General features: G+C 43.7%; 1 protein-coding gene and 1 long non-coding RNA gene across 2 annotated transcripts; both read left to right on the top strand.

The window, feature by feature from the left end:
- The first annotated feature begins 19,979 nt into the window (after positions 1-19,979).
- On the top strand, positions 19,980-36,855 carry LOC146042256 (uncharacterized). Its single transcript, XR_014463813.1, has 3 exons — positions 19,980-20,056; positions 22,367-22,468; positions 36,768-36,855. It is a non-coding gene; the product is annotated as an uncharacterized LOC146042256 (long non-coding RNA).
- A 7,987-nt stretch (positions 36,856-44,842) lies between these two features.
- Positions 44,843-119,499, top strand: LOC146041723 (sialoadhesin-like). Its single transcript, XM_083161638.1, has 9 exons — positions 44,843-44,932; positions 45,313-45,672; positions 63,271-63,561; positions 94,568-94,822; positions 97,245-97,475; positions 103,576-103,687; positions 106,345-106,378; positions 111,490-111,564; positions 118,812-119,499. The coding sequence occupies exons 1-9, from the start codon at positions 44,893-44,895 to the stop codon at positions 118,908-118,910; spliced, it is 1,497 nt and encodes a 498-aa protein (XP_083017764.1). The 5' UTR covers positions 44,843-44,892; the 3' UTR covers positions 118,911-119,499.
- The last annotated feature ends 11,759 nt before the right edge of the window (positions 119,500-131,258 follow it).

Genomic DNA, 131,258 nt, shown 5'->3' on the forward strand with positions numbered 1-131,258 from the left:
GGGTGTGTAATTACAGGCGCTGAGTGCGTGGAGACCGGGGTGGGCATTACTTACCGTGCCATAATTAATTAAAAATTCACCGCTCCCTGCCAGTGCCGCTCCCCTCACCGATCCTGCCTGCAACAGTCTCTGAGGTCTGGAGATCTGTAAAGCACATGCACCGGGCATATCTACCAAACAGTGGGGCAGCCACTGAGTGTGGGAGCAGGTCCGCGGGCCTGGCCACATGACATCATGACACGATGCACGCTAACCGCACCACTGCAATGCAGCACTGGGAACGGGTGCAATGGGCCAATTTCTTCACTACACCCACCGGGCCAATACACCGATCCAGCCATCGCAATCATAAATGGGTGCATCGATAAGGTTTGGAGTGTAATAAGTTGAAGAATAAGACTGAGATAAAGATTTGCCATGTTAAAGTGTACAATTTACTCGATAAATTGTGAAAAAATATATACGTGTACATAGAAGTACAATTAAAAAATGACAGTAGGATTATAAAATAAGTTCTGATTCAAACTGATAATTGTTTGGATGGGGGTGGGTTTCGAAACAAATCTATAGGTGGGGGGGTATGGATATTGTGGGCATAATTGGTGTTTGGTACACCTACAGGGGGTCCTCAATTGATGGGATTTTCAGTACAGTGTCACGGTCACAGTGTCACCATAGCGAGAATCCCAATTGGGGTCCAGGTGGTCTTTTAAGGACCCTTTACAATCCCGTATGTCTCTCCTCCTTGAGCCTACGGTCTCCCTTAATGATAGTCAATCACTGAGGGAGACCGTATGCTCCAGGAGAAGATACCAACGGGATTGTAAAAGGACCCCTAAAAGACCACCTGAACCCCAATTGGGAATACCCCTATGGTGACACTGAAGTGAAAATTTCACATCAACTGGGGACCCCCTGTGGGTGTATAAAACACTAATTATGCCCACAATATCCATACCCCCTCCACCTATAGATTTGTTTCGCAACCCACCCCATCCAAACAATTATCAGTTTGAATCAGAATTTACTTTTTAATTCTACTTTCATTTCTTGATTGTACTTCTATGTACACATATTTATTTCACGATTTATTGAGTAAATTGTACACTATAACGTGACAAATCTTCATCTCAGTCTTATTCTTCAACTTCTTACACTCATAACTTCAAACAAATACATGCAGTGCTCATGCCCATCGACCAAACATTATCTATGAACCAAAAGAGTCTGGGAAACCCTTAAGGCAGAGCAGTGCCTAACATCCAACTGACTAACAGGGTGAGTGCAGTGTACCCACTTTGTATTGATCAACGGGTGCATTGGCCAGGACAAAGATTTCTCAGTGCAACTGGCCAGGGTGCGCAGAGATGGATATGGGGAAAAAAGATAAGCTGGTACATTAGGTACAGTTTTTATTAGCCGGTACAGACTGTAAAATAAATGGCAAATAATTTTTTTAATGTGTTTGTGTGTGTTACTGTTTTTGTGTGTGTGTTGTAGTGTATTTGGTTGTGTGTGTTGTGTTGTATGTATCTGTCCAATGTGTGAGGTGTGCTATGTATATACAGTATGTGTATGTGTGTTGTCAATTTGTGTATCTGTGCAGTGTTTAAGTATGTGTTTTGTGTGTTGTACTGTTTTTTGGGTGTGTGTGTGTGGTGAATGTGGGTGTGTGTTGTGCTGTTAGAGGTATGTTATGTGTATGTTGTGTGTATATGACCAAGGTGTAAGTGTGTTACGTATAAATGTGTGTGTGTGTAGTGTGCTGTGTGTATCTGTGCAATGTTTGTGTGTGTTCTTTGTATTGTACTGTTTTTGGGTGCGTGTTGTAGTGAATGTGGGTGTGTGTTGTACCATGAGTGGTGTGTTATGTGTGTGTGTGTGTTGTGTTATGTGTATCTGCTGAATGTGAGGTGCACTACATATATATGTGCGTGTAGTGTGCTGTGCGTATCCTGACAATACTTAAGTGTGTGTGTTCTGTGTGTTTCTGTATCTGCACAATGTTTAAGTGTGTGTGTTCTGTGTGCTTGTTGTACTGTTTTTGGGTGTGTGTTGTAGTGTATATGGGTTTGTGGTGTGTTATGTGTGTGTTTTGTTGTGTGTATCTGTCCAATGTGTAAGTGTGTGAGGTGCGCTACCTATATATATGTGTGTTGTGTGCATATGTGGTGTACTGTGTGTGTGTGTGTACAATATGTACGTGTGTGTGTGATGTGTGGTCTATGTATATCCTCAGTTATTCCTAATAATTGTTTAAAGCCTTCACCATAATGTTAGAATGTGTCATTCATACTCAATGACAGCAATGATATCAGGTGTGGAGTTGTTCCTTCGATTACGGTTTCCCCAATCGTCAATCTTTTTCCCCAGATCATCAATGAAGGCAAATTTAAACTTGGTGTTTTTTAAATTTCTAAGTGAAATTTCCCCAAAACGGCTTCGAGGTGCACACCACCAGGTCCAGAGGTACCTTGTTGCCAAATTTGGCAGCGCTGAGTGCCACGGTGTACCCGCAATGCAACGGACACGCACACACACACACACACACACACACACACACACACACACACGCACACAGACTCTTCAACTTATTATATAGATTAACAGTTTCTTATATAGCGCACACATATTCCGCAGAGCTTTACATAGAATATTGGAATATTCACATCAGTCCCTGCTCCAGTGGAGCTTACAATCTATATTCCCTACCACATGTACATGCACTCACATTCATTCTAGGGTTAATTTTGTTGAGAAACAATTAAACTACCAGTCTATTTTGTGGGAGGAAACTGGAGTACCCGGAGGAAACCCACTCAAGCAAGCGGAGAATATACAAACTCTGCACAGTTAGAGCCACGATGGAAAGCTGCAACAATATTAACCCTTTGAGTGCCAACATCTCTGTAAGAGATGTTCATAATATCTGCTAAAAATGCCCCAGCGTCGCTCATATTTGTTATAAAAATTCAAATAAAAATGTTGTGTAAAAAATATATATTTCCTATATAAGGTAAACATTGCAGGTCATTGTTATGAATAAAAACGTTGCTTGACATTTTTCACACCTATTTTGACACATTCCCTTGGAACTCAAAGGGATAAATGTTAAAAAGGAGTATTTAACTTTCAATATTATTTCCCTTTTACATTCAGTAGCCAAAAATTCAGAAAATTTACTGCTTAGTAATTAGACTCCAATGCATGGATAGGAATATGTTCTAAAGACATAATGATCATTCAAATATTGCCTCAAAGGTTTGTCATGTAATCTCTTTATTTTTTTTTCTATAGTATTTTTAATTATTGATCACCGCTATCATGAATTAAATCTTTGTGCCCTTTTCTCCACTTTACCTTTCCCATTTTTGAATGTTGATTGATCAATGGTCTCATTCTGAACATGTACTAACTGCTGATTTTCAACCTTTTTGCAAATAAATCGAAAGCACAAAAAAACAACAAAAAAGGGAAATGTGTTTGTCCCAACTCTCTATTCTATGAAGCAATTATTTTATTTCCATTTTCTCAAATCGTAAAATCAAAAAATATTGTATGAATTTAAAAATCCCTGCAGTGCTTTCTATATCATATGATAACCCCTATTAAATTTAAATTTAATTTGAATTTCCAGCATTTTTGTTACAGTGCATATTAAAAACACATCTAAATAAATGGTAGGAGATACATTTATAGGAATTTATTTACCAAGCATTAGCTTTTAAAATCAAAAAATACTTTCTAGTAAACCACTGCCCTTTTATATTTTGGGCATAAACAGTGGAACACCAGCTTTTAATATAAATCCCATATGGATAACAAATTAGAATTCAAGCAGACTAGTTTTGGAATATTGTGACCTTTGATCTTACTGTTGTAACTGTCTGGTGTATTTTAACAGGGCAGCCGAGAGGGGGGGGGGAGTGGGTTCTAATTACCCGTGCCCAAGCTTGCTGGAGGGGCCCCGCTGGGGCCCTGGTCCGACCCCTCCATTTCCCCTCCGTCCCTCTCAGGTAGCAACAGCAGCACACAATTCTACAGAATGTGCTGTGCTGACAGCAGGCTCAGCATGAGTGTCTCACTGACAGCGTGAGAGGTCAGGCTCAGCCTGCTGTCAACACAGCACATGCTGCAGGTGTGTTGCTGCTGCTGAGATTACAGTTTTTAGAGTTTTCTTTCACCCTCCTCTAAACATTTTGGGGGCATGGCCTAAGTGAGGGAAGTGCCCACACCTCCCACACTTAGGCCACACACCCCCCTTCAAAATTTTTTTACCGGGGAGCGGCATTCCTCTCGGCTGCCCTGTATTTTAAATAAAAATTAATTTTTATTTATTTTCAAGTTTTCTACATTAATATACTTATAGGAGATTTCAGCATTGGGTAACAGTGATAACAAATCAGTTCCATAGTTCAGTTTCTCTAATTATTTGGAATCATTTTTAACACCTCTAGACAGCTACGGTACAGGAACATGGAGCCACAAAAATATGTAGGATTATATGATGTACTGTATACCTGACATCTCCAGCCATGAATCCATAACTAATCCATAACTAAGCATTTGGGAAAAAACAGGAATACTCCATAAAAGCTGTCATATTAATTTCAGCGTGCCATTGGAAACCCCATTGAAATGAATGTCCCTATTTATTTTCATATATACACATACAAAAAAAGTTATTTTTTATGGCTTATACATCTCACTCACCTATATCTTATTTCAAAAATCTGAAATCTGAAATTAGTGAAAGCATTTTTGGTGATTTTTCTGGTTAAATTTAACATTGCATATTATCTCTGACATATTTCAGTTTAGCAGTGGTTCTCCCTGCTCTGTTAATTTCTTTATATGATTTTTTTTTTAAGGTTTGGGCAATTTTTAATTAGAAAACAGACCTGTAGCACATAAAAACAGCAATATTTATTATTATTATTATTATTATTATTATTATTATTATTATTATTTTGATTTTACATTGAGTCAATTTCTTCCTATGTTAATAAATACATACATACATACATATATACAAGTACATTGTAATAAATTAAAACATGGTATTGATTTTTAATTTTAGAAGCAATACATAAGCTTTAAAAACAAAATCTGAATGATGGAAGAAGAGGCAACTTTTCAGCATACAATTCCCCAGCCCTAGACCTGTGCTTCTCTGGGTTTTTCACACATGTCCACTATGTCTTGGCCACCAGTATGTGAAACTATTCTCCTGGTGTTAGTTGATAGAAAAAATTGGTACTTGTTTCCTAACACGGCGCCCATCTCGTTGATTGTATGCCTTAAGTTTAAGGCACTTAAGGCATACAATCAACGCGATGGACCCACAATGCGACCAACGCGATCAACCCGATTTTTCCATAGGGAACAATGTTAATTTTTTTAAAAGTGAAAATCGGGTTGATCGCGACGATCGCGGCCCATTATAATACGATCAACCCGATTTTACATAGGTGACAATGTGAAATGGGCCAATATGGCCCATTTCACATTGAATATGGTTAAAAACGAGCCCGAAGCGTGGCGAGCGTAGCGAGCCCCCTGAGGGGACGCATATACCTGTGAAGCCCGCGAGGGGACGCGGGCACGCCATGCTTCGGGCTCGGTGGCTCGCTGCGCTCGCCACACTATGTAATATCAACTCCACACCGACGTGGATAGTAGGGGTATGAAAAGGTCGGAGGACGCGTACCGCTGCGCTGCGCTCGCCACGCTTCGGGTTGGCATCAATAGTGACGCTGACCATGTCATGCGCGATGTGAGAGCGCTCGCCTGTTTTTTTTTTTTTTTCTTTTGGAGGAGCTTGTGCTGGGCCGGCCCGCAACTACAACACATATAACACAGTCATCCTCCACCGTCACCTGCCTCTTTATTTCCTGGGAACTGGTGTCCGAGCTGTGGGAAGGGAACAAATGGTGAGCGCTGTGGGGTCCTATTATTATTATTATTATTATTATTATTATTATAATACAGGGGAGCATCCTTATTATTATACAGGGGGAGCAGCCTGTGGTGTCCTTTTATTATACAGGGGGAGCAGCCTGTGGGGTCATGCTGTGATTATACAGGGGGAGCAGCCTGTGGGGTCCTGTTATTATTATTAACGAGCAAGGTCAGTCTTCCTTTTTGCCACGCAAAGGGGGGGGGGGGTTAGCGCGCAAAACATGCCCTTGCTCCGGGCTCCGTGGAACCAATCTACACCACTGACTAAATGCTTGGCTCTTGATTGCTCCCAAACTGTATGTTTGAGTGAGGAAATAGTCAAAAATAGATTACAGAACCTAACTAGTAGGTGGCCTAATGTCCCAGATAAAAAACACCGTAGGATACTAAAAGAATGGAGATCTGTCATAGTACTACCATTATATTTGATATTCGAGGAATCAACTTGGGGATGGTACTGTACCAAGGACCTGGTGCATAGCTAACGTACATTAGTACCAATATGGAATAAAGGTAGCAAGAACCACCTAGTACAGAGTTTCTCAAACTCTGCCAATATAGTCCAGGTTTTAAGGATATCATAGTTTGAGTTCAGATGATTAAATCAAATTGCCTGAGGTAATACATAAGTCACTTGTGCTAAAACATGGATATCCTTAAAAACCTTGACAGTAATGGTAAAGTTTTGAAACTCGAATCTAGTGTTACTGGGATACATACAGAAGACTGGTGGTCAAAATATCAACGCCAGCATCCTGGACAGGTAACTACAGTATACATAAACCTACCCTGTCCCCCTCTCTGCAGTATCATTCTAACCCTCCCTGCTAGTGTCTAACCCTAAAGAATTGAGGGCCTTATTTTGGTTCATTCTTTCTGACAAAATCTTTCTTAGATGGGCAAAACCATGTGCACTGCAGGTGGGGCAGGTGTTACTTGTGCAGAGAGAATTAGATTTGGGTGGGGTTTTACTTCAAAGGGAGATCTATATTGCAGTGTAAAAATAAAGCAGTCAGTATTTTCCCTGCACAGAAACAAAATTACTCACCCAAATCTAATTCTCTCTGCACATGTTACATCTGCCCCCCCCCCTGCAGTGCACATGGTTTTGTCCATCTAAGAAGGATTTTGTCAGAAAGAATGAACCAAAATAAGGCCCTGAGTTCTGTCATAGCACTACCATTATATCTGATGTTCGAGGAATCAATAAATTCGGGGACGGTACCAAGGGACTGGTGCATAGCTAATGTAGTACCAATATGGAAGAAAGGTAGCGAAACTAACCCTGAAAATTATAGACCGGTCAGCCTTATATTCAATATTGGAAAATATTAGAAGGAATAATAAGAGATAGTATCCAATATTTCTTAGAACAGGAGAAAGTGATAAGTAAGGCTCAGCATGGGTTAGTCAAAAATAGATCATGTCAGACTAATTTAATTAGCTTCTAGGAGGAAGTCAATAGGGGGCTGGACTTAGGGAAATCTGTTTAATACTGCTTGATTTCGTTAAACCTTTTGACACGGTGCCTCATAAAAGGTTATTAATGAGACTAGGTAATTTAGGGTTAGGAGATAAAATTTGTACTTGGATTAAAAGCTGGTTGCACAATTGGGGACAGAGAGTGGTGGTAAATGGCATACATTCCAGCTGGGGTAAGGTCCAATATGGAGTTCCACAAGGTTCAATATTGGGACCCACTTTGTTTAATATATTTATTAACCCCTTGAGTGGTGGGTTTTGCTGGAGCAGGACAAACCTACAAGGGCTGGTTTGTCCTGCCCCAGCAAAACCCACCACAGATATTTGGAAGCCGCCACCCCCCTCCCCTACCGCTGCTGCCCAAGCCTCCTGTCAGTGAACACACAGGCGGCAGGCTCTGGGATGTTTTGCGGCGGCTCAGGAGGACTCGGGTGCCTGAACTCTCCCGAGTCCCCCTCAAGCCGCCTCGAACATCCCCTAGAACTAATGGCGGCGGAGGCAGGGGAGCACCGGCATACAATAGCCGGAGGTGAGGGGTATTGAGGGGAGGGGACAGCAGAGCGGCCTCTGGGGGGGGGGTGGTGCCCGGACAAGTGATGTGCCAGTGGTGCACACCTGGACACCACTGGTATATGGTTTTAGTGGTATACCTGGAAATTTTCCGGGACAGCCTGCTGCGGCAGCACAGCTGAGCCCGGAAAATTTCTGGGCATACCACTCAAGTGGTTAATGAAATTAAAAGTGACATAGTGAGTAAAATTGCAATATTTTGGGATGACACAAAATTGAGCATGGAAATTAACTCAGTAGATGATGTGGAAACACTACAAAGTGACTTAAATAAACTGGAAAGGTGGGCGGAACAGTGAAAAATGCAATTTAACTTTAAAAATGAAAAATAATTCATCATGGGAACAAAAATGAACAAGCTACAGTACTTATACAATAGGCTAAATGGAGTTATTATAGGGAATTCTGTTGTAGAGAAGGACTTAGGGGTCATCATAGATGAAAAAATGGGTATTGATCATGATCATGTGCAGCAGCAGAACTCAATTATTTTACTATCTTAGGGTATATTTTGTCCAGACACTGGCATGCATTAAAAGGGGAATGGATTGAAGGGATGCCAATGTGATAGTGCCTCTTTACAAGGCATTGGTGAGACCACACTTGGGATATTTTGTTCAGTTCTGGGCTCTGCACCTTAAAAAGGACATAACTGAATTGGAACAGGTACAGAGAAGGGCGACTAAGCTAGTAAAAGGTCTTGAATCATTAGTATACAAAGACATGTTAACCAGGCTGAATATGTTCTCACTGGAGAAACGGAGGTTGAGAGGTGATATGATTAGTATGTTCACATACAGTATTGGGAATCATATGGAACTGGGAGATGATTGGTCACTGACAGGCCTATACTTAGGATATACAGGCATGTAATGAGGCTCGAGGATTCTTCACCATTACAGCAGTAAAATTCTGGAACCCATTGCCGGTGGGGGTGGTTACAGCGACTACTGTTAATGAATTTACATCAAAACTGTATGCATTTTTGGCCACTAAGGGAATCCTATAGATACAGTATGACTTACTCAAGTCAGTAGTTACAAGTTAGATAGGTTGAACTCGATGGACTAACGTCTTTTTTTCAGCCTTAATTACTATGTTGCCATGTTACTATGTTACATAGTAAGCATGTCTGTTATGCTCCATGTACCTTGCTATGGCCAACTCTTTTCTTCTGATCTGTAGATGCTCCTATCACAGTTCACATTCTTCAATCAGAACCCAAAGATGGATTCACTGAGCTGAGGTGTGAGTTCCTGAGGAGCAGACCGGACGTGACTCACTACAGCTGGATGAAGAATAAATCTTTGCTACCAAATGAAACAAGACAGACCCTGCTGGTAAACAGCACTGAGAAGAATAATGGAATCTACTCTTGTATCGCACATAACACAGTTGGGAGTTCCCCCTCTGAAGAGGTCTACATTGGGGGTCAGTATGCCAGGAGCATAAGTGATCCAAACTGCAGTTCACTATAATTTTTTTTAACCTCAAAATTGCAATCACCACAGTGTAATTAACTGGGGGCAATCGTTGAGAGGGAAGCGGGAGGCCAGTGTTCTTCATTTGTAAAAATGGAGGGTGTCATCTCCATTTCCATGGGGTGGTGAGGTCAAGGAATCTGTTGCAAATGCAGTTTCCTTGGCCTCTGAATAACTCCAGCACTGCAAGCCTGGGTAAGGTCAGATTACTCTGGTTGCAGTCGCAGATGAATATTGCGACCGATGGTCATGATCTTCTAGAGCTGTGATTGCCAATGTACAGTGTACAAAAAGAACATGGCAGATTTTCTGTAAAGTAGGTCCTGTTCATTGCGGGCTGCTGCTTGTGGTGGTGACTTGTGCCTCATGACATTCAATACTGCTTTTGTTTGGCCATACAATGTTTTAGTCACAGATGTTCTATGGTTCAGTGGTTGTGGAGTACACTCAATGAGATGTGTAGGAGAAAGGGTTTGTTCTGGTGTTTTTATTCCTGCTCAGGTCATAGAAAATAAATGTGACAATATAGTGTTTGTTAAACTACAGCCAGGAGTAACAGCTATACACAAATGCTGCCTAGTATTGCGAAGGTTGCCTTTGGCTTTGGGGCCTCAAGAAGATTATTCATGTGTTCTGCTGTATTAACTGGGGGCAATCGTTTGGAGGGAAGCGGGAGGCCAGTGTTCTTCGTTTGCAAAAATGGGGTGTGTCATCTCCATTTCCATGGGGTGGTGAGATCAAGGAATCTGTTGCAAATGCAGTTTGCTTGGCCTCTTAATCACCTGCAGCCTAAAATCACCTGCAGCTGCACATACCCTTTTTTGTAAATATAGTTTTAACCACCCCCCCCCCCCCAAACATACAGTATGACTAACAAATGCATACCTCTCAGCATTGGTTTTCAGTAAAGCAAGACATTGAAAACACTGAAGGTGCATTCTTGACTGCAATGGGGAGGAGCTTAAGGAAACCTTTTGTGGTGCCTTTGAGGGGGCAGGCCCAGCATTCTCTGAGATGCTGGGCTGCTCTCGAGTGTCCCCTAAAGGGCCCCCTACTATGCAGTGCAGTGCTGTGTGCTGCCCCCAACTGCCCCCTCCCTCCACCTCAAGAAACTGCAGCAAAAAGGCAGGACAGTCCTAGGAAAATGGGTATTTCCAGCTGAATAAAAGGAATAGTTGGGAGGTATTACAAGTGCCTGGATAGAAGGTTCAAATCACTGGAATAGCTAAGCTTTTAAAATGCACACTTAGTACAGAGTGTCCAAAACTCTGCCAATATAGTCTAGGTTTTAAGTATATCCTAGTTTGAGTTCAGATAGTTAAATAAAATTGCCTGAGGTAATAATAAGTCACTTGACTTGTGCTAAAGCATGGATATCCTTAAAACCTTGACAGTAATGGTGAAGTTTTGGAACTCTAATCTAGTGCAACTGGGATACATACCGATGACTGGTGGTAAAAATATCAACACCAGCATCCTGAAGGAGGGAATACCGACAGGGGTCAGTTAAGTACAGTATACAAAAACCTACTTTGTCCCCCCTTTGCAGCATGATTCTAACCCACCCTGCTAGTGCCTAACCTTAAACCCTGTAACCCATCGTCTAAACCTAACTCCTCCTCCTGAGTACCTAACCCTTGCTATCTGCATCTGAACCCGATCTGCCCCTCTGGCCTTACTCCCAACCTACTACTTAAACCTAACCCCTTCCCTATACTGTTGCTACCAACTCCTGGTTACTCACTATTCCCAGCAGTCAGGATTCCTTTGCCGGTCTCCTGACTGTAGTAAGTGAGGTGCAAAGATAGCTTTAAAAAAATTACCCAGGGCGCAAGAAACAGGAACCTATATGAATGGGAGAAATGCATATGCATTGATTGATTTAGAGAGATCACATATATATGCAGAGGGTTCATCAGGAGTGATGAAGTATTTGTATTCCTTCCCATATAGGTGTGTAGCCTTGAAGGGTAATGTAGCCCAAATTTATGTCCTTCTGAAATGAGGTGAGAAGAAATGGGAGAGGGCCTATCTAAAGAGATAGAGCCTGTTGTTTTCCCATGTAATCACTTACTGAGACTGACCAGAAAGTGACCTTTGAAAATAATTTAGGTGTCTAAAAGAAAATGACTCATGGACATGGTTTAGACTTAGTGGGGGTCGGTCCCACTCTGTGAACTCTCTCGATAACCAAGTCACTGCACCCTGTCTCAATGCCAAATAATGAAGGTGGTGTATTGTAAACATAATTATTCAGGGCTGGCCCTTTAAAATCTTCCGGCTGCCCTACCAGTCTGTTATTATTTCAGAGAGACCTTTTCTCTAGGTCATCTACCTTGTTCCACAATTGGTGATTGTTTTTCTGTAATACATTCATGGTGAGCTTTAAATCAGCTACTTTATGGAAAGCTGCACCCAGCTGCTGTTCTGTGTCCGTCACCCTCAATGTGAGTTTATAGAACTGACTGGGGATGTCAGCCACAGATGGCTTACATACTGCCCAATTCAGATCTACTAGCTGGGCTGCAAGTGTTCGGAGCCCAGTGAGCAGGTAAATGCCAACACGGCAGCTCCCACGTCCTGCCCCTGTGCATGACTGTGAATGCGTTTTCAGTCGTGTTTGCAGGGGGGAAATCACTCACCATTGATGATGTCAGTGGCAATCCCTCTCAACAACCAGGGAATGCCTGCATTTTCTGGGGCATTCCCAGAAAACACTGTGTTACCGCCCCCAAGTGCCTGCAGGGTATCAATCACCCTACAAGCAGCCCTTCACTGGCTGCCCGTGGATGGACAGCTTGCTGGGGTGGCAGTGATGGAGTGTGGAAACGGAGTTGTCACACTCCATCAAACCATTTGTTATCTGGTCCAGCATCTTCCACAGTAAGCAGTAAATAGTAAGGCAGAAGGACATTCAGCGTGGGAAGGCAGAAGGGGTGGTCAGCACCAGAATTTTGGACATGAATATCTTAACATCTATATTGAAAAATAATATATAGAATAATAGTGACTTTCTGCCTCCTATTACTATCACATTGCAATTCATACACAACATTTAATCTCTGCTTATACGGTATCTCCTACAGATATTAGTCAAGAACAAATGTCAACAAATCTTACTCTGTATCTTGCTGTATCCGGAATAGTCGGTCTTCTTCTGTCTATACTTATCGTCTGCTATTGTTGGAGGTAAAGAATTTTAATATATTTTTTAATTATTTTTTACTATAATGTGAAATTACAACTCAACTTATGTGTAAGAGATTCAATGATTTTTTTGCACAGCATTAAGTTGTGGATTCACTGCTGGAACATTCATGAAAGAATTAAAACATATTCTTTCAGTACAGAGACCGATCTAGAAAAAACTGACAGGAGGGAAATGATAACAGACTGGACTATAGAGGACGGGTAGCAGGCTAGCTTCCACCTTCCTCGCCCTTCTGCAGGTTCCCACCTAACATCACTTCTCTGTTCTTCCTCTCCCCAGCCCACAGCTGAATTCTTCTAAGTGTCCGGGCCATCTCCCCCCCCCCCCCCCCCACACACACAGCAGCACCGATTCTCAATGCCGGGGCCTCACCTTCTACTTGGCATCATCATTATTTGCAGGTGGGCCCGACCAAGGCATCAGCACCCTGGCAGTGATGTCGTATGGCCTCGGAGGAAGTCGCGGCAGCAAATTGACCCTCTGTAGCAGATGCAGTATTTCACCCTCTGGCATGCTGGGCACTGAACTAGATGTCATGTGTGTGCAGGGAGCCAATCATGCGGGAGGTTGAGTTTCTGGCAGGTCTGAAAGCATCTGACTGACTAGTAGCCGCTGTGTTGCCCCCTCCTTTATCCGCCACTGTGCCAGATTAAATGAAGTCATACTTTTACCCTGCATGACCACAAACTTCTCCACAGTACCATAAGACAAACATGATGGGCCTTAGTGATCTTGCCGTGCATGTCTCTGTGTAGGCACATAGGAAAATTAAATCTTATTGTTTATGTGAGGTGTTTGTCATACTGTAGGTGGTTCTTGATTGATTTTTATGCAATTTATTTAAGTGTATTCCTTGCTTGTACATAGTGGAGGCAGATATTATTTGTACCTAACCAATGTTCATGAGAAGTTTATACCTCTGGCAGTGACATCCCTTTGGCTGGTAACCCCCGTTGTGGCTACATATGATCGGTGACAAGGGAGCAATGCCTTGTAGAGGCTGGCATAGGGGAGTAAGGGAGATACTGCCCTTAGAGACCAGTCAGCTAGCAGGCTAGTTATTTAGGCCCTAGAGTCTAAGCTATGTCATTAGTTCCTACTGCAAACCTTGGTCATGTTTCCCTGAATACCCCACACACTGTCTATGCTGTAAATACCTCAACCATCCTGCTATTAATGGCATGGAAACCCTGTTACTGGAAACTGTCCCACTGTTTTACAATTTGTCTTGATTTCAAGGCATATTGGTCTTTGTCTAGTACCTGGAGGCAACCAAATGCAAAACAAATGTCTTTTTTTTTCCTAAAGAAAGACTAGCAGGGACATTTTTGCCCCCCTATCATCTTCCCCTCCGGGTTTAAAAAGTTGTACTCCCTACCCTGATGTTGGGAAGTATGACCGTGTTTTGGTGATGGGTAACCATTCATGTTAATTCTGTCTTACATAGCTTTCATTTAATATTTCACTCACTGTTGATGAAATACTGCTAGTCATGTCTGCTTCCCCTTCTAACTATATTGTAAGGTACTAATGTATTGTCATTCTCTACAGAAAGAAGATATGTCACAACACGTCTAGCACTGAGGTAAGTATTATTATTATTTAAAACATGTTTTTATTGAAGCAATGAGTCTTCCAGTACTGTACATGACAAGATATAATAACAAGAACAGTAATCTTGTAGGTATAGTTTACATAAGAAGAAGATAGCTGATCTTCCGAATAGTTCGCCCTACTTCCCCCAATACAAACCAGAGATCAACAAGGGATCATTGTCTACTATATGGGTGACATACTATGTTGTATTAGAGAGAGTTATGGATTTTGGATTTGATGGCAGACAATAATGTTGCAACAGGTATATACTGTAGCTTTTAAAAAAAAGTATTACAGCATTGTTCCCATCTACTCTATTCTGAAAAATATAAGATACAGTAATTTGGCTTTAAAATGGAATTCCAAAAAGTTCCCATTACAGCATTAAATGAATATAACTGATGGTGCTCTACAGAGTATTATGTATTTGTACCCAGAAATTACAAATCAGGGGGGCATAACCAATGACCACACTTAAAGCGTGATTAGGAAGTGGAAAACCATTTGTGCGGTGAAAGATTTATTTTCAGATAATCAGGCATCATCACAAAAGAAGATCAGGGTGCCAAGCAACTACAGTATGTTATACAGTAGGTGGTCATATGACTCCTTCCAATAGAACCCCCAAAGATATCCCCTCTCCAAAGTCTGCAATGGGCTCCATACATTAGTGTGATGTGGACTGATTTCACCCAATTCCAATGGATGGGGCCGAGAAATTGGGTGAAATCAGGCCAAATCGCATGTGTTTTACATCCACTCCAACCAAAGGCGCAGTCCCATATACTGTACATCAGGACGGAGATCGGATGAGCTTCTCACACAAGATAAATTGTGTAGCCATCAGTGGCAAATCGTTGGTGCTTTTTTGCACCGTGATATATGACTTCCCTGGAACTCCTCCAGTACTTATCTTAAGGAGTCCTTTTTACATGCGATAAATCTCATGTGATTGATCACATATAAAAAATGGTAAATTATGTGCCAAGTCGGATATTAGCCCTCCAGCGGAGTTGCCGAAGGAGCTCAAGGGAAATCAGGTCCTCTTTAAGTGCTAGCTCTGTGGGAAACCCTGTCATTTTTCAGGAGAGAAGGACAATAATTACTGTAGCAACTTGTGTAGGACAAAATATACTAGGTAAATCATAGCGGCCAGATGGGTGTCACACCTGTGCCTCTCCCTTATTATGCATCCTTCAGCATAAATGATCCTGACAGCAAAGTACAGCTCATTTACACTGCTGTAGGGATCATCAGTGTTAGCAGGCCCTTCTTGTCTAAATTCCCTGTAACCCACCCCCACCCCCTCAGATGGCAGTGAAGCGGAAGATTCCAAACCAGTATAAGACTCCTTCTATGAATGTTTTGTGTTATACAGTATTATACATTATATGGAGGTAAATGTGATCTTTAGGGAGTCTTTCTATTGGGACCATAAAATTCCTCCTACGACGTACTAGACCACTGGTTCTCGACTTCAGTCCTTAAGTACCCTCAACAGTACACGTTTTCCAGGTCACCCTGCAGGTGAAAAGGTGCACTCATTACTCACTGACACATTTTAAAAGATCCACAGGTGGAGCTAATTATTTCACTAGTGATTCTGTGTGGAGACCTGGAAAATGGGCACTGTTGGGTGGACTTGAGGACTGAGGTTGAGAAACACTGTACTAAACAATAAAACAAAAGAAACATAGGTCATAATCTACTTGCATTTTTTTGTCTCAATATTATGTATTTTATTAATCTGAGATTTATTTTGTGACTTGGGAGCTGGAACCAATTTCTGGAATGGGAGTGGAGCCAGCAGAAGTGGGCTTGAATTTTTAGGGGGCATATGATCGCAGTGTGAGACTAAAATTAAAGGTATAAAATTCAGCCTACTGGAGGGGGCTGGCATGCATATTCTCTGACCCCAGTGTAAGTGTTAATTTTATAATGATGATGATAAAAATAATAATAATAATAATGATGATTGGCCAAAAGCACTGAAAACACCTTTTTGTGCAAAATCCTGATGCACTTCACTATACCTATTTATCATTTATACTCAGTTTCAGATGGCTGAGCCTTAGTTACATCATGTTGCTCTTTTAGAATATATATATATATATATATATATATATATATATATACAGTATATACAAAGCTTCAAACGGGCACTGAAAACTCACCTATTCATCAAAGCGTACCCTTCCACTGCATAAACTATTCCTGAGGCTGGTTCTCCGACCCCTTGCCTGTTTACATCCTGCTATCTAGCCACCACCCACTTGCTTGCACCTCTTGTAATCTGTCTGTCTCCCCTTCCTACTAGATTGTAAGCTCCTCCGAGCAGGACCCTCTTCTCTCCTGTTGTCAAAGCCCTCTTCTCTTCACATTTCACTCACAGCTCTCCTATACTCAAACACTCAGTAACCATCTTCGTCTGCATACTCCTCTCCATCATTGGCCTCAAGCCTCTAGTTGTATGTTGATTGAGTCCTCACTAGTTATATTTAAGCTGTAATGTGTATTGTACTGTGGCGCTCTTTATTTGTACTCTATGGTTGTTATTTATTCAATGTTATGCCAAGTTTTGTTTCTCTGTATTTTTCCTTTGTACGGCACTGCGAAACACTTGTGGCGCCTTATAAATAAAATAATAATAATTCCATAGAAAGACAACACTCAAATATTGATTGAAGGTAGGTGCAGATATCAATAAAGATATACAAGAAGTCCCAAATATAATCCAGAATATCCGAGCAACAATTAATAGTAGATCATTTTTTATTTGCTTAATCCATCAGCATTGGCTCCAATACAAACATTGGCATATTTTACAGTGGCATGATATATTCACCAAGCCATTTAAGGAGCTAACATTCATCCATCTGCAGCCATGTGTCAATACCTCACCCCCAGTCCAAATCATAAATAAATAATCTATATACCGCAAATAAATTTAAATAAATTTAGTATATATTTAATGAGACATAATAAACTTAGACTCATAATCAAACCTAAACAAATTTGCATAAGATGTGGCCATGTTTGACCCCATTGCTGTTCCACGTAAATAAAAACCATTATTGAACAGAAAATACATTTTATGCAAAATTATATCCATAAGTAACAACAAAAATTCAATAGGTGGACCAGAATAATAAGCACTGGAGGTGAGAGTTCTTTTAATTTTTTCCATCCCTTCTTTGTTGTCAATATTAGTACACAAACTTCTTGTATCCATGTTACCAACAAGTAATCGGGCAGTGGCTGACCAAATTTGTCTAGTTTATTTAAAAAATCTGTATCATCCCTTACAATGTACAGTATGGTGTTTTCTGTACCACTGGTTGCAGAAAATAATCTACATATTGTGATATTGGTTGGTTTACCGAACCTATAGATGAAATGATTGGTCTCCTTGGTGGAGAAACCAATGACGTACAGATGGGGCCGGGCTCATCTTTGCAGGGGATGGCGATGGCGACGCCATTCGCCATTCCCTGCTCCCGCGCCATCTGTGTGTCGGAAGGGGACGCGCGCGCACGAGGTGCGCGCGCGTCCTTTTCCGACGGTGCTGCCGTCCCCTTCCGACGGTCGCCCGGTGCCCACACCGGGCGCCCGCACCCCCCCACAGCCTCCTCGGGTCCCCCCAGCCCCCCTCGAGCGGGAGGCGGACAGTATTGCGTCCGCCTCGCCCGCCGGCCGCCCGGATACTGAGACGCACGTGCGTGGGGGACGCACGCGCGTCTCAGTCAGATGGCGCGCCGTGTTGCTGGCGGATCGCCAGCAGCATGCTGCTGGCGATTCGCCAGCAAGCATAAGGCCTGCCCTATCTGTATGAATTTTTGGTAATATGTTTTTGTACGGGTATCCTGGGATATTCTTGTATAAGTAACAGGCTAGTGTACTCCTCAACCCAATTATTCATCTTTCCCATATCGATGATTGCATCAAATTATTTTTTGTCATTTTCCAGTGGGATCGAATTTCAATATATTATAACATTCCTCATCCCTTAGTTGGCACATTACTTCTGCTGTATAGTTATCTCTATCCAGGACCACTGTACCCCCCCTCCCCCGCCCTTATCAGCGAAGCGAACAACGATCCCAGGGTTTCTCCCTTTCTCAAATTAGAAAATATCTTTTTCTTTTTTAGACCTTACAGATATTTCCTGTTTAACAGGTCTAAAAAAGTCTCAATTGAAGCATTTATACAGTAGTTGGAGGGTCAAAGCTGCTCCTATTTTTAAAGGGCATATCAACAGATGCAGGAAACTCATGTTTCTTAAAAAAGTAGAGGAGATTGAGCTGTCTCTGAAACTGATATAATTCTATCTCCATTTCAAATGGTTTCTGTTTATAAATCCTCTTGACAGTACAGACATCTCTGCATCCGTTGGTTGATATTTGGAAAGAGTATATACCTGTACCACTGTTTCCGAGGACCCATTTGTAATCCTCTGCCATTCTTTCTTGTGTCTCTGTCCACTTCTAAGACAGGGTTTGTGAACAGATATAGATGATGTATTTATGATTTGGACTGGGATGAGGTTCTTGACACATGGCTGCAGATAGATGCATGTTAGCTCCTGAAAAGGATTGGTGAATATATAATGCCACTGTAAAATATGCCATTGTTTTTACTGGAGCCAATTACTGATGTATGATAAAATAATTATCTACTATTAATTGGTGTTAATCTGGATTATATCTGGGACTTCTTGTGTGTGTGTGTATATATAGAGAGAGATAAGATATGGGCCCTTATTCTGATTCGCGCGGTACGGCCCGCGTGCGGCCGTACCGCCGATGTTTTCCGTCTGCACATGCGCAGAGGTCAATCTGCGCATGTGCAGGCGAAATCGCCGCACATAACGTTACTACGCCGCAAAGGGGGCGTATAGGGGAGTGAGGGGCTTCATGCCCTCATTTCCCTATGTATACGCCCCGCGTTTCATGGGCGTTCCCATGCAAACGCGGGGCGTACGCATGCTAATGAGGGCATGACGCAACTCATGGGGGCGGAAAGCTGACGTCGCCGGATGTCAGCTTTCAGCCCCCATACAAGCTACCACATGGACGATTGTCCGTGTGGTCTCAGCTTGCGGGAGCTGCCGCGGCGTGCGGACCTGCCTTCGATGGTCGACGACCATCGAATGCAGGGGGCAGCTCCCACCATGGTGGAGGCGTAGCCTCCACCATTTTTATGCGGATCGCCAGCCGTCCGTGTACGGACGGCCGTGGCGATCCGTAGGGTGGGCGGGGATTCGTCTGGTGCGGTCGGAGCCGCATATGCGGCTCGACCGCACCAACCAGAATAAGGGCCATAGTGTGCGCTTCCTATCGTTCACTACCTTATTATACAATTTGAGGGTAGACAAAAACAATTAAAATCATATAAAATGTATTAGTCAATCAGACAGGGATTCCATAATCCAATTATTCCAAGATACAATGATAATCGACGCGTTTCGTCATAAATGACATCATCAGGGGTTATGTTATCTAAATAATGGAAAATATGGACATATCACCATAACATATAGAATAAGAAGTATATAAGTATATTTGTGCCGTAAAAAATATATATAAATATGGAGGCGTGTGTATATGTGTGTGTGTACTTTCCCCCCTTATTTTTGGTCACAATATTCAAATTGTTTTCTTCTTCTTGAAATTGTTTTTAGACCATAGAGCTCCATGAAGCCACATACGCTGATCTTGTGATGAACGATGTTTCCGAACCTTATGCTACTTTAAAGGTAATCATTGGATTTAATAAGATAATACAGGAAATGTGTAATACCCATCTACAGTATGTTCATTCTGCTGGATGATTGTTACGTTTTATCAATAATATGAGTTGATTTATTTACTATAGAAATTCATGGCCCTAGACATTTGCCTTTTTAGATCTGCCCCTGATATATGGACATTTTTCAAAAGGCTAAACTGGATTGGTTTTGACTTTAAAAATAAATGAAGGCTTTACATCACAAAGACCTATCAATAAAATATCTGCAATGCCCCAAATAAAATTTGTAGCAGAATATTTTCCTTTGCGATAGTTATTGTAACTACATGTATGCAATAAAGATGTTTAATCCATAAGTGAATATTGTGTAGAGAAATTTTAAGAACAAATAGTTCCACATTGTTATCATAAATGAAGTGTCAAATATCCCAATGATGCCCTCATATAGCAAACAGTCCTTGTCTAAACTCAAACTCTAGTCATCTGAGCTCTAAACTGTTTGACTGAACATTAATGTACAGTATAAGAAAAGACCTATATGTCAAAGCAATATTCTCTAAACAACAACCCAGAAATATTATTTTATAGATAACCTGCAATGGTCTCTAGGTAACATCTCAAAACTTTTTTCCATTAATTAATTAGATAATGCTTTATTGGGAATACAAGTCCAACAAGCTTCCTTGTTTTATTTATGTTACCTCCTCAAAGAAATGGTGGTACTGTATCTGTTCCATAGGCATGAACCTAAATATATGTATAGGAACAATATATTCTTCTTAGGAAACAATCTATAAAGCACAATCTTTTTACCATTAATTGTAAACAAATCTTTCTTCATGGAACTATTATATTAATCTCCACCTCCACCTCCTTAAATTATGTCCTGTTGTTAATGGGAGTCATTCTACACTAAATATATTTTTTATTAGAAATATTTTTTATTGAAAACTTCAAAATACATCTACTGTTTAAAATAAATTTTTCCTTTGTTTTATGTGAGATACATTGATGATATATTTACTGTATACCGTGGACTGGTGGTGGCCAGCTTTTTGTGGTATCTGTTGATCATTTGAGCGCCCTTGGGAAAATTGCATTTATTATTTGTTATCATTATTAATTACTAAATTATTTGCTGTCACTAATATTCTTAGAAGTATTGGTTTGGTATTTATTTCCTAGCACGGCGCCCATCGCATAAGATTGTATGCCTTAATTAAGTCATACAATCTATATAATTGAAAAGATTTTCAATTGTATGTACAATATCGCATCTTATGGATCTCATGGATCTTATGCATCCATAAGATCCATGAGATCCATAAGACAAAAGATCCATCAACACCAACCCGAAGGGTGGCGAGCGCAGCAAGCCCGCGAGGGGCGGCGGCACGCGTCCTCTGACATTTTCATACCCCCACTATCCACGTCGGCGCGGAGTTTATTTTATATAGTGTGGCGAACCACCAAGCCCGAAGCGTGGCGAGCGCAGCGAGCCCCGCAAGGGGACGAGTAATACCTGTGAAGTAATGCGCGTCCCCTCGAGGGGCTCACTGCGCTCGCCACGCTTCAGGCTCGGTGGCTCGCTGCGCTCGCCACACTATATAAAATCAACTCCACGCCGACGTGGATAGTGGGGGTATGAAAAGGTCGAAGGACGCGTACCGCCGCCCCTCGCGGGCTCGCTGCGCTCGCCACGCATAAGATGCATGCAATGCTTGCGATATCGTCTCGACACATACAATCTAGATCGTGGGCGCCGTGCTAGGAAATAAGTACCATTGGTTTTTCTACCTCTGTCTTAAAATAGTGATAATAATTATAATAATAATAATAATAATAATAATAATAATAATAATAATAACAATAATAAAAATGTCAGAAATTTTCAATTATGCACTTTTGATAAAGGGTTTAAAATTTCCACAAATATAAAGATAACATCTGATGTTCGTAAACTTTCTCAGGCCCCCAAAGTGATTCTGATGATGATGATGATGATGATGATGATGATGATGATGATGATGATAATGAGGCGTTAATTTACTTGTATTACTTTTTTTTTGGTTCTCAAGACCAATCTTATTATGAGATTTAGTGAATTGATACTGTCTGTGACTAGGGTGCTAGAACAACAACTGCAATGGGTGTGGAGTCATCACAAGTGGGCTTGCAACTTTAAGGTTCATGTGATCGTAGTGTGTAAAATTAGAGGATTAGCATGCCGGCTACTGGAGGGGCTAACATGCAAGATGATAATAATGATAATGATGATTGACCTATAATTTTTTTCTAATCTTGAAATTACTCTTAGACTTCAGAACTCCATCCAGATACAAACGCTGGTCTAGTGATGAGTGATACATACGCTGGTCTAGTGATGAGTGATGTTTCTGAACCTTACAATACTTTACAGGTAACCAGAGGATTAAATGGGACAATACAGGACATGTGTAATACCCATCAATGTTTGTTTTGCTGGTTTAATGATAAACTATATTAAAAATATAACCAGATTTCTTTAAAAATTATAGTAGTACATGGACATCGATAGGTAATGTATTCCCTTTTAGATCTCCCTTTTATGTATGGTAATTTTTCTAAAGGCTAAACTGGATTCGTTTTGCATTTAAAAATAAATAAATGCTTTAAATCTCAAACTCTCATCAATAAAAGGTTGCCGTTACCCTCAACACACAGTCCTGTGGCGTAACTCTACATGGTTTAGGGAGTGTGCTTGCTATGGGGCCTTGTCAATTTGGGGGCCCATAGGGACAGAAAGCAATGCTACTGCACACTGTTTTTCCCACAGCCATGGGCTCCAAAGGAGAAAAGTGTAGAATCAAGAGATACAGTAGCAGCTGTAACACTGAGATGGATAGTGGTACCATGTAGCTGGCAGTAGCTACGACAGGCAGTGGCCTTTGCCAGAAGAAGCTAGCTGGCATCCTCAGTGGTGCAAGTAGGAAAAATGTCTCAGTGGTACTGTGCCGCAGCGAAAATGGGCGTGGTCAGGGGGTGTGACCAGGGGTGTGGTCATATGACACTAGGGGGAGTGGCTGGAATATTGCACGCCGAATACACACGGCCAAAGTTTACACAGTAATGCCTGTTACGCGTCACACACCCAATACATATGACCCATGCCATAATGCCCACACGCACCCACCTCCCACCGACAACATCTCCGCCACCACCCATAGCACCCCACGCAATACATCCTTTCACCGGTAAAAGGGGCGCAGCCCCTTACAACCTAGTATAGAACATTATTAACCCCTTCCCGACATTGCCTTTTAAGGTAATTTTTTTTTTTTTTTCCTCCTTGTGTTCAAATAAGCGTAACTTTTTTAATTTTCCGGCTATATAGACACATGAGGGCTTTTTTTTTGCGGGACAAGTTGTACTTTCTAATGGTACCATTTACTATACCGTATAATATTCTGGGGAATCAGGAAATAATTCAATGTGGGGTAAAAAAAAAAAAAAACGCAATTCCACAATTTTGCGCTGGTTACGGTTTTTTTGGAGTTCATAGTTCGTTTAAAATGATGGGTTATCTTTATTCTATGGGTCGTTACGATTCCGGTAATACCAAACTTATATAGTTTTCGTTACATTTTACCACTAAAAAAAAAATAGAAAATGTTACGGTTTTTCGAATTTGCGTCGCGTCGCCATGTTCTGCGGCTTATAACTTTTTTATTTTTCCACCTACGGACCTGGGTGAGGGCTCATTTTTTGCGGGCTGAAGTGTACTTTTTAATTAATACCATTATGGGATATGGGCGACTTTCTGATCTCTTTTAGTTATTTTTTTTTGGGTACGCGATGCGACCAAAAAGCGTAGTTTTGGCGTTGGGGATTATTTTCCGTTTACGCCTTTAACCGTGCGGGATAACTAATGTTATATTTTAATAGATCGGACTTTTAGGAACGCGGCGATACCAAATATGTTTATTTTTTTTATTATTTATTTATTTTTATTTGGGAAATGGGGAAAGGGGGGTGATTTGAACTTTTAATATTTTATTATTTTTTTTTTATTTTTAAACTTTATTTTTTTTTTTTTTTTACTTTTACTACAAGGCCCCCTAGTGTACTTGACCACTAGGGGGCGCGATCGCCTGTACTAGGTTCAGCCATAGAGCTCTATGGCTGAACGTAGTGATTTTTTGCACTTCCTATTACATCCTGCCTGAGGCAGGATGTAATAGGTATGAATACACGGACAGCACAGGGGTCTACATTAGACCCCTGGCTACCATGGCAACCGATCGGCACCCTCCGATCGCGCTGCGGGGGGCCCCGATCGGCGCCGGAGGGGGGCGCCCCCCCCTCCGATCAGCTATTTAAGCACTGCGGGCGCTTTGCCCGCGGTGCTTAAAGGGTTAAACGGCCGCGATCGGCGAACTCGCCGCTCGTGGCCGTGAGAGCAGGGACATGGCTGTAATATACAGCCATTACCTGCTCTCTATCAAGCCAGCTCACTCCGTGAGCTGGCTTGATTCACCCCCAACCGACATATGGCGTAAATGTACGTCATATGTCGGGAAGGGGTTAATGAATATCAGAAGGGGTGGATCCAGCTGTTGATCCATTCAGGTCCACATACACATATATACACAAAATAAACATACTGTAAACAAAAAGACTGAGGGCTGTTTCACACAGTACGGTTCCTGCCGCACGGTGAAATCCCGTACGGCCAGGGAGCCGTGCCGCACTCAGCAGTTGTGAATGGACACTATTGTGTCCATTCACACGGGACGGCCACGGCCCGGCCGCACGGCTGCAGCCGGATCCCCCCACTGGAAGGGACGGCTGCCGGGCTGTGGCCATCCCTGCCATTATAAAATTCTGAGTGCGGCGCGGCTCCCTGACCGTACGGGATTTCACCGTGCGGCAGGAACCGTACTGTGTGAAACAGCCCAAAGGCAAGGGAGACACAGGAGAGAGAGATAAGTGGAGAGACATAGAGAGAGAGAGAGCGCGAGAGATAAGTGGAGAGAGAGAGAGAGATAAGTGGAGAGAGAGAGATAAGTGGAGAGAGAGAGAGAGATAAGTGGAGAGAGAGAGAGAGGTGGAGAGAGAGATAAGTGGAGAGAGAGATAAGGAGAGAGAGAGAGATAAGGAGAGAGAGAGAGATAAGGAGAGAGAGAGATAAGGAGAGAGAGAGAGATAAGGAGAGAGAGAGAGATAAGGAGAGAGAGAGATAAGGAGAGAGAGAGAGAAGGAGAGAGAGAGAGGAGAGAGAGAGATAAGGAGAGAGAGAGAGAGAGAGAGAGAGAGATACCTCATCAGCAGCAGCAGCAGAGGTGCCCGGGAGCTTGGACAGGTCTGGTGTTATCTCTCCAGGTAGCAAGGAACACTGGGGGCGGCGGCGGAGTCCTGGGGACGGCTGTCATGGTATCCCCTACATCCGACAAGACTGCTGGGGCCGTGGAAGATTATGACAGGCTCCCCCCCCCCCCCCCCCCCATATATATATATATATATATATATATATATATATATATATATATATATATATATATATATATATATGTGTGTGTGTGTGTGTGTGTGTGTGTGTGTGTGTGTGGCCAGGATGCACGTTCTCTCTAAGAAAGTGGAGAGAGAGAGAGGACAGCAGAGAGCAGAGAATGAGAGAGAGAAGGACAGCGGCAGGAGAGAGATAAAGACAGCAGAGGGAGAGAGATAAAGACAGCAGAGGGAGAGAGATAAAGACAGCAGAGGGAGAGAGATAAAGACAGCAGAGGGAGAGAGATAAAGACAGCAGAGAGAGGATAAAGACAGCAGAGGGAGATAAAGACAGCAGAGGGAGATAAAGACAGCAGAGAGAGAGAGAGATAAAGACAGCAGAGAGAGAGATAAAAACAGCAGAGAGAGAGAGATAAAAACAGCAGAGAGAGATAAAGACAGCAGAGAGAGATAAGGACAGCAGAGAGAGATAAAGACAGCAGAGAGAGATAAGGACAGGAGAGAGAGATAAAGACAACAGAGAAAGATAAAGACAGCAGAGAGAGATTATGACAGCAGAGAGAGATTATGACAGCAGATATAGAGATAAAGACAGCAGAGAGAGAGATAAAGACAGCAGAGAGAGAGAGATAAAGACAGCAGAGAGAGAGAGATAAGGACAGCAGAGAGAGATAAAGACAGCAGAGAGAGAGAGGGATAAAGACAGCAGAGAGAGAGTAACAAATAACTTTCATTATTCAAGGCAAGCAGTGTACCGTGGAGACAGTGTCGGGTTCAATGGAGGCAGCAGTGCATCACATTAGGGAGTGCAGGGCAGCAGGCGACGTTGGAGGCATCAGCGGTGGGTTTCGTGGAGGCTGCGGCGGCGGGTCTCGAGAAGGCTACAGCTGCAGTCAGAGCCCGTGGCAGAAGCGCCGTGCAGTAGCGCATCATAACCCTGCGGCCTGTTTCATTTATCGCACCGGGGCAGTCACTAGAGCGTGACAACAGGCCCCGGCAGCGGCATTAAAGAGTGGAGGGGGAGGGTCCTGTAGTACAGCCACCGGGCGGACGGGTAATTGCTGGGGCAAGGGATGTTGGTAGGCGGCGCATTTGTGAACCGGGGATGCGAGGTGACGCCACTGGACAGCAGGCTTTTTGGCCGCGCCCGCGCCACGGCTGACTCCGCTGCTCAGCCTGCGGGGCGGGCAGCGGCAGGCATGTAAGTGCTGGCCGCCGGCGCCCACACAGACAGCGCTGCCACTCGCACCGGCACCCCCAAGCGGTGGCTGCCTTAGTGTATTTACGCCACTGGAGAAGCGCAATGCGCTCCCCTCCGCTCCGAAAGCAATTAGCTGTGGCGGGGCGGCGAAAACCACGCCCCCCGCCACTAACATATGCGCGCATGCGCATTAAACACTTTGGGGCAGATTTGTTATGGCGCTACGGGGTACCGGCAGTATTTCTTTTAACGGTACGCTGTACCACCCCGTACCGCCATACTTGCAGCTCTGGGCATCCTTGCCTCACCCAGCGCCCATGGCCTCCAAAGCCAGCACTGAGCGTGCACTCTTGAAGCTTCATCAACTGGCAGAGGACACTCTTCCTCTGGCCCTGTAAAGCCTGGAGTGGAGGGTGCTGTCTTTCCCTTTTTCTGCCTCTACCTTCCACTGACTTTCCCTCTCTCTTTATATCTCTTTCCCTGACACTCTCCCTGACAGTCTCACTCTCTCCATCTCCCTACCCCCAATACAGCCCCATTGCATTGACATGTATTTTTGCAACAATTTGAAAATAGAAACATCAGCAGTGATTGGATGTTCTTGTTAGGACTCTGGGAGGCACCATCAAACCTGACCCCTGACTCTGTTGCCTCTCCTCGCGGTTGACGGACACGTGCGGTGCTAGTCTTCACCTATAACAACCGCGTTCGAAGGAGTTGGTTATGCCCGCTCTAACCCAGATTTTGCCAGGCCTTACATGTGACAATGTATCCACCAAGGCAATGATAGGGCAAGAGGAAAGCTGACTAAAGAGACACACAGGATAGGGTACCCCCAGACTCTACACAAATGCGGGTGCAACAATGCACTAAGGTGGTAAATAACAAAACACGCCCAGACTACTGCCCAAGTAAGGAGTGACCCCCAGAGGACAAACCAGACCCCCAGTGTGAGCTGTTGCAACAATGCAGAGATGGAACCATTGAATATAATAATAACAGAAGCAGCTGCAGGGAGAGCCCCTGACTTATCTGGAATGGTACAGAACTCAGAACTCAGGACGCTGCAGTGCAGGCAGGCAGGAATGCTGACCACACGGACACCGTAGCACAAGCCAGACTTGGGGTTCAGGACACTCGACAGAAGTAATTGCTGGGGTACACAGGGCAGTATCTGGGCTCTGACAGAACTGGACAAGGCTCAGGACAAAGCTAGGAAGAACTCCACTGGAACTCTCTGCAGTCTGACAAACAGCTAGGCTAGAGCTCTGACTAGACTGAAACAGAATTATAACTGGCAGAGTAGTGCTAGCCAGAATGCCTTATAAAGGGCTCAGGTAATCAGACACCTGAGCACGATCAGCCCAACTCCCAGCAGGGATAACGAGGTCATACCTCTCAGGTTTGTGAATAATTAAGTTCACAGACGATTAGCTGCAATGGCACAGACCCACCACCAGAGAGTAAAATACCAAACATTGACTGAAAATAAGACAGAACAGACAAGACAGAAATGAGCCATTAATAATGGCTCCTAAAAGTTCTTTACTGTAAGATTTATTTTCTTATAACTGAGATACATTAAAGATTTACTTTTACTGTGGACTGGATGTGGGCAGGTTCTTGCGGCATTCAATGATCATATAACAGTCCCTCAGACCATTAAATATATAATTTGTTATACAGTAGCTTTTACCTACTACCTTATTTGATGTCACTATTACTCTTAAGGTGCCCATACACGGTGCATTTGCTGCGCGCTCCCATCACACATCTCATTGCACAGCACAAAAAGTATGTGCTGCACATACTTTTTATAATAGATCTCATCTCATTGCATCTCATTGCATTGCAAAACCAATGCAATGCGATGCAATCTAGTCCAAATTGTATACAATAATTCTAACGTGTAAGGGCACGTTTTTTCTTACATTTTTAAATAAAAATAATATTACTACAATAAACAAACTTTATTTTAAATCGGGTTTAGTGTTTCCAAAAATAGTAAGAGTTAAAAAGATTACGGTACTCTTTACCTAGAACGGCGCCCGTCGCGGGCATCGCGGGTACATTTATGTGTGGCCGCGACGCGACCGACGCGATGCCCGCGATTTCCCATTGAAACCCATGTTAACCCCTTCATGACAGAGCCAGTTTGTGCCTTCATGACAGAGCCCTTTTTTTCAAATCTGACATGTCTCACTTAAGTGGGGATAACTTTTTTTTGCTTTTACTTATCCCAGTGATTTTGAGATTGTTTTCTCGTGACACATTGTACTTCAAGTTAGTGGTAAATTTTGGTCGATACAGTCTGTGTTTTTTTGTGAAAAATACCAAAATATCGTGAAAAAATGGAAAATTTAGCAATATGCAAAATGTCACATTTTCTGCTTGTGAGACAAATAATCATACCACTCAAAATAGTTAATAACTAACAAAGACCATATGTCTACTTTATGTTGCAATCATTATTTCAACTTCCTTTTAATTTTTTTGGACACTAGGAGGCTTCAGATATGACTAGCAAATTCTCAAATTTTCAAGAAAATTTCAAACACTGATTTTTTTAGGGACCAGTTCAGTTCTGATGTGACTTTGAGGGACTTGTATGTGAGACACCCCCATAAATGATGCCATTTCAAAAACTGCACCCCTCACAGTATTCAAAACAGCATTTTGGAAGTTTGTTAACCCTTTAGGTGTTTCACAGGAATTAAAACAAAGTGTAGGTGAAATTTCAAAATTTCTTTTTTTTTGCAGAGTTTCAATTTTAATACATTTTTCTAACGAATACAGTAGATTTTACTAGAGAAATGTGACTAAAAATTGATTCCCCCAATTCTTTTGTTTTCAAAAATATCCTATATGTGGCCCTAGTGTGCACGTTGACCAAACCACAGGCTTCATAATAGAAGGAGCACCTACTTGATTTTGGAGCCTCCTTTTTATTAGATTTTTTTTTAGGCACCATGTAGGTTTCTAGGCACCATAAGTGCTAAAAGTTAGGAACCTCCCCCACAAGTCACCCCATTTTGCAATCTACACCCCTCAGGGAATTCATCTAGGGGTATAGTGTACATTTCAAACCCCCAGGGGTTTCACCAATTTTGGTACAACTGGGATGTGAAAATGGAAAATTACATTTTTTTACACAAACATGCAGTTCTGGCTCAAAATTTTTCATTTTCACAAGGAATGAAGGAGACAAAGCACCACAAAATCTGTGCCCCAATTTCTCCCGAGTACGGCAATGCCTCACATGTGACCAAAAAATACCAGTTGGGCGCATGGCAGGACTCAGAAGGGAAGGAGTGATTTTTGGATTTTGCAGCACAGATTTTGGTGGAATAAATGGTGGGTGCTATGTTGCACCAATACAGTGGAACCCCCCCACAAGTCACCCCATTTTGCAAAGTACACCCCTCAGGGAATTCATCTAGGGGTATAGTGTACATTTCAAACCCCCAGGGGTTTCACCAATTTTGGTACAACTGGGCAGTGAAAATGAAAAATTACATTTTTTTACACAAAAATGCAGTTCTGGCTCAAAATTTTTCATTTTCACAAGGAATGAAGGAGACAAAGCACCCCAAAATCTGTGCCCCAATTTCTCCCGAGTACGGCAATGCCTCACATGTGACCAAAAAATACCAGTTGGGCGCATGGCAGGACTCAGAAGGGAAGGAGTGATTTTTGGATTTGGCAGCACAGATTTTGGTGGAATGAATGGTGGGTGCCATGTTGCATTAGCAAGACTCCCAAAGCACCAATACAGTGGAACCCCCCCCACAAGTCACCCCATTTTGCAAAGTACACCCCTCAGGGAATTCATCTAGGGGTATAGTGTACATTTCAAACCCCCAGGGGTTTCACCAATTTTGATACAACTGGGCAGTGAAAATGAAAAATTACATTTTTTTACACAAAAATGCAGTTCTGGCTCAAAATTTTTCATTTTCACAAGGAATGAAGGAGACAAAGCACCCCAAAATCTGTGCCCCAATTTCTCCCGAGTACGGCAATGCCTCACATGTGACCAAAAAATACCAGTTGGGCGCATGGCAGGACTCAGAAGGGAAGGAGTGATTTTTGGATTTGGCAGCACAGATTTTGGTGGAATGAATGGTGGATGCCATGTTGCATTAGCAAGACTCCCAAAGCACCAATACAGTGGAACCCCCCCACAAGTCACCCCATTTTGCAAAGTACACCCCTCAGGGAATTCATCTAGGGGTATAGTGTACATTTCAAACCCCCAGGGGTTTCACCAATTTTGATACAACTGGGCAGTGAAAATGAAAAATTACATTTTTTTACACAAAAATGCAGTTCTGGCTCAAAATTTTTCATTTTCACAAGGAATGAAGGAGACAAAGCACCCCAAAATCTGTGCCCCAATTTCTCCCGAGTACGGCAATGCCTCACATGTGACCAAAAAATACCAGTTGGGCGCATGGCAGGACTCAGAAGGGAAGGAGTGATTTTTGGATTTGGCAGCACAGATTTTGGTGGAATGAATGGTGGGTGCCATGTTGCATTAGCAAGACTCCCAAAGCATCAATACAGTGGAACCCCCCCACAAGTCACCCCATTTTGCAAAGTACACCCCTCAGGGAATTCATCTAGGGGTATAGTGTACATTTCAAACCCCCAGGGGTTTCACCAATTTTGGTACAACTGGGCTGTGAAAATGAAAAAATAAATTTTTTTACACAAAAATGTACTTCTGGCTCAAAATTTTTCATTTTCACAAGGAATGAAGGAGACAAAGCACCCCAAAATCTGTGCCCCCATTTCTCCAGAGTACGGCAATGCCTCACATGCGACCAAAAAATACCAGTTGGGTGCATGGCAGGACTCAGAAGGGAAGGAGTGATTTTTGGATTTTGCAGCTCAGATTCTGGTGGAATGAATGGTGGGTGCTATGTGGCATTAGCAAGACCCCCGAAGCACGGTGAAATGATGAACCTAATAATCCATAGATGTGTGGTATATTTTGAAACACTCCTTTATACATAGGCCGGGTTTGTCGGGGCAAGTTTCACAGTGGAAAATAGTTTCCTTTCTTATTCCCTTTTTATAGCAAACTTTGCACCTTTTTTGTGTCCTGCCCTTTCTTGCAGTGGAGGGGATTTCGTTGGGAAAATGCTGCCCTGGTACAATACGGGGGCCAGTACTAGAAGTACTGGGGCCCTCTGCCTGCTGGTTCCCAAATATTAGGCCCTTTATGACTTCCTCTTGAAAGTGCATAAATGTCCCCCTCTGGCCGGTAGAACGGAATAGCACGTAAGCGTTATACAGTGCCATCTGGATGATATACACGGCCAGCTTCTTGTACCAGATATTTGTTTTCCGCAGGGCACTGTACGGCTTCAGTACCTGATCTGAAAGATCCACTCCGCCCATGTACTTATTGTAATCTAGGATACAATTTGGTTTTGAGGTGTGGGTACTGGTACCTCGTACAGGGATGGAGGTGCTACTGTCTCCATGAATTGTTGTCAGTATAAGGACATCCCTCTTGTCCTTATATTTGACCAACAACATATTTTCGGTGCATATTCCCCTGCTTTCACCCCTTCTCATTACTTGGGCAATGTGCGTTTTTGGGAGGCCTCTTTGGTTCTTACGCACAGTACCGCAAGCTGCTGTACCTCTTGAACCAAGGGCCTTAAACAGGGGGATGCTGGTGTAAAAGTTATCCACATAGAGGTGATAACCCTTATCCAGGAAGGGGTGCATTAAATCCCAGACAATTTTTCCACTAACACCTACGAGGGAGGGGGGGCATTCTGGCGGTTCAATTCTTGAATCCTTCCCTTCATATACCCTAAACTTGTGGGTGTACCCTGTGGTGCTTTCACACAGCTTATACATTTTTATGCCATACCTTGCCCTCTTACTGGGAAGGTACTGGCGGAATTTAACCCTTCCTTTAAAATGTATAAGGGACTCGTCGATGCTAATACATTTATCAGGGATGTATAGCTCTGCAAATTTGGCACTGAAATGATCAATGACCGGCCTGACTTTGAATAGCCTGTCAAAGGTGGGATCATCTCTGGGTGGGCACTGTGCATTATCGGTGTAATGTATAAATTTATGGATTGCCTCAAAACGAGTCCGAGTCATGGCCATACGGTGAAATGGGGTGCTGTACAGAACATCTGTACTCCAATATTGCCTAATTTGTGGCTTTTTTACTATGCCCATATGAAACACCAGACCCCAAAACGTCATCATCTCTACTGCATCTACAGGGGTCCACCTAGCAAATGATGACGTGGGGTTTTGAGCAATAAACTGCTGGGCATATAAATTAGTTTGGTCCACCATTAAATTTATAAAATCATCAGAGAAAAATAATTTGAAAAAGTCAATTTCTCTGAGACCTGTGGAATCAAATTGGATTCCTGGCATGGCCAAAAACTCAGGAACCTGGGGCTCAAAATTGTCTGGTGGTGGGGTCCATACGAGATCAATTATTGGGGGGGGGGTCTCAGCTGCTCTACGGGGGCGTCTTTGAGGAGGAAGAGGAGCTTAAGACGAATCCTTCAAATTCCCCGCTTGCCTCACTGGCTGTGTCAGAATCAGAAGCAAGCATGGCATATGCCTCCTCCACTGAATACATTATTCTGGATGACTGGGATGACATTTGGGATGACATTTGGGATGACATTTTTATTTTTGTGTTACTGGTAGTGAAATGTTTCAACACGTGTATAGTGTAGGGGGGGGGGTACAAACTTTATTTCAACCCGGGGGGTATGTAGTGTGTTGTGTGTATGTAGTGCAGAACAAAAAAAATACTTTATACAAAAAAAAAAAATTGAAGGGGTTAAAAAAAAAAAAAATTGAAGGGGTTAAAAAAAAAAAAATTGAAGGGGTTAAAAAAACAACAAAAAAAGGTCCTGCGCCAAAAATTGAGCACAGATGTTGGTCAGTAACGTCTGTCACTGAACAGCGCTCAAAGGCAACAGGAATTTGATCAAAAAAAAAAAAAAAATAGATCAACCCTGTGCCGAAAAAGCTGATCAGTGATGTACGTCACTGATCAGCGCACAGTGGCCACAGGACACCCACAAAATCACAGTGTGTGTAAAAAAAAAATTAAAAAAAGACCACACAGCACCCACAAAAAAAAAAAAGGTGATCAGTGATGCGACACTGATTACCAGTGAGGGGCAGCAGGTGCACAACCTTTGGTGCAACTGGCAGCAACTGACAGGTATATATAAAAAAAAAAAACCTCTGCGCCCCCAAAAAGTTGCTGATCACCTCAGATATAGTGATCAGCACAAAAGGCGGGGGTAGCAGACACAAAATATACACTCTCTATCACTCTCTGTCACTATCTCTCTCTATCTCTCACTATCTATCACTATCTATCACTATCTATCACTATCTATCACACTGCAGCAGCAGCACTGACAGTTATATGTATAAAAAAAAACCTGCACCCCCAAAAAGGGGGGGTAGCAGACACAAAATATACACTCTCTATCACTCTCTGTCACTATCTCTCTCTATCTCTCTATCTCTCACTATCTATCACTATCTATCACTATGACACTGCAGCAGCAGCACTGACAGTTATATATATAAAAAAAAAACCTGCACCCCCAAAAAGGGGGGGTAGCAGACACAAATCTCTCTATCTCTCACTATCTATCACTATCTATCACTATCTCTCACTATCTATCACTATCTATCACTATGACACTGCAGCAGCAGCGACAGTTATTGATATACAAAAAACCCCTGCACCCCCAAAAAGGGGGGGTAGCAGACACAAAATATAGCTCTCTCTGTCACTATCTCTCTATCTCTCTCTATCTCTCTCTCTCTATCTCTCTATCTCTCTATCACACTGCAGCAGCAGCAGGAAGTCTCAGGAAGTCAGATCCAGGAAGCGTCCAGCACGCTACAAGCAGTGATCAAGTGATCAGGTAAGGTATTTGCAAGGATCAGGTAAGTATTAGCAAGGATCAGGTCAGTATCACGGCAGATAGGCACGGTGACCGCTCTGCACGCTACTCCAGACCGGAATGGCGTCTGCAGCGCAGTCACCGTTAGTTTAAATGTCGCGCCTTGGCTGTGATTGGTCCGTGGGTCCCACGGACCAATCACAGCCTTGGGGGCAGGTGGGGTGAGGGTGGGGTGAGGTGTCATCGTCACCGATGACCCCCTCATGCCCCCTGACGCCCGGCGGTGATTGACACCTGTGTTACCAAGCGTCTGATTCGCTGGTAACACAGGAAAACGCTGTGAATGGCTGTTCATACTGAACAGCCAATCACAGCGATCGCCGACGGGGGGGCGACATCGCAGCCCCCCCTGGGCATGCAGGGACATGTCTGCTGTCAGGGACAGCAGACATCGTCCCTCTGTCACTGCGTCTCGAGATGCAGTGACAGTTTAAAGTCATGACGTATATATACGTCATGTGTCGGGAAGTACTTCCCGGCCATGACGTATATATACGTCAAATGTCGTGAAGGGGTTAAACATGGAAATCGTGTCGGTCGCATCGCGGCCGGCCATAAATGTACCCTCGATGCCCGCGACGCGATGCTCCCGATTTCCCATAGGAATCAATGTTAAAAGGCGCGATGGACCCGATTTTACTGTTAAATGGCTCAATCCACCCGATTTGGCCATAGGAATCAATGTTAAATGGGCCACAGAGCCCATTAACCCTAAAATGCCCCCCCAAATTTTTAACGCCACCCCACGATCCACGCCAACCCGAAGCGTGGCGAGCGCAGCGAGCCCGCGAGGGGCGGCGGTACGCGTCCTCCGACCTTTTCATGCCCTACTATCCACTAGGGCGTGGTGTGAGAATATAATAGTGTGGCGAGCGCAGCGAGCCACCGAGCCCGAAGCGTGGCGAGCGCAGCGAGCCCCGCGAGGGGACGCGGATACCTTCACAGTTATGCGCGTCCCCTCGCGGCCTTCACAGGTGTCCGTGGCGACGCGGACACCTGTGAAGCCCGCGAGGGGACGCGTCTACCTGTGAAGGTATCCGCGTCCCCTCGCGGGGCTCGCTGCGCTCGCCACGCTTCGGGCTCGGTGGCTCGCTGCGCTCGCCACACTATTATATTCTCACACCACGCCCTAGTGGATAGTAGGGCATGAAAAGGTCGGAGGACGCGTACCGCCGCCCCTCGCGGGCTCGCTGCGCTCGCCACGCTTCGGGTTGGCGTGGATCGTGGGGTGGCGTTAAAAATTTGGGGGGGCATTTAAGGGTTAATTTGCCCTATTTGGCCCCAAATCGGGTCCATTGAGGCATTTAATAGTAAAATCGCGGTCAATCTGCCGTTTTAACATTGTTCCCTATGGGAAAATCGCGGTGATCGTGGTCATCGCGGGCATCGCGGCCATCCCGATTTACCGCGATTTTTACCCCCGACGCCCGCGATTTCAATCGCGGGCGCCGTTCTAGGTAAAGAGTACCAAGATTACTTCTAATGTTGTTAAACTTCCTCAGATCCCCTATGTGATGAGGATGATAATGATGATATCGATGATGAGGAAGTTGATTTAATTAAGACAAATTTTTCTTGAACATTGTTTTAATTTTCTGAGAATCTACAAGTTACAATGTACTGTTCTGTATGTGAGACATGAATGGTTATCACCACCGCAGATTATTAATGATAAAGATCAAGTTGTTGGCTTATTGCTTATTGCTGTTGCTTCCAGTAAGTAGGGCACGCATTTATTTAGACTTGGCAAATGATGAAACCTATATTGGTCTATGATTTCAAAAAGCCAGCTTGTCCCTATCATAAATGCAGGGATAATTTCAAGGATTTAAAATTAGCAATGATATATGTAATTTCAAACCAGGGCCTACCAGAAATCATGAGACACAGAGTCCTAGCAAATGTGTCCAGAATCTGACAACCAGTTATAATTTCTCCCATCGTATCAGCTTGTTATAGTGGTTTGTTTCATTATTTTAAACTCTGCCAGTATCACATAATAGAATATTATATGGCTGACTGTTTCTGATTTTATTTTACAGCCTGTAATTCCTGCAGAACCCGCAGCCACATCGAGGAACGGAACTGTATACGAAAACATTACTGGATACGAAAACATTTGTACTGTAAAACAAATAAAACATTTGTAAAACTTTTTTTACACACTGAAACGTGTTGCAATTGCACAATTGTGTTCCTATTATTGTTTATGTATTAATATTTTTCTTTTCTTTTTTTTTTTTTTTTTTGGGGGGGGGGGGGGGGTGCTGGGGTGTAAATGCTGGTATATTCCTTCCTGTTGTTAAATCCCTCTTCTCTTCTCATTTCACTCACAGCTCTCCCATACTCAAACACTCAGTGACCATCTTTGTCCACATACTCATCTCCATTTTTGGCCACCAGTAGTATGTTGATCAAGTCCTCACTACTTACATTTAAGCTGTAATGTGTATTGTACTGCAACACTCTTTTTACCTATACCTTGTTATTTATTTATTTACTGTGATACTTACTGCAGTAGTCTCCTAACTGGTCTTCTCAAGAACAGACTCTCGCCACTACAATCCATTTTAAATGCTGCTGTTAGGCTGATCTTCCTAGCAAGACGCTCATCATCTGCTGATCCGCTCTGCCAGTCCCTCCATTGGTTGCCTGTATCTTACCGTAGTCCATATAAAACACTTCTACTCATAGACTGTATAAAGCTATTAACCATTCTGCACCAGATTATATCTCTTTACTTATCACAAAATATCTCCCATATCGACCACTCCGCTCTGCACAAGATCTGTGTCTCTCTTCTGCACGGATCACCAGCTCCCATTCACTATTACAGGACTTTCATCGGGCTGCTCCCATCCTATGGAATGCCCTTCCACACAGATAATAAGACTCTCCACTAGCCTCCAAACTTTCAAGCGTTCCCTGAAGACTCACCTCTTCAGGCAAGCCTATCATATTAAAGTTCTACACGCATAACCCTCTGAGGCACTCATGTATTATATAGCTTCCCTTCTGGACTTGTAACTTGTGGGATTGCTATGCTATTACTGGTGCCTGTCCTTGTGTTTCCTTCCTATGTCCCTATAGATTGTAAGCTTGCAGCAGGGCCCTCCTACCTCCAATGTCTGTTATTTACCCAGTTTGTTTTATCTCTGTTTACAATTGTAAAGTGCAACGGAATCTGCTGCGCTATATAAGACGCTGTAACGGAATCTGCTGCGCTATATAAGACGCTGTAACGGAATCTGCTGCGCTATATAAGACACTGTAACGGAATCTACTGCACTATATAAGACACTGTAAATAAATAAATAATAATAATACATTTTTTCTCCCTGTACTGCTCCTTTGTACGACACTGTGAAACACTTGTGGCGCCTTATAAATAAAACTATAATAATAATAATTATTATTATTATAATTGTATGTAGTTTAGGTCTGTAATTTCTTCTGTGAAATTTGCCATTGCTGCTGGCAATAAATTTCTATTTGTATTTGTAAAGTGCTTTGTACTGTACTTGTATACAACTTAAATTAATTTGATATTTATTTAATTAAAATTTGTAGTGAAACAAAACGACAGTATAGAAACTGATCAAAGCAAAAACACGAGATGTAAAGGAATTAGAGATGTACAGGTCCGGATTTACCCATACCTAAAAACGGGATCTTATTGGCAATTGGCTGTCACATGTTTTGGCTCCAGATCTCTAAAAGGAATGTATCAATAGTTTGTTAAAGATAGACTCATGTAGGAAATTATGGTGCTGTTGCTGCTTCACATAAGACTGTTATTACTAATCAATGGCGCTTTGGAGTTTTTTAAAGGAGATTACAGCAGGATAGTCCGCACAGAGCTTGGCGCTCAATCAAAGGGGCGTGTCACACTCTGTCTAAAGGGCGTGTCTAGCTCCACCTATGGCTTTGTCTACACTTGTTTGTTGTTGCAAAATTATTCTATGTAACATTAGTAACAATATATGTTTGGAGGTATTGATATTAACCAATCTGACTGCAATATAGGGATTCTTGTTTGCAACTATATATTCGCTGTGATATTTATTGTCCCTTCATTCAGCACAGTATACTTGATTAGTGTGACAACTATGCAATAAATTCTAAATGCAATTTGACCTTGTGTGAGTTCATCCGTAAGCATATACATATGTTTTGGTGTAGTAAATGTTATTTTATTGCGAACACTGTCTGCATCTTGTATTCACTACCCTACAAATATTTATTGGATGTGCTGTTTTCCATACCATTATAGCATTAGCTAAATCAGTATGGACACCAGATATCTTAATTAAGCAACAGAAGCAACAGCATGCTATGGATGAGTGCACACTTTCCTTGCAGAGAAACTCCTTATTGGCTCCCCTGACAGAATATAAAGAATCCAGGAGATTAGGAGTGCAATGCAGGACAGCAGGAGGTTTATGACAAAAAAAAGGGAACCTCCTGCAGGATGTGGGAGGTTAAGGCAACTATGATTTAGTATCATTATCATTATCTCTAATTTATCTAATCACATTTTGCAAAAGAGGGTGTTGCATATTTCAGGAAGGAACAAGCGCAATTCACTTCCCTAAAATATACAGGACAGTTCACTTGCATTTTCATTCAGAGACCTAATATTCTGGAGAGGGGACAGAAGACAGATAAGTAATGCTACAAGGCATTTTTATATTACAAAATTGATATGGAACCGTCTCATTAGCAATACTGAAGACAGATGTTATTATACTGTAATATCTAATAATGTAATGTCTAATTCTCTAGTTTCTAAGCCTTCTTGTGAAAATTGTTCCCAAGTGTATAATTATCTATTGCATACCTTCTAACATGACCCAACACCCAGGGCCGGTGCAAGCCCAGTCAGCGCCCCAGACAAATCCCCCCCCGGGAAACGGGTCTGATGTCTATAAATAAATAAACCTTGTTTTCTGCACTTTAAAACACTAGTTTTTAAACAAAAAGGTTACTATCAGCTATAGTTTTGTCTCCTATTCCTGATGTTAACTATGTATGTTGAAAATGCTCACGAGATTAGCTCACAACAATTAACATGCAACAGGTGGTAATTATTATCTCTAATGGAGAGGGTATAAAAACATCACCCCATGATACCAGAAGCTTCACCTTGATAAAGCTTACACAGCGAAACGCGTCGGTAAAAGAGACCTAGGACACCCACAGCCAACCCGCAGATACAATCTGAACCCTGTGACCGGACCAGCCTCGGGAATTCACCCCACCAGCTTACAATTTGGGACATCACCATCCATTACCAGGTAGAGCACCAACCAAACATCTGGCGCTCCCTGGTCCCTTACAACACAACCCCAGGTAGAGCACCTATCAACAACAAGGAGCTCCCTGGATTGGAGATCACCTCTCTCCTAACAAAGTGTATTGGGACATTACGACAGAGGCATTCTAGGAACAGACTCAGGACTGTGCAACCTATTTTGGGTGACTATATTATCTCATATATTACGCATTGTGGTATCCATGTTTTTATGGGATATGTAATCCCTTCAATTTATATTTTATTTCATAACATTAAACACTCGTACATATTTTTACTAACACCTGTTGCATGTTTTAGTTAAGGGCGGTTTCACCCTTTCTTTTTTTGCTACACGTTGTTTGGCACTGACATCCCAATTCCGAAACCGCTGCTTTAGCTTAACAACCCCTTCCTGGCGCACTCTAAGGCCACACCAGTGACCGAACCCTCTTCCACAAATCCCCCCCCCCGCCTGCTCCCCTCTGGGGGGGGGGGATTTCAGTGCAGCACTATCCGCGGATTACAGTGATCCAGGGGGAGGGGGGTCGGGGGTTGCCGCACGGGTATTGCCAGGGGGTGCCGCACAGGGATTGCCGGGGGTGCCGCATGGGGATTGTCAATCACTAGCTGGGGGGAGAGGGCGGCAGCCACCCGCCAATAATAATTCACGGGCACTAGACTGCCGCTGATGATCACCGGAGGGGGGGAGGGTGTCGGGGGTTTCTGCACGGGGATTGCCGGGGGGGTGCCGCACGGGGATTGCCGTGGGTGTCGCACGGAAATTGTCGATCACTAGCTGGGGGAGCGGGTGGCTGCCCCCTGCCGATAGTAATCCACGGGCACTAGATTGCCACTGATGATCACCGGGGGGGGGATTGGTGGGGGGTCGTATCATCACTCACTCACCTGCTCCCTGACCCTGCACCCTGCTCTCCTTGGTGGCTCAGTACCGCCCTCCAGTGGCACCCTAGGTAAATGCCTAAAGCTGCCTAGTGGTGGCGCTGGCCCTGCCAACACCCCTTCTCTTTGCTGCATCCTTTGTATGTATCTTTATAGCTTCCTGGCCCCTTCTCTTTGCAGCCTCTTGCCTGACCCCTATTTTTATAGCCTTCTACCCCCCATTTGCTACCTTTTGTCTTGCTCCGCATTTTCCAGCCTCCTGAAACCCCACATCTTTGCTTCCTCCTGTCCCCTTCCCCATCTATCCAGCCTCCTGCCCTCCCCTGAGTTATCAGCTCCCACATCCCCATGTCTTACCCCCATAACAGTGTCATAGCCAAATGGGCCCTTTCCATAGGTTTTTTCCATAGCAGTGTCCTTAGCCCCACTCCTCCCATAGAATTGTCATGTGCCCCCTTCCCCCATCCCCAAAGGTCCCCCTCTACCCTGATAGCAGGTTAATTAGCCCCCATCCATATCTTACCTTTGTCAGGGCTGGCTCTACTATTAGGCAGCTTTAGGCAGCTGCCTAGGGCACTGGAATCTGGGGGGGCGCAACCAAGTCTGCCTATTAAAAAAATCTAGGATATCTATGAGGATCCTTGTTGTATGTAATTCAGGTGGCAGCTAAACAGCCTCATAGCCAGCCCGTGTCTAGCCTATTATATGTTGTATGTTGTATGTCCTGTATGTCATATTTGAGTGTATATTTTATATGTGAAATGCGCATTTTCTATTTTATCATGTATACCATGGTTTATTAAATAATTATAAGTACAAAATACTTCTCTAAAGTTCCTTATTGAAAAATCCTGTTGAGTGTGGCAGCGCCATCTAGTGGGAATATAGCATTTCCACAAACCTTTTTCTTGTCTGCTCTACAGAGAAACACATACTCTCTGATAAGGTGGCAGCAGCCATACTCAAACGATTAAATTATAAATATGGAAGAATTGAATGTGGTAATTGATCCCCCGGTGAAAATTAGCCAGCGCTACTGAGTGATTGTTCACTCTTCCCCTTTCCCTCAGCCCCATCAGGCTGAAAGTGAAAATAAACTCACTTACCACTTCCTGCCTGTTTAGGCTGAACACCGGCTGTGTGCAATGGCAGCTGCCTCCTGAGGTATGTGGGGAGCAGAAGGGGCCATGTACTCAGCGTGTATTGAAGTAAGAAGCTGCCTTTCCCTGGAGCATGTGGTGTGCGGTCTGTTATCTGACCGCTCACCACTCATTCTCTACATCAGTGCCTCTCTATGGGGACCTTTAAAGGGACCACCAAGGGGGAGAAGGGACCTGATTACAACTAATGTACAGCGGTGCCTCTGTCATATTTGGGGTGAGCTGCCCCCTTGCCACTCCAATTCCAGCATCTCTGATGGGGATGAAAAAAACAATCAGAATTAATGGTGTTTATTAATTAATTTATATGCTGGGCTGTGTGTCAAGTGCATTGAGTGACACTAGGAAGAGGCGGTGGGTGATGGTGGGGAGAGGCAGTTGACTCTGTGATGTCCTTCCATAGATAGAGATATTATCTATATAATTCCATTGCCAGTAGAACCTTTTACATACTACAAATATGTGTTGATGTTTCCAAGTGTATCTATTTATCATGTGTTACTGTATCCAAGTGCATCTGTATCCAAGTGCATCTATTTATCATAGGTTACTGTATACAAGTGCATCTATTTATCATATGTTACTGTATCCAAGAGCATCTGTATCCAAGTGCATCTATTTAGCATGTGTTACTGTATCCAAGAGCATCTGTATCCAAGTGCATCTATTTATCATATGTTACTGTATACAAGTGCATCTATTTATCATATGTTACTGTATCAAAGTGCATCTATTTATCATATGTTACTGTATCCAAGTGCATCTATTTATCATATGACACTGTATCCAAGTGCATCTATTTATCATATGACACTGTATCCAAGTGCATCTATTTATCATATGGCACTGTAGCCAAGTGCATCTATTTATCATATGATACTGTATCCAAGTGCATCTTTTTATTATATGTCAATGATACTGTATCCAAGTGCATCTTTTTATCATATGTCACTGTATCCAAGTGCATCTATTTATCATATGTTACTGTATACAAGTGCATCTATTTATCATATGTTACTGTATCCAAGTGCATCTATTTATCATATGTTACTGTATCCAAGTGCATCTGTTTATTATGTGTGACTGTATCCAAGTGCATCTATTTATCATATGTCACTGTATCCAAGTGCATCAATTTATCATATGTTGCTGTATCCAAGTGCATCTGTTTATTATGTGTGACTGTATCCAAGTGCATCTATTTATCATATGTTACTGTATCCAAGTGCTTCTATTTATCATATGTTACTTCATCCAAATGCATCTATTTATCATATGTTACTTCATCCAAATGCATCTATTTATCATATGTTACTTCATCCAAGTGCATCTATTTATAATGTGTTACTGTACCCAAGTGCATCTATTTATCATATGTTACTTCATCCAAGTGCATCTATTTATAATGTGTTACTTTATCCAATTGCATCTATTTATCATATGTTACTGTATCCAAGTGCATCTATTTATTAGGTGTTACTGTATCCATTTGCATTTATTTATCATGTTACTGTATCCAAGTGCATCTCTTTATAATGTGTGGCAATTCCAAAATATTTTTTCACAATTTATGCAATTTTACGATTTTAGAACAATGCAAACTAGGCCACTACTATGTAAAATAACCATTAATAAAATATATTAATATATAATATTATTTTTGCTTTCCTTCCATCTGTGTAGGAATTACAAATAAGAAAAAACAAAGAAAGATTAATTACAATAATTAACCAATAATCAATAAATCAAGCAGCACAAACATGACCCTACTGTTTGCTTGTGAACATACACTTCATATACTGGCTCTTGGCCTGTATATAACAAACTGACACAGAATTTATAGTTTTGTTTTATTGAGTGATCTTTTAATAATAGTGCAAAACTCTCCAAATTCTGTGTCATTTTAACAAATAAAATATATATATTTTTTTATAATCTGCATGTTAATAGCTAATAATAGTCTGATTTTTATGGTGTAATGGTTAGCACTGAGGACTGTATATGCATGCAATGCACAGAGGAAATAGATCTAGGAGTCACTATTTCAAGTGACTTAAAGGCAGGGAAGCAATGTAACAAAGCAATGAGGAAGGCAAGTCAGATGCTTGGTTGCATAGGGAGAGGAATCAGTAGCAGAAAAAAAGACGTAATAATGCCACTTTATAGGTCATTGGTACGACCTCATCTGGAATACTGTGTCCAGTTCTGGAGACCATATCTTCAGAAGGATATAAATACATTGGAGAGTGTACAAAGAAGGGCAACTAAAATGGTTCATGGCCTACATCACAAAACTTACCAGGAAAGACTAAAAGATCTTAACATGTATAGTTTGGAGCAGAGAAGGGAAAGGGGGGACATGATAGAAATCTTCAAATATATCAAGGGTTTTAACATTGTACAGGTGGGAAATTTTCTTCAAAGGAAAACAAGTAATAAAACACGAGGACATGCACTGAAACTGGAGGGAGGTAGGTTCAGGGGAAATGTTAGAAAGAATTACTTCACAGAAAGGGTAGTGGATAAGTGGAATAGCCTCCCATCAGAGGTGGTAGAGGCTAAGACAGTAGAACAATTTAAATATGCTTGGGATAGGCATATTGATATCCTTACAAAGAAATAAGGATTAAAAAGGGTTGAGTTTACCTGAAGGGTAAAAAAAGGGGAAGTCTAGATGGGCCAAAGGGTTCTTATCTGCCGTCAAATTCTATGTTTCTATGTTTCTATCATTGTGCAAATTATATATTATTTTTTTTTTACAGAAAATATATCTATGCCCAGGGTCACAGCTTTAGCAATTAAAAGAAAGAGATGAGGGTCCCAAAGACATTTTTTCTCATCCTTTTCCAAGGTAAAATCATTTCTCAGACTACTTATGTTAATATAATGGGATAAACCAATGGTTCTCAAACTGTGGGTCCTAACCGTCTTTGCATGAGGTCGTGACTCCTCATTGTTGACCTTCAGGCTGATGACTTCTCTAATCACTCATCCAAGTAGTTTGAAAAATCAGTTGAATTGTCTGTTACTTCAGACTCCTCCCATCATTAGGTGCCTCCACCATACTGTCATGTATGTGCTATCTGCTGACCACACATGTGTGTAACCATTCTGTGGTAACTTGCTGGGGTCCCGTAAACATTTTTATTGTCCTGACGGGGTCCCAGAGCAAAATAGTTTGAGGACCGCTGGGATAAACTAATTATACAATATGTAATCTGTATCTTCCAGGCTTCTACTCGGGTTCCTTGTGTCAGAGATGGGACTTCCCTACTAATCTGGCCGCTCTGATTGGTTCCTGTGTGGAGATCCCCTGCACTTATACACCTGACCGGGAATCTGAGAGATCCAGAATTGTGTGGTATTTATATGATAGTCAGTATTATATAGAAATTTATAACAGCAGAACAAATACATCAGTAAGAAATGACTACACAGGCCGGACCTCATTGGTCCCTGGAGGAAGCTGCTCTCTAAGGATAGACCCTGTGAGAAGAGCAGATGAAGGTCACTATTACCCAGGAGTAGCAGGAAGTAAAAGGAAGAACGCAGACACCATGTATGATAGAATAATTCAGCTTGTTGTCACAGGTAAACATTTATTTTCATAATCTACGTGTACTGTATGTATGAATACTGGTGATGGAAATAACTGTCACACTGGGTCGTTAGTTAAGAGGTTTGTACCAAAAGCTGTTATCAGTTTTCCTTATGCCGTAGGCAATGTAGATAGCACTACAGAGGACGCACAAATAGAATAGGACCAAAGCAGTGGTTAGCAGCAAGGTCAGTACATGATGATCAAAGTAGATATATCCAGGCAGAAGTACAGGTAGGGGATGATGAGGTAAAGTGGTCAGTAGACCTTGCTGGTACACAGTGGTCAAATAAAATAAGGTGAGGTACAGGCAAGAGTTGACTCAATGGAGAATCAAAAGAACAAAGAACACAGGAACTTTTGGATACGAATGCCGGGTAGACCGCCAGTAATCACCGCCGGTACTTGTGTAGTTTCACGGCGGCAGGATGGCTGCGCGGCTACTTCCAGGATCGGCGCTCGCAAAACTTTCTAAAATAAACGAAATAAACTCCATGCCAATGTGGATAGTTCATACCCCCACTATCCATGTTGGCATTGAGTTGAGTTTAGATAGTGTGGCGAGGCGAGCCACCGAGCACGTAGCGTGGGACTCAGATGCACGGCCATGCTGGCGCCGTGAAACTACACAAGTACCTTATTAAAAGTAGAAGCACAATTTACAGTAGTGCTGGTCCTAACTGACCCTACCTTGAGTTATTTTGATCCTGTGCAGGGTAAATACTGACTGCTTTATTTTGACACTGCAATATAGATCTCACTTTGAAGTAAAATTCCACCTAGATCTAATTCTCTCTGCACAAGTAACATCTGCACCCCCCCCCTGCAATTCACATGGTCCATTTGATAAGGAATTTGCCTTTGAGAGTGAATCAGAATGAGGGCCTATCTATCTCCACCCCTCCTATTCGGTTTTATATTGTGTATGCCAACAAATTTTTACCCTTTAGGGTCTCTACTGTGATGTTCAAAGTATGACTGCTTAACCCTTTGTGAGATGTTCAAAATATCTGCTATAAATGCCAGCGTCGCTCACATTTGTTATATAAATTCAAATAAAAAAAATTGATTGTTAAGAAAGATTATATTTTCATTATAAGGTAAATACCACAGGTCATTATGATGGATAAAAAGGTTTTCTTGGCAACTTTCACACCTATATTGACAAATTCACTTGGCACTCAAAGGGTTAAAACTATTTTGTGTGAAATTCTAACACTGTGGGACTGATTCAGACCTGTTCACAAGGCTGCGTATACCCGCAGCCTAGCGGACAGGTAAGTGACTCCTGCCTTCTTGCCGAAGCCCCCCGGCAGCCTGAATCCCTTCACTAGCATGCGAGGTGATGTGTTCCCTAACACATCCCCTTGCATTCAGACACCTGGATGAAAAAAATCATTCGATTGGTGTTGACTATCAAATGTTGTTTTTTTCTCCTATCCTGGATAAAAGTAAGTATATACTTACTTTTGTCCTGAACAGAGATGGGCAAAAAGGGGTTGGGCGGTGACGTCATGTGATGTCAGCCGCCCGCCCCACACAGACATTGATCCGCCTGTGTGTCCACGGGACTGATTATGCTTAGGAAGGGGGTGTCCCCACGCATTTTGTCTTTTTGAAACTCTGTAATTAACTTTTACACAAAGAAACCCTACACCTATCTGTTCTCCAAACATGCTGCTGCCCTAGCGGAGATCTATTAGAGAAGTTAATTTTGACATGTTTTAGGGTTGTGTTTGCAGAAACGAATCCTAGTTAATTTCCGTGTTTGGCCAATGGTCTATTTCAGCGTTTTTCAGCCACTGTCGCGTGGTACAGCTCAAGTGTGTCGCCAGATCTAGAGATGTCCACACCGGTTTACAGCCACAACCGCCAGACCAACTGTTATTCAGTGTCTCTTCCTGCTCCAGTCCTGTCTCTGTATCCTGGGCATATAAGACCACCAATGTATGACATTAGTGGGTCCAGATCTAGCTGCTGTCCGCTCCTCTTGCCATTTGCTAATTGCCATTGGTTGGTGGCAACTGTTGTTGTCCCCTATCTCACAGTGTCAGTCCCGGTTCAAGGGCTCGCTGCTTAAGATGCTGCCCAGAGACTGCAAAGGGCAGTGGTTCCCAAACTGTGTGCCGTGGCACCCTGGGGTGCCTTGGGATAGTTCCAGGAGTGCTTCAGGCTGGTGGTCCAGGACCAATGTATATTATTTATGGTTATTGTGTTAGGCAAAACCAGTGTTACTAGCTGCCAATCATAAGCTATGTGGACAAACCAAAGTGAGTCATGTCTCTCATCCCATAACATACTGTATAAACACAATTTATTATCGCCATAAGAAAAGTTGGGACCACTGGCATAGGACATAAATTGGATATAGAGAAGACAAGTTACAGAGAGCTAGGTGTCCTGCTGATATACTGTCCCCAGGGGAACATCATGGCAGCTGGGCAGTTACTCGCATGATGTTTACATTTCTAACAATGCCTCCTGTGGCACTACACACTAAAAACAATTGGCATTGACTTAAGGTCTCTCCTGTATTCTGCAAGCAGATGAGCCTGGAAAAGACTATACTGTGTTCATCATGGAGTCAGAGGCAAGTATTCAATGCCGGTGCGAGCGGCCGGCGAGGGGGTTAAACTGCGAGGATCACAGAAAACCAGTGATCCTCGCAGTTTAACCCCCGCGCCGGCCGCTCGCACTATGCAACGTTCCGGGGGAATCCTCACAGTCACAGAACGGCGAGGATTCCCCTAAACTGCGAGAGCCGCGGCTAGTGCAGCAAACTCGCTGTAATAAGCCTCGATTCTCGCAGTTTTTGGAGGCATATTCGCAAATTCCCCCTCGCTCAAAAAACGGAGCGAGGGGGAATTTGCGAATGAAGGGGGTCAGTTGAATACTGACAGGGTGAGCGGTGACTGCGAGCAAAAAGTCCTGCTTGCAGTCACCGCTCGCCCACGGCATTGAATATATGCCAATATGTTTTATTTTTGTGTTCTATAGGGAGCAATGCGATTGTGTTTTTTTATGTGGGGACCAAAGTATTTCATTTTTGTTACCAGTAGCACAAGTGTGGTTGTTTCTTTTTATATGGGGTCCAATGGGTTTGTTTGTTGTGTTTCTTTTGTGTGGGCCAATGTGTTTTTCCCTGTGGGGGTCTGATGGTGTACCTCGGGGCCGGATTAAGCCTTCGGGGGGCCCAGGGTCACTTTAGACAGGGGGGCCCCCTCCCACTTGTCATTACTGGCCACGAATTGCACAGGGAAATATTACAAAGAGTAAAGGCAGTATCAACTTTGTCAATGGGTAACTGCAGGGGGAGATTAATATCACGGTCCAGTGAATAAAGAAATGTTTGTCTTTTGAAATCAGTCTGTTGAAGTGCAGCCTACTACTTATTTGTTATATATATAATTTTTTTTTTCTTCGTATAGCTGGCACTCTCATATCATTGTAGTCAAAATAGCTGGGGTGCCATTCCATAGAGGGCCAAATGGTAGGTCCAATAATAATATGCAAATTGTGTTGGAGACACTCACCAGTCTTATAGCAGAGTCACATAAGATTTAATCAGGCAGCATGGCAATCACAGAGGGTCGACTTTTCGGTCCACCTCTAGGATCTTTGTCAAGAGCTCTCAATAAAGGTCCTAAAGGTGGAAAGAAACATCGACTCTCTGTGATTGCCATGCTGCCTGATTAAATCTTATGTGACTCTGCTATAAGACTGGTGAGTGTCTCCAACAAAATTTGCATATATATATATATATATATATATATAAAGTGCAATTATGTGCGGCACTCTCAGGATTTTTAGTGAAGAAATGACACTGCGTATAAGTGCTGAATTTCTACGTTTCGGTTTTATTCACAAAAACGTCATCAGGAATAGGTATTCACTAAAAATCCCGAGAGTGCCGCACATAATTGCACTTTATCTACACCCTCAGGTGAGGGCACCGGGTGAAGTTTATAAAGTCTCAACGGGTGAGTGCCAGATACCAAATCGAATATATATATATATATATATATATATATATATATATATATATATATATATATATATATATGTAGATGGTGCGGTACTCCGGCGACTTAAGACAATGTAATGAATACACAGCAAACAAGGCTGTGTAGACAACGTTTCAGTTCTTTATTTTCAACTGTTTTCATGTCATATACTAGGTAATGACTTGAAAACAGTTGAAAATAAAGAACTGAAATGTTGTCTACACAGCCTTGTTTGCTGTCTATTCATTACATTGTCTTAAGTCGCCGGAGTGCCGCACCATCTACCTCTATCTACACTACTTCATGAAGGCACCCGCCGCAGATACAGCCTCATTGGGAGTACCGGACCCCCTGCTTGTGTATATATATATATATATATATATATATATATATATATATATATATATATACCATATATACTCGAGTATAAGCCTATTTTTTCAGAACATTTTTTTATGCTGAAAAAGCCCCCCTCGGCTTATACTCGAGTGAGGGTCCCACTTGAGTCAATAAGTTTTCCCAGTTTTTTTGTTGTAAAATTAGGTGCCTCGGCTTATATTCGGGTCGACTTATACTTGAGTATATTCGGTATATATATATATATATATATATATATATATATATATATATATATATATATATATATATTGCCCCTCTGTCCTTACTCTGTAGGAGCCCTGACAGGCTCAGCGCTGTCTCTAATTAAAAACCCACCCATGATGAGGCCGCTACTGCTGCTGTCCTCCATGAGCCTGAGAAGCATATGAGCACCAATCAGAGCTCAGCACAAACCTCTCAGCCTCTGACCTCTTGTGCAAATTTTCATGGGACATCTCCTAGTAATGCACTGCACACTTGTGCAGACATTGCGTCTCAGCTCCTGATGATCAGCATCATTAATCATTGTCACATTGGCAGATAGGTGAAGCTGCAGCACTACCCCACTCCCATACACAAAACTTTTAGCTAAAAAAAGCTTAATCGGGCCCTGGTGTACTGTATCTATTTAAAAATCTTTTTTTTTTTGTGTTGCGAGCTAGAAAAGGTTGGAAATTACTGGTCTATTTGTTTATATTTGCCTGTTCTACCATGATCTTCATGCCGATTTGAGCTAACTCTGCCGTGTTTTGTGTTTAGTAAATTCCTGAGATTAAATTTACAGTACTATATGTCCGAGAATGCAAATTCTAATGACTTCAAATGATTGTAAATGTACATGTAAGTATCAATCAGTCTCTCTGATTGCTGTCAGCACTGTGATTGTATGTTTCTACCTTCTATGGCGGTGGAGGTGGATTTATAAAGTCTCTTAAAAAGCTACATTGCTCCCTACTAAATGCCTTCAGGTAGTTTTCTTGTATATAAAGCAAATATTATGGCTTGATTATAACTGTCCTATTATCATTGTTAAAATATTTTTACAATAACGTTAATTTAAACTGAAGGAAAAGGGAGTAGGACTGCAGTGAAAAATAAAGCAGCCAGTATTTATCCTGCACAAAAAACAAAATAAATCCACAAAATCTAACTCTCTCTGCACATGTTACATCTGCCCCACCTGCAGTGCAGCATAGTTTTGTCAATTTGAGAAAGATTTTGCATTTGCGATAAACTCTGAATCTGGACCAATATGCAGATCACATTGTAGTGTTGAACACCATTGCGGGAGATGGAAGAGGTAGCAATTGCACTTTCCGAACTCCCTGTCCTGTGTAAGTGGAAATTCCCTGTGTAGCTGCTGCTGCTACTTGGATGCTCTTATGTAATGTGTTCCCGCATCTCTCCACTTCTCAACTTCCTGATCTCCTCCATTTTAATAAATTCACGGGTTTATTCTAACCAATGGCGATACTCCTGACGCGTTTCACTCCTTGCAGGGAGCTTTCTCAACCAATAATATCCAAATAAGGTTAATGCAGTGGAAAGGCATAAAACTGCTTCTTTTTTGTGTGCACTTGTAGTGATTTAAAAAATAAGTTGCAAGAGTTTTTAACATTTAAAAACTCACATTCTATATTTGTGGAATACATATGGATGGTCAGGTTGCCGGCAGTCAGAATACCAACCCCGGCATCCCGACGGAGGGAATACTGGCAGGGGTCAGGTTAGTCTACTTAACCTTCACTTGCCCCTACTAACCCTACCTTCCAGCAACCTAACTGTAACCCCCATATCCGGCCACCTAAACCTAAGCCCCACCCCACAGCCTAACCCTAACCACCGCTTCTAAATGCCAAACAGAGCCACTCCTCTACGCAGCCTATCCCCAACCTTCCCCGGCGCACAGCATAACATTATATCCCACCACTAGTGCCTAAACCTTACCGTAACCTACTCCGCATACTCACCAATCTGCTTTCATGTTGGGCCTCACCACAAGCAGGAAAGATTTGGCTTCCACACCACTGTTGGACCTTTCCACCTAAGAAGAAATCTTACACAGAGGGGAAGATGTATTAGCTATCTGATATCTGCAAGTTCCCAGGAAGATCCTGGACCATGGTTTAACCCCTTCACGACATTTGACGTATATATACGTCATGGTCGGGAAGTACTTCCCGACACATGACGTATATATACGTCATGACTTCTAACTGTCACTGCGTCTAGAGACGCAGTGACAGTTAGGTGATGTCTGCTGTCCCTGACAGCAGACATCCCCCCTCGCCGCCCAGGGGGGGCAGGGGTGCCCCCCCCGGTCGGCGATCGCTGTGATTGGCTGTTCAAATCTGAACAGCCATTCACAGCGTTTCCTGTGTTACCGGCGGCTAAGCCGCTCGGTAACACAGGGATTCACTGGTGATCGGTGCTGTCAAGTACAGCACCTTTCACCACCGATGTGCAGCCCCCCCTCGAACCCGCCGGGCACTCACCCGGCAGCAGCAGCAGCGGCTCCCCCGGAGCGTCTGGAGCGCACGCAGCGCTGCCCTCCTCCCCCCTCCCCCCCGCAGCAGCAGCAGCAGCAGCATCAAGCTGCAGAAAAAGTAAAAAAATAAACATATGCACTGAAAAATATATTTTTATATATATATATATATATATATATATATATATATATATATACACACACATATATATATATATATATATATATATATATATATATATATGTGTGTGTATATATATATATATGTATATATATAAATATATATATATATATATATATATACACACATATATATATATATATATATATATATATGTGTGTGTGTGTGTGTGTGTATATACCGCACCGATTACCACCGATCGCCAGCCCCCCCCCCCCTCCCACCCGGCAGCCCCCCTCCCTCCCACCCACCCGGCTGCCGCAGCGCCAGCACCCCTCCCACCCCCCCGCCAGCCGCAGCGCCAGCCCCCCTCCCAAAGCTGGTGACTAAAATGGGGTCACTTGTGGGGGGGTTCCACTGTATTGGTGCTTCGGGGGTCTTGCTAATGCGACATAGCACCCACCATTCATTCCACCACCAAAAATCACTCCTTCCCTTCTGAGTCCTGCCATGCACCCAACTGGTATTTTTTGGTCACACGTGAGGCATTGCCGTACTCGGGAGAAATTGGGGCACAGATTTTGGGGTGCTTTGTCTCCTTCATTCCTTGTGAAAATAAAAAATTTTGAGCCAGAACTGCATTTTTCTGTAAAAAATTACATTTTTTTACACAAAAATGCAGATCTGGCTCAAAATTTTTAATTTTCACAAGGAATGAAGGAGACAAAGCACCCCAAAATCTGTGCCCCAATTTCTCCCGAGTACGGCAATGCCTCACGTGTGACCAAAAAATACCAGTTGGGTGCATGGCAGGACTCAGAAGGGAAGGAGTGATTTTTGGATTTTGCAGCACAGATTCTGGTTGAATGACCCCCGAAACACCCATACAGTGGAACCCCCCCACAAGTGACCCCATTTTGCAAACTACACCCTTCAGGGAATTCATCAAGGGGTATAGTGTACATTTCAAACCCCCCGGGGTTTCACCAATTTTGATACAACTGAGCTGTGAAAATGAAAAATTAATTTTTTTCATTTTCACTGCCCAGTTGTACCACAATTGGTGAAACCCCTGGGGGTTTGAAATGTACACTATACCCCTAGATGAATTCCCTGAAGGGTGTAGTTTGCAAAATGGGGTCACTTGTGGGGGGGTACCTAACTTTTAGCATCTTATGGTGCCTAGAAACCTACATGGTGCCTAAAAAATAATCTCATAAAAAGGAGGCTCCAAAATCAAGTAGGTGCTCCTTCTATTATGAAGCCTGTGGTTTGGTCACCGTGCACACTAGGGCCACATATAGGATATTTATGAAAACCAAAGAATTGGGGGAATCAATTTTTAGTCACATTTCTCTAGTAAAATCTACTGTGTTCCTTAGAAAAATGTATTAAAATTGCAAATCTGCAAAAAAAATGAAATTTGGAAATTTCACCTACACTTTCTTTTAATTCCTGTGAAACACCTAAAGGGTTAACAAACTTCCAAAATGCTGTTTTGAATACTGTGAGGGGTGCAGTTTTTGAAATGGCATCATTTATGGGGGTGTCTCACATACAAGTCACTCAAAGTCACATCATAACTGACCTGGTCCCTAAAAAAATCAGAGTTTGAAATTTTCTTGAAAATTTGAGAATTTGCTATTCATATTTGAAGCCTCCTAGTGTCCAAAAAAAATGAAAATGAGGTTGAAATAATGATGGCAACATAAAGTAGACATATGGTCTATGTTAGTTATTCACTATTTTGAGTGGTAAGATTATTTGTCTCACAAGCAGAAAATTTAACATTTTGCAAATCGCAAAATTTTCCATTTTTTTACGACATTTTGGTATTTTTCACAAAAAAACACAGACTGTATCGACGAAAATTTACCACTAACTTGAAGTACAATGTGTCACGAGAAAACAATCTCAAAATCACTGGGATAAGTAAAAGCAAAAAAAAGTTATCCCCACTTAAGTGATACATGCCAGATTTGAAAAAAAGGGCTCTGTCAGGAAGGCAAAAACTGGCTCTGTCATGAAGGGGTTAATGTAAAGGGTGTTCATTTAAAAGGCAGATGGACATTGCTTTTAAGAGTTTGCCCCATTAAAACCTGGCATATTCACCAGGATATCAGCAATGCATCTTGTAGACTGTTAATTCTAACCCAGAACCCCCAAAACATTTAACTGTATACATTATATGGTACTCTTTACTTAGAAGGGCGCCCATCTCGGCCATCTCGGGCATTGAATGCACTAAAAAATCAGGTGCGATGCGACAGACGAGATGCCCGAGATTTCCCATAGGGAACAATGTTAAATGTCTCAATTGACCCGATTTTCCTGTTCAATGCCTCAATTGACCCAATTTTTCCATAGGAAACAATGTTAAATGGGCCACAGAGGCCAAGTAGGCACCCTGAAGTGAATAATGGCCACCCGAATTGTTAACGCCACCCCACGATCAACGTCAACCCGAAGCGTGGCGAGCGCAGCGAGCCTGCGAGGGGTGGCGGTACGCGTCCTACGACCTTTTCATACCCCCACTATCCACGTCGGCGTGGAGTTGAGAATAGAAAGTGTGGCGAGCGCAGCGAGCCACCGAGCCCGAAGTGTGGCGAGCGCAGCGAGCCCCGCGAGGGGACGCGGATACCTTCACAGGTATCCGCGTCCCCTCGCGGGCTTCACAGCTGTCCGCGTACCCTCGCGGGGCTCGCTGCGCTCGCCACGCTTCGGGCTCGGTGGCAGGGCCGGATTAACAATGGGGCTGATGGAGCTACAGCTCCAGGCCCATTCTCCAAATAGGCCCATTCTGTAGCTGAGGGCCAGAGCTTTCCAACGAGCCCAGCCCCGTGTCGGTAGCCCCCCGGGAACCGGAGATACCGACAGGCAAACCTGGAACGTTTTCCCCATAGGATAACATGGGACCCGCTAATTCCGACCTCCACCCGGTTCCAACGGCTGCCAGTTCCCCCTCTGGCATCACAGAAGCTTGAGGTTGATCTCAGTCGAACCCAAATCACTGGGCATTCAATCTGATACCTGGTCCATATGGGCAGGGCAGCCGAGAGGACTGCCGGGCCCCGGTAAAAAAAATTGGGCGTGGCCTAAGTGTGGGAGGTGTGGGCACCTCCCGCACTTAGGCCACGCCCCAAAAATGTTTAGAGGAGGATGAAAGAAAACTAAAAACTGTAAACTCAGAAGCAGCACACACCTACAGCATGTGCTGTGCTGACAGCAGGCTCAGCATGACCTCTCACGCCGTCAGTGAGATACTCATGCTGAGCCTGCTGTCAGCACAGCACATGCTGTAGAAGTGTGTGCTGCTGTTGCCACCCGGGAGGGATGGAGGGGGAAGGGACGGGTCGGACCAGGGCCCCTGTGGGGCCCCTCCAGCAAGCCTGGGCCCAGGTAATTAGTACCCGCTCCCCCCCCCTCTCGGCTGCCCTGCATATGGGTTCATTGGTTCAAGAGATATTGCGGGTAAACCAATTTTTTTTCATTTCTGAAATTAAGGGGGACATTTACCAAAATGGATTCGTAGAAAAAAGGTGTATTCGTAGGGAGAAATACACCTTTTTTTTACGAATTTGTATTTTCGGGATTTACAATCCCAAAAATACAACAATTCGTAGTCCTAAAGATGGAACATTCGTATTTGTATTTAAAAATACGAATGTCTACACCATCGATAGAATACGACAGAAATCACCATTCAAAAGAATGGTGGTTTCTGATTTACTAAGCAGCCGTACTGATAATACGGCTGCTTAGTGGTGTAAAACACCCACGCAAATACGACAGGAAAATATAACACCATTTTCCTGTTCTATTTGCGTTTTAGCCTGCACGGATCGTGCAGGCTTCAGTGTAAAAAAATTAAATAAATAAATAAAAAATAAAAAAAACGGCGTGGGGTCCCCCCCACCGCCGAAACCAGCACCAGGCTGACAGAGCCTGGAGCCGGTAATTAAAAATCAGGGAACCCGACAAATAGGGGTTCCCTGATTTTTAACAACCAGCCCCATGCTCCTGCTCTGGGGCTGGTTCCCAAAATACGGGGGACAAAATGACTAGGGGTCCCCCTGTATTTTAAGAACCAGCCCCAGGCAAAACCAGCCAGCAGGGTAATGCCACAGCCGGGGGGAGACTTTTTATGCAAGTCCCCTCGGCCAAAGCATTAACCCTACCGACCAGTCAGCCTGGCCAGGGGCCCTGGGGGAGTGGGGACCCCCCCAATAAAGGGGTCCCCCCCCCTCCAGGACTTACCTGACCAGGCTGAAGCCTGGTGCTGTCCTCAATGCCCCTGGGCGGTGGGCATCGATCTGATAGCGGTGTAAAAAATAGAACAAACGATTGTTTTTTACTGTGGCACTACAAGTGCCAGCAAGCCTCCCCAGCAAGCTGGGACTTGGAGAACCACAAGTCCCAGCCTGTTGGGCATTAAAGGGCCCGCTGGGTCTTGTAGTGCCACAGTAAAAAAAATAGTTAAATAAAACACACTGACACCCATTTTAAATAAAAGTTTATTACACACATTACACACATACTGATACTTACCTATCTTGATCCCGTTGGTAGGTCGCTGGCTCCGGTGTCGGCGGCTCCGTGTCGGCGGCTCCGAGGTCGGCGTCCTGTCCGAGGATAATCCATGTTGGACCTGTGGAAGGAAATCCAACTCACCCAGGTCCTCCATGGATGGTCTTCTTTCTTTATCTGTCGACATCCAGGTCTTCTGGCTGCTGCTGACGACTTCCAGGTCTTTCCTGATTGGCCGCTAGGCGGCTAGGCGGCTCCTGATTGGCCAGAATTCATTCTGAGCCCTGACGCCGAAGAGGAAGGATCTCTCCGGCTCTGAAAGCCGGGGAGCGTCGCGGGAGATGCCGGCAGCTGCTGGAAGTCGTCAGCAGCAGCCAGAAGACCTGGATGTCGACAGATGAAGAAAGAAGACCATCCATGGAGGACCTGGGTGAGTTGGATTTCCTTCCACAGGTCCAACATGGATTATCCTCAGACAGGACGCCGACCTCGGAGCCGCCGACACGGACCCGCCGACACCGGAGCCAGCGACCTACCAACGGGATCAAGATAGGTAAGTATCAGTATGTGTGTAATGTGTGTAATAAACTTTTATTTAAAATGGGTGTCAGTGTGTTTTATTTAACTATTTTTTTTACTGTGGCACTACAAGACCCAGCGGGCCCTTCAATGCCCAGCATGCTGGGACTTGTGGTTCTCCAAGTCCCAGCTTGCTGGGGAGGCTTGCTGGCACTTGTAGTGCCACAGTAAAAAACAATAGTTTGTTCTATTTTTTACACCGCTATCAGCTCGATGCCCACCGCCCAGGGGCATCGAGGACAGCACCAGGCTTCAGCCTGGTCAGGTAAGTCCTGGAGGGGGGGGACCCCTTTATTGGGGGGTCCCCACTCACCCAGGGCCCCTGGCCAGGCTGACTGGTCGGTAGGGTTAATGCTTTGGCCGGGGGAACTTGCATAAAAAGTCTCCCCCCGGCTGTGGCATTACCCTGCTGGCTGGTTTTGCCTGGGGCTGGTTCTTAAAATATGGGGGACCCCTAGTCATTTTGTCCCCCGTATTTTGGGAACCAGCCCCAGAGCAGGAGCCTGGGGCTGGTTGTTAAAAATCAGGGAACCCCTATTTGTCGGGTTCCCTGATTTTTAATTACCGGCTCCAGGCTCTGTCAGCCTGGTGCTGGTTTCGGCTGTGGGGGGGACCCCACGCCGCTTTTTATTTTTTTATTTATTTATTTAATTTTTTTTTACACCTTGCAGCCTGCACGGATCTGACTGATCCGTGCAGACTGCCTACAAATAATTCGTATTAGCAGCCGTATATACGGCTGCTAATACGAATTCCTACGACATCGGAGGGTTACAAAGCAGTCGTATATGACTGCTTTGTAAATCCCCCTCCGGAACACGACTTTGCCTACGACTGAAACAGTCGTATGCAGTCGTAGGGAAAATACTAATACGAAAAACTAGGGGCGAAATGTAATAGGGTGCGATTTTTTAGACATGTGCGATTTTTGGTCAAAAACGGCCGAAATCGCACATTTTCCGAAAATCGCACATTTAATAGGTTGAAAATCGCGGTAAAAAATCGCACTTTTTACCGCGAAATCGCACTTTTAGAAGTGCGATTTTTAGTCACATTTCAATTCGCATCCAGATGTTTTCCCATTATAAAGTATACAACTCGCAAATGTAATAGGGTGCGATTTTTGGTCAATGTTACCAAAAATCGCAAAAAAAATAGACCAGGTTCTGACAGGCGAATTTGACAGAACCATGCACAGATCATTGAGATCTGTGCATGGGTTTGTTAATAAAAATGTGTAAAAGTGTTTTTATAAAAAAAAAAACGGCGTGGGGTCCCCCCTCCTAAGCATAACCAGCCCCGGGCTCATTGAGCCGGACCTGGTTCCAAAAATACGGGGGAACAAAAAGCATAGGGGTCCCCCGTATTTCTGAAACCAGCCCCGGACTCTTGGACCGGTCCTGGTTCCAAAAATACGGGGGACAAAAAATCTGGGGGTCCCCCGTATTTTGAAACCAGCACCGGGCTCCAACAGCCCGCGGTGTCATGCCACAGCCGGGGGACACTTTTTATACAAGGTCCCCCGGCCAAAACATGAGCACCGTGGCTGGTCAGCCTTGGACGGGGTACCTGGAGGAGTGGGGACCCCCCCAATAAAGGGGTCCCCCCCCCCAGGCTTCACCCGTCCAGGGCTGAAGCCCGGGGCTGTCACCGGCGTCCGTGGCCAGTGGACGCCGGCCTGATAGGGTTAAATCCATCATACATATCATTACATTGCTTTTTACCGGCGAACTACAAGTGCCAGCAGACCTCCCCCGCATGCTGGGACTTGGAGAACCACAAGTCCCAGCATGCAGGGCATTAATGGGCCCGCTGGGACTTGTAGTCCACCTGTAAAAAGAATGTTTATAAAAAACACACACACAGAGAAGTACAAGTTTATTACACACACACACCTCAATTTTACACCAGCATACTTACCATTCCTGGATCCAGCGCTGGTCTGGCTGCTTTACAGCCGCCTCCCCCCGCACTGACAGGCAGCGGGGAGAATCGGCTTTCTCCGTTGCCTGTCACCGGCTTTCTCCGTAGCTTCTGTAGCTCTGTCCCAGTGCTACAGAGGCTGAGAGCGTGATTGGCTGAGCTACAGTATGCGTCTCCATGGAGACGCATAGCTCAGTCCTGATTGGCTGAGCTATGCGTCTCCATGGAGACGCATACTGTAGCTCAGCCAATCACGCTCTCAGCCTCTGTAGCACTGGGACAGAGCTACAGAAGCTACGGAGAAAGCCGGTGACAGGCAACGGAGAAAGCCGATTCTCCCCGCTGCCTGTCAGTGCGGGGGGAGGCGGCTGTAAAGCAGCCAGACCAGCGCTGGATCCAGGAATGGTAAGTATGCTGGTGTAAAATTGAGGTGTGTGTGTGTAATAAACTTGTACTTCTCTGTGTGTGTGTTTTTTATAAACATTCTTTTTACAGGTGGACTACAAGTCCCAGCGGGCCCATCAATGCCCTGCATGCTGGGACTTGTGGTTCTCCAAGTCCCAGCATGCGGGGGAGGTCTGCTGGCACTTGTAGTTCGCCGGTAAAAAGCAATGTAATTATATGTATGATGGATTTAACCCTATCAGGCCGGCGTCCACTGGCCACGGACGCCGGTGACAGCCCCGGGCTTCAGCCCTGGACGGGTGAAGCCTGGGGGGGGGGGACCCCTTTATTGGGGGGGTCCCCACTCCTCCAGGTACCCCGTCCAAGGCTGACCAGCCACGGTGCTCATGTTTTGGCCGGGGGACCTTGTATAAAAAGTGTCCCCCGGCTGTGGCATGACACCGCGGGCTGTTGGAGCCCGGTGCTGGTTTCAAAATACGGGGGACCCTCAGATTTTTTGTCCCCCGTATTTTTGGAACCAGGACCGGTCCAAGAGTCCGGGGCTGGTTTCAGAAATACGGGGGACCCCTATGCTTTTTGTCCCCCCGTATTTTTGGAACCAGGTCCGGCTCAATGAGCCCGGGGCTGGTTATGCTTAGGAGGGGGGACCCCACGCCGTTTTTTTTTTAACTTTTTTTTTTTTTTGCACAAAAGCGCATTTATAAAAATGCGCACATTTTCATGACTGAAAATGCGCACATTTTCATGACTAAAAATCGCGGCAAATCGCGGCAAATCGCATTTTTTTGCCGCTAATTCGCATCTCATTACATATGCGAATTCGCGGCAAAAAACGCGATTTTTAAAGGTGCGATTTGGTGCGATTTTTTTTTAGTCTAAAAAATCGCACCCTATTACATTTCGCCCTAGGTTTTTCATATTAGTAAATTTCCCCCGTAATTTCATGGCTGTTCATGTTGTTTGACAGATTTCTCTGGAACCAAATGGCCCAGTTTCACGGGACCAAAATCATTTGAAGCCTACATGTAAATCGGTCAGTTGGTTCCAAAGATGTAGCTGGTTGTTTAAAGGGGGACTAGGCTGGTGTAAAACGGTCCAGTCCAGGAATGTCCCTGCATGATCTTGGGGCCATATTCCCGGGTAAATCCCTGCATTTTCTGGTGTGAAAGGGGTATTATTTCAAATAGCCGGGACATGCAGTGCTCTGAATACAGCCAGGCAGCCCCCTGCTCTCTGCCCAGCTGTCAATGGCTGTCATTTCTGCCCGGCGGCGGCTATCCCCCAGTTACCGCAAGCATGTATTCCCCCTTGGCAATGAGCATGTAATCCCACATGGCAATGAGCATGGAACCCCTGGCAATAAGCATGGAACCCCTGGCAATGAACATGTTGGTAAGCAACACTTAAGTAGCATCATTTTTCATAGGCATTATGGTGTTTGGCATAATACGTAATGGAGAATATGGTGTTTGGCATAACATGTAATGGGCATTATGGTGTAAATTTTTAATGCGCGCCTTCAGCGCGCAATGCCCCTATTTATGAAGCATATTGTGCATTATTGCTCAATCTGTTTGGTATAATAATGTGTATTTTGGCTCAATCCATGTGGCAAAATGTGTATTTTGCCTTAATCTGTGTGGCATAACGTGAATTTTGACTCATTTTGTGTGCCATAGTGTGAATTTTGGCTCAGTCAGTGTGAATTTTGGCTCATTCCATGTGGCACAATGTGTAAGAGGCAAGTACAGTATAAGGGGGTTACTATTGGGTTGCATGATTTGTATAAGTGGTATATGGTGTGGTAAATTTAGGTAGCCACATAAAAGGTGCTGAAATGTTGTCTACCAAGTTTCGGCTTTCAGTATTTTTTTTATGACTGGAGTGCTGCCTCGCCCTGCAAGTATCTTAGAACATCGGTATCCTGCATGTGCACCTTTGGAGGGCACCCGCCAATATATCTCCCTGCATTTTTCTTATGCCAGCCCCCTGCCTTTTCCAGGCATATATAATTAGTTGAAAGTATTTACACAAATACAGACACACCCATGAGCAGACCACCCAAACAGAACACTGGTCACGCCCCCCACATTATTAGGTGCTGGCCGCCCCCTATTATTGTGCATAATAGGCCATTGATAATTTTCAGCTCCAGGCCCATTTAGACCTTAATCTGGCTCTGCTCGGTGGCTCGCTGCGCTCGCCACACTTTCTATTCTCAACTCCACGCCGACGTGGATAGTGGGGGTATGAAAAGGTCATAGGACGCGTATGGCCATTATACACTTCAGGGTGCCTATTTGGCCTCTGTGGCCCATTTAACATTGTTTCCTATGGAAAAATCGGGTCAATTGAGGCATTGAACAGGAAAATTGGGTCAATTGAGACATTTAACATTGTTCCCTATGGGAAATCTCGGGCATCTCGTCGGTTGATCGCACCCGATTTTTTAGTGCATTCAATGCCCGAGATGCCCGAGATTTTTTACTAACGATGCCCACGATCAAAATCGTGGGCGCCCTTCTAAGTAAAGAGTACCCATTATATTTAATGATATGGATGGGACCCAGCATCAATTAATGTCATCAACCTAGGATCTGGTTATATTGTAGGTTAGAGCCAGTAAATTGCTAATTTCAGCAAATAGTGGGGGTACTGGGGGGATGGCACTTACCAAATACTTAGAATTTTTAATAGTGGATTATGAAAGAAGGTTATCTACAGCAAACAAAAAATGACAAAAAATAGTTATGAGACCTTAGCTACAAATGGAGCCGGCCTCCCTCTTGCTGGCAAATGGCCAGTTTGTCTCTGCTGGTGATCCACCAGCAGCGAGGCGCTCCATCTGACTGAGACGCGCGTCTCAGTTTCCGGGCGGCGGGCCGACGGGAACCCTGTCCATCTCCGCTTCAGGGAGACGGACAGGGTTAACAGGGTTAGGCGGGGCGAGCGGGGAGGCAGTGGAGACCCCGGGTGACCGCAGGCAAGCCAGCGGGGACCCGGGGGAAGCGCCGTCGAAAGGGGACGGGCACGCATCTCATGCGCGCGTCCCCTTTCACAGATCAGATGGCGGCTGGCGGGGGATGGCGGATGGCGAATCTTCCACCATCCCCTGCAAGAGCAAGACTGGATCCATCTGTATAACATGTATTTTACAATCTCTCAGATTCCCCAGGAAATCCTGTACTTTCCGGGTCTGCAGATATGACAGAAGGAATAGCCACCATTATCCGATGCCGTGCAGACCACACGTGTGCCAGCAGCCCCCCTTATCTGATATGGAACAAACCTGGACAGATAAAAAGACATTCTATCCCATTATCTGGAGGGTTCTGGAGAGAAATATCAGAACTTAATTATATTCCTTCATATGTGGACGATATGACAATCATTCGAGGCACAGCCACCTATCCTAATGGGTTACGATTCCAGACTGAAGCTCAACTGAACATCAAATGTATGTATTTATGGATAAATTAAGATAATTGACATTTTTAACCCCTTCCCGACAATTGACGTACATTTACGTCATGGTCGGGAAGTACTTCCCGACACATGGCGTAAATGTACGTCATGGCATTTAACTGTCACCGCGTCTATAGACGCGGTGACAGTTTCAACATGTCTGCTGTCCCTGACAGCAGACATGTCCGTGCATGCCCAGGGGGGGCTGCGATGCCGCCCCCCCGTCGGCGATCGCTGTGATTGGCTGTTCAGTGTGAACAGCCATTCACAGCGTTTTCTGTGTCACCGGCGAATAACGTTCGCCGGTGACACGCGATCGGAGGTGATTGGTGCTGTAAAGTACAGCACCAATCACCGCGGGGTGTAAGGGTGACACTGGTGTCACCCCACCTCACCCCGCCCGCCCCCAAAGGCCGTGATTGGTCCGTCGGACCGACGGACCAATCACAGCCATGGAGGGGGGTTTAAACTAACGGTGACTGCACTGCAGACGCCATTCCGGTCTGGAATTGCGTGCAGTGCGGTCACCGTGCCTAGCTGCCGCGATATACTGACCAGAACCTTGCAAAATACTTACCTGATCCTTGCAAATATCTTGCCTGCTTCATCACTGCTTGTAGTGTGCTGGATGCTTCCTGGATCCTGTTACTTGTGACTTCCTGTGTTGTGAACTTGTGCTGCTGCAGTGTAATAGCGTTAGTTAGATAGAGAGAGATAGAGAGAGATAGTGTCAGAGAGTGCTATATTTTGTGCTGCTGCAGTGTGATATAGTTATAGAGAGAGAGATAGAGAGAGATAGAGAGAGATAGAAAGAGATAGAGAGAGATAGAGAGAGATAGAGAGAGATATAGAGAGAGAGATAGAGAGGCCTAGTGACAGAGAGTGCTATATTTTGTGCTGCTGCAGTGTGATAGTTATAGATAGAGAGATAGAGAGAGATAGAGAGAGAGAGATAGAGATAGTGACAGATTGTGCTATATATTTTTTATATAACTGACTGCTGCCCCCCCTTTTGTGCTGATCAGTATAAATGAACTGATCAGCAACTTTTTGGGGGCGCAGGTTTTTTTTTAATATATATATATACCTGTCACTGCTGCTGCTGCAGTGTCATAGAGTGTTAGATAGTGAGAGATAGAGAGATAGAGAGAGATAGTGACAGAGAGTGATAGAGAGTGCTAAATTTTGTGTCTGCTGCCCCCGCCTTTTGTGCTGATCACTATATCTGAGGTGATCAGCAACTTTTTGGGGGTGCAGAGGTTTTTTTTTTTTATATATATACCTGCCAGTTGCACTGTCAGTTGCACCAAAGGTTGTGCACCTGCTGCCCCTCACTGGTAATCAGTGTCGCATCACTGATCACCTTTTTTTTTTGTGTGTGTGCTGTGGGGTCTTTTTTTAATTTTTTTTTTACACACACTGTGATTTTGTGGGTGTCCTGTGGCCGCTGTGCGCTGATCAGTGACGTACATCACTGATCATCTTTTTCGGCACAGGGTTGATCTATTTTTTTTTTTTTTTTGATCAAATTCCTGTTGCCTTTGAGCGCTGTTCAGTGACGGACGTTACTGACCAACATCTGTGCTCAATTTTTGGCGCAGGACCTTTTTTTTTTTTTTTTTAACCCCTTCAATTTTTTTTTTAACCCCTTCAATTTTTTTTTTTAACCCCTTCAATTTTTTTTTTTTTTAACCCCTTCAATTTTTTTTTTTGTATAAAGTATTTTTTTTTTTCTGCACTACATACACACTACACACTACATACCCCCCGGGTTGAAATAAAGTTTGTACCCCCCCCCCTACACTATACACGTGTTGAAACATTTCACTACCAGTAACACAAAAATAAAAATGGCATCCCAAATGTCATCCCAAATGTCATCCCAGTCATCCAGAAGAATGTATTCAGCGGAGGAGGCATATGCCATGATTGCTTCTGACTCTGACACAGCCAGTGATGCAAGCGGGGAATTTGAAGGATTCGCCTTAAGCTCCTCTTCCTCCTCTGGTGATGAGGGACACACTCAAAGACGCCCCCGTAGAGCAGCTGAGACCCCCCCCCCCAATAATTGATCTCGTATGGACCCCACCACCAGACAATTTTGAGCCCCAGGTTCCTGAGTTTTTGGCCATGCCAGGAATCCAATTTGATTCCACAGGTCTCAGAGAAATTGACTTTTTCAAATTATTTTTCTCTGATGATTTTATAAATTTAATGGTGGACCAAACTAATTTATATGCCCAGCAGTTTATTGCTCAAAACCCCACGTCATCATTTGCTAGGTGGACCCCTGTAGATGCAGTAGAGATGATGACGTTTTGGGGTCTGGTGTTTCATATGGGCATAGTAAAAAAGCCAGAAATTAGGCAATATTGGAGTACAGATGTTCTGTACAGCACCCCATTTTACCGTATGGCCATGCCCCGGGCTCGATTTGAGACGATCCTTAAATTTTTGCATTACAACGATAATGCACAGTGCCCACCCAGAGATGATCCCACCTTTGACCGGCTATTCAAAGTCAGGCCGGTCATTGATCATTTCAGTGCCAAATTTGAAGACATGTACATCCCAGATAAATTCATTTGCATAGACGAGTCCCTTATACATTTTAAAGGAAGGGTTAAATTCCACCAGTACCTTCCCAGTAAGAGGGCAAGGTATGGCATAAAAATGTATAAGCTGTGTGAAAGCACCTCAGGGTACACTCACAGGTTTAGGGTATATGAAGGGAAGGATTCAAGAATTGAACCGCCAGAATGCCCCCCCTCCCTCGTAGGTGTTAGTGGAAAAATTGTCTGGGATTTAGTGCACCCCTTCCTGGATAAAGGTTATCACCTCTATGTGGATAACTTTTACACCAGCATCCCCCTGTTTAAGGCCCTTGGTTCAAGAGGTACAGCAGCTTGCGGTACTGTGCGCAAGAACCAAAGAGGCCTCCCAAAAACGCACATTGCCCAAGTAATGAGAAGGGGTGAAAGCAGGGGAATATGCACCGAAAATATGTTGTTGGTCAAATATAAGGACAAGAGGGATGTCCTTATACTGACAACAATTCACGGAGACAGTACCACCTCCGTCCCTGTACGAGGTACCAGTACCCACACCTCAAAACCTAATTGTATCCTGGATTACAATAGGTACATGGGCGGAGTGGATCTTTTAGATCAGGTACTGAAGCCGTACAGTGCCCTGCGGAAAACAAAAATCTGGTACAAGAAGCTGGCCGTGTATATCATCCAGATGGCACTGTATAACGCTTACGTGCTATTCCGTTCTACCGGCCAGAGGGGGACATTTATGCACTTTCAAGAGGAAGTCATAAAGGGCCTAATATTTGGGAACCAGCAGGCAGAGGGCCCCAGTACTTCTAGTACTGGCCCCCGTATTGTACCAGGGCAGCATTTTCCTGATGAAATCCCCTCCACTGGAAAAAAGGGCAGGACACAAAAAAGGTGCAAAGTTTGCTATAAAAAGGGAATAAGAAAGCAAACTATTTTCCAGTGTGACACTTGCCCCGACAAACCCGGCCTATGTATAAAGGAGTGTTTTAAAATATACCACACATCTATGGATTATTAGGTTCATAATTTCACCGTGCTTCGGGGGTCTTGCTAATGCCACATAGCACCCACCATTCATTCCACCAGAATCTGAGCCGCAAAATCCAAAAACCACTCCTTCCCTTCTGAGTCCTGCCATGCACCCAACTGGTATTTTTTGGTCACATGTGAGGCATTGCCGTACTCGGGAGAAATTGGGGCACAGATTTTGGGGTGCTTTTTCTCCTTCATACCTTCTGAAAATGAAAAATTTTGAGCCAGAACTGCATTTTTGTGTAAAAAAATGTAATTTTTCATTTTCACTGCCCACTTGTATCAAAATTGGTGAAACCCCTGGGGGTTTGAAATGTACACTATACCCCTAGATGAATTCCCTGAGGGGTGTACTTTGCAAAATGGGGTCACTTGTGGGGGGGTTCCACTGTATTGGTGCTTTGGGGGTCTTGCTAATGCGACATAGCACCCACCATCATTCCACCAGAATTTGTGCTGCAAAATCCAAATATCACTCCTTCCCTTCTGAGTCCTGCCACTTTTTGGTCACACATGAGGCATTGCCGTACTCGGGAGAAATTGGGGCACAGATTTTGGGGTGCTTTGTCTCCTTCATTCCTTCTGAAAATGAAAAATTTTGAGCCAGAACTGCATTTTTGTGTAAAAAAATTTAATTTTTCATTTTCACTGCCCACTTGTATCAAAATTGGTGAAACCCCTGGGGGTTTGAAATGTACACTATACCCCTAGATGAATTCCCTGAGGGGTGTACTTTGCAAAATGGGGTGACTTGTGGGGGGGTTCCACTGTATTGGTGCAACATAGCACCCACCATTCATTCCACCAAAATCTGTGCTGCAAAATCCAAAAATCACTCCTTCCCTTCTGAGTCCTGCCATGCACCCAACTGGTATTTTTTGGTCACATGTGAGGCATTGCCGTACTCGGGAGAAATTGGGGCACAGATTTTGGGGTGCTTTTTCTCCTTCATACCTTCTGAAAATGAAAAATTTTGAGCCAGAACTGCATTTTTGTGTAAAAAAATGTAATTTTTCATTTTCACTGCCCAGTTGTATCAAAATTGGTGAAACCCCTGGGGGTTTGAAATGTACACTATACCCCTAGATGAATTCCCTGAGGGGTGTAGTTTGCAAAATGGGGTCACTTGTGGGGGGGTTCCACTGTATTGGTGCTTGGGGGGTCTTGCTAATGCGACATAGCACCCACCAAAATTCCACCAGAATCTGAGCTGCAAAATCCAAAAATCACTCCTTCCCTTCTGAGTCCTGCCATGCACCCAAATGGTATTTTTTGGTCACATGTGAGGCATTGCCGTACTCGGGAGAAATTGGGGCACAGATTTTGGGGTGTTTTTTCTCCTTCATACCTTCTGAAAATGAAAAATTTTGAGCCAGAACTGCATTTTTGTGTAAAAAATGTAATTTTTCATTTTCACTGCCCACTTGTATCCAAATTGGTGAAACCCCTGGGGGTTTGAAATGTACACTATACCCCTAGATGAATTCCCTGAGGGGTGTACTTTGCAAAATGGGGTCACTTGTGGGGGTGTTCCACTGTATTGGTGCTTTGGGGGTCTTGCTAATGCGACATAGCACCCACCATCATTCCACCAGAATTTGTGCTGCAAAATCCAAATATCACTCCTTCCCTTCTGAGTCCTGCCACTTTTTGGTCACACATGAGGCATTGCCGTACTCGGGAGAAATTGGGGCACAGATTTTGCGGTGCTTTGTCTCCTTCATTCCTTCTGAAAATGAAAAATTTTGAGCCAGAACTGCATTTTTGTGTAAAAAAATGTAATTTTTCATTTTCACTGCCCACTTGTATCAAAATTGGTGAAACCCCTGGGGGTTTGAAATGTACACTATACCCCTAGATGAATTCCCTGAGGGGTGTACTTTGCAAAATGGGGTGACTTGTGGGGGGGTTCCACTGTATTGGTGCAACATAGCACCCACCATTCATTCCACCAAAATCTGTGCTGCAAAATCCAAAAATCACTCCTTCCCTTCTGAGTCCTGCCATGCACCCAACTGGTATTTTTTGGTCACATGTGAGGCATTGCCGTACTCGGGAGAAATTGGGGCACAGATTTTGGGGTGCTTTTTCTCCTTCATACCTTCTGAAAATGAAAAATTTTGAGCCAGAACTGCATTTTTGAGTAAAAAAATTAAATTTTTCATTTTCACTGCCCAGTTGTATCAAAATTGGTGAAACCCCTGGGGGTTTGAAATGTACACTATACCCCTAGATGAATTCCCTGAGGGGTGTAGTTTGCAAAATGGGGTCACTTGTGGGGGGGTTCCACTGTATTGGTGCTTGGGGGGTCTTGCTAATGCGACATAGCACCCACCAAAATTCCACCAGAATCTGAGCTGCAAAATCCAAAAATCACTCCTTCCCTTCTGAGTCCTGCCATGCACCCAAATGGTATTTTTTGGTCACATGTGAGGCATTGCCGTACTCGGGAGAAATTGGGGCACAGATTTTGGGGTGTTTTTTCTCCTTCATACCTTCTGAAAATGAAAAATTTTGAGCCAGAACTGCATTTTTGTGTAAAAAATGTAATTTTTCATTTTCACTGCCCACTTGTATCCAAATTGGTGAAACCCCTGGGGGTTTGAAATGTACACTATACCCCTAGATGAATTCCCTGAGGGGTGTACTTTGCAAAATGGGGTCACTTGTGGGGGTGTTCCACTGTATTGGTGCTTTGGGGGTCTTGCTAATGCGACATAGCACCCACCATCATTCCACCAGAATTTGTGCTGCAAAATCCAAATATCACTCCTTCCCTTCTGAGTCCTGCCACTTTTTGGTCACACATGAGGCATTGCCGTACTCGGGAGAAATTGGGGCACAGATTTTGCGGTGCTTTGTCTCCTTCATTCCTTCTGAAAATGAAAAATTTTGAGCCAGAACTGCATTTTTGTGTAAAAAAATGTAATTTTTCATTTTCACTGCCCACTTGTATCAAAATTGGTGAAACCCCTGGGGGTTTGAAATGTACACTATACCCCTAGATGAATTCCCTGAGGGGTGTACTTTGCAAAATGGGGTGACTTGTGGGGGGGTTCCACTGTATTGGTGCAACATAGCACCCACCATTCATTCCACCAAAATCTGTGCTGCAAAATCCAAAAATCACTCCTTCCCTTCTGAGTCCTGCCATGCACCCAACTGGTATTTTTTGGTCACATGTGAGGCATTGCCGTACTCGGGAGAAATTGGGGCACAGATTTTGGGGTGCTTTTTCTCCTTCATACCTTCTGAAAATGAAAATTTTTGAGCCAGAACTGCATTTTTGAGTAAAAAAATTAAATTTTTCATTTTCACTGCCCAGTTGTATCAAAATTGGTGAAACCCCTGGGGGTTTGAAATGTACACTATACCCCTAGATGAATTCCCTGAGGGGTGTAGTTTGCAAAATGGGGTCACTTGTGGGGGGGTTCCACTGTATTGGTGCTTGGGGGGTCTTGCTAATGCGACATAGCACCCACCAAAATTCCACCAGAATCTGAGCTGCAAAATCCAAAAATCACTCCTTCCCTTCTGAGTCCTGCCATGCACCCAAATGGTATTTTTTGGTCACATGTGAGGCATTGCCGTACTCGGGAGAAATTGGGGCACAGATTTTGGGGTGTTTTTTCTCCTTCATACCTTCTGAAAATGAAAAATTTTGAGCCAGAACTGCATTTTTGTGTAAAAAATGTAATTTTTCATTTTCACTGCCCACTTGTATCCAAATTGGTGAAACCCCTGGGGGTTTGAAATGTACACTATACCCCTAGATGAATTCCCTGAGGGGTGTAGTTTGCAAAATAAGGTCACTTGTGGGGGGGTTCCACTGTATTGGTGCTTGGGGGGTCTTGCTAATGCGACATAGCACCCACCAAAATTCCACCAGAATCTGAGCTGTAAAATCCAAAAATCACTCCTTCCCTTCTGAGTCCTGCCGAGCACCCAACTGGTATTTTTTGGTCACATGTGAGGCATTGCCGTACTCGGGAGAAATTGGGGCACATATTTTGGGGTGCTTTTTCTCCTTCATACCTTCTGAAAATGAAAAATTTTGAGCCAGAACTGCATTTTTGTGTAAAAAAATGTAATTTTTCATTTTCACTGCCCACTTGTATCAAAATTGGTGAAACCCCTGGTGGTTTGAAATGTACACTATACCCCTAGATGAATTCCCTGAGGGGTGTACTTTGCAAAATGGGGTGACTTGTGGGGGGGTTCCACTGTATTGGTGCAACATAGCACCCACCATTCATTCCACCAAAATCTGTGCTGCAAAATCCAAAAATCACTCCTTCCCTTCTGAGTCCTGCCATGCACCCAACTGGTATTTTTTGGTCACATGTGAGGCATTGCCGTACTCGGGAGAAATTGGGGCACAGATTTTGGGGTGCTTTTTCTCCTTCATACCTTCTGAAAATGAAAAATTTTGAGCCAGAACTGCATTTTTGTGTAAAAAAATGTAATTTTTCATTTTCACTGCCCAGTTGTATCAAAATTGGTGAAACCCCTGGGGGTTTGAAATGTACACTATACCCCTAGATGAATTCCCTGAGGGGTGTAGTTTGCAAAATGGGGTCACTTGTGGGGGGGTTCCACTGTATTGGTGCTTGGGGGGTCTTGCTAATGCGACATAGCACCCACCAAAATTCCACCAGAATCTGAGCTGCAAAATCCAAAAATCACTCCTTCCCTTCTGAGTCCTGCCATGCACCCAAATGGTATTTTTTGGTCACATGTGAGGCATTGCCGTACTCGGGAGAAATTGGGGCACAGATTTTGGGGTGCTTTTTCTCCTTCATACCTTCTGAAAATGAAAAATTTTGAGCCAGAACTGCATTTTTGTGTAAAAAATGTAATTTTTCATTTTCACTGCCCACTTGTATCAAAATTGGTGAAACCCCTGGGGGTTTGAAATGTACACTATACCCCTAGATGAATTCCCTAAGGGGTGTAGTTTGCAAAATGGGGTCACTTGTGGGGGGGTTCCACTGTATTGGTGCTTGGGGGGTCTTGCTAATGCGACATAGCACCCACCAAAATTCCACCAGAATCTGAGCTGCAAAATCCAAAAATCACTCCTTCCCTTCTGAGTCCTGCCATGCACCCAACTGGTATTTTTTGGTCACATGTGAGGCATTGCCGTACTCGGGAGAAATTGGGGCACATATTTTGGGGTGCTTTTTCTCCTTCATACCTTCTGAAAATGAAAAATTTTGAGCCAGAACTGCATTTTTGTGTAAAAAAATGTAATTTTTCATTTTCACTGCCCATTTGTATCAAAATTGGTGAAACCCCTGGGGGTTTGAAATGTACACTATACCCCTAGATGAATTCCCTGAGGGGTGTACTTTGCAAAATGAGGTGACTTGTGGGGGGGTTCCACTGTATTGGTGCAACATAGCACCCACCATTCATTCCACCAAAATCTGTGCTGCAAAATCCAAAAATCACTCCTTCCCTTCTGAGTCCTGCCATGCACCCAACTGGTATTTTTTGGTCACATGTGAGGCATTGCCGTACTCGGGAGAAATTGGGGCACATATTTTGGGGTGCTTTTTCTCCTTCATACCTTCTGAAAATGAAAAATTTTGAGCCAGAACTGCATTTTTGTGTAAAAAAATGTAATTTTTCATTTTCACTGCCCAGTTGTATCAAAATTGGTGAAACCCCTGGGGGTTTGAAATGTACACTATACCCCTAGATGAATTCCCTGAGGGGTGTAGTTTGCAAAATGGGGTCACTTGTGGGGGGGTTCCACTGTATTGGTGCTTGGGGGGTCTTGCTAATGCGACATAGCACCCACCAAAATTCCACCAGAATCTGAGCTGCAAAATCCAAAAATCACTCCTTCCCTTCTGAGTCCTGCCATGCACCCAAATGGTATTTTTTGGTCACATGTGAGGCATTGCCGTACTCAGGAGAAATTGGGGCACAGATTTTGGGGTGTTTTTTCTCCTTCATACCTTCTGAAAATGAAAAATTTTGAGCCAGAACTGCATTTTTGTGTAAAAAATGTAATTTTTCATTTTCACTGCCCACTTGTATCCAAATTGGTGAAACCCCTGGGGGTTTGAAATGTACACTATACCCCTAGATGAATTCCCTGAGGGGTGTAGTTTGCAAAATGGGGTCACTTGTGGGGGGGTTCCACTGTATTGGTGCTTGGGGGGTCTTGCTAATGCGACATAGCACCCACAAAAATTCCACCAGAATCTGAGCTGTAAAATCCAAAAATCACTCCTTCCCTTCTGAGTCCTGCCGAGCACCCAACTGGTATTTTTTGGTCACATGTGAGGCATTGCCGTACTCGGGAGAAATTGGGGCACATATTTTGGGGTGCTTTTTCTCCTTCATACCTTCTGAAAATGAAAAATTTTGAGCCAGAACTGCATTTTTGTGTAAAAAAATGTAATTTTTCATTTTCACTGCCCACTTGTATCAAAATTGGTGAAACCCCTGGTGGTTTGAAATGTACACTATACCCCTAGATGAATTCCCTGAGGGGTGTACTTTGCAAAATGGGGTGACTTGTGGGGGGGTTCCACTGTATTGGTGCAACATAGCACCCACCATTCATTCCACCAAAATCTGTGCTGCAAAATCCAAAAATCACTCCTTCCCTTCTGAGTCCTGCCATGCACCCAACTGGTATTTTTTGGTCACATGTGAGGCATTGCCGTACTCGGGAGAAATTGGGGCACAGATTTTGGGGTGCTTTTTCTCCTTCATACCTTCTGAAAATGAAAAATTTTGAGCCAGAACTGCATTTTTGTGTAAAAAAATGTAATTTTTCATTTTCACTGCCCAGTTGTATCAAAATTGGTGAAACCCCTGGGGGTTTGAAATGTACACTATACCCCTAGATGAATTCCCTGAGGGGTGTAGTTTGCAAAATGGGGTCACTTGTGGGGGGGTTCCACTGTATTGGTGCTTGGGGGGTCTTGCTAATGCGACATAGCACCCACCAAAATTCCACCAGAATCTGAGCTGCAAAATCCAAAAATCACTCCTTCCCTTCTGAGTCCTGCCATGCACCCAAATGGTATTTTTTGGTCACATGTGAGGCATTGCCGTACTCGGGAGAAATTGGGGCACAGATTTTGGGGTGCTTTTTCTCCTTCATACCTTCTGAAAATGAAAAATTTTGAGCCAGAACTGCATTTTTGTGTAAAAAATGTAATTTTTCATTTTCACTGCCCACTTGTATCAAAATTGGTGAAACCCCTGGGGGTTTGAAATGTACACTATACCCCTAGATGAATTCCCTAAGGGGTGTAGTTTGCAAAATGGGGTCACTTGTGGGGGGGTTCCACTGTATTGGTGCTTGGGGGGTCTTGCTAATGCGACATAGCACCCACCAAAATTCCACCAGAATCTGAGCTGCAAAATCCAAAAATCACTCCTTCCCTTCTGAGTCCTGCCATGCACCCAACTGGTATTTTTTGGTCACATGTGAGGAATTGCCGTACTCGGGAGAAATTGGGGCATATATTTTGGGGTGCTTTTTCTCCTTCATACCTTCTGAAAATGAAAAATTTTGAGCCAGAACTGCATTTTTGTGTAAAAAAATGTAATTTTTCATTTTCACTGCCCACTTGTATCAAAATTGGTGAAACCCCTGGGGGTTTGAAATGTACACTATACCCCTAGATGAATTCCCTGAGGGGTGTACTTTGCAAAATGAGGTGACTTGTGGGGGGGTTCCACTGTATTGGTGCAACATAGCACCCACCATTCATTCCACCAAAATCTGTGCTGCAAAATCCAAAAATCACTCCTTCCCTTCTGAGTCCTGCCATGCACCCAAATGGTATTTTTTGGTCACATGTGAGGCATTGCCGTACTCAGGAGAAATTGGGGCACAGATTTTGGGGTGTTTTTTCTCCTTCATACCTTCTGAAAATGAAAAATTTTGAGCCAGAACTGCATTTTTGTGTAAAAAATGTAATTTTTCATTTTCACTGCCCACTTGTATCCAAATTGGTGAAACCCCTGGGGGTTTGAAATGTACACTATACCCCTAGATGAATTCCCTGAGGGGTGTAGTTTGCAAAATGGGGTCACTTGTGGGGGGGTTCCACTGTATTGGTGCTTGGGGGGTCTTGCTAATGCGACATAGCACCCACAAAAATTCCACCAGAATCTGAGCTGTAAAATCCAAAAATCACTCCTTCCCTTCTGAGTCCTGCCGAGCACCCAACTGGTATTTTTTGGTCACATGTGAGGCATTGCCGTACTCGGGAGAAATTGGGGCACATATTTTGGGGTGCTTTTTCTCCTTCATACCTTCTGAAAATGAAAAATTTTGAGCCAGAACTGCATTTTTGTGTAAAAAAATGTAATTTTTCATTTTCACTGCCCACTTGTATCAAAATTGGTGAAACCCCTGGTGGTTTGAAATGTACACTATACCCCTAGATGAATTCCCTGAGGGGTGTACTTTGCAAAATGGGGTGACTTGTGGGGGGGTTCCACTGTATTGGTGCAACATAGCACCCACCATTCATTCCACCAAAATCTGTGCTGCAAAATCCAAAAATCACTCCTTCCCTTCTGAGTCCTGCCATGCACCCAACTGGTATTTTTTGGTCACATGTGAGGCATTGCCGTACTCGGGAGAAATTGGGGCACAGATTTTGGGGTGCTTTTTCTCCTTCATACCTTCTGAAAATGAAAAATTTTGAGCCAGAACTGCATTTTTGTGTAAAAAAATGTAATTTTTCATTTTCACTGCCCAGTTGTATCAAAATTGGTGAAACCCCTGGGGGTTTGAAATGTACACTATACCCCTAGATGAATTCCCTGAGGGGTGTAGTTTGCAAAATGGGGTCACTTGTGGGGGGGTTCCACTGTATTGGTGCTTGGGGGGTCTTGCTAATGCGACATAGCACCCACCAAAATTCCACCAGAATCTGAGCTGCAAAATCCAAAAATCACTCCTTCCCTTCTGAGTCCTGCCATGCACCCAAATGGTATTTTTTGGTCACATGTGAGGCATTGCCGTACTCGGGAGAAATTGGGGCACAGATTTTGGGGTGCTTTTTCTCCTTCATACCTTCTGAAAATGAAAAATTTTGAGCCAGAACTGCATTTTTGTGTAAAAAATGTAATTTTTCATTTTCACTGCCCACTTGTATCAAAATTGGTGAAACCCCTGGGGGTTTGAAATGTACACTATACCCCTAGATGAATTCCCTAAGGGGTGTAGTTTGCAAAATGGGGTCACTTGTGGGGGGGTTCCACTGTATTGGTGCTTGGGGGGTCTTGCTAATGCGACATAGCACCCACCAAAATTCCACCAGAATCTGAGCTGCAAAATCCAAAAATCACTCCTTCCCTTCTGAGTCCTGCCATGCACCCAACTGGTATTTTTTGGTCACATGTGAGGAATTGCCGTACTCGGGAGAAATTGGGGCACATATTTTGGGGTGCTTTTTCTCCTTCATACCTTCTGAAAATGAAAAATTTTGAGCCAGAACTGCATTTTTGTGTAAAAAAATGTAATTTTTCATTTTCACTGCCCACTTGTATCAAAATTGGTGAAACCCCTGGGGGTTTGAAATGTACACTATACCCCTAGATGAATTCCCTGAGGGGTGTACTTTGCAAAATGAGGTGACTTGTGGGGGGGTTCCACTGTATTGGTGCAACATAGCACCCACCATTCATTCCACCAAAATCTGTGCTGCAAAATCCAAAAATCACTCCTTCCCTTCTGAGTCCTGCCATGCACCCAACTGGTATTTTTTGGTCACATGTGAGGCATTGCCGTACTCGGGAGAAATTGGGGCACATATTTTGGGGTGCTTTTTCTCCTTCATACCTTCTGAAAATGAAAAATTTTGAGCCAGAACTGCATTTTTGTGTAAAAAAATGTAATTTTTCATTTTCACTGCCCAGTTGTATCAAAATTGGTGAAACCCCTGGGGGTTTGAAATGTACACTATACCCCTAGATGAATTCCCTGAGGGGTGTAGTTTGCAAAATGGGGTCACTTGTGGGGGGGTTCCACTGTATTGGTGCTTGGGGGGTCTTGCTAATGCGACATAGCACCCACCAAAATTCCACCAGAATCTGAGCTGCAAAATCCAAAAATCACTCCTTCCCTTCTGAGTCCTGCCATGCACCCAAATGGTATTTTTTGGTCACATGTGAGGCATTGCCGTACTCGGGAGAAATTGGGGCACAGATTTTGGGGTGTTTTTTCTCCTTCATACCTTCTGAAAATGAAAAATTTTGAGCCAGAACTGCATTTTTGTGTAAAAAATGTAATTTTTCATTTTCACTGCCCACTTGTATCCAAATTGGTGAAACCCCTGGGGGTTTGAAATGTACACTATACCCCTAGATGAATTCCCTGAGGGGTGTAGTTTGCAAAATGGGGTCACTTGTGGGGGGTTCCACTGTATTGGTGCTTGGGGGGTCTTGCTAATGCGACATAGCACCCACAAAAATTCCACCAGAATCTGAGCTGCAAAATCCAAAAATCACTCCTTCCCTTCTGAGTCCTGCCGAGCACCCAACTGGTATTTTTTGGTCACATGTGAGGCATTGCCGTACTCGGGAGAAATTGGGGCACATATTTTGGGGTGCTTTTTCTCCTTCATACCTTCTGAAAATGAAAAATTTTGAGCCAGAACTGCATTTTTGTGTAAAAAAATGTAATTTTTCATTTTCACTGCCCACTTGTATCAAAATTGGTGAAACCCCTGGTGGTTTGAAATGTACACTATACCCCTAGATGAATTCCCTGAGGGGTGTACTTTGCAAAATGGGGTGACTTGTGGGGGGGTTCCACTGTATTGGTGCAACATAGCACCCACCATTCATTCCACCAAAATCTGTGCTGCAAAATCCAAAAATCACTCCTTCCCTTCTGAGTCCTGCCATGCACCCAACTGGTATTTTTTGGTCACATGTGAGGCATTGCCGTACTCGGGAGAAATTGGGGCACAGATTTTGGGGTGCTTTTTCTCCTTCATACCTTCTGAAAATGAAAAATTTTGAGCCAGAACTGCATTTTTGTGTAAAAAAATGTAATTTTTCATTTTCACTGCCCAGTTGTATCAAAATTGGTGAAACCCCTGGGGGTTTGAAATGTACACTATACCCCTAGATGAATTCCCTGAGGGGTGTAGTTTGCAAAATGGGGTCACTTGTGGGGGGGTTCCACTGTATTGGTGCTTGGGGGGTCTTGCTAATGCGACATAGCACCCACCAAAATTCCACCAGAATCTGAGCTGCAAAATCCAAAAATCACTCCTTCCCTTCTGAGTCCTGCCATGCACCCAAATGGTATTTTTTGGTCACATGTGAGGCATTGCCGTACTCGGGAGAAATTGGGACACAGATTTTGGGGTGCTTTTTCTCCTTCATACCTTCTGAAAATGAAAAACTTTGAGCCAGAACTGCATTTTTGTGTAAAAAATGTAATTTTTCATTTTCACTGCCCACTTGTATCAAAATTGGTGAAACCCCTGGGGGTTTGAAATGTACACTATACCCCTAGATGAATTCCCTGAGGGGTGTAGTTTGCAAAATGGGGTCACTTGTGGGGGGGTTCCACTGTATTGGTGCTTGGGGGGTCTTGCTAATGCGACATAGCACCCACCAAAATTCCACCAGAATCTGAGCTGCAAAATCCAAAAATCACTCCTTCCCTTCTGAGTCCTGCCATGCACCCAACTGGTATTTTTTGGTCACATGTGAGGCATTGCCGTACTCGGGAGAAATTGGGGCACATATTTTGGGGTGCTTTTTCTCCTTCATACCTTCTGAAAATGAAAAATTTTGAGCCAGAACTGCATTTTTGTGTAAAAAAATGTAATTTTTCATTTTCACTGCCCACTTGTATCAAAATTGGTGAAACCCCTGGGGGTTTGAAATGTACACTATACCCCTAGATGAATTCCCTGAGGGGTGTACTTTGCAAAATGAGGTGACTTGTGGGGGGGTTCCACTGTATTGGTGCAACATAGCACCCACCATTCATTCCACCAAAATCTGTGCTGCAAAATCCAAAAATCACTCCTTCCCTTCTGAGTCCTGCCATGCACCCAACTGGTATTTTTTGGTCACATGTGAGGCATTGCCGTACTCGGGAGAAATTGGGGCACAGATTTTGGGGTGCTTTTTCTCCTTCATACCTTCTGAAAATGAAAAATTTTGAGCCAGAACTGCATTTTTGTGTAAAAAAATGTAATTTTTCATTTTCACTGCCCAGTTGTATCAAAATTGGTGAAACCCCTGGGGGTTTGAAATGTACACTATACCCCTAGATGAATTCCCTGAGGGGTGTAGTTTGCAAAATGGGGTCACTTGTGGGGGGGTTCCACTGTATTGGTGCTTGGGGGGTCTTGCTAATGCGACATAGCACCCACCAAAATTCCACCAGAATCTGAGCTGCAAAATCCAAAAATCACTCCTTCCCTTCTGAGTCCTGCCATGCACCCAAATGGTATTTTTTGGTCACATGTGAGGCATTGCCGTACTCGGGAGAAATTGGGGCACAGATTTTGGGGTGCTTTGTCTCCTTCATACCTTCTGAAAATGACAAATTTGGAGCCAGAACTGCATTTTTGTGTAAAAAAAATAATTTTTCATTTTCACTGCCCAGTTGTACCACAATTGGTGAAACCCCTGGGGGTTTGAAATGTACACTATACCCCTAGATGAATTCCCTGAGGGGTGTAGTTTGCAAAATGGGGTCACTTGTGGGGGGGTTCCTAACTTTTAGCATCTTATGGTGCCTAGAAACCTACATGGTGCCTAAAAAATAATCTCATAAAAAGGAGGCTCCAAAATCAAGTAGGTGCTCCTTCTATTATGAAGCCTGTGGTTTGGTCAACGTGCACACTAGGGCCACATATAGGATATTTATGAAAACAAAAGAATTGGGGGAATCAATTTTTAGTCACATTTCTCTAGTAAAATGTACTGTGTTCCTTAGAAAAATGTATTAAAATTGCAAATCTGCAAAAAAAATGAAATTTTGAAATTTCACCTACACTTTGTTTTAATTCCTGTGAAACACCTAAAGGGTTAACAAACTTCCAAAATGCTGTTTTGAATACTGTGAGGGGTGCAGTTTTTGAAATGGTATCATTTATGGGGGTGTCTCACATACAAGTCCCTCAAAGTCACATCAGAACTGAACTGGTCCCTAAAAAAATCAGTGTTTGAAATTTTCTTGAAAATTTGAGAATTTGCTATTCATATTGTAATCCTCCTAGTGTCCAAAAAAATTAAAAGGAAGTTGAAATAATGATGGAAACATAAAGTAGACATATGGTCTATGTTAGTTATTAACTATTTTGAGTGGTATGATTATTTGTCTCACAAACAGAAAATTTAACATTTTGCAAATTGCTAAATTTTCCATTTTTTTACGACATTTTGGTATTTTTCACAAAAAAACACAGACTGTATCGACCCAAATTTACCACTAATTTGAAGTACAATGTGTCACGAAAAAACAATCTCAAAATCACTGGGATAAGTAAAAGCAAAAAAAAGTTATCCCCACTTAAGTGAGACATGTCAGATTTGAAAAAAAGGGCTCTGTCAGGAACACAAAAACTGGCTCTGTCAGGAAGGGGTTAAACACAATGTGGTACTGTATATTTACTAAGTCGCAGATTTTCCCCAACCGCTGATTTCTGATGGTTCTGAATGAGAGATAAAACAAACAGCAAGAATCTCACATGGGAAACAGCAGCGTTATACTCTTAATAAATTCAGCAGCCAGAACTTCAGAAAATCCGCTGCTTAGTAAATATGCTGCAATATTGTGTTCTAATGACAAATTCTTCCTTAAAGGGTTGAAATATGCATTTTTTTTTAGTTTTTATTCTATATTATTTTTAATTGTTGATTACCCTTAAGCTCTACTATTGCCTAAACCATCTTTGATGGCACCAAATCCTGCGGTTTACTGCCACACTAAAACTTATCTCGTGCTGATGTAGCTATGGTTATGCACCCTGTACTTGTCCTGTATTGAAGTCAGCTGTAAGTCGCTGTTTCCTGCTTTACATACTCATATATGTACTCTGTAATTGTGCGCTGCACGTCCCGTGTGGCGCCATATAAATAATAAGTATAATAACCCGCAATCATGGATAAAATATTTTGTCCTCCACTTTCTCAGTCACATTGCTGCATGTTGCATTGATACATGGTCTCATCAGAACCTTGGGGGGCATCTACTGTTGTTGGAAAGAAGACAGCCGAAAGAGAGAAGTATCATGCAGACCAAGGGAGTGAAGGATTTGCAGGAGAGGGTGGTCCACAGTGTCAAAAGTTGCAGATAGGCCAAGAAGAATAAGCAGAGAGTAGTGGCCCCTTGATTTAGCAGCATGGAAGGCCTTAAAAACTTTACTGAGGTCAGCTTCAGTTTGGAGGTAAAAGGAAAGAGTGAGGTCAGTAGTTAGAGATGGTATTAGGATCAAGGATAGGCAATAGGGGAGACAAGAGCATGCTTGGAGACAGAGGGGACAGTGACTGATAAGGGAATGTGCAAAAAAATAATAAAAATAATTTAACCACACAGGGACCTAACGGAACCTACGTGTAACTCTTTTTAGAGAGCGCTGTCCGGTCAAATTAATATTTAGACAATTACAGATGGAGCTGGGCTCCTTCTTGCTGACGAATCGGCAGCAGCCCGGCGCTCCATCTGACTGAGACGCACTTGCATCTCACACGCACGTGCATCTCAGTTTCCGGGCGGCGGGGCGACGGGAACCTGTCCGTCTCCGCTTCAGGGAGACGGACAGGGTTAGGGGGGGGGGGTGCGGGGAGGCGGTGGGGACCCCCGCGTCCCCTTTCGCAGATCAGATGGCGGCTGGCGGGGGATGGCGGCTGGCGATTCTGCCGCCATCCCCTGCAAAGACAAGGCTGGCTCCATCTGTATATAAAGTATTTTTTTATTTAATTTTATTATTTTACTTTCCATTAAGGCAAATTTTCTTTAAAAAAAAAATATATATATATATATATATATATATATATATAATAGGTTCAATGAACCACAATAACACAAGCAATGACACGTACATACATTCAACACAATAAAAATAGTAAATTAATATCAATTAAGATCTTAAAGAATAAAAACAGGATTCCTATGTATCCACAACAATAAGCCACTTTTAAATAATTAGTAACATATTCCCTTAGTTATGGGTGTATTTCAATATCCACACATGATGCTTTTGGGACATTTTTTTTTAAATATGAGGCATATAATTTATTATTATTATTATAATTTTATTTATAAGGCGCCACAAGTGTTTCGCAGCAACGTACAAAGGAACAGTACAGGGAGACAAAACTTGGCATAACATTGAATAAATAACATAAATAGAGTACAAATAAAGAGCGCCACAGTTCAATACACATTACAGCTTAAATATAAGTAGTGAAGACTCAATCAACATACAACTAGAGGCTTGAGGCCAATGATGAAGATGAGTATGCAGATGAAGATGGTCACTGAGTGTTTGAGTATAGGAGAGCTGTGAGTGAAATGTGAAGAGAAGTGGGCTTTGACAACAGGAGGGAAGAGGGTCCTGCTCGGAGGAGCTTACAATCTAGTAGCAAGGGGAGACTGGCAGATTACAAGAGGTGCAAGCAAGTGGGTGGTGGCTAGATAGCAGGATGTAAACAGGCAAGGGGTTGGAGAACCAGCTAGTTTATGCAGTGGAAGGGTACGCTTTGATGAATAGGTGAGTTTTCAGTGCCCGTTTGAAGCTTTGCAAGGTCGGGGAGTCTAATGGAGCGTGGGAGTGCGTTCCACTGAAGGGGTGCAGCACGGGCAAAGTCCTGTACTCTAGCATGGGAAGCAGTGATCAGGGTGGAGGAGAGACGACAGTCGTCAGCCGACCGTAGAGGGTGGGAGGGTGTGTGAATGGAGATGAGGTTAGAGATATATGGAGCAATGGAATTAGAGATGGCCCTGTATGTGAGTGTGAGGTGTTTAAAGAGGATTCTGTAGGGGAATGGGACCCAGTGCAGATTTTGTTGAAGGGGAGTGCCAGAATTAGAGCGGCAGGAGAGGAAGATAAGCCTGGCTGCCGAGTTGGGGACAGATTGGAGAGGAGCCAGTTGGGATCGAGCGAGGCCGGTGAGGAGAGCATTACAGTAGTCAAGCCGTGAGATGACCAGTGAGTGGATGATCAGCTTAGTTGCACTCTGTGAGGGAAAGGGCCTGATGCAAGCAATGTTGTGTAACTGGAACCGGCAAGAATGGGCCAGGGCTTGGATGTGGGGTGCAATGGAGAGTGAGGAGTCAAGAGTGACACCCAGGCAGCGGAGTTGGGGAACGGGGGAGGTGATGGTTTTGTTAACAGTGATAGATATTAGTAGGGGGCATATCTCTGGGTGGGGGAAAGATAATAAGTTCGGTTTTGTCCATAATGAGCTTCAGAAATCGCTCAGACATCCAGGAGGAGATGGCAGAGAGGCAGTTGGAAACCTGAGAGAAAACAGTGTGGGACAGATCAGGAGAGGAGAGGTAGATTTGCATAGAGGTGATATTGGAAGCCAAAGGAGTTAATGAGTGCACCCAGAGAGGAGGTGTACCGGGAGAATAGAAGGGGGCCAAGGACGGAACCCTGAGGGACCATGACAGGGGGACAGATCAGGAGAGGAGAGGAAGATTAGCATAGAGGTGATATTGGAAGCTAAAGGATGGAACCCTGAGGGACCACGACATGAAGGATGCAAGGTGGTGAGGTGGAGCCAGAGGCAGAGACTGAGAAGGAACGGTTGGAGAGGTAAGAGGAAAACCAGTTGAAGACCGTGCCAGAGAGGCCAATGTTTTGGAGTGTGTGGAGGAAGAGAGGGTGATCCAGAGTGTCAAAGGCAACAGATAGGTCCAAAAGGATAAGCAGGGAGAAGTGACCCTTGGATTTGGCTGTCAGCAGGTCATTGGTGACTTTCACTAGGGCAGTCTTTGTGGAGTGAAGTGAGCGAAAGCCAGATTGAAGGGGATCAAGGATGGAGTGGTCAGACAGGTAGCTGGTGAGATGCCTGTAAACCAGCTGTTCTAGTATTTTAGAGGCAAATGGGAGGAGAGAGATAGGGCGGTAGCTTGTGGGAGATAAAGGGTCCAGGTTTGGTTTTTTAAGAATAGGTGAGACCAGAGCATGTTTGAAGGGTGAGGGAAAGATGCCAGTAGAAAGAGATAGATTAAAGAGGTGAGCAAGTTGGGAGCAGCCAGTGGGGGAGAGGGAACTCAGGAGATAGGAGGGGAGAGAAGAGGGTCCAATAATGAGCTTTTTTTGAAGCATAAGAGGCTTAATTGTATGTTAATTACCACAGTCTCCTGAGATGTCACTCCAACAACTGAAAATTATAGCGATGGGCAACGGACCATATAATGTATCACCTTCTAGTATTTCTCCCACTCCTAAGTTTGGATAACGTCCCATGGTGATGGTCTCAGTGGTTGTGCAGGGGGGTCCAGAGAAGCACTCTCTTAGCCTTCTATAAATGGAGCAATTTAGGCAAAACCGGGGGAAGGAAAGCCAGGAGTTGAATAAAATGCTCCCCACATTCAGGTAAAAAGACCAGATCAATGGCGCGTTTTTCTGCCTAATAATGTTCCCTGGCTGAGGGTTCCCACCCTCTCCGCCGCTGAACATTATTAGGTGGAGAGGGTGGGAACCCTCATGATTGTATAAACAAGAAGCTCCCCAGACACGCTGCTCGCGGGGGTGGGGGGGGGGGGGTGCAGGCAGACTCGCTGTTTGCAGGTAGGGTGTGCAGGCAGACCTGCACATGCGGGGGTGGGGGTGGGCAGACCCACTTAAGGGGGGGTTGTAGGCAGACCAGCAGATCCGGGGGGGGTGGTATGCATGCAGATTCGCTACTCACGGGGGTAGTTTTACAGGCAGACCACGCAGGAGTGGGTTTTGGGGGGTGGGCAGACCCGCTTGGGGGGGAGGCGGTGCGAGCAGACCCTCTTGGGGGGGCGCGGGTGGTGCGGGCAGATCCGCTTGGGGGGGTGTGTGCAGCCAGACCCACTTGGGGGGGCGGGTGGCGCGGGCAGACCCACTCATGGGAGGTTGTGCAGACCCACTGATTGAGGGGGGTGGTATGCATGCAGATTTGCTGCTTGCGGGGGGTGCAGGCAGACCTGCACACCGGGAAGTGGGGGGGTACAGACCCGCTTACCTGGGGGGGGGGGTATGCGCGCAGACCCGCTGCTTGGGGGGGTGCGGGCAGACTCGCTGCTCGCGGGGGTGCAGGCAGACCTGCACACACGGGAGTGGGGTGGGCCAAGAGACCGCTTGGGGGGCGGGTGTGGGCAGACTCGCTGCATTTTTTTTGCATTTCACTGCACTGACTACAGTAATGGAGCTGTTTAGGGATACGCCGGATTGGCTGAGATTCGCCGTTAGGGGCGGCGAATCTCAGCCACGTTGAATTGGGTGACTCGTCGAGTCCCGGCTAGTCCTGGCAAATCCCCATGCATGGCGAATCGCCTCAAAATAGCCGGCGAATTGATGGCGAATCTAAAAACAGTATCGCCGTGACTGGCAATAAAAGTCATTGAATACCGCCCTAAGTGTTGAGGCACCCGAAGAGCATTGTGTCATTTGACCCATTTTTTACAAAAATTACTACTGTGAGACTGCATCAAGTTAAACGGAATACTTTTTCCATCACCGTGCAATTTTTGCAACACCGAGCCAGCACTTTTGGCACACTGCACTTTATTGCACTTGTCACTTTTCCTCTTGGTGGAGACAAATGGATGCTATGGCTACTGGAGTGATAACGTTTCAGGAAATACAAAAGCATTTGGACGAGACCTTCTCTTTCTCCCAAGAACATGCTCAAGCTATTCTTTTTAAGGAACAGGTTGACAACACTTCATCCAATAAAACCGGAGAAGATGTTTATAACATATTGCACAAATAACAGAAAAAAGAAATAGACTTTCTTTTACATGGCTCCACTCTATTTGATGATTCTGCGGGGGTTCAGAATAAGCAATATACCGACCATCGGTAGGAACAATCCGGATTTTTGCCTGAAATGGATCTCCATACTTAACAAGTGCAGCCAAGATCTGATGATCTTGGTCATTGAAGAATCTGGCAAAACCTTGGAGACTACCAGAGTTAAAATTGGTGAGACCGGTATCGCACATAAATCCATTATAGATGATAAAACTAACCCAGGCCTCTGGAAAAAGTTACAAACCCAGATTGAGCAGTACAAAACCGACTTTATTTTTATTTATTTAAAAAGAAAAAATGTAATATCGTCCAAGCCGATTACGAGGAATGTAGAGTATATCGGTGGCTTAATGGGACAGAACCCCAATGACCGCATGGCAGGTCAAACTTCAGAAAACCGCGTCCACACAGGGACCAATCAAGGTACACAAATGATAGTGATTTTGTCCAAGAGCACTCAGATGATAACAGCGTCCAGCCGAGAATCCCTTTAGGACGGGCCACACGTTCCAACCTGGATCTGCATGGACAAGATAAAAGAGGAGGGGAGGACAGAACACCCGTATCCGTAAAGCCACCCTCAAACAAAAAAAAAAACCTTAATTTTCAACTTAAATACTCACCCTATATCAAAAGATGAATTGCATGTCTTAAATCGGGGACTTTCATTTGTTTCCACTAATCGTCATGATGACTTCAATTGGAAAGTGGACCTTCACAAGTTTGACAGATCCATGCGTGTAAAAGAGCATTTCCAACATTCCAATTTTGTGTCCAATGATCCTCACAGCCCTTATTCTGATCGGTGCGGATATTCCCGCATTCTTACGGAGCGGTCCGTACGCCACGGTGTTTTGCCGCGTGCGGCCATCGTCCGTAGAAACGCCCACGTGTCCTCCGCATTCGGACGGACTCACTCTTTAAGAACAGGGCGTGTTTACGGACGACATACAAACCATGCGTGTGCGGGGGAAACACTCAGATTCTGCACGGTATTACAGAGTATTACAGAGTATGCTCGGGAATACCGCATCCGAACGGGAGCCAAGCGGTGCTACCGCACGTAAGCGGAGTATTTACGCCAAACAACCCACTATTATGTATCTTCTGCAATACATCACATGACCCACTTATTCAATTACCTATCCTCATAAAAAACTTCTTATTTGGAATTGGAATCAATTAGATGCCAATATATCCTTACAAGCATGCCTAACACATGCATTGCACACATTAACCCTTACAGCAATTGAAGCAGCAATGGTTTCAATTAAAGCACTGACAAGCGTCCTATTAGTGAGTAATGAGTAAAGGAGTCGATTCTATTGGGTTCAGGTGTTAATGCTTGTAGTCATTAGGCGGTACGTTCGCCTACCGCATGAACGAGTGGTGTCCGCAAAGCAATAGTACACTTGTGGACACCGCACATTTCTGCCCTTTTTGGTCGCGTGCATTCGGAGTGCTATCCGAATGTACGCCCCCCAACATAAGTGTACTCCCCCGTGTCCGCCCATGTTTCCGCCCCGTTTTGCCCACTTTGAAACTACGCCCATGTGTCATTCCGCATGACGCCCATAATACGCCCATATTTCCCGACTGATTGCGGTGCACAGTTTTGTACGGGATTTGCCCGAACAGGTACGGAGTCAATGCGTGGCACATGCGCGTTGCGTTCTCCACGCATGCGCAGACGCCGTAAAGACGCGATCCGAAAGTATGCGGTAAAGTACGCGTCAATCAGAATAAGGGCCATTCTGTTCCTGAGAAAACATGCAAAATCGTCCTTTGATCCACAATCATTCAATCCTGCTATTAAATCCTTCTCTAGGCTTTTAGGCGATTCCATTACTAAGTTTTATTCTCTGTCCAGAGTGTCCTTTTCCAACCTGAACCCCGCTGAGAGAAAAGCACTACAACATCTGTCTAATAGAACAGAGATTATTATACGTCCAGCGGACAAGGGTGGCGCCATCGTAATTCAAGACACCATCCAATATGTTCAGAACCTTGACCGCATGCATCTACTTACAAAAAGTATATATATATATATATATATATATATATATATATATATATATATATACAGCTGGTTCTGTCCGGCACTCCAAAATACTGTATTAAATAGACGTGGGTGCCTCCAGCCCGAAGCGTGGCGAGCGCAGCGGATACCTTCACAGGTAAACGCGTCCCTTCGCGGGCTTCACAGGTATCCGCGTCCCCTTGCGGGGCACGCTGCGCTCGCCGCGCTTCGGGCTCGGTGGCTCGCTGCGCTCGCCACACTATTCTATTCTCAACTCCACGCCGACGTGGATAGTGGGGGTATGAAAAGGTCGTAGGACGTGTACCGCCGCCCCTCGCGGGCTCGCTGCGCTCGCCACGCTTCGGGTTCACGTTTATAGTGGGGGGGTGGCGTGGGGGTGCATTTAACATTGTAAGCACCCATTTGGGTGCTTAACATTGTATAAGCACCCATTAGGGTGCTTATACAATGTTTAATCGCATCGCATCGCATCGTATGGCATTGTATGCCATGTACAATGGCATAAAATTTCTAAATTGTATGCCATCGTGCACTATCGTACGATATCGCGTTGCATCGCATACCATCGTATGCGTTATGGTATGCGATGCGATGAGCGCCGCCAAAATACACAAGTACCCAACTTTCTTTATCCAGCCACCTCGGTGCCATCCGGGTATGAAGTAGTAGATGATGTAGTACAAACAGCGGCACTCATAGGTTTTTTCAAAAAACTGTATTCAAGCGTGACCAAACCAACGTTTTGGGCACTTTCCCCTTTGTCAAGGTGTAGGTAAAAACGTTTTTACCCGTAGGTCTCTTCTCCTTGAGCCTATGGTCTCCCTTACTGATAATCAATCACTGAGGGAGACCGTAGGCTCCAGGAGAAGAGACCAACGGGATTGTAAAGGGGTCCCTAAAAGACCACCTGAACCCCAATTGGAAATCCCCCTACGGTGACACTGTAGTGAAAATTTCTCATCAACTGGGGACCCCCTGTAGGAGTACCAAACACCAATTATGCCCACAATATCCATACCCCCTCCACCTATAGATTTTTTTCGCAACCCACCCCCTTCCAAACAATTATCAGTTTGATTCAGAATTTATTTTTTAATACTACTTTCATTTCTTGATTGTACTTCTATGTACACATATTTATTTGACAATTTATTGAGTAAATTGTACACAATAACGTGACAAATCTTCATCTCAGTTTTATTCTTCAACTTCTTACACTCATAACATTCAAACAAATACATGCAGCGCTCATGGCCATTGACCAAACATTATCTATGAACCAAAAGAGTCTGGGAAACCCTTAAGGCAGAGCAGTGCCTGATATCCAACTGACTAACAGGGTGAGTGCAGTGTACCCACTTTGTATTGAACACCGGGTGCATTGGCCAGAACATAGATTTCTCAGTGCAACTGGCCGGGGAGCGCAGAGACGAATATGGGGAAAAAAAAGAAAAAACGGTACATTAGGAACAGTTTTTATTTGCCGGTACAGACTGTTAAATAAATGGCAATTTTTTTATGTGTTTGTGTGTGTTGTACTGATTTTGTGTGTGTGTGTGTGTGTGTGTGTTGTAGTGTATGTGGTTGTGTGTGTTGTGTTGTATGTATCTTACCAATGCGTAAGTGTGTGTGGTGTGCTATGTATATACAGTAAGTGTATGTGAGTTGTGCCTTTGTGTATCTGTGCAGTGTTTAAGTGTGTGTTTTGTGTGTTGTACTGTTTTTTGGGTGTGTGTGGTGAATGTTCGGTGTGTATTGTGCTGTTAGAGGTATGTTATGTGTGTTGTGTGTATCTGCCCAATGTGTAAGTACGTAAGGTGTGCTACGTATAAATGTTTGTGTGTGTGTGTGTGTGTGTGGTGTGCTGTGTGTATCTTTGCAATGTTTGTGTGTGTTCTGTATATTGTACTGTTTTTGGGTGCGTGTTGAAGTGAATGTGGGTGTGTGTTGTACCGTGAGTGGTGTGTTATGTGTATCTGCCGAATGTGAGGTGTGCTACATATATGTGTGTGTGGTGTGCTGTGCGTATCCTGGCAATGCTTAAGTGTGTTTGTTCTGTGTGTTTTTCTGTATCTGCACAATGTTTAAGTGTGTGTGTTCTGTGTGTTTGTTGTACTGTTTTTGGGTGTGTGCTGTAATGTATATGGGTTTGTGTTGTACTGCATGTGGTGTGTTTTGTGTGTGTTTTGTTGTGTGTATCTGTCCAATGTGTAAGTGTGTGAGGTGCACTACGTATATATGTGTGTGTTGTGTGCTATGTGTGCATATGTGGTGTACTCATTAGCAGATTCAAGGGGGAGGGCACCCGGGCTCTCCAAAGAGCCCAGCCCCGTTGCTCTAGCCCCCCGGGAACCGGAGATATCGCCTGGCAAAGCTGTAACATTTTACCCATAGGATAATATGGGCCCCTTTAATTCCGACCACACCCGGTTCCGGCGGCTGCCAGTTCCCCCCCTGGCATCACAGAAGCTTGTGATGCCAAATTGCTGGGCCTTCAATATGATACCAGGCTGGTCCATATCGGTCAATCGGTTCCAGAGATATTGCGTGTAAACCGATTTTTTTATTTTTGAAATGTAATTTCATGGCTGTTCATGTTCTTTGAGGTCAGATTACTCTGGAACCAAATGTTCCAGTTTCACTGGACCAAAATCATTCAAAGCCCACTCAAAAGTTCTTCAATATGATACTTGTCTCATGTAAATGGGTCAGTTGGCTCCGAAGATATAGCCGGTTAATTGAGATAACTGGTTATTATAATTTTATTATCATTTTATTTATAAGGCACCACAGCGCCGTACAAAGGAACAGTACAGGGAGACAAAACAGTATTACATTGAATAAATAACATAAATAGAGTATAAATAAAGAGCGCCACAGTTCAATACACATTACAGCTTAAATATAAGTAGTGAGGACAGTCAACATACAACTAGAGGCTTGAGGCCGATGATGGAGATGAGTATGCAGACGAAGATGGTCAGTGAGTGTTGGAGTATAGGAGAGCTGTGAGTGAAATGTGAAGAGAAGTGGGCTTTGACAACAGGAGGGAAGAGGGCCCTGCTCGGAGGAGCTTACAATCTAGTGAATTAAATTAAAGTGGTTAAAGGGGGGGGAGGGGGGGTTCTCTCCCCCTCACACCAGAAAATGCAGGGACTAGGCTTGTAAAAGGGGCCAACCTGGGAATGCATTTTCTGGTGTGAAAGGGGTATTATTTCAAATAGCCGGGACCTGCAGTGCTCTGAATACAGCCAGGCTCTGCCACTGTCAGTGGCTATCACTTCTGCCTGGTGGTGGCTGTCCCCCATTTACCGCGAGCATGTTGTTGGCAATGAGCAGGTAATGCCACATGGCAACGAGCATGGAACCTCTGGCAATGAGCATGGAACCCTTGGCAATGAGCATGTAGATAAGCAGCACTTATGTAGCATAATTTTTAATAGGCATTATGGTGTTTGGCATAATACATAATGGACATAATAGCGTATAACTTAACGTGTAATGGACATTATGGTGTAAATGTTTAATGCGCGCCTTTGGCGGACAATGTCCCTGTTTATGAAGCGTATTGTGAATTTTGGCTTAATCTGTGTGGCATTATGTGAATTTTGGCTCAATCCATGTGGCATTATGTGAATTTTGGCTCAATCCATGTGGCATTATGTGAATTTTGGCTCAATCCGTGTTGCATTATGTGAATTTTGGCTCAATCCGTGTGGCATTATGTGAATTTTGGCTCAATCCGTGTGGCATTATGTGAATTTTGGCTCAATCTGTGTGGCATTATGTGAATTTTGACACAATCCATTTGGCATTATGTGAATTTTGGCTCATTCCATTTGGCATCATGTGTAGGGGCAAGTATAATGGGGTCTAGTATTTTGTTGCATAATGTGTAGAAGTTGTATATGGTGTGGTACACTACACTCAAGGACATGCCCCCTGTTGAGTGGCCACATCCCCTTTTCTGGAGCGCGCCTTCAGCGCGCGCACATCTACATACTTCGCTTTTGTCGCCATGGTGGTCCTGTATACTTTAAATGCCAAGGCCTATTTTTAATCCCATTTACACCCTCTCTCTGCCACTCTCTTAGCATGTACACTGGCACCACTAACACCGCCACTCCCCCACCTAAACCCTCTTTTATCATAGTGCCCCCCCTGTCATTTTGTCCTGGATCCGCCCCTGGGTGTACTGTGTGTGCGTGCGTGTACAATGTGTACGTGTGTGTGTGTGTTTTGTGATCTATGTATATGCTCAATTATTCCTAATTGTTAAAAGCCTTCACCATAATGTTATAGTGTGTACACACTGAACTATTTTCCCCAAAGAGCAAAAGATTTTCAGAAGGCGAAAGACTTTGCTGAAAATCTTTCATTAAAAGGCTATTTACATAATGGGCGGGGTTTGAATTCCAAGGGCGGGAGCAGAGGCCATTGTATTTAGTGCATTTCTGTTCTTGGGGCCTGATTCAGAACTAATCGCAGGGCTGCGTATATTTGGAGCCCAGCGATCAGGTAAACCCCACCCTACGCTGCCAGCTAGGGCTTTCTTGATCTTTGCCAGGGGTTACATGCTCTTTGCCAGGGATACAGCCAGGGCATAGCGGTGGGAAACCCAGATGTCTCAGAACAGTTCTATCCGTCCGTGGCGCGGCTATTTGAAATTATGTGCTGGCTCGTGACTCGCAAGCCAATTGAATCTCGCAGCCTGGCAGCATCTGATTGGTTGCTGGGCCGCCAGCTCAGATTGGCTCAGGAGTCTCGAGCTGGCGCGTCATTTGAAATAGACAGGTATATATTACTGACTAATAAATTCAGTAAATAATCATTGGTGGGCAGTGGTGCCAGTAGTATATAGATTGCTGGCATGTGCCAGCAATCTATATATTACTGCCTTATTAATGTCATTGGTGCCCAGTGGTGCCAGTGATATATACATTGCTGGCACATGCCAGCAATGTATATATTACTGGCTTATGAATATCATTGGTGCCCAGTGGTGCCAGTGATATATATATTGCTGGCATGTGCCAGCAATCTATATATTACTGCCTTATTAATGTCAATGGTGCCCAGTGGTGCCAGTGATATATACATTGCTGGCACATGCCAGCAATGTATATATTACTGGCATAAGAATGTCTTTGGTGCCCAGTGGTGCCAGTGATATATAGATTGCTGGCATGTGCCAGCAATCTATATATTACTGCCTTATTAATGTCATTGGTGCCCAGTGGTGCCAGTGATATATACATTGCTGGCACATGCCAGCAATGTATATATTTCTGGCTTATGAATATCATTGGTGCCCAGTGGTACCAATAACATATACATTGCTGGCCTGTGCCAGCAATGTATATATTACTGGCTAATAGATCATTGGTGTCCAGTGGTACCAATAACATATACATTGCTGGCCTGTGCCAGCAATGTATACATTAATGGCTTAAAAATAAAGCATTGGTGGCCAGGGCAAGTAATCTCCGTGTTGAGCAGACTGGGGGGTGGGGCGAGCAGGCCGGGAGGGGCGGAGTGCACAGCCTGTGTGTGTGTTGTCGGACGGTGAAGCGCTGCAGGGAGCCAGCCGAGCGTGACAGCGGGGCGGCGTTGACGGCACGGTGAGTATGCTGCTGCTACTTCTGAGCATGATAGCGGGGGTGGTGTGGCAACAGGGGGAGGGGGGCGTCCAGCCGGGCTGAAAGCCGCACATCTTTCAGCCCAGGCCCATACACACTTGACGATTTTCAACTGAAAATCGGTCAAAACAGCTGTTTTGACGATTTTCAGCTGAAAATCAATTAGTGTGTATGGGCCCCCGATCCCCGACTAGTGATGATGCGTGCTCCCGCATCATCGCCAGCGAGGTGGTCCATCTGCTTGTTTTACCAGCACACTAGCGATGATGGCTCATATATGAGCCATCATCGCCTAGTGTGTACAGCAGCATTCATACTCAATGACAGCAATAAAATCAGGTGTGGAGTTGTTCCTTCGTCAACAGTTTCCCAGATTGTCTATCTTGTTCCAAGATTATCAGTGAAGGCAAATTAAAACTTGGTGGTTTTTTAAATTTCTAAGTGAAATTTCCCAAATACGGCTTCGACATGCACACCACCGGGTCCAGAGGTATCTTGATGCTGAAGTTGGTGGCTCTGAGTGCCACGGTGTGTCTGCAATGCGACAGACATGCACACACGCACACACGCACACACACACTCTTTAACTTATCATATAGAAAGAAATCTTGGCCTGAATCTGCACATATTATATTTGAGGATGGTTCTGTCACGTGATTACTATAACAATGACTTTGTTGAAGTTTCTATAGAGTTTAAGGTGTTTTTTTTTACAGTGAATTTCATCATAATGTTTTTCTGTTCACAGTCCCACCGAAAGATGTGACTGTCACAACTACACGAATGCTGCTAAGTGATGCGTATTTAACATGCGTAGGCAGCAAATCTAAGCCGGCCGTATCTAGATATGAATGGTACAAAGGGGAAAATAAAACTAAATTACATATCCAAACAAAAGCAATTATAGTGACAAACGTGACATGGGACACTAAGCCCTATTCCTGTGCTGCAAGAAATGCCGTGGGTATCGGAGAGTCAGTGCTAACAGAGATTCCTGTGCCATGTATGTATACAAAATCAGCACTTACATATACATTCTCTATACATGATGGGGGTCATTCTGTTCCATTCGGATTGGGGATGATTTGACCCGTTCTGATGGTTGATGGACTGCTCCTGTGTCTTTTTTGAGCATGTGCAAGTCCACTGTGCGAACAGCTGTCATGATTTACAATGCCGCTGGGCCTTTCACATGGGGCAGCGAGCCCGGGTGTTGCCTATGGGAACACCCAGGGCGAAATGTAATAGGGTGTGATTTTCTTGAAAAGTGCGATTTTTGGTAAAAATTTTCCGAAAATCGCAGAAGTAATAGGGTGCGATTTGCAGTAAACATTACCAAAAATCGCCAATAAAATAGACCAGGTTCTGACAGTCTAAATTGACAGAACCATGCACAGATCATTGTGATTTGTGCATGGTTCTGTCTTTAAAAATGTGTAAAAGTAAAAAAAAAAAAAGGCGTGGGTACCCCCTTCCTGAGCATAACCAGCCCTGAGCTTATTGAGCCGGACCTGGTTCCAAAAATATGGGGGACAAAAAGTGTAGGGGTCCCCCGTATTTCTGAAACCAGCCTCGGACTCTTGGACCGGTCCTGGTTACAAAAATATGGGGTACAAAAAAAACGTATTTTGGAACCAGCACCAAGCTCCAACAGCCCGCGGTGTCATGCCACAGCAGTGGGACACTTTTTACATAAGGTCCGCCAGCTGTATCTTGCTCACCGTGGCTGGTCAGCCCTGGACAGGGTACCAGGGGTAGTGGAGACCCAACAATAAAAACACACACACAGAGAAAATTAAAAGTTTATTAAACACACCTTCATTTTACACCTCTACTTACAACACCTGGCTCCAGCACAGACTCTCCCCTCTCACATGCAGCAGCCAGTTGCCTCTGATGTACTGAGGATCGCGCTTTCACTACTTTAGATGTACTCAGCCCTGATTGGCTGTAGGCATCTCTATGGAGATGCCTACAGCCAATCAGGGATGACTGAGTGCATCTAAAGCACTCTGACAGCGCGATCCTCCGCTGTCAGTACATCGGAGGCAGCCGGCTCACCCCGCAGTCAGTGCGTAGAGAGTCTGCGCTGGAGCCTGGTGTAAGTAGAGGTGTAAAATTAATGTGTGTTTAATAAACTTTTACTTTTCTCTGTGTGTGTGGGATTTTATTACATTCTTCTTACAGGTGGACTACAAGTCCAAGGGGGCCCATTAATGCCCCGCATTATATTGTGTTGCACAATATCGCACCACATTGAATGATTTTGCTGCAAATTCACATCTCATTAAATATGTGAATTTGTGGCAAAAATGCGATTTTAAAAAGTGCGATATGGTGCGATTTTGGAAAATGTGATAAAGTTGCATGCTATTTCATTTCTATGAAAATGCTAGGCGTTCCCATGGGAATGCAGGCGGAAGGAGGTGTGCCATGTGACGTCAGCCTATATAAGTCAATCTGACTTATATTTGCATGGCCTGAATAAATCATTCGATGGTTGTCGACCATCGAATTACTTCTCTGCCAGCAGGTCGTGCGAGGGGAGATTCCTCTGAGATTTGGTAAACTGCGAGCTTCGCAGCTTACCGAGTCAACCAGAATCAGGGCCGATGTGTTTAAATGTATTATTCTGGGTAATTGTTTAGTTTCACGGCACCCGATATATCGGATGTGATATCGGCCGATATATCGGATGCGATCCGGTGCGATTTTTTTACCTGTTCATAACCCCACTATCCACTATGCATGGAGTTGATTTTTCATAGTGTGGCGAGCGCAGTAATCCGCGTCCGCTCGCCACACTATATAAAATCAACTCCATGCGTAGTGGATAGTGGAGTTATGAACAGGAAAAAATTGCATCGGATCACATTGATGTATCGGCCAATATCACATCCGATATATTGGCCGATTTCGCATACGATATACCGGGCACCGTGAAACTAAACAAGTAGCTAATTCTGTGATTAATGTACACAATGATAATATGTTTTGCCTATAGGCCTCTTTTGCATTTTACTGTAATAACTTATTATGTTTTAGAATTTACTGTGTTGTAAGAGTGGTGCTGATGTTGACCGATTATCGCACCAGATAAGGTATCTTGCTGAATACGCCTCCACATTTGTCCCACTCAATGGCTGGACCGGGCCCCTGGGTCATTATCACCCCTACACACCTGTGACAGTCAGAGGGTTTATAAAAAAAGCGACTCCCTCCATTTTGTAATTAATGAAAATTTTAATAAAGTAATTACTTAACTCTACAATATTCTAAAATTGTGACGCAGCTCCAATGATTTTCTTCTAAAATTGCATAACAAAATGAACTACAGTACATTATACTGCAAGAGTTAGAAAGCATGATGGTTCTGCTCCATGTACAGTATCTTACTATGGTCAACTCTTCTGTTCTGTTCAAAGTTCACATTCTTCGATCAGAACCCAAAGACGGAGTCACTGAGCTGAGGTGTGAGTTCCTGAGGAGCAGACCGTACATGACTCACTACAGCTGGATGAAGGATAAATTTTTGCTACCAAATAAAACTGAACAGACCCTGCTGGTAAAAAGCACTATGGAGAATAACGGAATATACTCTTGTATCGCACACAACAAAGCCGGAAGTTCCCCCTCTGAAGAGGTCTACATTGAGGGTCAGTAATCCTGGAACATAAGTGATCCAACCCGCAGTTTCCTGATCATTTTTGAGAACTCTAAATTGAACAATTGGGGTTACAGAAAGATCAAGTCTCTATGTGATGCACTTTAAAGAAAAATGAAAATAAAAATTAACCTTTATTACTATTATTTAAGAATGCAAGATACTTAAAAACATACGTATAACATATAACACCGGTGGACAATCTAAAAAGGATATGATTATCCTGACGTGGCAGAGGAGAAATGTTCATTGTATCTAATTGACAAGTATATGAGCAAAGATAGGGACTGTGCCACTGTGCTTTCTTTATTAAAATGAATGTTAGTGCACTTTATTGACTGTGTGGTGGCTGAGTGCTGGGAGAATCAGACACGGAGGGCGTCCCGGCCATTCTGATCCCTCACTCTACACTGTATGCACGGATGGAGGTAAAAACAATCCTCAGTGCAGTCAAAATCCAGTCAGGCAGGAATCTGCCTTGCCGTGCGGGTGAATTCCCGCAGCATCTATGATCTCACTGCTGTGGATCAATAGCAGCGCCGGCTAGAGCCTGTGTGAGCGCTTAGAACTGGCAGATGCACACACCTCTCGGCATTGTACATATAAACGGAGGTGAATAATCCTACTCTGTGCAACCAGTGCCCGGTCTGGCAGAGATCTGCCCTGCTGTGTGGGTGAGATATACCACAGCATGTGTGTTCTCACTGATGTGAGTCACTAGTGGCGCCGGCTCAAAGCCTGTATAAGCGCCTTGGAACGGAGGATGCGGGCACCAAACTTTCCCTATCTAGGCAATCAACAGTAAATACATTTGATACAATGTAACATTTGCCCCTGCTCACGTGGAACGCCGACGCGCGTTTCGCACAGAGCTTTCTCAAGGCCAACTGGATGGGCGTCAAAGGGTCAGTGATATACTCTGTTCTCATGAATATTCATGAGATACGGGGGTGTGTGTCCCAGACCATTTGTCATTGGTAAATACTGTATTACCGCTGCTGGATTATCGTTTTTATTAGATTGTACCGCATTTTAAGGATTAAATCTTTCATATTCCGGTGCCCCATTTGTTTGTTATATAGAGATGGATGTTAAGTTTTATCGGGTATTTTGCACTCACTATCTATGAAGATTCATTAATATGGCTAACACTTGGTTATATGTTTTGTCAAGAGGGGAAACACTATCCTGTAATTTTTTATGGTGAGGATGTGAAAGAATATGACAGTGTGAGTGTGATGTATGAAGTGCTTCATACACTGCAAAGAAAGAAAGTGAAAAACAATCGGTGAAAAAAACATGCATATACTTCACTTATAGAATTGGTGGGTGTGTATGTATTCTAAAAAATTACTGATTTATAATCGTGATAGTTATTTTTTACTGGTTTCGCACAAAGATTTATTACGTGTACTGAGATGTGATACCAGTGAGGTGCTAACGGTGTCTTAATAGCATGGAGTTACATGTCATACAAATGAGAATGACATGCAAGTAATGTATAACGACAAATAAGGTGACTTACAGTATTGTGTTTACTGGATTCTCGTGACATGTTAGACTGTCACTAAGTGACCTTTCATTATTAAGAATATGTGAGAACGTGTGACGAGTATTTAAAACATAACAAAAATATTGAGGATATGTTGATTAGGCTGGATTGAATGATATTGAATTTAGGAGGAGGAGTATCAGGCGATCCGTAAGTATATGCTCCATGTCCTCTTCTTTCAGTATCATCTCTAAATTGTTTATTTATTGGGTACGTATTCTACAGGGATTTTTATCTTGGGAGATAACAGTGAAGTACCCTGTTAAGGGGCTCAAATATTGCAATCAAATCTGATGTATATCAAACTGATATACTACTGCATTGGCATAGTTTGCCATGTGTATTGGGATCCAAGTAGATGAGATGATTTGTTAGATAGATGAAATCTTAGAACAGTCTCTTGGTATTTATTTCAAAATAGTATCATTAGTCAGATAATCACCAGTGTGAATCATTCAAACAGCGGTAGGAAGTTCAAATCATGGGACTTAAGATTTTTGCTCGCTTCCCAGAATTCAGTGTATTATTGTGTCGGACATCTTGAGCCTGAGATGGCAAGAAAAATGGCGTATTCATAACCATAATCGGAATTTCTATATCATATGGTAATTCTGGAATTTTTTGATATAAAAAGAAAAGAGAAAGAAGAAAGAAGGATAAATCTTAAGTGATACTGCCTAAAAGGCTAGGTCTAGAGAAAGACTGTATAATTGTTCTCCTCGTTCAGGCCGTGGGGAGCCATGGTTCCCATGAGGAAGATCAATCGGGTCTCCTGTTTAAGTAATTCTCTGTTCCAGTCGCCTCTTCTTAGCATACCATTTGCTTTGAGGCCTGCTGAGTTTCCTTGATGGAATCTCGAGAAGTGTCTGGCCACTGGGGTGAGGGTCTTCATGTTCTCCCGGTCCCTCTGGGCATTTTTGATACTTGTGAGGTGTTCTGACAGTCTCTTCTTGAAGGGCCTCTGAGTCTTCCCTATATACTGCTTGCAACAAGGGCATTCCAAATTGTAAATGAAGCTGCGCTCGCCACGCTTCGGGCTCGGTGGCTCGCTGCGCTCGCCACACTTTATAAAATGAACTCCACGCCGACGTGGATAGTGGGGGTATAAAAAGGTCAGAGGACGCGTACCGCCGCCCCTAGCGGGGTCACTGCGCTCGCCACGCTTTGGGTTCACGTTTATAGTGGGGAGGTGGCGTGGGGGTGCATTTAACATTGTAAGCATCCATTTGGGTGCTTAAAATCACCCTTTAGGGTGCTTATACAATTTTTCATCGAATAGGGGGCAAAAATCGCATCGCATCGCATTCCACCGGGTGCATGGCATGCGATGCGATCAAAACATTGCGCGATCAATATCATGGGTGCCGTGATAATACACAAGTACATACACACCCACCAATTCTATAAGTGAAGTATATGCACTTTTTTTCACCGATTGTTTTTCACTTTCTTTCTTTGCAGTGTATGAAGCACTTACATCACACTCACACTGTCATATTCTTTCACATCCTCACCATATACATTACAGGATAGTGTTTCCCCTCTTGACAAAACATATAACCAAGCGTTATCCATATTAATGAATCTTCATAGATAGTGAGTGCAAAATATCCGATAAAACTTAACATCCATCTCTATATAACAAACAAATGGGACACTGGAATATGAAAGATTTAATCCTTAAAATGCGGTACAATCTAATGAAAACGATAATCCAGCAGCGGTAATACAGTACTTACCAATGACAAATAGTCCGGGACACACAGCCCTATATCTCATGAATGTTCATGAGAACAGAGTATATCAATGACCCTTTGACACCCATCCGGTTGGCCTTGAGAAAGCTCTGTGCGAAACGCGCGTCGGCGTTCCACGTGAGCAGGGGCAAATGTTACATTGTATCGTCAAATGTATTTACTGTTGATTGCATAGATAGGGAAAGTTTGGTGCCCACATCCTCTGGTCCAAGGCGCTTATACAGGCTTTGAGCCGGCGCCGCTAGTGACTCACATCAGTGAGAACACACATGCTGTGGGATATCTCACCCGCACAGCAGGGCAGATCTCTGCCAGACCGGGCACTGGTTGCACAGAGGAGGATTATTCACCTCCGTTTGTATGTACAGTGCCGAGAGGTATGTGCATCTTCCAGTCCTAAGTGCTCACACAGGCTCTAGCCGGCGCTGCTATTGATCCACAGCAGTGAGATCATAGATGCTGCGGGACTTCACCCGCACGGCAAGGCAGATTCCTGCCTGACTGGATTTTGACTGCACTGAGGAGGATTGTTTTTACCTCCATCCATGCATACAGTGTAGAGTGAGGGATCAGAATGGCCGGGACGCCCTCTTTGTCTGATTCTCCCAGCACTCAGCCACTACACAGTCAATAAAGTGCACTAACATTCATATTAATAAATAAAGCACAGTCCCTATCTTTGCTCATATACTTGTCAATTAGATACAATGAACATTTCTCCTCTGCCACGTCAGGATAATCATATCCTTTTTAGATTGTCCACTAGTGTTATATGTTGTACGTATGTTTTAAAGTATCTCGCATTCTTAAATAATAGTAATAAATGTTAATTTTTATTTCATTTTTCTTTGAAGTGCATCACATAGAGACTTGCTCTTTCTGTAACCCCACTTGTTCTATGTTTCTTCTTGTCCAGTGGTAGCACGCCTCAGTCCAATACTAGAAATTCTCATGATGACGACGAGGTATAACGGTTAATTGGGAAAACTTTTCTTCCCACACCCACATCAGACCAGTGCGATTGACCAGTTTCCCTTTCCCCAATTTTTGTTTGAGAACTCAAAATTGCAATCGCCTCAGCCTGATTCTCAGGCAGAGAAATTTGCAGGTAGGGAAGAGGGAGGCTTGCATTCATCATTTGGAAAAATGGGGGGTCTCATCCCCATTTCTCGAGCACGGCAAGCTCAAGGACTTCTTGGTCTCACAATACTTTCGGACGCCTGCAAACCTGCCTAAGGTCAGACTTATTCAGGTGCAGTTGTAGTCATCGCAAACCAATGATCACGATGTTCCTCTAGAGCTGTGATCACATACTGTATGTATTCAAAAAGAACACAGCAGTTTGCTGTGCATTGCTGGCTGCCGCTTGTGGTGGTGATCAGGTAGCAGTATGACTTGTGTCTGCTGAAGTTAAATACTGCTTTTGTTTGGTCATACGACGACCACTTGGTTTTATTTCCAGATGTTCTATGGTTCAGTGGTTGCTGAGAACAGTAGGAGAGAAAGGGTTTGTTCTGACGCATTTAGTCCTGCTCAGGGCATAGACTATAAATGTGGCGCTTAAAATGTATTAAATATAATATATATTAAATTACAGCTAGGAGTAACAGCTTTGAGCAAATGCTACCTAATAATGTACTGGATATCTTTGGCTTGGGGCCTCTTGAAGATTATTCATGTGTACTATGTGTATTCTATGTGTTTTGCCTTAAATTGCATGCAAACCCCCCCCCCCCCAAAAAAAAATAATAACAAATGCATACCTCCCGGTATTGGTTTTCAGTAGAGCAGGACCCTGTACATGCCAAAGGTACATGCTCAACTGCAATGAGGAAGAGCTTAATGGAACCTTTGTGGTACCCCTGTTCCTATCAATGTGGGGGTATTGGATGCCCTAAAGTTTCCTCTAAATCCCTCCCCCCACCACCACCACCACCATGCAGAGCAGCAGTGCATGCTCCCCCTACCACAGGACACTACGGCATAGACCTAGAAAAATAAGAATGTTCCACTGAATATAGGGGAAAGTTGGGAGGTATTACAAGTGCCTGGATAGGAGGGTCAAGCAACTGGAATACCCCAGCTTTAAAATGTAAAAAAAAAACACCTAGTACAGAGTTTACCAATCTCTGCCGATATAGTCCAGGTTTTAAGGATATCCTAGCTGTGTGCAGATGGTTGAATCAAATTGACTAAGGTAATAATCACTTGTGATGAAGCATGGATATCTTTAAAACCTACTGTCTAGCTGACTACAATAGCCGAGGCTTTGATGTAGACAGGAACCGGCCCATAAGTCTCCAGGATGGCTCGATGAGCAGTGAAGAGGGGCGGCGGAGGCATTGGCGCCGATTCTGTGGGTGCTCAAGGGCCTGAGCAACCACAGGAATTAATGAGCACCAACGTGCCCATAACTCCAGTGCTGGGCCACTGTATTTGCTTGTTGAGCCTTTCAACAGGCTTGAGCACCCACCAGCAAAAACATAAATCGGCACCTCTGGGCGGAGGCAGTAAAGCCTTTAAAGCATGTTTTGCTGGGATTGCAGTGACCGAGTGCAGTGACAGAGCTGAAGTCCTGGGGTATGGCTACTTATACAGTAAGCAGAAATTAGCAAGGTATTATGACATTCAGTGTGGGAAGGCAGCAGTGGTGATTCCAGCATTTTGCACATGGGTGACTTAACCTGTATATCAAAAATAATATATAGAATAATAGCGACTTACTGCCACCATTTTATTATCACATTGCCATTTATTGATATTTATAATCTCTGCTTATACAGTATTTGCCACAGATATGAATCCAGTAGAATTGGAAACAAATCTTACTCCATATCTTGCTGTATCCGGGATAGTCGGTCTTCTGTGTACACTCATCATCTGCTATTGTTGGAGGTAAAGAATTGTAATCATTTTGATGATTTTTTTAAATATAATATGTAACATAGATTTACAGTTTTTTTAGCACAAAATCTCATAAATGTGACATATAGGAAGTCTATCAAATGGCAAGTACTAGGATGATAATTTGCCTAAATTGTGGATTTACTGCTGGAACAATCATGAAAGGATTAAAACATTTGCTTCCTGTACAGATGCGGATCTTTAAAATATTGACAGGGGAACCATATGAGGTGGAGTTATAGAGGAGGGGTAGCAGCCTAGCTTCAACCTTCCTGGCCCTTCAGCAGGTCCCCCATCCAGCAACACTTCTCTGTTCTTCAGCTCTCCCATCTCTCAGCAGCAGCCTTTGAACTGCCTGGCCCATCTCCCCCTACACCCAGCAGCACCGATACTCACCGCCAGGGCCTTACCTTCTGCTTAAGGTTGGCATCGTCCTGGGTTACAAAGGGGGCCAGCCCACTGCAACGGCAACCTGGCAGTGATGTTGGCTGACCTCTGTGGAAGTCACGGCGGTACATTGACCTGTCTGCTGCTGCAGCAGCAGTACATTGTCCCCGGCATGCTAATTCAGGATAGTATCCGCATGGTGGCTGCTGGGCTCCTCTGCACTGCACTGCAGGGAGCCAATCATACTGGAGACTGAGATGCTGGCACAGGGGAGGGCTTATTGATTTTTCTGCATATTGTTTAAGTGTATTTATTGCTTGTACATAGTAGAGTTAGCTATTATTGGAACCTAACAAATATTCTTGAGATTGCAGAAGTTCATACCACGGGCATGGTAATCCCATTGCAAAGTTGCAGGCTGTGCAGGGCTTTGTGGTACTCTGTACATATTTTTAAAACGGGAAGCATTTACACCAGAGGTGGATTTAGACCTCACGGGGCAATAGGTAAGATACTGGTCGGGCCCTCCTTGCTCAAACAATACCTAGCACTATAGTTTTGCTACTGATTGCAGACAGCATCGAAAGAGTACCTTGGCAGGTGCACCGTCTACTGTAATCATCGGCAATGCGTATAAATGTGAATCTAGGTCTTTTGGAAGTATCTTAATATCTGTTTCACATTTAAAGTAACCTGACCGCCCACATACAAAGTATGAGACCATTTGTGTGTCCAAACATTTTTTATCCTATCACAGAACATCAAAGACACTTTGGGAGTGTAGGCAGGTCCATTTGAAGTCATAATGTCACGTGGCAGTCTCGCAATGCTCCTCTGGCAACCTCTTGGATGGTAAGGATATCTTTATGAGACTCCAAGAGACCTGCATGGACCTAGGCAAATTGTAGGTTGCCTTGTGGAAAATCTGCCTCCGATTTACATGGCAATACCAGGTTAATTCAGGGTTGCCTACCCCTCCCCCGCTCGGCCCCCCAGAAAAATGATCAACCCTCCCGGATACCGGCTAGCACCTCCCCCCCCCCCCCATCTTCCCCGCAGCAGCGTTCATTTCCTGTGATTCACTTCTTTTTGGGGGAGTGGGGGGGGCTAAAAATGCACATAAATCGTACATATCCTGCCATAGGCATGTGCACATTGACTGTTAGGAGTGTGACTTTTAAGGGTGCAGAGGCACCCCCTAATGCTGTGCACACCCTTATGAACACCTCTGCTGCTAACAATACCAGCAATACATTTTTCTAAAGACTTTTGCATCAATCAATTATGTGCGTTTGCATTGTTAATTGTACTAGACCAGTGTTGGCTAACCTTGACACTCCAGCTGTTGTTGAACTACACATCCCAGCATGCCCTGCGTCAGTTTTAGCACGGCCAAATAGCAAAACTGTAGCAGGGCATGCTGGGATGTGTAGTTCAACAACATCTGGAGTGTCAAGGTTAGCCATCACTGGTCTAGACCATTGTCATATCACTACATACCTTCATCCATATATGTTTTTGACTATTTTTGCATGTACTGTTACAAAGAGAATTTAGAAGATTAAAACTGAAATAGGCTGGAAATTATGGTGTGGTTGATAGACGTACAGGTGGAGCCATTCTCATCTAGCCTTTAGTTGGATTAAGTGAGTAATGGGATTACTCTGCTAATCCCCTGCTGTGTTGTTCTATGTATTGTATTGCAGCTGAGAACAATAGGCCTTGGCTCAGCATGGCTCACCATGGCTATCCAGAGACGGCTAGTTGAGGCTGGCTTCATCTGTATTATATTGTAGCCAGTACCACTAGATGATGGTAGACACGCCTGATTGGCGATGTTAGACACATCCAATAGGTGGTGCTAGACCCACCACTTTGATGGTGCACCTCCTAATAAAATGTGCTGCGCACACATATGCATCCTACTATTAATGGCATGTTCCCCCTGTTGGAGGAGTTTTTCTAGTATCTAGAGGCAACTAAATGCAAATAATTATTATTTTTTTCTGAAAAAGACTAGCAGAGGAGTTTGTAACCCCCCACGCCAGCTCATGCCATCCACAAGGTTTCATTTGTCCTACTGATTACTCCGACGTTGGGATGTAGCACCGTGTATTGGTGATGGGTAACCTTTCATGCCAATTATGTGTTGCATAAATTTAATTTAATATTTTAATTACTGAAGATGAAATACAACTAGTCATGTCAGTTTCCCCTACGCACTATAGTTTAATGAACTAATGAGTTGTCATTCTTCACAGAAAGAAGGTATGTCTCTCCCGGTCTAGGACTGTGGTATGTATTTGGAGCAAGCAGCTGTAAAACATTGTAATGCAATAAAGCAATTAATAAGAGAAGAGTCCAACATTAATTTGGTTCATCAATACAGATTTATTGGACGATGATCAGATATCCCTCAGTAAAGGGTTTCCCCTTTTCCTAGACAAAGCATATACCAAGCAATTTATTTCATAGGTGGTCATATGGTTCCCTCCAATAGTGTCCTCAAACCAATCTGCTCTCAAAATTCTGCAAGTGCTAGCTGTGCAGGAAAACCTGGTTTTGTTCCGGCCAGGAAACAATGATTAGTAATTTGTGTTGGACAAGCTATACTAGGAACACCTGTATACTGCAAAGTTATCTAACAAACATGTACCCTTTAAAGCATATCTGTAGTAATCATTACTAAATCTATTTGGAAACTGGGGTACACTAGTGAATCTTGATGAGAAGAACAGGGCAAATTGGGCGAATTGTAGAATCTGGTACAAGTAGATCATGCAGGCCCCCCTCCCTTGACCCTTCCATGGTCCATTGAGTGCAAATGTGTAATGAGGAGTATAACATTATTTGTAAAAGGAGAATTGTACTTACCTGTCCTCGAAAGGTTTCATTGGCTTTCAGCCTGGCATTGATTGTGCTTCCAGTCATTCAAGCTACTTGCAAGTGGGAGCTAATGGCCATTGTTCTAATTACAACACCCAGAAGTTTAGGGGAGACACAAACATGAGAAAAAGAGGGTGCTGGAACACTGATGGGGAGGTAAGCGAAGGGGGAGTGGAGGAGGTCATAGGCACACTTGTGAAGAGGGTGACAGAAGCGCACCCATGTGAATGTGAGGGGGACAGAGACACGTATACTAAACTAGTAGTGTAGAAAAACAGAGGGCACTTGTGTATTATCACGGCGCCCAGTAAGCAAATAGCAAATGAGATGCAATGCGATATTTCATTGTATAAGCACCCATGTAGCACCCACAGCATGAGATGTGATGGGTGCTTAGTATGACATGTGATGCAATCGCCTTTGCAATTGTTTTGCATCACCCCCAGTATGGACGTCAGCGGAACGCGTCCTCCGACCTTTTCATACCCCCACTATCCCCGTCAGCGTGGAGTTGATTTTAAATAGTGTGGTAAGCCACCGAGCCCGAAGCGTGGCGAGCGCAGCGGATTACATGTTAAGTAATCCGTAATCCCTCGCGGGGCTCGATGCGCTCATCACGCTTCGGGCTCGGTGGCTTACCACACTATTTAAAATCAACTCCACGCTGACGTGGATAATGGGGGTATGAAAAGGTCGGAGGACGTGTTTCTCTGCACTCGCCACGCTTCGGGCTAACGTGGATAGTGGTGCTATTGTTGGGACACATTCACACCTTCAATATCATTCATCTGACACAGTAACGACAATGCATTTTAACGATTAACTGGTGAAATTTAGTGATAAAAAAATTAAGACTGAGCATGATGATTACAGTGATTACAAATTCATTAAGAAGAAGAAGAATAACAATTATGAACTTGTAATAAGAACAAATTTATGATAAAAAAACAGTAAAACTGAGAAAAAAACTGTGAAAATGCAAATTAAAGCAGTGTCAGTGCATGAAGTATTCGTTCAAACGTAAAGGGTCTCGTCGACCTCCACGATTTTTCCAGCCCCACCAATGCGTCACTGCGGCTGGTCCATCAGGTCTGCGGTACAGGCATCCCGCATCCATCCATTGTACTGCACTACTGTCTTATTTGACAGGTGCAGCTCACGCTCACAAAAATTAATCGATGTGAGCTCTTGTGCCCAAAAATAGATAAATCTCATTAAAGTGAGAAATGGGAAATGGCAGCCCACAAAAAAGATCCCCTCTCTTAGGCTCACCTTATTTCTGCAGGATTTAATATGGCACCGCCACATCGACTCTTTCAGTGACAAAAGCATGGTGTGCCCATTTTTGCAAGACCGCGTCTGCGGAAGAAGACGATGCTCCTTCAGGAACCGGACAGTCTCCTCCTCGGTGTTAGGGAGGCGGAACATATTTGCCACCGATGATTCAGCCATCATTTACAAGTTATGTCCTGGAGCTCTGAGTGATGCTGCTATTCTCTCAAAGATTAATCTCAGAGTGATTCTGACAGGGAGCGGGAGCGGGAAGAACACTGACTATGCAAATAACGTATCTCTGACTGACTAGGTCAATTTAGAAACCAGAGTTATGCATAAAACACTACAGAAACAGTATTACCTACTGAAATTGCATTGCATGCCTTTATTGGTGACCATGTGATGCGATTTCACTACGGTGCCGTACGTATGTTAATTGGGTGCCGCGATAATACACAAGTACCAAACAGACAACGGGGTAGACAAGGGAAGACAGATAGGGTGGTAGGAATGGAGCATACAGCTGAATACACAGGAGGTGAGATACCTATGCTATTTACTGTGTTGTATGCTTCCTGGGCTGTGCACCTGTGTGGATCAAATGTGAGAAAGCAAAGAGATGAGAAGAGAAAGTAGTGGAAGGCTTGTCTATAGGGGTCAGAACATAGGGGACAATAGAGATTCTGTGAAAATACTCATGGACTGGTGAGAACCCTACGTGATGAGGGCCAGGTGGATCTGATGTGCCTCACTCTTATTAGGTTCTAGCTGATCCGCCCGGCATTGCCCGGGAAAACCTTGGGTTTTTTTATTTCCAAAATTGCGGAAAAATGTAATCTTACAGTATGCTGTGCCAAAGACCTAAGATTGTAATTTGTAAAGATTCCACCATAATGTTAGAATGTGTTTGCATTGATACTCAATGACGGCAATGAAATCAGGTGTGGTGTTCTTGTTTGAAACAACGGGCCTGGCCACATGACGTCATGACTCAACGCGCGCTACCCGCACCACTGCAATGCACCACTGGGAATGGGTCAATGGCCCAAATTCTTCCCTACACCCGCCGGGCCAATCCACCGATCCAGCCATTGCAATCATAAATGGGTGCATTGATAAGGTTTGGAGTGTAAGAAGTTGAAGAAAAAGACTGAGATAAAGATTTGCCATGTTAAAGTGTACAATTTACTCAATAAATTGTAAATATAAGTGTACATAGAAGTACAATCAAGAAATGAAAGTAGGATTAAAAAAATAAGTTCTGATTCAAACTGATAATTGTTTGGACGTGGGTGGGTTACGAAACAAATCTATAGGTGGGGGGTATGGATATTGTGGGCATAATTGGTGTTTGGTACACCTACAGGGGGTCCTCAATTGATGGGAATTTCACTACAGTGTCACGGTCACAGTGTCACCATAGCGGGATTCCCAATTGGGGTCCAGGTGGTCCTTCAGGGACCCTTTACAATCCCGTAGGTCTCTTCTCCTTGAGCTTACGGTCTCCCTTAATGATAGTCAATCATTGTGGGAGACTGTAGGCTCCAGGAGAAGAGACCAACAGGAATGTAAAGGGGTCCCTAAAAGATCACCTGAAACCCCAATTGGAAATCCCCCTATGGTGAGACTGTAATGAAAATTTCTCATCAACTGAGGACCCCCTGTATGTGTACAAACCCCAATTATGCCCACAATATCCATACCCCCCTCCACCTATAGATTTGTTTCGCAACCCACCCCCTTCCAAACAATTAGCAGTTTGAATCAGAATTTATTTTTTAATCCTACTTTCATTTCTTGATTGTACTTCTATGTACACATATTTATTTGACAATTTATTGAGTAAATTGTACACTATAACGTGACAAATCTTCATCTCAGTTTTATTCTTAAACTTCTTACACTCATAACATTCAAACAAATACATGCAGCGCTCATGGCCATCGACCAAACATTATCTATGAACCAAAAGAGTCTGGGAAACCCTTAAGGCAGAGCAGTGCCTAACATCCAACTGACTGACAGGGTGAGTGCAGTGTACCCACTTTGTATTGATCAGCAGGAGCATTGGCCAGGACAAAGATTTCTCAGTGCAACTGGCCAGGGAGCGCAGAGACGGAGATGGGAAAAAAAAGAGGTACTTGTGTATTTTGGCGGCGCCCGATTTCAGCATCGTTCGATGAACGCATCGCATGCCATGTACCCGATGGCATACGATGCGATGCGACGCGATTTTGACCCCCTATACGATGAAAAATCGTATAAGCCCCAAATGCCGCTGCTCCATAGCATCATACATATATTGCTTCTGGGGATATGGCCACATTAAAAAGTTTTGGAATAAACTTATAAAGCATATTAACGGCTCTTTCTCACTTCATGTTCAGCCCAACCCAAATGCATGCATGCTTGCGAACTTCTCTGAATGGGAACTAGGTCCTAGTCCAAGACTTCTTATCCCAGTGTTGACCATAATTGTTACAGTAGCACGTAAACTTATCCTGTCTCACTGTTTGGCTAGGACTACTCCCTCGATCTCAGAGCTGAAAAGAAAAATGCTACAAATGACGTACATCCATAGGAAAACAGCTACCATCAATATAGAGAAAGGAGTTTTTTATAGCAAGTGGGGGCTCTTTATTAAAACCATAGAGATACCCATTCAAACCTAGATATTTAACTTTTTTGACAATACTGAATGGTTCTTCATAGACAGTTGTTATCTAATGCAGACAGAATCTCTGACTAGAGAACTGAAACTTATCCACAAGTCAAGTCACGACTATTCCACACTAGCAGATTTTGAATATCTCAATTTCAACTTTTTCACTCTGCCCTAATGTCAACCTGTGTGATCACTGAGCATAACGCTCTTCTAGTAGCATACCCCCCCCCCCCTACCCCTTCCCTGATCTCCCCTTTGTATGTTCTGTCATATGTCTCCTTATAATTTGGTTAATTATGTTATAAGTGTTATAAGTGTTTATTTGAAATCTAACGCTGCAAAACATGCCTTGGATGGCCTAGTTTTACAGCTCCATGGAAACCATTAATATTAACTGCATTGCCGAAGAGTCGCTGTGCGACAATGATGTACATTCATTGACACTGTTATTGTCAAACAACGAGAAATGTCTGCTTACAGTTTAGACTTGAAACACTATATGTGTATGTGTTATTTTGTTTCTTGAAAAGACTCAATAACAAGATATGAAAAAAAATTCTGACCATGAAATTACTTTTAGACTGAAGAACTCCATGAAGCCGCATACACTGATCTTGTGATGAGCGACGTCTCCGAACCTTACTGCACTTTAAAGGTAACCATGGGAATAATTGGGATAATAGAGGAAATGTGTAATACCAATCTATGTTCCATTTGTTGGATGAATGGTAAATTATACCAATAATAGAAGATTAATTATTTTAAAATTTTCGTAAAACATGGACATTTCTATGCATGTGCAAACCTCAACAGCAAATGGCTTAGGGGAGTAAAAAACTCGCCGGGCCATTTGCTGCGGGAAGGGAGGACCGGTGATGGATGGGAGAAAAAACAGGGTTTGTCTATAGGAATGCCCAGCATTTTATGTTCTTCCCCATAGAAACAGTGAACATTCCCATGGGAAGGCAGGCGGGCTGATGCCTGCTGGGGTATGGGCGGTGTGCGGCTTCTCAGATGCTTGGTAAGCAGCAATGCTAATACATAATGGGTCATGTCGCCACTATCCACGTTTTACCCCCAGTGTCCACGTGGGCGAGGAGTTAATTTTATAAAGTGTGGCTAGCCTGAAGCGTGGCGAGCCCCGCGAGGGGAAGCGTATATGCATATCTGCGTCCCCTCGTGGGGCTCGCTGCGCTCGCCACACTTCGGGTCAGTCCTCCATGTCAGTCCTCCCCGGCGGCAGCAATGTACACAATTAGCGTAGTGCCACGGGGGGGGGGGGGGAGTAAGGAAAACATGTGATGCTACGCTGAATGACGGCCATTTGCCGCTGGCACAGGATGCGTCTCTCCCCACCGCCGTCTCTATCCCCCTCCGCCCACCCGCCGCTCAAGTGCTGGCCGCCCCACCAAGCCGAAGTAGTCTGGCCGAAGTTGCCCGCCCCACGGCCGCACCAAGTAGGTAAACCGCTATCACATATTAGCCGGGCACCTGGCTAAGCTACACTGACAACATAGCCTAAGCTACATTGTCAGCGTAGCGTAGCCAGGCGCCCAGCTAATACATAAGTACCAATTTTTGTCTTTGAAATTTTGTTTTATTAATTTAGATCACATAATTCCCATAATATATTTATGACCTTGAAATTACGGTACTTATGTAGTATCTGGGCTGCCGATTTTGAAATCGGGTCCATCGCATCGCATTGCATCGCATACGACCATATCGCATGCGATGCGATGCAATGCGATGCGATGGACCCGATTTTTCCATAGGATTCAATGTTAAAATGGACTGAGTCCATTTTAACATGGAATTCAATGGGAAAAAGGGGTCCTTTTCATACCCCTACTATCCAAGTGGGCATGGAGTTGGATATAAACCTGTGGCGAGCGTAGCGAGCCACCGAGCCCGAAGCGCGGCGAGCAGACGTTATTCTGTGTCCCCTCGCGGGGCTCGCCACGCTTCGGGCTCGGTGGCTCGCTACGCTCGCCACAGGTTTATATCCAACTCCATGCCCACTTGGATAGTAGGGGTATGAAAAGGACCCCTTTTTCCCATTGAATTCCATGTTAAAATGGACTCAGTCCATTTTAACATTGAATCCTATGGAAAAATCGGGTCATCGCATCGCATCGCATCGCATGCGATATGGTCGTATGCGATGCGATGCGATATCGCATCGCATCTGATTGTATGCCTTAAGTTAAGGCATACAATCAAAAAATCAACAGCCCAGATACTACATAAGTACCGAAATTACTTTTTAGACTGAAGATCTCCAACAAGCTACATTCACTGATCTTGTGATGAGCCAGGTCTCCGAACCCTACTACACTTTAAAGGTAACCATGGGATTAAATGGGATAACACAGAAAATGTGTAATACCCGTCTATGTTACTTTTGCCGGATGAATGGTAAATTATAACAATATTAGAAGATGGTTTGTTTAAAAATGATAGTAATACATGAACATAGATAGGTACTGAGGTCAAGGTACTGCCTTGGGACAGATAACAATATATCTATCCCAAGGCGCAGTCACTCTACTTCTGCCGAATTCTAAAGATGGGGATCACCACACAATCCCAATACTGGTAGAATCTTGAAAGAAATGAACCAGGGGCGAAGAAGAGTCAAATACACACATGTCGATCACATTTGTTGAGTGCTCATTTGGATGTTACTGTATGTAAGGAAAAATAGAAATGTCAATGTGTAGACCATCTAGATCTCAGAAAATGACACCAACACACAGGGATGGGTGCCACAATGCGTACCCTCACTCACGCTGATAGATGAAAAGATGTGTATGTAAAGGTTTCTTAACAGACATTCAAGGTTCACCTCATGTGCAGTCATGGATTTAGAAGTAGATGCATACCATACTCACCGGTAAGCTATCCGGTGTACATATGTAATGCTATCTTTAGGAAAGCCAATGCAATGGATGTGGAATGGAGTTGGTCACGTCTGTAGAGCTCTCATTGGATAGTATATGTATGCGGGATGAAAAATATATAATATGTAGACTATCTGATTTGTAATACAATTTTTTTTTTTATCCGACAGCCACAGTCTTTCTTTCTTTCTTTCTTTCTTTCTTTCTTTCTTTCTTTCTTTCTTTCTTTCTTTCTTTCTTTCTTTCTTTCTTTCTTTCTTTCTTTCTTTCTTTCTTTCTTTCTTTCTTTCTTTCTTTCTTTCTTTCTCTCCCCTTCCCTCACATTGTCTCTCTCTCTCACTCTCCATGAAACTCTCTCCCCCTGACAAAGTCTCTCTCTTGCACTGTCTCCCTTCCTTATGTGAGATACATTGCTGATTGGTTTATATTGTGGTCTGGGGGCGGGCAGATTTTTCTGGCATCCATTCATCAGTTGAGTGGCCGTAAGACCTTTAACCCCTTCACGACATTTGACGTATATATACGTCATGGTCGGGAAGTACTTCCCGACCGTTGACGTATATATACGTCATGACTTCTAACTGTCACTGCGTCTAGAGACGCAGTGACAGTTAGGTGATGTCTGCTGTCCCTGACAGCAGACATCCCCCCTCGTCGCCCAGGGGGGGCAGGGGTGCCCCCCCCGGTCGGCGATCGCTGTGATTGGCTGTTCAAATCTGAACAGTCAATCACAGCGTTTCCTGTGTTACCGGCGGCTAAGCCGCTCGGTAACACAGAAAACGGTGGTGATCGGTGCAGCACCGATCACCACCGATGTGCAGCCCCCCCCTCCCACCCGCCGGGCACTCACCCGGCAGCAGCAGCAGCAGCTCCCCCGGCTCCCCCGGTGCGCACGCAGCGCTGCCCTCCTCCCCCCTCCCTCCCGCAGCAGCAGCAGCATCATGCTGCTAGAAAAGTTAAAATAAAATAAAAAATAAGTATTGCAAATGTATATGTATATATATATATATATATATATATATACACACACATATATATATATATATATATATATATATATGTGTGTGTATATATATATGTATATATACAGATGGGGCCGGGCTCATCTTTGCAGGGGATGGCGATGGCGTCGCCATCGCCATTCCCTGCTCCCGCGCCATCTGTGTGTCGGAAGGGGACGCGCGCGCACGAGGTGCGCGCGCGTCCCCTTCCGACGGTGCTGCCCTCGGTCGCCCGGTGCCCACACCGGGCGCCCGCACCCCCCCACAGCCTCCTCGGGTCCCCCCAGCCCCCCTCGAGCGGGAGGCGGACAGTATTGTGTCCGCCTCGCCGCCCGGCCGCCCGGATACTGAGACGCGCGTGCGTGGGGGACGCACGCGCGTCTCAGTCAGATGGCGCGCCGTGTTGCTGGCGGATCGCCAGCAGCATGCTGCTGGCGATTCGCCAGCAAGCATAAGGCCTGCGCTATCTGTATATATATATATACACACACATATATATATATATATATATATATATATATGTGTGTGTGTGTGTGTGTGTGTGTATACCGCACCGATCACCAACGATCGCCAGCCCCCCCCCCCCTCCCACCCGGCAGCCCCCCTCCCTCCCACCCACCCGGCTGCCGCAGCGCCAGCACCCCTCCCACCCCCCCGCCAGCCGCAGCGCCAGCCCCCCTCCCAAAGCTGGTGACCAAAATGGGGTCACTTGTGGGGGGGTTCCACTGTATTGGTGCTTCGGGGGTCTTGCTAATGCGACATAGCACCCACCATTCATTCCACCACCAAAAATCACTCCTTCCCTTCTGAGTCCTGCCATGCACCCAACTGGTAATTTTTGGTCACATGTGAGGCATTGCCGTACTCGGGAGAAATTGGGGCACAGATTTTGGGGTGCTTTGTCTCCTTCATTCCTTGTGAAAATTAAAAATTTTGAGCCAGAACTGCATTTTTGTGTAAAAAATTAAATTTTTTTACACAAAAATGCAGATCTGGCTCAAAATTTTTCATTTTCACAAGGAATGAAGGAGACAAAGCACCCCAAAATCTGTGCCCCAATTTCTCCCGGGTACGGCAATGCCTCACATGTGACCAAAAAATACCAGTTGGGTGCATGGCAGGACTCAGAAGGGAAGGAGTGATTTTTGGATTTTGCAGCACAGATTCTGGTTGAATGACCCCCGAAACACCCATACAGTGGAACCCCCCCACAAGTGACCCCATTTTGCAAACTACACCCCTCAGGGAATTCATCTAGGGGTATAGAGTACATTTCAAACCCCCCGAGGTTTCACCAATTTTGATACAACTGAGCTGTGAAAATGAAAAATTAATTTTTTTCATTTTCACTGCCCAGTTGTACCACAATTGGTGAAACCCCTGGGGGTTTGAAATGTACTCTATACCCCTAGATGAATTCCCTGAGGGGTGTAGTTTGCAAAATGGGGTCACTTGTGGGGGGGTTCCTAACTTTTAGCATCTTATGGTGCCTAGAAACCTACATGGTGCCTAAAAAATAATCTCATAAAAAGGAGGCTCCAAAATCAAGTAGGTGCTCCTTCTATTATGAAGCCTGTGGTTTGGTCACCGTGCACACTAGGGCCACATATAGGATATTTATGAAAACCAAAGAATTGGGGGAATCAATTTTTAGTCACATTTCTCTAGTAAAATCTACTGTGTTCCTTAGAAAAATGTATTAAAATTGCAAATCTGCAAAAAAAAAGAAATTTTGAAATTTCACCTACACTTTGTTTTAATTCCTGTGAAACACCTAAAGGGTTAACAAACTTCCAAAATGCTGTTTTGAATACTGTGAGGGGTGCAGTTTTTGAAATGGCATCATTTATGGGGGTGTCTCACATACAAGTCCCTCAAAGTCACATCAAAACTGACCTGGTCCCTAAAAAAATCAGAGTTTGAAATTTTCTTGAAAATTTGAGAATTTGCTATTCATATTTTAAGCCTCCTAGTGTCCAAAAAAATGAAAAGGAGGTTGAAATAATGATGGCAACATAAAGTATACATATGGTCTATGTTAGTTATTAACTATTTTGAGTGGTAAGATTATTTGTCTCACAAGCAGAAAATTTAACATTTTGAAAATTGCTAAATTTTCCATTTTTTTACGATATTTTGGTATTTTTCAAAAAAAACACAGACTGTATCGACCAAAATTTACCACTAACTTGAAGTACAATGTGTCACGAGAAAACAATCTCAAAATCACTGGGATAAGTAAAAGCAAAAAAAAGTTATCCCCACTTAAGTGAGACATGTCAGATTTGAAAAAAAGGGCTCTGTCATGAAGGCACAAACTGGCTCTGTCATGAAGGGGTTAAATTCATAATTTGTTATAGTTTTTAACTACTACTTTATTTGTGGTCAGTATTACTCTCAAGGGTGAATTTACTAAAGTATCTGAAAATTTAAAAAAGGTGATGTTGCCCATAGCAGATATTCAGTGCAATTTCTCTATTACATCCTAGTAAATGATAGACGGAATCGGATAGGTTGCTCTGGGTAACATCCCCTTTCTTACATTTTATAAGCTGTAGTAATTTACTCCTCTGTATTTTGATGCAATAAGAGTGTGTAATGTCAGAACTTGTCCACTATAAACATTTGAAAACGGGTTCAGCTTTTCCACAGAGACATGAGACATGTATGGTTATTATCAATACAGATGAATGATAAAGGAGGTTATTCAGACCTGATCTACAATGTACTGTATATGAGACATGTATGGTTATTATCAATACAGATGAATGATAAAGGAGGTTATTCAGACCTGATCTACAATGTACTGTATCTGAGACATGTATGGTTATTATTACTACAGATGAATGATAAAGGAGGTTATTCAGACCTGATCTACAATGTATTGTACTGTATATGAGACATGTATGGTTATTATCACTACAGATGAATGATAAAGGAGGTTATACAGACCTGTACTACAATGTACTGTACTTTATCTGATACATGGATGTTATTATCACTACAGATGAAGGATAAAGGAGGTTATTCAGACCTGATCTACAATATACTGTATCTGATACATGGATGTTATTATAACTACCGATGAATTATGATAAAGGAGGTTATTCATACCTGATCTACAATGTTCTGTTCTGTATCTGAGACATAGATGGTTATTATCAATACAGAAGAATAATGATAAAGGAGGCCAATGTGCTTGTGAGGCCACCTGTTTGTTCCCCTGCCCAGTGTAGTGGCCCATTCCCCACCAGTCTCCCACACAAGCGACCTCTGCTGGTTCACACTAGAGGAGCCAATGTTACAAATACGTGGTGGGTGGGTGCCCATCTCAGTGGCAGAACTTGTGAGTGGTTGTCCCAGGTGCAAAAATATAATTAGGGCACCCACTCTTCCACACCAACCCAAGGTCACAATATGCCACACAGCAGTGTGTTTCAGCAGTGGGCCTGTTTAGTCTTTAGGGGCTCAGGTGCAATGCACCTGCTTCAACAATGGTAGTTCTCTGTCCTATCTATATCAATTGTGACATCTATTAAAGGGACAAGGGTGGGTGCTATATGGGGGAGTTTCAATTGCTGGGGTGCTTATGGGCTCCACGGGGGGAGGGATGGGAAGATTTGTGATATTTGGAGATTATGATAATGAGTCGTTAGCTGGAGGTTTCAGGTCTGTGTTTATTCTCAGTGGGGGAGATGGGCCATTATCTGAAATTAGTTTTTTTCACAGCAGCTTTAAGGTCTGGGGGCAAATAGACTGCCCACTTATTTTGTTGTTGGTTGCTCTTGAATTTCATTTGGTGCCGCCCATGTGATGCTGCTTCTAGAAATTTTTCCAGGGCCACTTTCAGTTCCCAATTCGCTTCCGGTTTTTAATATCTGACAATCAGTTTTAGTTTCTTATATCAGCTAAACATTGGTATAATGATTGCTTCATTATTTTGCACTTTCATGTCACCCTACAATAGAATAGACTTTGTCTAAAATTTTATTTTACAGCCGGAAATCCCTGAAGAACTCACATCCACAGAGAGGAATGGAGCTGCCAATACTGAATATGAAAACATTTCTACAATTCAACAAATAAAACATTTGTAAAATTCATGAAATTGTGTTTATCGCTGTCACGGACCCAACCAGTCGCTCCTTCAGATACTGTACTGTCAATCTGAGCAGCTCCAGCCGTGACTGGGGTTCACATTGGACACACGAGTATGAGGTATGCCGCCACCAGCAAAGCCTGATTTAGCATTTCCAAATTGTGCAAGGTATTCCTTGCTCGCACCTGACCACAGAATACAGTATACAGTAGATAAAGTTTGTAGCGTGAACCGCCCTTTTTGCGAAAGTCCTAAGAACACAAAATTCAGAACTGGAATTATGTATTATTTATTCCAAGAAATACTTCAGAGATTAGTTATAAAAATGGTTACAAAGATGATTGCAAAGATTTTAAAAGTACACACAGAAGAATACAACTCAAACTAAATAAAAAGGGATGAAAAAATCACAGAACTGTATCTTACACACAAGTACTGATTCTGTAGTGGGGGATTTCACATGAAACATCTGTTCGCTTCCAGCCAGCTTGCTGATTCCCCAAGAAGTACACAAGCTGTAGGGACAAGAGTGAAATTATACCTGCAGATTCCTCATCCCTCCCACCTTTGGGATTTTGACCATTTCCCTGCTGGACATTAATGAATTTTCCTAAATAATTGATCTTCCTACTTTAGCCCCTTCACGACATTTGACGTATATATACGTCATGGCCGGGAAGTACTTCCCGACACATGACGTATATATACGTCATGACTTTAAACTGTCACTGCGTCTAGAGACGCAGTGACAGAGGGACGATGTCTGCTGTCCCTGACAGCAGACATGTCCCTGCATGCCCAGGGGGGGCTGCGATGCCGCCCCCCCGTCGGCGATCGCTGTGATTGGCTGTTCAGTGTGAACAGCCATTCACAGCGTTTTCCTGTGTTACCAGCGAATCAGACGCTCGGTAACACAGGTGTCAATCACCGCCGGGCGTCAGGGGGCATGAGGGGGTCATCGGTGATGATGACACCTCACCCCACCCTCACCCCACCTGCCCCCAAGGCTGTGATTGGTCCGTGGGACCCACGGACCAATCACAGCCAAGGCGCGACATTTAAACTAACGGTGACTGCGCTGCAGACGCCATTCCGGTCTGGAATTGCGTGCAGAGCGGTCACCGTGCCTATCTGCCGTGATACTGACCTGATCCTTGCTAATACTTACCTGATCCTTGCAAATACCTTACCTGATCACTTGATCACTGCTTGTAGCGTGCTGGACGCTTCCTGGATCTGACTTCTTGGGACTTCCTGCTGCTGCTGCAGTGTGATAGAGAGATAGAGAGATAGAGAGAGAGATAGAGAGAGATAGAGAGATAGTGACAGAGAGAGCTATATTTTGTGTCTCCCCCCTTTTTGGGGGTGCAGGTTTTTTTTATATATAAATAACTGTCAGTGCTGCTGCTGCAGTGTCATAGAGTGATAGATAGTGATAGATAGTGATAGATAGTGATAGATAGTGATAGATAGTGAGAGATAGAGAGATTTGTGTCTGCTACCCCCCCCCCCCTTTTTGGGGGTGCAGGGTCAGTGCTGCTGCTGCAGTGTCATAGATTGATAGATAGTGATAGATAGTGAGAGATAGAGAGATAGAGAGAGATAGTGACAGAGAGTGATAGAGAGTGTATATTTTGTGTCTGCTACCCCCCCTTTTTGGGGGTGCAGGTTTTTTTTTTATACATATAACTGTCAGTGCTGCTGCTGCAGTGTCCTAGAGTGATAGATAGTGACAGATAGTGATAGATAGTGATAGATAGTGAGAGATAGAGAGAGATAGTGACAGAGAGTGATAGAGAGTGTATATTTTGTGTCTGCTACCCCCGCCTTTTGTGCTGATCACTATATCTGAGGTGATCAGCAACTTTTTGGGGGCGCAGAGGTTTTTTTTTTTTTATATATACCTGTCAGTTGCTGCCAGTTGCACTGTCAGTTGCACCAAAGGTTGTGCACCTGCTGCCCCTCACTGGTAATCAGTGTCGCATCACTGATCACCTTTTTTTTTTTTTGTGGGTGCTGTGTGGTCTTTTTTTAATTTTTTTTTTACACACACTGTGATTTTGTGGGTGTCCTGTGGCCACTGTGCGCTGATCAGTGACGTACATCACTGATCAGCTTTTTCGGCACAGGGTTGATCTATTTTTTTTTTTTTTTATCAAATTCCTGTTGCCTTTGAGCACTGTTCAGTGACGGACGTTACTGACCAACATCTGTGCTCAATTTTTGGCGCAGGACCTTTTTTTTTGTTTTTTTAACCCCTTCCATTTTTTTTTTAACCCCTTCAATTTTTTTTTTTTTAACCCCTTCATTTTTTTTTTTGTATAAAGTATTTTTTTTTTCTGCACTACATACACACTACACACTACATACCCTCCGGGTTGAAATAAAGTTTGTACCCCCCCCTACACTATACACGTGTTGAAACATTTCACTACCAGTAACACAAAAATAAAAATGGCATCCCAAATGTCATTCCAAATGTCATCCCAAATGTCATCCCAGTCATCCAGAAGAATGTATTCAGTGGGGGAGGCATATGCCATGCTTGCCTCTGATTCTGACACAGCCAGTGAGGCAAGCAGGGAATTTGAAGGATTTGTCTTAAGCTCCTCTTCCTCCTCTGGTGATGAGGGACCCCCTCAAAGACGCCCCCGTAGAGCAGCTGAGACCCCCCCCCCAATAATTGATAATTGTGTGAAAGCACCACAGGGTACACCCACAAGTTTAGGGTATATGAAGGGAAGGATTCAAGAATTGAACCGCCAGAATGCCCCCCCTACCTCGTAGGTGTTAGTGGAAAAATTGTCTGGGATTTAATGCACCCCTTCCTGGATAAGGGTTATCACCTCTATGTGGATAACTTTTACACTAGCATCCCCCTGTTTAAGGCCCTTGGTTCAAGAGGTACAGCAGCTTGCGGTACTGTGCGCAAGAACCAAAGAGGCCTCCCCAAAACGCACATTGCCCAAGTACTAAGAAGGGGTCAAAGCAGGGGAATATGCACCGAAAATATGTTGTTGGTCAAATATAAGGACAAGAGGGATGTCCTTATACTGACAACAATTCATGGAGACAGTACCACCTCCATCCCTGTACGAGGTACCAGTACCCTCACCTCAAAACCAAATTGTATCCTAGATTACAATAAGTACATGGGCGGAGTGGATCTTTCAGATCAGGTACTGAAGCCGTACAGTGCCCTGCGGAAAACAAATATCTGGTACAAGAAGCTGGCCGTGTATATCATCCAGATGGCACTGTATAACGCTTACGTGCTATTCCGTTCTACCGGCCAGAGGGGGACATTTATGCACTTTCAAGAGGAAGTCATAAAGGGCCTAATATTTGGGAACCAGCAGGCAGAGGGCCCCAGTACTTCTAGTACTGGCCCCCGTATTGTACCAGGGCAGCATTTTCCCAACGAAATCCCCTCCACTGCAAGAAAGGGCAGGACACAAAAAAGGTGCAAAGTTTGCTATAAAAAGGGAATAAGAAAGGAAACTATTTTCCACTGTGAAACTTGCCCCGACAAACCCGGCCTATGTATAAAGGAGTGTTTCAAAATATACCACACATCTATGGATTATTAGGTTCATCATTTCACCGTGCTTCGGGGGTCTTGCTAATGCCACATAGCACCCACCATTCATTCCACCAGAATCTGAGCTGCAAAATCCAAAAATCACTCCTTCCCTTCTGAGTCCTGCCATGCACCCAACTGGTATTTTTTGGTCACATGTGAGGCATTGCCATACTCTGGAGAAATGGGGGCACAGATTTTGGGGTGCTTTGTCTCCTTCATTCCTTGTGAAAATGACAAATTTTGAGCCAGAACTGCATTTTTGTGTAAAAAAATGTAATTTTTCATTTTCACTGCCCAGTTGTATCAAAATTGGTGAAACCCCTGGGGGTTTGAAATGTACACTATACCCCTAGATGAATTCCCTGAGGGGTGTAGTTTGCAAAATGGGGTCACTTGTGGGGGGGTTCCACTGTATTGGTAATGCAACATAGCACCCACCATTCATTCCACCAAAATCTGTGCTCCAAAATCCAAAAATCACTCCTTCCCTTCTGAGTCCTGCCATGCACCCAACTGGTATTTTTTGGTCACAAGTGAGGCATTGCCGTACTCTGGAGAAATGGGGGCACAGATTTTGGGGTGCTTTGTCTCCTTCATTCCTTGTGAAAATGACAAATTTTGAGCCAGAACTGCATTTTTGTGTAAAAAAATGTAATTTTTCATTTTCACTGCCCAGTTGTATCAAAATTGGTGAAACCCCTGGGGGTTTGAAATGTACACTATACCCCTAGATGAATTCCCTGAGGGGTGTAGTTTGCAAAATGGGGTCACTTGTGGGGGGGTTCCACTGTATTGGTAATGCAACATAGCACCCACCATTCATTCCACCAAAATCTGTGCTCCAAAATCCAAAAATCACTCCTTCCCTTCTGAGTCCTGCCATGCACCCAACTGGTATTTTTTGGTCACAAGTGAGGCATTGCCGTACTCTGGAGAAATGGGGGCACAGATTTTGGGGTGCTTTGTCTCCTTCATTCCTTGTGAAAATGAAAAATTTTGAGCCAGAACTGCATTTTTGTGTAAAAAAATGTAATTTTTCATTTTCACTGCCCAGTTGTATCAAAATTGGTGAAACCCCTGGGGGTTTGAAATGTACACTATACCCCTAGATGAATTCCCTGAGGGGTGTACTTTGCAAAATGGGGTGACTTGTGGGGGGGTTCCACTGTATTGGTGCTTTGGGAGTCTTGCTAATGCAACATAGCACCCACCATTCATTCCACCAAAATCTGTGCTGCAAAATCCAAAAATCACTCCTTCCCTTCTGAGTCCTGCCATGCGCCCAACTGGTATTTTTTGGTCACATGTGAGGCATTGCCGTACTCGGGAGAAATTGGGGCACAGACTTTGGGGTGCTTTGTCTCCTTCATTCCTTGTGAAAATGAAAAATTTTGAGCCAGAAGTGCATGTTTGTGTAAAAAAATGTAATTTTTAATTTTCACAGCCCAGTTGTACCACAATTGGTGAAACCCCTGGGGGTTTGAAATGTATACTATACCCCTAGATGAATTCCCTGAGGGGTGTAGTTTGCAAAATGGGGTGACTTGTGGGGGGGTTCCACTGTATTGGTGCTTTGGGAGTCTTGCTAATGCAACATAGCACCCAGCATTCATTCCACCAAAATCTGTGCTGCAAAATCCAAAAATCACTCCTTCCCTTCTGAGTCCTGCCATGCACCCAACTGGTATTTTTTGGTCACATGTGAGGCATTGCCGTACTCGGGAGAAATTGGGGCACAGACTTTGGGGTGCTTTGTCTCCTTCATTCCTTGTGAAAATGAAAAATTTTGAGCCAGAAGTGCATGTTTGTGTAAAAAAATGTAATTTTTCATTTTCACAGCCCAGTTGTACCACAATTGGTGAAACCCCTGGGGGTTTGAAATGTACACTATACCCCTAGATGAATTCCCTGAGGGGTGTACTTTGCAAAATGGGGTGACTTGTGGGGGGGTTCCACTGTATTGGTGCTTTGGGAGTCTTGCTAATGCAACATAGCACCCACCATTCATTCCACCAAAATCTGTGCTGCAAAATCCAAAAATCACTCCTTCCCTTCTGAGTCCTGCCATGCACCCAACTGGTATTTTTTGGTCACATGTGAGGCATTGCCGTACTCGGGAGAAATTGGGGCACAGATTTTGGGGTGCTTTGTCTCCTTCATTCCTTGTGAAAATTAAAAATTTTGAGCCAGAAGTGCATGTTTGTGTAAAAAAATGTAATTTTTCATTTTCACAGCCCAGTTGTACCACAATTGGTGAAACCCCTGGGGGTTTGAAATGTACACTATACCCCTAGATGAATTCCCTGAGGGGTGTACTTTGCAAAATGGGGTGACTTGTGGGGGGGTTCCACTGTATTGGTGCTTTGGGAGTCTTGCTAATGCAACATAGCACCCACCATTCATTCCACCAAAATCTGTGCTGCAAAATCCAAAAATCACTCCTTCCCTTCTGAGTCCTGCCATGCGCCCAACTGGTATTTTTTGGTCACATGTGAGGCATTGCCGTACTCGGGAGAAATTGGGGCACAGACTTTGGGGTGCTTTGTCTCCTTCATTCCTTGTGAAAATGACAAATTTTGAGCCAGAAGTGCATGTTTGTGTAAAAAAATGTAATTTTTCATTTTCACAGCCCAGTTGTACCACAATTGGTGAAACCCCTGGGGGTTTGAAATGTACACTATACCCCTAGATGAATTCCCTGAGGGGTGTAGATTGCAAAATGGGGTGACTTGTGGGGGAGGTTCCTAACTTTTAGCACTTATGGTGCCTAGAAACCTACATGGTGCCTAAAAAAAAATCTCATAAAAAGGAGGCTCCAAAATCAAGTAGGTGCTCCTTCTATTATGAAGCCTGTGGTTTGGTCAACGTGCACACTAGGGCCACATATAGGATATTTTTGAAAACAAAAGAATTGGGGGAAACAATTTTTAGTCACATTTCTCTAGTAAAATCTACTGTATTCGTTAGAAAAATGTATTAAAATTGAAACTCTGCAAAAAAAAAGAAATTTTGAAATTTCACCTACACTCTGTTTTAATTCCTGTGAAACACCTAAAGGGTTAACAAACTTCCAAAATGCTGTTTTGAATACTGTGAGGGGTGCAGTTTTTGAAATGGCATCATTTATGGGGGTGTCTCACATACAAGTCCCTCAAAGTCACATCAGAACTGAACTGGTCCCTAAAAAAATCAGTGTTTAAAATTTTCTTGAAAATTTGAGAATTTGCTATTCATATTGTAAGCCTCCTAGTGTCCAAAAAAATTAAAAGGAAGTTGAAATGATGATGGAAACATAAAGTAGACATATGGTCTATGTTAGTTATTAACTATTTTGAGTGGTATGATTATTTGTCTCACAAGCAGAAAATTTAACATTTTGCAAATTGCTAAATTTTCCATTTTTTCACGATATTTTGGTATTTTTCACAAAAAAACACAGACTGTATCGACCCAAATTTACCACTAATTTGAAGTACAATGTGTCACGAGAAAACAATCTCAAAATCACTGGGATAAGTAAAAGCAAAAAAAAGTTATCACCACTTAAGTGAGACATGTCAGATTTGAAAAAAAGGGCTCTGTCAGGAACGCAAAAACTGGCTCTGTCAGGAAGGGGTTAAAGGATTAGTCCGCTGCTTTTAAGTGATTTCTACAAATTCCTTATCCAGTGGAATGCAATAGACAGGAGGCCAAGTCTGATAAGAGATCTGTACTGGAGGGGGGAGGAGCACATTTGTAATGTATTAATTGGGGGATAAGCTGGTCTCTTGAGGTGTAAATGGATTTACATTGAATGCATAGTTTAAATCTGTAATTTCATATGTAAAATTTGTTTGCTTTTGCTGATGGCGATAAACTTATATTTGGATTTATAGAGTGCTTTGTACTTGTATACAAGTGGGTTACAAATACATTAAGAATGCCTGCAATGGGATATGACTACAATTTATTTGACTCTTGTTTAATTAAAACATTTAATGAAAGGACAGTATAAAACCTGATCAATGCATAAAGATGAGATGTAAAATCATATCTCATAATAGTTTGTTAATAACAGACTCATGTACCAAAATATGGTGCTTGGGTTTCAATTAAGACTGTAATTACCAATAGATGGTGCCTGGGCGTTTTACTTTATGCACTGGAATTCATATAAATAGAAGATCACTGAATACAAAATGAAACTGAAAGTACTAGATAAAGTGAGAAGTGCAGCAGTTCCTGTCTTTTACAGAGAAAAATGGTCATTTTCTGAGTTAATACACAGGGGTTCCCAATACTATTTAGGCAGTGTCAGTGTTTTATGTGCATATTGTACATGCCGTGCCTACGTTGGGTGGTCACCACTACTGCTGGTCAGTGCAATGCATAGTTGTTATTTCAGGGAGTCTCCTGCATTCTGAAGGAGACTCCCTGACATATCAGCAATCTCCCTCTCTCCCTCATTAATATAGCAATCTTCCTAATTTTACCTAGCCCACATTACACTGCTACATTTTTTTGGGGAAAAGGAATTAGAGATAGATACATTTACATTGAATCATCAGCGCCATTTCCATGCACTTTAGCAAGTATAGTACTGTATATATTTTTTACTGCTTTGGGGATCATTTACATTTGGATATAAGTCATTATAAAAGATTCCTCTCAGATGTAGCAGTGCACACCCACGCTTCTAGGTGCCACATTCACAATCTCTTTCACAATCTCTACATATATGGAACTAGACACGCCCTTTGGGTGGAGCATGACATGGCCCCTCAATGGGGCGCTGTGCAAAATTCTAATACCAACTATAATCTCCCTGAAACTAGTTTTCAAAAGTAGGAAAGTATGGTGCAATGTAACATAATAAATTATCTGCACTAGACCAAGATCATTACAGTATTGCAGAGTATCCTTAATAATTTTAAGGTGACCAATCATCCTCCTTTAGGGATAAAAGTCCTTCTTTTGTAAGTTCTCCTTCAAAAAGTGTCTTCCTATATGTCCTCCTTTTCAATGTTTGAAGACTGAGCTGTAAATCCCCGTATTCGATCAATGCCGAGCTGATCCGTTGCATGTGATATAATGTATTTGTGTTTGATATGATGATTCGTAAAGTCTCAGTGTGGCAAGACGCGATTATGAGAGCACACTGCAAGCAAGTGGCTTGTTAGCTCCATCCACCCCCTGTTTAAGCATGCCTTGCTCCACCCTGCTAGTCTATTTAGGTTTGCTCCTCTCCCCCAGCCATTTTAGACCTCATTGCTGCATCTTGCGGAGAAGATGTGCGGAGCAGGGAAGAGAGCATGTGGTCAAGTGGAAGCTGATGAAGGTCCGTGCAGGCTGCAGGAAAAGTTTTTCAGGAAGTGTAGTGGTTTTTAGGTGAGTATTTTATTATTAACCACTTTGGTGGTATGCCCGGAAAATTTCCGGGCTCAGCTGCGCTGCCGGGTGTTCGGGTGCCTGAACAAACAAGCGCCCGAGCATTAGCGTGCACACCTCGCAGCTGCCGCCAGGCACCACTGTCCTCTCCTCCATCTCCCCGAGTGGCCCCGAACTAACTGCCGTGCTGTTCTTCTGTATGCAGCACTACCTGCAGGAGGTAGTGGCTGCAACTTCATTGGTGGGTATTCCTGGGACAGGACAAACCTGCCCTGATAGGTTTGTCCTGCCCCAGGAAAACCCACCACTCAAGGGGTTAATGCCTTTCCCCCAGGGGCCATACAAATTTATCACTGTTAAAAGAGCCCCCCCCCCATTGATCAGACACCGGTAATTGCAGACGCCCCCCTGCACAGTGATTGGCGTATTCACTCAGTGAGGCGTGGACTCCGTAGTGTGATTTTGGCAGGCCGGTGGTGGAGCTGGCACCGCATGCTGGGAGTCACTGCGGACTTTATCATGCATTTATCATATAATAGTGTTTTATTGTTGCAATGAATAAAATATTTCTTTTATTTACTATATTTTTTTTCTTCAATTTATTTGTGTCCTTTTCATTGTAAAAACGTTGGTCACTGTTTTAATATGGAATTGTTCTATTCAATAAATCAGCTTATTGGGGTGTGCTCCAAAGTACAATATACCATACTGTATCTAATATATAAAAGTGAATATTTGTCCTTCTGACCTTCTGTCTTTCTATACAAATCCACAGTTTACAAGGGAAGATCGTGAAATTTTACATACGAGCATATTAAAACACGGCCGAGGCAACTAAAAAAATGTAAAATCGAAATGATAAATAAAAAAAACACAAATGTTGCTCATTGTGGGGCTTCACGGCATATCGGTAGGGCCTCGGAGCGAGCGTTTTGTGTTGTCATGTTTTGTCACGATCTTAAGGTTTTTAATCGCAGAGAGATTTAACAGGCTTTGCCAGCAGTCTCTGCTCTCTCACTATACCCAATCACACTTCACAATCGGAGGATGTATGCAAACAAACTTTTTTCGTTGACAATACTTCTTCAGAAATTAGTTTCACCATGTTCTATTGTTTTGAAAACGAAGTGAAGATCGTGAAGTTTTGGATACAACCGTGCATTTGTTTTTTGTTTTGTTTTAGCAATGTGTTAGCAATTGTGCACGTTTATATTTCATTCCACATATTATCTTCCTTAATATATTATTGTTCTTTTCTGGTACGCATGACGTTGAATAATAAAATGCCACTAAAGAAAAGAACTAGATATGATGGAAATAAAAACAATTCTGCAAGGAATAAAATGTTACCGGCAGATAAACAATCATCTTGGACAGTGGAATCTCAAGAACAGAGATTTAGAAGACTGGAACGTGATGGCACAGCTCATGCTGTTGCCAGTGCTGTAGAATCTGAGGAAGAGAGAAAAATGCAAGGCGGGAACATAATGTTGCCAGAGCTGAGCAATTTCTGGAAGAAAGATTTGCTAGGCTGGAAGCTGATTGCACAGCTCATGCTGTTGCTGCATGCATTATTATACTATGTTATTTATACTTTGTGTGTGTTTCAAAATTTTAATAGATTTTTGTAAACAAACATTCTTGAAATCCCGGGCAACGCCGGGTACTCCAGCCAGCATAGGTGCCAATTTATGTTTTTGCTGGTGGGTGCTCAAGCCAAAAATATAGGGGAGTGGCTTCATGGGGAAGGGGCATGGCCACAAAATAATACCAATTTATATTACACAGCACAGTTGTCTCCAATATTCAAATTATGGCAGCAGTGCCAAATACAAAAATGCCCCCCCCCCCCCCCCACAGTGCAGGTACATAAATTCCCCCACAGTACCTGTGTTGGCTACGAGGGAGGGGGAGTGTGGTGGGACACGGGCAGATGGCCGGCGCCTCACAGAACACACAGAGCATACACAGGCTGGCCTGCCCCACATCCAAGTATTGCTCTTCCCACCATCCCGGCATACAGTTTCCCAGGCGGCAGGTCCAGCGATGCGGGTGCTGCAGCCACAAATTAGCACGTTAATACGGCGGCTCAGCGGAGGGACTCTGGCCTGTGGGTGCTCATCAATTTCCATGGGTGCTCAAGCCCTTGAGCACCCACAGAATTGGCACCTATGCCAGCTAGTACTTACATAAAAAAGGAAAACACAGTATTATAATGTGGTCAATTATAAATATCATTGAACCCAGCTCTCACAATAAGAAACTGCTAGTGACCCCTTGGTTAACACAAACAAAAGGATGACACAAGCAAAAGGTAGACATGGCAATGTTCAACCTCTGAAAAGGTAGGCACAATTTTTGAATTTTTTTTGTTTACATTTTCATACTTTAACATCAATATACCGTGGACGATTAATTGGAATCGATAAGGTGTGCCAATTGAAGCAGTAGTGGAGTAAGTCACTTGGCCCGAAGCATGGCGAGCAAATCGGGGGTACATGCTACACTGTTTGGGGTAAACGTGCTCAGGGGTCGGCATTGACACCAAAAAAAAAAAATCCTGAAAAATTCATGTTGACCTTTTGATGTGTTGACCTTTTCTATTTGCTTATGTTGACCTTTTGTCAATGTTAGTGTTGACCTTGTGCTTGTTGACCTTTTTAACTGTCTATATAGACATTGTTGTACCATTGATCCATAACCTTCACTCCTAATAAACTGACTATACAAGAACAGAGTGGCCCATCAAAACATCCAGGCTATCGGGTCTTTCTGTTCTCTCCCAATCATAGGTGCCAATTCTGTGGGTGCTCAAGGGCCCGAGCACCCACGGAAATTGATGAGCACCCACGGGTCCGAGTCCCGCTGCTGGGCCGCCATATTAACTTGCTAATTTGCGGCTGCAGCAGCCACATCGCCGGATCCTCCACCTGGGAAACAGAATGCCGGGAAGAGTGTATTCTGTCCGCGGAGTATCTGCACTGTGGGGGCATTTACTGTATGTACCTGCACTGTGGGGGCATTTATGTACCTGCAATGTGGGGGCATTTATGTACCTGCACTGTGGGGGCATTTATGTACCTGCACTGTGGGGGCATTTATGTACCTGCACTGTGGGGGCATTTATGTACCTGACTGTGGGGGCATTTATGTATGTGGAACTCTGTTGCTGTAATTTGAATATTGGAGACAACTGTGCTCCATAATATAAATTGGTATTATTTTGTGGCCACACCCCTTTCCCATGAAGCCACTCCTCAGATACTAATTGAGTCACCTGTGCTCAAGCCTGGATATCTACCAAACCTGCACTGTTGGTGTGCCTTGAGGACCGTGGTTGGGAATGCCTGGTGTACAACAATGAGTACAGACTAGATGATTTTCAGCTGTGTAAGG

Source organism: Crinia signifera, chromosome 19, assembly GCF_055691185.1.
Source record: "Crinia signifera chromosome 19, ASM5569118v1, whole genome shotgun sequence".
In the NCBI taxonomy this organism is placed as follows: Eukaryota; Metazoa; Chordata; class Amphibia; order Anura; family Myobatrachidae; genus Crinia; species Crinia signifera.

Excerpts from the sequence above, each read along its gene's own strand:
- LOC146041723 (XM_083161638.1), top strand. The coding sequence starts at position 44,893 with ATGAGGGTCCCAAAGACATTTTTTCTCATCCTTTTCCAAG. Across the intron at positions 44,933-45,312 it reads TTTTCTCATCCTTTTCCAAG|GCTTCTACTCGGGTTCCTTG; the intron begins GTAAAATCATTT and ends TGTATCTTCCAG. Across the intron at positions 103,688-106,344 it reads ATCATCTGCTATTGTTGGAG|AAAGAAGGTATGTCTCTCCC; the intron begins GTAAAGAATTGT and ends CATTCTTCACAG.